The sequence below is a fragment of the Nuphar pumila genome, chromosome 16 (genome assembly GCF_984573655.1).
Source record: "Nuphar pumila chromosome 16, dmNupPumi1.hap1.1, whole genome shotgun sequence".
NCBI lineage: Eukaryota > Viridiplantae > Streptophyta > Magnoliopsida > Nymphaeales > Nymphaeaceae > Nuphar > Nuphar pumila.
In genome coordinates this window covers 71569671-71700693 of record NC_143264.1, presented here as the reverse complement: position 1 = coordinate 71700693, position 131023 = coordinate 71569671, and the positions used below count along the sequence as shown (strand labels likewise).

Genomic DNA, 131023 nt, shown 5'->3' with positions numbered 1-131023 from the left:
ATCCATTAGCTGGGTTCAGCCTTCGGGTCCAGCTGCAGGGATGGACCAACCCCCTCACTTAAGAATTTCTAGCCTGTACTGCATAGTTGGCACTACCACTGTACCACCCAAGTTGCTGACACACCCACAGACTGCTGATAAGCCGTGTGCTGTGCTTAAAAGGTCTGACCGCTTTTGACATGAATGAGTCCCAGCCCAGTTGAACCAATCTGGGTCTAGTCAACACCTTAAACCTGGTTGGCTCAGTAATTCTAACATTGTCTTCTCTTGTTATTTTTCTCTTCGTGCCAATATCCGAGTCTCGAACTCACCCGATCCTTCGCAATTGGCGCAGTCAAAGCAGAGCCGAGCTGCTTATTTGGAGATGCTCTCAGTCAAAGGCCAGTTTGCTCGGCAAAGACTAGGCTGACTTAGCCAAGTCTTGAATGAGATGATAGACTCGGTCAAACCGAGCTGTTTGGCATGATTCTCACCTACCAGTCATTTGGTGTGTGTTGTAAAAAAAAGTACTGCACCATGCAACCATTGCAGAACAAACTGCATAAATAGTTAGCTCCCCCTTTAGCTAATATAACATAAGGTGCATCACCAAGAGTGAGTGCTTTGTGTGCTAAAGCAATGGCGTCTTCATCACCATCTTCCCTCAGGTTTCTGATTGCTTGCACACTGAATTCCTCCTTTTTCCAGATTTTATTATTTCTAGAAGTGCGCTGCTTGACATCTTATTTCTCTGTTTGTTCCTTGTACAAGATCAGGAGATGCGCCCCAACCAGTGAGACCACCAACGCTTGTTTTCCTTTACATATATCTTGGATGTGTGTGTTTTATTTTATGCCACTATCTGAGGTGCTTGGATGCTGGATATACCGGTTTATCCAGAAATATCAGACTGTCTAGATGAATGGGTGCAACAAACCAAGCACCTCACAATTTTTCTTGCTAGATGACTCTGTGTGTGTGTGTGATATTTTGCCATTGTTTTTTAAGAGAATAGTGACCCGGTTTCTGGTAAAAACTTGATTATAATTAATTGCTCTCTCTCTCTCTCTCTCTCTCTCTCTCTCTCTCTCTCTCTCTCTCTCTCTCTCTCTCTCTCTCTCAAAATAAAAAATAAAAAAAAATAAAAAATAAAAAATAAAAAATAAAAAATAAAAAATAAAAAATAAAAAAATGGTCCAATTAATTATTTGGGTCAAACTCATAATCCCATTAGCATCTGGAGTCGAGTATGGTTTATGAAACTTCATACCAGACCCTCACCATGTAAGCTTGAATATCTTCCCTTAAAAGAATAAGTTTGGTGCAGAAAGTCTCAAATTCATGATCATCTTGACTTTTTATTAAGACCCGCAAGCTTTTTAATAAAGAAATTTTATTATTCTATTTGGTTTGGTTCAAATCTGGTTTATGGTATCCTTAACAGGGTTCAGGTAGGGTTTTGCATGTGGTAAGTCCGGTTGGACCCATACCAGCATCTGAGAGTCAGATCTAGGTCCTGATCTATTGGATCCAATCAATGTCTGACCCGTTCGCCACTTATGGTGTGTTCAAACGTTCAGATGTCAAATCCAGATTCATGATTTGAGTAAGCATAAACATATCCCTGGTCCATGGGCACTATGCCAGATTTAGAGCTACAAAAATAGTCCAGGTAGCTCGAGCTGGACTTGTTTAAGCTCAGCTCAAACTCGCTCAAGTAAATAAACAGGCCAAGGTTGAGCAAGGTCTCAAGCTTGATACACATTAAATGAGCCGAGCTCAGATTCAATACACAATCTGATATTTGGAACATTCAAACGACCCTTAGTGATGTTGGAGCAAAGCAGAAGAACCGGGTCCATAAGGGTCCATTTGGAACCATTTGCATTTTGGGTTTGGGTTTGTTATTTGAGCCTTCCTTGTAGTTGGATCATTGGTATATATGATGCACATTTTAAGATAGGTTTATCATAATATGTAGTTTGTTTTTATTAGGATTAGGAAATCTTCATCTTTAAAAGAATAATTGATCTAGATGTCAAATCAGAGTTGAGTTGAAATTCAAATTTATTAATTTTCAGTTTATTTTAGTTAATATTTTAACATTTTATATTATTTTCCTGCTTTCTTAAATAAATTGAAAATTAGCGAATCTAAATTTCAGCTCAACTTTGATTTGACATCTAGATGTCTCATCCTTTTAAAGATGAAGATTTTCTAATTCTAATCAAAACAAACTACTTATTATAATATTCTTCTAAAAAGATAAAACCTATTCTCAAAATGTGGATCAGACCATTGATCCAAATACAAGAAAAACCCAAATAACAAACAAAAATCCAAAATGCAAATTGATCCAAATGAACCCTTATGGACCCGGTTCTTCTGCTTCACCTACCTCAGTTATTTGCATCATAAGCCAATAAAACAACTTGTAGATTCAATCATGTCTGTCTCTTTTTTTTTCTGTTGTGGCGATATGAAACAGATATTATGATCTATTCACCTTCTTTTCTTTTGGGTTTGTTTTTAATTTTCTTTAAGTTGGCTATTTGGCTTTCATATTTCAGGGGGGAACATACCACTAAATTTGAGCTAAAGCCACCTCCATATCCATTAGTATGTCTCTCTCTGCTCTGTTATTTTTTGGGGTTCATCTACTTCGCATTTCTTCCAAGGATGCTATGCCATGCATGACCTTTCAGTAATGAATGGTTAATTGCTGCCTACAAACACACTCATATGTTAGCTTTCATATAATGTAGGATGCTTTGGAGCCTCATACGAGCCGTCAAACGTTGGAATTTCATTGGGGAAAGCACCACAGAGGGTATGTGGACAATCTAAGCAAGCAGGTTTTAGGTAGTGAGTTGGATGGACTGTCATTAGAAGAGATTATTGTGAGGACATACAACAATGGAGATCTTCTAGCTCCATTTAATAATGCTGCCCAGGTACATCTCTTCAGCCTTAACTGTATTCCTTGTAGTTTTTTAAATTAAATGCTTGAAATTGCTTGAAGTAGGTAAAAAAAATGATTAAGTTATGGGAGGGAGACTGATGCTTTTATAAAATAAGTGCTGCATGTTAGGCCAATCATCTGATTTGCAATGTTTCATATACCTCATCAGCTTGTTGAGTTTGATAAGTATGCTTCCCTAGTTATATACTGTTAGAAAAAGTTTCTTCAAAATATAGCATATTTGTAAAGTTTTGGTGATTTAGTGTTTCTCACCAAAAGTGCTTTAAAAATGTTTAGTCTCATATCTAAGAGAGAAATTATTCTGGTAGTTTAAATAGAGTGTTTGTTCTCTTTTCTTTACTTTGGTAAACTTTGTGTGTTAGGGTAACTTGCGAATGTTGTTGTGCTTCGCACAGGAACGGATTCATCATTCGTGCACACATGTGTGCTCAAGGGCACTTGCGGCGCAATGTGGAGTTTTGATGGCGCACTTTGCACGCTTGCAGCGGTGAGAGGCGCATATGAGGTGATGAGGTTCGCTTTGACCAAGCCATTTTTTTGACTTTTTGTTTTATGAAAGGTCTAGCCATTTGAAAGACTTAAAATGCATTTATATAAAGTTTATAGGGCTTTGTGGTTGTTGAATAGTTTTGAAGGTCCTTGATCGTTAGTCAAAGGCGAGTGATCGTTTAGGGTCATTCTTATCTGATTTTCAAATCATTAAATTTATGGCCTTTAATCTCATTTATCATAAAATGTTTTGGTCTGCCTAAAACTTTATAAATTTTTTTCATTTTTCATCTTTTGAATCATCAGAATTTCTGATTCTCAAACTTTCTCTTTCTATTCTTTTGTTCTCAATTTGGCTTGCCAAGTTCAAGTATGGGAGATGTCACCTAATCTTGAGAAGCAATAAATATGTTGAGGTTCAAGCCTATTTGTATCTTGGAAACCCAATTGCAACAAACTATTTTCGCATCTTCAGAATTTCTAAAGTAGGGCGATTGAAGTTCTAAAGATAGTAATCTTAAGAACGTGCCTCTAGGCTTGGGATCTCGATTTTTTTAAATTCTGTTTTTGGTACCCGATTGTTTCAACAATTTTAGAACTTCAAAATGGCCTCTTGTTTGACCTCCAGCTCCATCAATCTGCTTAGTTGTGACCTTGAGAAACTTGTTTGATTTGATGGGTTAAACTTCAAGCAGTGGCAATCGAAGGTTTTCTTCTTGTTGGCTGAGTTTCACATCGACTATGTCCTCAAAAAAAATTTCTCACTATTGTTGCTAGAGAAGTTGAGATATAAGAACAGAAGAAAGAGAGAGAAAAGTAGCACACAGACAACTACCGATGCAAAGGGCATATCCTAAATATTTTAGCCGATTTTCTCTTTGACTTGTATTTTTCTTTGGGGTTGGCTAGAGAATTGTAGAATGCTTTGGAGATCAAGTATAATGCAGAAGACACTGGTAATAAAAGGTATATCGTAGACTAGTATGTTAATTTTTCTATTGTTGATGATAAGCTTATACTTGCTCAAATTCATAAGATGCAAATATTGACTTATAAGATCAAGGGACAATGTATGTATCTCAATGATGACTTCCAAGTTGTTGTAATCATTGAGAAACTACCTGGTTCTTAAAAAGAATATAGGAATCACCTAAAGCATAAAAATGAGAAAATCACTTTAGATGGTCTTCTTAAGGATATTCAAATTGAGAAAGAGATTCGTCTTCGTGACAAAAAGAATTTGAATCCTAAAGAGGGTTATCCTAAAGTGAATATTATTAGTAATAAGGGTGAAAAAATCATGAAAACTTAGAATAACAAAAAGAATTTCATGAAAAAAAAAGCTAGCTGATAAAAAGAATATCAGTTGCTATGTTTGTGGCAAGTTTGACCATTTTGCTAGATAATGCAGAGAACGAAAGAGGACTGGTCCCAAGCCAAATGAGTCAAAGGAGAGGTTTATTGATGTAATCTCTGAAACCTTCATGGTGGTTGTTAAAAAGGACTGGTATCTGGATACTAAAAGCATTGTTCATGTGGAAAACGACAGAAACTTATTTAAGTCGTATGAAGTAGTGGGGGAGGGATATAATATCTTTATAAAAAACTCTTTCTCAATAGGTGTTGGGAAATGAGAGTGTGAATAATTTGAAAATCTCATTTTAACAATATTTTTGTCATTTTAACAATATTTTTTTTGCACTTTTATTTCATACATCAAATATATTATTAGTCTTTATTCTCAATAATTTGAAAATCTCTTTATCTTATATTTAGTGAACAGTACTTCTAAACTATATTATTTTTGTTTCTCCATTTTTTTTCATTATATGAGGGTGAACTATTTGAAGAACCTGCAATATCAAAGTATTTTCTGGGCTTTGCAATATGTCACTCTTACACGTCGTGCTGCCAAATTTGGCACCTAACAAATCTATCAATTTATCACAAACCAACAAAAGTGCATTGGATAGATATAAAAAGACTACTCTGACACCTTAAATGCACAGTTATAGCCACGGCTTGCTACGCAAAACACTCATTCCCATTTGAAGCTTATTCATATACTTATGAGGCTGGATGCCCTGATGATCAGCGGCCCACTGGTGGCTATGCCATCTTCACCAGACCTATTTTCACCTCATTCTATACACCAAAGTTACCATCAGTCATGTTTCAGAGACATGCTTCTGCTGAATTATTTCAAGGGCCAATAACAACATGCATTTATGCACATACACATATATGTAGATTGCCTTTGAACTAAATTTTTTGCTGGGCAGAAGCATAATTACTGAGAACTTTTAGCATTAGTGTTATTAGATAACTTAGATAAAAGGGAGTGCCTTGAATTAGAACTGCAGTGAATTTTCATCCCACTGAAGCACCCATGCTTATGCTTAGTCATTTCTTTAGTATCAAGAACAAAGGTGGTATTTTCAGGACCACTGCTGAATAAAACACCAAAAGATGGCCTTCTACCATCTGCTCCACCAAGCCCACCCCAACTTCATTATGTTTCAAACTGTGCAAAAGGGCAAAAGGGTGTGTTTGTTGGGATGAGTGGCCATTATCCCCTCATCTCGGCATATCCACAAACATGGGCTCGTTCGTGGATATGCCTGGGTAGTTATAAAAACAAGTTTCAAAAGACTTTTTATAAAACCGTTTTCAAATGCACATTCCTATAATCTCGCTGAACCTATCTGCATAGCTGAGTCAAAAAGGGAATCCGAGAGATGAAAAATTATAAATCATGCTCAACACTTGATGTGTGAAATATATACAGCACAAGTCTAAAGCCTCTCGAAGCAAACCTTACAAAAGGCTTAAACAATTGATCTTCTTCTCCCTCTTCTCCTGATTTTCAAAGATCTATGCTCGGTTCACTTGCTTTTTCGATCGTCTGTTGCGCACTCTATCCATCAGTGGTATCAGAGCGGGTTAGATCTTCTGAGGTCTGCAGCATCCTTCATCCTTTAAAACCTGCAAGGAAAGCGTGAAAGGTCAATTAGGCTTCAGGAAGCCTTCTGTCTTCTTGTGACTGTAAACTTGCAGTCAAAGGATTTTTGTTTCCTTTACTTTCGCTTGAGAGACTCTAAGAGCAGAGACCCTAAACTGTGCTGTTGAAATTTTCTTTCGCTTAATCTATGTGTTTACCTGAAAATAATTGCATCTGTGAAAGTTTTTTTTTTCTTTCTGTAGTAAACTACAATAAGAGAACAATAATAATAAAAAAAAATCTTACCTTGCTGTCACCGGTCTTCTTTTCCGGCGACCGCCGTCATTTTATCAAAGGACCTAGTTTTTAACCAGTTCCCTTTTTTTTTCTGTCATCGACTGAAACTGTAACCGGTAGGAAAGACATCCACCGGCATTCCTAAAAATGGAAATCAAAACAGAAAATACACTGAAAAACTCATTTGAGAAAACACAGGAAAATAAAGAAAACATTGAAAGTTAATCGTTCATTATTGTCGCCAGATTTTCTTTTTCGGTGACCTTTGTTACTTTATCAACGGACCTGGGCTTTTGACCAGCCTGTTTACTGTCCTCTCTCTCCTCTATTGAAACTATAACCGGTAGGGAAGACATCCATCGGTGTTCCTGAAAAGGGAAATCAAATAGAAAAATATACACCAAAAAACTCATCTGAGAAAACACCGAAAAACAAAGAGAACACCGAAAGTCGGCAGTCCGGCCGTCGTTCTGGTTTGGGTCCTCTCTCAAAGATAGATCTAAGCCAAGAGCATCGACCCAAACACACGGCAAGGCTTTCTGCCAGAATCCTTGGTCGGAAACGCGAAAGAGCCTCTCGACATCTCTGGCAAATCCTCGAGAGAAGAGAGAGAAAAATCGACTGAAAAATAAGTTTTCAGTCAACTTTAGGGTATTTATACCCTGGGGTGAGAAATTTCTCAGAGCCCCTCCTTTTTTGCAGGTTATTCGAAAACACTTTATTAAAAATTAAATTGTAACCCACATGCTTTTTTTTTTTGCTAAAAGAGGGTTGCGTGTGTGATTTTATCAAAATTCCATTTAAAGGCCTGAGATTATTAAATTTACAGAAACAGGTTTTCTGTTTTAGTGTTAGTTTTTTTTAATAATTCCTGCTAAAGGCTGTTTTTTTTATAATTCTTTATAGGCTGAAATTGACTCATGGTCTATTTTTGGTATCTTAAAAAAATATTTAAAATAAATAAAATACAACAAGATAGGATGACTAGTCGTGTGTGTGCTTCTGAACTTGCCAAAACCGACAAGCTAAATGGAACAAATTTCTCAATCTGAAAAAGAAGAATACCCTTAGCTCTTATGCTTGAGGGTTTGGAATATGTTTTACACAAACAATTAGAAAATCCTGGAGAAATAGGGTTAAAAGAGGAGAAAGAACAAAATGAAAAATACTTAAGAGATGATCTTATAGCTAGAGAACTATTATGTTGACTTATATGGATAATGACCTTATTAGAATTTTTAAAGACTACAAAACAACTAATGAAATGATGGAAGCAATTGGGTCTAAATATGATACTACATCTGAAGTACATGTACAACAACTCTTAGAACAATACAATTCATATAACATGAAAGAGTCAAACAACATAGTAGATCATGTAAACCGTATGTTGGTCATGGCAAAAGACTTAGCAATAGCCTGAAACGTGATACCTGACAGAATGCAAATCTCAACCATCTTGAATAGTTTGCTTGTATCTTGGAGGATGGTAACCACAACACTTAGGCTGAATACTAAAAGTCTAAACTTAAATGAGTTACCTCTGCAACTGACGATAGAGCAAGAACACATGGTCAAGGACAAAAAGTCAGATAGCTCAAGATGTTCCATCCAACAATCAAATACCCTTTAAAAAGAACAACAATAATTTTAAAGGAAAAGGAAACAACAGGTTCAATAAAGGACAGGATATCAACTCCATAAGGCCTCAGAGAACTGGACCTCTAGTAAAGTGCTTCAAATGTGGGAAGATGGGACACATTCAAAGGAACTGCAGGACGAAGACCTTCAACAGAAACACTAGACAACATGGAAAACAGAACAACAAAAGAAGACCGGATAATAAAGAAGTCTGTGTGGTGTCTGAATGCCTTTTTGCAAACGAGAAACTCTCAGAATGGTGGGTTGATTCTGGCGCAACCCGAAACATAGCTAAAACCATAAATGGTTCTTTAAACATGAAAGAATTAGGTCCAGGTGAACACAAAGTGTACATGAAAAATAACACCTACTGCGATGTAAATGGAATTGGGTCTTATAGACTTAATGTAGGAGGAACAAGTGTCCTTAATGAAGTTCTTTATGTACCTTCAATGAGGAGGAACTTAGTTTTTGTCCCGGCTTTGACTGGGAAAGGTTTTGAAGTCAGATTCATTCCAGGGAAAGTCATAATAGGGAAACATAGCAGAGTCCTATTTGAAGGAACTTTTGTAAAGGAACATTGCATGTTTAAGCTGTGTGATAATAAAGAATCAGTTTTCGCTTATATTGAATGTGTCTTTAACATTGATATAAATGTATGGCATAAAAGACTTGGACATATAAGCATAAAGAAAATAAAAAAACTTAGCACAACAAGAAATAATTTCTACGTTTAATGAAGCACACTTTGAAAAATGTGAAACTTGTATATATGAAAAAATGGCTAGAAAATCTTTCCCATCAAATGTTGCACGTGCTAAAGAATTGTTAGAAATAATTCATACTGATATTTGTGGACCATTTAGAGTTCAAACTCACAGTGGAATGCTATATTTTATATCATTTATTGATGATTTCTCAAGATACAACTACTTATACTTGATTAAACATAAATCAGAAGCTCTTGAAAATTTTAAAGAATATAAAAGCGAAGTTGAGAGACAACTTGGAAGATGTATTAAAATAATTAGGTCCGACAGGGAAGGTGAATACACCTTGAATGAGTTCAGTGAATTTTGTAAAGATCTTGGCATTAACAAGCAAAGAATCATGCCAAGAACACCACAACAAAATGGTGTTGAAGAGAGGTGCAATAGAACCCTCTTGAACATGGTTAGGACCATGTTGGCAGGAGCACAATTACCCAAAGTTTTTTGGGGTGAAGCTGTAAATACAGCAATGTATACTCTGAATAGAGTGCCCTGCAAAGTTGTCCCAACAACTCCGTATGAAAGCTGGATTGGTAGGAAACCAGATTTGAGTCATCTTAAGAGATAGGGTTCTGTAGCACATGCTAAGATCTTGGATCCAACTATGGATAAGTTGTACAATAGATCTGTTAGAGGTATTTTTATCAGATATCCTAAAGGATCAAAAGGCTACAGGTTATGTGACGCCCTCAGAATTTCCGACTCGTAAAATCCTTTGGATTTTAGGGTAAACTTTTTTTTTAAACAAATGCGCAAGTGCGGAAGTACCAAGAAGGAAACAAGCGGGAAAACCCTGGGGCGGGTCGCAGGAGTGAAGCAACAGTGAAGTGAAACAACTTTTATTAAATACATAGTACAACAGTTTACAAAACAATAATCTGCCAAGATCTCTGAAGAGCTAGAAGTGTGGGTTCACGTCCGCTGCCGCACATCGAACTCCATCACACGCCTAAGCAAACACCTGTATCCCCATAAAACGGGGTCAGTACTCTTTCGAGCTGGTGAGACAAACCAAACACAATATACCATATATGTGGAAAAACGAGAGCAGGCTTATCATGAAACACATAGCATTTTCTTTTATATGCAATAATTGAACAAGTGTAGCAGGGCAAGTACAAGAACGTAACAAATCTACACATGAAGCAATAAGAGAATCTAACTATCATGAGGGAATGTAATTAGGCAAAGCATGAGCAATTAACATGACATTTCATTTCACAATTCATCTCAATTAGCATAGTATGCATCAAGGAACATAATTAAACACAATTCGTAGCATTCGTAACATGGTATTCATCACAGAACATAAATTACTAATGTAACCATACAAGAGACTGTGATATGCAAACAAATGTGTCATCGTGAACTGTGCACGGATACAAGTGGACAAGTATGTGCATCGTGCCATAAGTGCGAGAACTAGCCAAGTGACATTACAAATCATTGCACCTTATGATGAGACAGTTAGAAACATTTGTCGCGGTAAAACAATCTCTAGAACGAGTCACGAAACGTGCAAAGACATATAAACCATGTATCTCGACCAAAAGCGAGCTCTTCTCGCAAAGTGGGGCCATCACCCGCCCTCGAACTCGCCAAGGAGTTCCAAATACCGCACAAGTCTCAAAAGACTAATAATCTCCATACGGTTGCCTCAAACTCCCTTCGTACTTAGGGAAATTACATTCAATTGCCAACGTGATTCGCACAATCAAATATAACCAGCACGATCATGCGACTACATTCAGTTGATGTCATTCGCTATAGATTTCGCAAAAACCCTATTTTTATAAACCGACATTCGATAGGGCATCAATTGTAAATATTTTGCGTACTATGCAAAAGCGTATACAGGCATAAATATATGCATTCACATTACCCGTATTGATGGGTTTTCATTTGACACACGCACAGGTTCTTAATCACGCAACGACCTCATTTTAATTTTAAGACATTTTAAAAGGTGTCATTTGGAGGTATTCCGCGTTTCATTTTCAAAGCGTACCTACGCACATAGGTATGAGTTTGTACCACATTACATTGATAGTTTTATCATTTATTATGCGTACATAATCGGTTTTACATAGGTTTGCTTTGGACGCACGCGCACACTTCACACATGTTGACATGGGTCAAACCAAGGAGTAATCGGGTAAGTTGTGACCCATGTAAAAAAACACACTTGCATCCTTATAGGCTGCAGCCCGGAGGTCTGCTAATTACGCTTAAATGTTGCTAAAACTGAGGCTAAAATGTCTAAATCGCTGGACATGGATCGGCCAACTTACTAGACACCCGGTTGGTACAGCCTACAGATTTCCAACTAAGGGAAATGAAGACTTACTACAGTCCACGGTTGAAACAAACAAGGGCCTGTTGGAACTTGGAGCTGGAAGGGCGTTGTGAACACCCCAAATTTTTCAAAGTTTTGTAAAAATGTCCTTTTTGCCCCTGACTCCATCTTCTGAGAAAACCAAAGCTAAAATTCAGTCATTTTTTAGATTTTCTGGATTAAATTCCATATTGATATATTCAAATTCAATTTCGGATCCGAATCCAGTGTTTTAAATCTGTATTTCCTCAAAATCTGGATCCAAACGTATTTTCTGAAGAAATTTCCCCAAAAATAGCCTTGAAATTCTCAGAAAAATTCTCTTTTGTAAATACTTTGCGAAAATACAAAAATAGTTTTTTATCTTTGTCTTCTCGTAAAAACTGTAGGATTTTATTCTAAAAATACAAAAAAAAATTGAAAAATAACACAAAAATCAAAAAAAAATGGAAAAATTATGAGAAAAACAAATGAGTTTGAGTTTTTAAAATCAATTTTTGCTAAAAACCTCATTTTGAAAACCCTTTTATGAAAACTTTTTTTTTCAAAAGAGCCCCCCGTTACGAATATTTATTTTTTAGGTTTTCGAGAACTTTCGCAAAGGGTCGGCTGGCCGACTCTCTTCGCCGCCTCTCTCCACCCCTCTCTCGCTGGAACCCTCCATCTCCGAACCTCTTTCTCTCCTCCATCCATCCGCAACGGAAGCAGCCTTCCCAACGACCTCCATCCTCTCTCCATTCTCATCCTCCATCGCCAACCACCCAGACGACTCATCTCTAACAAACCCTATTCCAGATCTTTCTTTCTCCCTCTTTAAAGGAGCACGCATCGCCTCCTTTACCTCCATCCGTTATCACCCTCCCACCTTTGGCCATTGTCCAGGCTTCTTTCCTTGTGGCGCCTTCCCTGTAAACCGGACTCCTGCAGAGCTACAGGAACATCTCCCAGTTGCATCACATACGAGGTAGTCCCTTTCCCTTTTCAATCAAGGCCTAGCCACGAAGTTTCTACAGCCGACCTCCTTCTTCCAAATCAAGAAAATCAAGGTAATTATTTCTCCCATCTGTGAGTTCTTTCTTCCCTTTTTCTTTTTTTTTGTTTTTCTTTTGATCTTCTGATTTTTGGCTCCATTAACACACACCTTATAATCCCGATTTGTCTATCACAATATCGGTTCACACAATGTAATATCAACGGAATAATCAATATTCATACAGTTCTTTCCTTCTTTTATAATTTATTTTGAATTTTCTGTTTATTACTTTTGTTTATGTTCTTATTCTTTTCTTCTTCCTTTTTTTTTTGTTTTTGTTTTGCTTATTTCTCCTTGTTTTTCCTTTTGTTTTGACATGATTTGTTTTGAATCATCATCTGGATTTATCGATTATGCTTGTGACCTGCAACTGGTTTAGTATACTCGATCCCCCCCTATTTCGTGCGATAAATCCTCTTTCTGCATCTCGCCGTGGATAGGGTATACCACCAAAGGCCGTGACATTGCGGATATCATCCTGGGTTTCATCGAGTAGTTGAGGGTGCTGCAATTAGTAGTGGAAACAGGATTGAATATTCAACATTTGTGCATCTGTTCATTACCGGTTGTTGCGCATTTGTTTGTTAAAATAGGCTATTCATGTTATATGTTGCATTCCTGTTTAAAATCACCATATCCATCGTCATCTATTGATATTTCGGCTTAGCATTATGTTATATTTCATTGATGCTTCGCCATTGACACCATCGCTTCATAGATGTTATGGTCCATCTGCAATACTTGCAGTGTCAAGCGTCATTGCCCAGCATGTTATGATTCGCCGGTTAAAATCATCATCATATCAAACATTTCGTGTTTACTAATTCATTATGCAAATGTTGATCTAGATATCCTCCAGAACATGAGAAGCAAAACTGGGTTAAAGTTAGTGGAATTCCCTATCAGCTTAATGGTTGCAAATGACTCTGAATACCTAATTAAGGGGGAACAATGGGATATATCTGGATCTGCTTCAAGGCATTTTCTCCAGCCAAATGATTTATGGCCTTCATTGGACTTTCAATAGTCACGCAGCCACAATCAAGAATAAAGAGATCCAGCGCTTCATGGATCTGTTGTGATAAAAAAAAAAGGGGAAACCTTAGTCTGATAGGAATGAATGTTTGTTTTAGGAATATCTCCTTATTGCTTTCTATTGTCTCTAATAAAAATTATCGATAGTGTTCAGTTACTGCAGGGGGTATGTAAATCAATGCTTGTTTCCAGTACTCCAAAAAATCATGTTCATGCAATAGCAATGGCAATGGCAATGGCAATGGCACAACTGCTTCAAAATTCACATCTGGTTTATGTTGTTGACAAAGTTCTTACGCATGGGCCTGTCGGCCACTTGAGGGAGCATGAAAATGAGGGATTAAATTGGCAGCCAGGAAATTGTAATTGGTATAGTTGGTAATTCCTCCTCCCTGTGGCACAACAATGCCTTGTTACCTGTTTTTGTGCAGCAGCACCTTCATTCCCTATGCCTCTGGCATCACTTCTATACGCAGTCAAGGCAGGTCTGAATTAAAAATCTCAGGTATGTTCTTTTTTTTTAATCTAAAAAAAAAAGAAAAAGAGAAGAAGCATGAGGTGGCCTTTCTCAGATAATCGGCAGAATAGTCAAGTTACTGTTGGAAACTTACTCGGAGTCGGAATGAATTGTCAGATTTCTCCTCTCTGTTCATTAATTATATTTCAGAATCTAGTTTATATCAGAATTCATGTTTTTAATTGATATTCCTGAAGGTTTTAATGGATTGTCCGATAGTTCATAGGAATATCTAAATGTGTTATGATTTATGAAGTGATACTATTAAGTTTTTGTTACAGGATTTGACAGTGGGAGCAAGTAATCCACCATCCATATGAAAGTGTGATGCTCAGGTTCTGGAGCAGTGACCAGAGGAATGAAGTAGATGAGGCTAATCATCTCATGTTCTGCCCCTTTTTGATATATGTAACACTTCTTAAGAGAATTTCGCTGCTGCCTGCATATTTCACTAGAATCGGTCAAGCAACCCCCACCAATCGATCAAAGAATTGCACCAAAGTATTGGTGAGATATTGTTTGCCCTCGATGGAGTAGCCGTCAGACATACCAGGAGTTCTGGAAGTTTCCTTTTCGGCACATCAGGCAGGTAAGTCATCAATGGCTATCGAATGGGGGAAATTTCCCACTGTAGCAGGACCCTAAGTCGTAAATGTTGGAGATGGGTTAAGCTCGCTTTGCTTTTGGTCATCAACACTTGATGGGTAACCGAAATTCTGTCAGGCTTATGTTTCAGTGCTCTGTTCGAACATTAGATACATGATCAACTTGTATAATCCCTGTCAGATCCATTTTGCAGGAAAGATCTCTTTGCCTTCAATTATTCCTGCTGTAAGCAAGAATGAAAAACAACTCTTGGTAAGTGCAATTTTAATGTTTTGAAGGAAGTGTCTTTTGATGAAAACCAATGAAAAGAAATTGTTGATACTTTTGCATCATATGAACTGTCTAAAAAATCCTGATGCTAAATCTGCCCAACATCGATCCATGCAAGACTCTAGCTGGAATCATACTTGACATGCCACCTTCATGTTTCTCTTAGATGAAGATATTGATGGTCGTAACCCATATGCTTCAAAGTTATCATTAATGGAGATGTACAATACAGTGAGATAATTAACAAGTGGATTGATGAATTGTGAGCTCTAATCCTTAGTAAAGATAGAATCTGTACATATCTTCACAGTAATCATAACTGAATTTTTCCTTTTCAAGGTAGTCATAGAGTTGTTATTCTGCTAGATCATTTGTGTTTGCTCGTTGATTTTTTTTTGCATTATTTGAAACTTTGAGTTGTGCTTTATATGCTTATTCTTCTCTTTATGAATGTGTAGCCATAACATTCTTCCTTAATCATTTCCAGCTCCACATCCTCATTGTTTCTACTTGCTACAGAGTAATACTTACCTATGATTGTGCACATATATCCACTGTAGCACCACCTGCTACAGCCCCTCCCATATAGTTGCATCCTGCACCTACCTTCACAGCAGTCTTCTTGATTTGCTGTTGCCGCTGGCTTCCTACAGTAGTTCATTCCAAATGATAGCAGCCTCTACTGTCACTTACATCAATTCGTGGTAGGCTGTTATGGCTCTAACCTGTGCATCAGTTCAGCATGAACTTTTATGGCTGTTGCCTTCCACGGTGGCTCATCCTGAGCCACTATGGCTTTTGCTTTCTACTGCAACCATGAACGGCTACAACCCTTCATCACATTTCCTATTGTATATGCCCATATGTTTTCCCAAGTTATTGTATATATCTATATATATATACCCATATACATATATATGCATGTATATATATATATATATATATATATATATATATATATATATATATATATATACTACCATTTCCATCATGAAGGTCTTGACATGTGAGCATTCTTCTTTTTTTTTGTTACCATTGGCATCTTTTGAAATCCATATGATATGTATGATTCTCTTCCATTTCTTTTTATACTAACCAAGTATTTTGCAGGGAATATATAAAAAATGTCATTTTTCTGGGGGAGTTGTATTTATAATTTCATGTGTTGTAATAGTTAGATCTCAATAAGAATTTCCATTTCCTGTTTTAGATAGAATGAATGAGCATTGTAAATATCATAAATTGTTTATTTTCATGCTTTTTTCCTTTATTTCTCAAATTCTCACAAGTGGCAACACGAATGGCACGTGCACCATTTCGTAAAAGGTAATTAATCCTAAGTTGATGATTTACATCAATGGCCATACTCAGGATGTAAACAAGACTTAGTGTTTTTATCTTTTATAAAATAACACTGGATCCACACTGGATCCTTAAAAAAAATCATTATATTTTTTTTAAATATTTTCCTCTTTTATCAGAATTTAATCTAAAATTAACTCAATATATATACCAATGGCCATAGTCAGGGTATGTTGAGAGTTAATTTCATTTTAAATTCTATAAAAACACCAAAAATGTATTTTATTCTTCACTTGAATTTAAAAGAGGTTATTATGTAATACATTCAATGACCATAGTCAGGGATGTATTATATCATCAATCTCATTTTTTATTCATTTAAAGAATGGAATAGCTTTTCAAAATCCAATTTCAAAATTATTCAAATTCATTCATCATTTAGGATAGAATTGCATCATATTTTTAAAATTCTTTTTCAAGATTCAAGTGATTGTGAATATTTCTTCTTCAATTTCTATTTCAATTTATCAATTCTATCTCATCTTCAAAATCCAAAGTTTGACTTTGAAATCAAATTCAAAGTTCAATTTAACTTTGAAATTCTTGATTCATTTTCTAAATTATAATTATATCTCAATTTCAAAGTCCAATTTGACTTTGGAATTTCAAAACCATTTTATATTCAAACTCCAAAAGTTCAATTCAAATTCAAAATTCAATTTCAAAGTTCAATTTAAACTTTGAAGTTTCTGATTTATCTTCTGATTCAAAATCAAGTTTTCTTCAAATTTCAAAATCAAAGTTGAGATTGATTCTGAATCTCAAAATCTAAATCTTCCTAAAGTTTTAAATTCAATCTGGGTTTTCAAAACCTAGATCCATCTTTAAAGGTTATATTTGGACTTGTCAGAATCCAAATCCACAGTTAAATCCTAATCCCAACTTGGATCCAGATTTCCAAGTACAATCTCTACTTTCGATCTCAAACTTCAAATCCAAATCCATTTTAGGATCCAGAACCCAATTCACTTTGGATCTCAGACTTCAGATCTAATTCCATTTTAGGGTCCAGAATCCAACTTCACTTTGGATCTCAGACTTCAGATCCGAATTCATTTTAGGATCCAGAATCCAATTCTACTTTGGATCTCAAACTTCAAATCCAATTCAATTTAGGATTCAGAATTCAATTTCATCTTGGATCCCAGATTTCAGATCTAATTCCCTTTTTGAATTCTAAATCCAGAATTCAATTTAAATCTCAACTCTATTTAGAATCCAAACTTTGGATTCAAATTTCATCTTGAATCTCAGATCTCAAATCAACTTCTATTCTCAATTCCAATTTCTTAATCCAATTCTATTTCATCCAAAATTTCAAATCCAATTCCCATTTTCGGATTCTAATTTTGATCTCAATTTAAAATCCAGACTTTGGATTCAAAGTTCCATCTTGAATTCCAATTTTCAAATCAATCTCATTTCTCAATTCTATTTAGATTTCCCACATTTCATTTTGATTTCAAACTTCAAAGTTAGAATTCAATTTCATTCAAAACATTTATCCAAGTTCTAAACTCTAATTCAAAGTCCATTTATGACTTTGAAGTTTCCTTTCTTCTCCTTTTATCTCAACTTCAAAATCATTCCTTTCAAAATCCAGATTTTTTATCCCAAACTCTGATTATTCCAAAAACTTAGAACTTTAAATCTCAAGTTCTAAGTTAGAAACCATTTCTTCACTCTATTATCAGATTCATCTCAGAAATACTTGAGAATTTTTCAAATCATTTTCAAAAAGAGCATACATCTTTGCATTGCACAAGCATGATTCTTTGTGCATTTAAACTTAGGATAAATTCTTAGATAATTTCTTAGTAAATCAAAAAGGCATAAATTTGACCCTTGGTTCGATTACCTCTGGTAAAGGCGCCAGGAACGGTCGAACCACGTACCGACGAGCGAATCCAGTCTCCCAATTTTTCCGCAAATATTTCAAAACGGAGGCGAGTTATTTTCTAAATATTTTCAAAATTAAGGTCAAGTGAGACCCTGCAAAAGAGTTCCTCTTCTCTTCTTTTCTTTATTTTCTCTTCTCTCTTTCTTTCTATCTTTTATTTTTCTCCCTTCAAAAAAGAGGAAATAGGCATCGAAAAGAAAAAAGAGAAGGAAGAGAGAGAATATTACGAGAGGAAAAATTTTGCGATGATCACAGGCGTTTATGCATTGCAGAAGTGGCAACTGCCAAATCCATGGCAAGGTCTGGACTGGGCGTCCAGACCGAGTGGGGCTCCTCCCACTAAAACCGGTCCAAGTCTGGACCGACTGGTCCAGACCATACGGGGAGTGCTCACGCTGGAGCACGGCCTAGACCGAGTGTCCAGACCCAGGCTGGTTCAGGCGGCACCAAAAAGGAAAGGGTGCAGGCCCACTGCCTGCACCCAGCTGCAGCCTAACCATGGCATGGCGGCAGCAAGGTCCGAACAAAACCCATAACAAAAGGGCTTAACGCCCCTCCTACCGAACTGGGTTCGGCCAGGGCCTATGACAGGTCTGGACCAGATTCGGTCCAGACCAAGTGAGGCCCAAAAAAACCTCCAGCCAACCGAAATGGGTGCTGGCAAGGGGTTTGCGCAAAACTGGACGGAACCAAGAGGAGGGAGGCAACTTGGGCTGACCCAGCTGCGGTCGGCTTGGGTCACACATGCTGGAACGTCCAGCCAACAAAAAAAATAGAGGAGGCATGGCGTTTGTGGGCAAACAAGCAAAAACAAAATGGGAAATGAAAAGCAATGGTGCAATTTCCCCATGGCTCGGACTGTTTGAGCTTAAGCCAACAGCCCCAAAAAGAGGTTAACCCGAATGGGTGAGTTGTTGGGCTTATGCCAAAGCGGTGCCTCCTTGTCAACCGAACAAGGCTTTAGAAAAGCCTTGCTGCTGCGAATCAAACCATGCAAGAAGAAAAGTTGAAGCTTTTGAGGAAAACGCAAGGACTAAAACGTTTTCTTGTAGTCCACATTTTTACCAAAGCATAAACAAGATTTAAAATGTACCAATAAGCGTGAAAACATGAAAAACCGAATGGCTTTATGCTACAATGCCAATATTGCATGAGGAAAATGCCTAAAAATATGCTTAACTGAAAGCTCATTCACAATGCATGCAACCCATTTCGTAAAACACATAAATGAGAAATCAAAACTGAAAATGCTCAATCGAAAACCACGTTCATGGTCTTATGAAGGAGTGTCACACCTTTGCGGCTTTCAAACGGTGGAAAAGGTGGAGGAAAGAAGCTAGAGTTGGAGCTACTACGTAGATGGTACCCACTCACTCACTCTCTCACGGTTTTGGAGAAGGAAAGGGGGGGGAAGAGAGAGAGACTCCACCAAAATCGCCCAAGGTGAATGAGCTCTTTCTCTCTCTTAAAATCTTAAATAGCTAGGTTAAATTAATGGACGGCTGGGATTAACTCAGGTTGGATGGTTGGCTGGGGTACTCCACGCCCCCCATAGCCAATGCATGTTGAGCTTTTGAAACATTTAAAAAGGTTTGCACAATTGCCATTGAAAAGGGTTTACAAAAGCCTTTAAAATTTGAAGAAATTACATGGGCTGCCCAAGGCTAGCCTAGGCCCAACCGGTTTTCACTATTTGAATTGCTTCAAAATTCTTTCAAAAATACCATGGGGTGCCAGCCCCATGCCTCCCTTTATTGGAAATCGTCCCTCATGATGAAGCCCCAAGCTTCATCATGAGCTTTGAAGTGTTAGTGAATCATCATTTCGGTGTCGGATTCTTCTCAGTGACATCCATTGTCTTCTTCATCCAAATATCATATTCCCGGGTTCACTTGTTCTTACATTGTTGTTGTTTTATCATTTGTGTTTTCTTTTTGTATCAAAGTATATTGCTTGTGAGTTGCAATAGGTTATGTGTGGGTTTTTTTTTGGTTGAATGAATAGAAGTCTTTCATGTTATGAGGTGGTGTTATTGCTCATAAGAAATATCATGTTTTATCTTTGATATTACATAACTCAATTTCCTGTCAAAATCGAATTCCCGAATCGCGAGTTGTCAGAAATGTCTATAAAGAAATAATTGTATCAGCCTCGATACTGGTTGGTTTTCAGCATTCTTTAGCTTCTCGGAAAGCTAAGACAATTTCCTACAACTTTGTAGTCGAGGCTATTTCATGAATCGGCCGTGTGAGTCCCTGAAAAGTACTATCAAAGTCTTAGTCTGACAGAAATCCACTGTTACCAGTTTGGTTCGAACACTCCTAGTGGTGTTCGATATTTTTTTGTTATCTAAAGATTTCCTATATGAAAATTCATTTTGTTTGATTCTGTGGAAAGCTAGAACCTAGATCTAAAATTTTCATGTTTTTAGTTTTAATTTAATTTTCATCTATATACCTCAAAAATATCAATCTTTATTGTTGATGAATAGTAGAAAATTTAGTTCTTTATTAATAGCTTATACCATTTTTTCAGAATTCAAAAATTCGTAGAGCATTATAGAAAACTCATAAAATTCCTATTTTTTGTTTGTTGGAAAGGTCTGAAACTGACCTTCCATTTCTCAGTTGAAAGTTTTCACAAACTCTACTATTTGCAGGGTCGAAAATCCTATCAAACAGACTGTTCGCAGAATTTGAAAGTCTGTCATAACCTTGTTCGTCAGTCCCAGATTCGAGTCTGTAGAATGAACACCGTTGATCTGAATCCAGTGTTTTCAGATTCGTTGGAAATCTGTATGAGTCACACACAACTTTTATTTGAATCATATCTATCGAAACAAAGTGTACGGGTCCCAAAATTCTATTCCACAGAGTCCTGTTCAGACTCATTATCGTATAAGCTTTTGCACGTGTCAAGATCTGTCTGGATCTTAGGTCATGAATCGGTGCGTACCGAGTCTACATCCTGTTATTGCATCATTTTGGTATCAGATCAAGGGTTGCTATATTTTTCAATCCGACATGATTCCTGATGCAGTGGGAAGTCAAAAAAAAATAGGTACCATTCACCATGGCGGGTCAAATGGGTGGACGAGGCCAAAATAATTTTAATAGGAGAAATGATGAGCGTGATCATCGATATGAGGTGCGAGATTTGCAAAGATAACTTGCCAAGGCTAATCGACTAGTTGAGATTTAACTCGTCAAATGGCTAAAAATGCTAGAGTTAATGAACGACGAGCTGAACGAAGTCCACATAGTTCTCAAGGAATTTGTGAGACTCATTCATATGATTTTGATGATGACTTCGAGTCACACTGATGAAGTCCAAAGAATAGAGATAACCTACAGCCTAGGATATCCCATTGGAATTCAGACTTGCGATTTGATATCCCAGAATTCAAGGGGACTAGAACTCCTGAAGAATTCTTAGATTGGATTAGTGAAGTTTGCAAAATCCTTGAATTTAAGGAAGTCCCAGAGGATCGTCGTGTGGGATTGATATCTCTCAAATTGAAGGGTCGAACTGCAGCCTAGTAGCGTCAGCTCAAGCAAACACGCATACATTAGGGTTGTGCCCTGATTGAGCGTTGGGAGTACATGAAGCAGAAACTTCATGCTCAATTCCTTCCGTTAAACTATCATCATGAACTATATCAAAAATATCAAAGTCTGAAACAAGGAACCCGTTCGGTGGATCAATACACTGAAAATTTTCATGATCTCATTGCTCAGACTGACATCCGTGAAAGCGAAGAACAATTAGTATCGAAATATATTGGAGGTCTGAACTTCCAATTACAGGATATGCTTAACTTTGTTGAGTGTTGGACTGTGTCCGAGGCTCATCAGAAAGTGCGTCAATGGGAAAGGTCTACTCAGTGAAAGACCTTGGTGAAATCTAGTCAGACTACTAGACCCCCAGTGTGGGCCTCAGTAGTCCCAAATGAAAAGGTTGTCCCAACCTACTATCACCCCAATGCGTCAAACCCACCTAGGGTTACAAGCCAAAATGGCCCGGTAGGAAACCAGGCTAGGACCTCAAGTTCAAGCAATTCCATCAAGTGTTATACTTGTGAGAAACCCGGTCATAAGTCCACAGAGTTTCGTGGCAAGGCCTTCTTTATCGAAGGATCGCAAATTGAGGATGACTCAAGATTGGATCCAGAATCCAATCCTATTTATGATGAAGAACAAAAAGATTTTGAGGAAAATCCCGAAAAAGAGTATGTGGAAGAAGTGTTACTGCCTGATAGAGGTGAAGCACTCATTTCTAGGCAGATTTGTTTAGCCCCACGGCAAGAAACGAATGACTGATGGCTAAGAACTCACATCTTTGAGTCTGCTTGTACCATCAATGAGAAAGTATGCAGATTCATCATAGACTTCGGTTGTTGTGAGAACGTGATTTTGGTTGAAGTCATGACCAAGTTAGGTTTGAGTTGTAAGACTCATCTCCGTCCATATCAAATGTCTTGGCTCTAAAAGAGCATTGATGTTCATGTCGACCTACTTCGATCAAGTCCGGTGCGATATACTCCCTATGGATGTGAGCCATCTTATTCTCAAAAAGACCTTGGTAATATGACTGAAATGTCATACATCATGGTAAGTCCAATGTCTATTCCTTCACTTTTGAGGGTAGAAAGATCAAGTTGCTTCCTTCAAAAGATTTGACTCGTTTGTCTCTCACTTCATCATTCATGGTCCAATCCACCATTCCTGTTATGGTTCCTCCATCATCTTCTGTCATCCCCTTTTCTCCTCATGAGTCCCTTAAGATTGCTGCATCTCAAATCAAGGGACCCAGTGTGTTCATCGTCAGGCATGAACTTCAGGATTTATTAAAATCTCATTATGTCGCAAAGGATTCCCTAGCAAATTCTTCTCCCGAAGTCGGTAGTGATTCTATCATTGAAGTTAATGAGGAAATCGTGAAGAAGTCCTTACCTGTATTTGAGGATGTTCCAATTTTTGAACAGATGAATGAAGAACCCATCCTTGTTAGAGAGTCCAAAGAATTGTTCGACCTTTCTTCACTTTATGACATAGAAGATCATGAAGAGTTGTCTCACATCATTTCTGATAACCCTTTATTCATGGAGAATCCTGAAGGTTGTCCAAGCTGGTTCAAGGATAACTCCATCTTTGATAATCTGCTTTATGGCGATGTTGATAAAGACATCAAAGATAAAGAAGTATTTGTGTGCGAGGATGTCATCGATGACTTCACACTTGTCATTAATAATCTCATTTTTAAGGCTAATGTCAAAATTGAAAGGCTCAATCCAAGCCTTAGTGAGTCTGTGGACATCCTTGTCAATGAACCCAACATTTTTGCAAACTCTCAAAGTGAACCCATGGATGTTATGGTTTACTCCTGTGTTGCGTCTGACATGATTGTCGATATTTTTCTGACAAGTCTCATTAGTATATCCATTGTCGAGTCAACTGTCAAAAAGGTGGATTTTATTTATGAGAATCAACAAGACATGTGTGTCAATGAGCGCTTAGATGTTGAAACTTCTTCTGCAGAGTTGAATTTAGAGTTTCATTTTAGTCATGACGCAATAGATCTAGTTGGCATTAAAGACCCAAATCTTGTTTATGACCATCAGGGTTTAGCAGATAATATTCATTTTGTCTCTTTGACAAATCCCGATAGTAAATTTGGTCTATTGTTACATTGTATTGCCTGTGACTTATCTTGTGATTATCAAAATCTTAGTGCAAAATTTGATATTTTGAATTGCATGATAAATAGTCAAGTGTTATCCATTGTTGACCCAAATTTTGTTATTATCTGCAACATGTTGATGCAAGATAAGATTATTAAATATAATGTCTTAAATGCTTTTAGATTCAATTTCATTGTTCTGCTTTGAATTTATCTGAATTGCATTTTATAGAGCATATTGCATTACATTGCATCAAATATTCTTGTTATTCTTATATAGAATTTCCTGTCTTATTTAGTTCTCTTTTATTTGCCTTGAACAGATTTTGCGTTTATTATATTTTGAATATGTGCATGGATTATGGAGTAACATTTGAGCAGAAACAGACTCTGAAGACGAAGCCTTTCGACCCAGGAGAGAATGATGCAGACCATCCTGAAGATCCGAGATTTGAAGATGAATTGGATCGAAATCCAATTCTCAAGATCCAATCCAAGATGTGATCCAGGGCAGATCCAATCGTGCAGGACTATCAGGGTCCAATTGGATCTTTGCCAACTCAGACCCATTTTTATTATCGTGCTACAATATCTGAGATATTTTGCATCTTTCTCAGAGATTGTATTTTTATTATTCGATTCCATTTTGGCATGTAAGGAATCACGTTAAATATGTTTTTATTTGTAAGTTTTTTTTTTAGGAGTCAAATTCTACAGATCCAGATAGTTCTAGTGCTTTGTAGGATTCTTTTGTGGTACTAGAGGGTGTATGGAGAATACGAGTAGTTTTTATTTTTTCGCATTTGCAATTTTCTAATGTATTTTTGGTGCAGGATCCAATTCACTACACAATTTGAATCTGAATCTCGATCCATCTCAGTGGAGCCCTAGTTGGTGCCAATTTGGGTCTGCTTCAAATTCAGCTTTGACTATTCCAAGTCAAAAATAGTTGTTAGACCTTTTTAATGCTCATAGCCAAAAAATAGGCTAGTCAAATTCAATTTTTGAGGCAAGGCTTGGGAAGGTCACACCTTTTTTATGGTGGCTCTTCCCCAAGCTCCAAGGCTTTTATGAAGGGGAGGTCGACCAAGGTGGGGGAGGCTTCTTAATTTTTAAAAATTTGTTGTGAGGCTGCTTCATTTTGAAAAAAAATATTTTGGTGTGTGTCTGAAAATTTGGTGGAGAGAAATCATTTTTTTCTTCTTGGGCGTGAAGGTGATCTTGTCAAGATCGTCCTTATGAGTTGAAGCAAATGTTCGTGGTTCGAGTTGGTGGCTGATTCAAGTGGCTGTTAGTGAATCATCATTCCAGTGTCGGATTCTTCCCAGCGACATCTATTGTCTTCTTCATTCGGATATCATATTCTCGGGTTCACTTGTTCTTACATTGTCATCATTTTATTATTTGTGTTTTTTTTTTATCAAAGTATATTGCTTGTGAGTTGCAATAGGTTATGTGTGGTTTTTTTTTTTGGTTGAATGAATAGAAGTTTTTCATGTTATGAGGTGATGTTATTGCTCACAAGAAATATCCTACTTTATCTTTGATATTACATAACTCGGTTTCTTGTCAAAATCGGATTTCTGAATCTCGAGTTGTCAGAAATGTCTCCAAAGAAATGATTGTATCAACCTCGATACTGGTCAGTTTTTGGTGTTCTTTAGCTTTCCGAAAAGCTATGATAATTTCCTACAACTTTGTAGTTGAAGTCATTTCATGAATTGGCTGTTTGAGTCCCTAAAAAGTATTATCAAAGTCTCAGTCTGACAAGAATCCACTGTCATCAGTTTGGTTCAGAACACTCCTAGTGGTGTTCGGTATTTTTTCTTTATCTGGAGATTTTCTATATGAAAATTCATTTTGTTTGATTCTATAGAAATCTATAATCTAGATCTAAAATTTTCATGTTTTGAGTTTTAATTTAATCTTCGTCTATGTACCTCAAAAATATTAGTCTTTGTTGCTGATGAATAGTGGAAAATTTAGTTCTTTATTAATAGCTCATACTATTTTTTCAGAATTCAAAAATTCGTAGAGCATTGCAGAAAACTCAGAAAATTCTTAATTTTAGTTTGTTAGAAAGGTTTGGATATGAAGTTTGATTTCTCAGTAGGAAGTTTTTGCAAACTCTATTGTTTGCAGGGTCAAAAACCCCATTGAACAGACTGTTCACAGAATATGGAAGTCTGTCATAACCTTGTTCGTCAACAAAGTACATGGGTCCCAAAATTTTGTTCCACAGAGTCCTGTTCGGACTCATTATCGTATAAGCTTCTGCATGTGTTAAGATGTGTTTGGATCTTAGGTCATGGATCGGTGCGTACCGAGTCTACATTGTGTTATTGCATCACTTCCCTTCAGTGATATCATAAATTTTATCATATTTTCCTTTCATTTTGTTTTGAGATGAATGTGGTTGATGAATGCATATATCATAAGTTCAGTGGGAGTAAATATATTTTTCTGGATTTATATGTTGATAACATATTGCTTGTCAGTAATGATATAGGCATACTACACGAAATCAAGTGATTTTTGGCAAAGAAATTTGAAATAAAATATCTTAGTAACACCTTTTTTGTATTAAGGATCCAAATATATCGAGATCGTTCTCAGAGTATTGTTGGATTATCACAATAAAGCTATATCGAAAGGATTCTGGATAGATTTGGCATGAAGGATTGCAAACCAGGTGATACTTCTGTTAGTAAGGGAGACAAGTTTAGTCTCGCTTAGTTTCCCAAACACCAGCATGAAATTAAAGATATAGAATAAATTTCTTATACATCTGTTGTGGGGAGTCTTATGTATGCTCAAGTATTTATACGTCCGAATTTGGCATACATTGTTGGGATGTTAGGCAGATATCTTAGTAACCCAGTTATGAATCATTAAAAGTAACCAAACGAGTAATGCGGTACTTGCAGAGAACAAAATGTTACATGCTCACATATAGGAAGTCAGATCAGTTAGAGATCATTAGGTATTCTAATTCTGACTTTGCGGGATGCCAAGATAGTTGTAAATTTACATTAGGTTATGTTTTTCTGTTAGCCGGAGGAGCTATTTCCTAGAAGAATGTCAAACAGACACTCATTGTTTCTTTCACTATGGCCGCAGATTTCGTAGCCTATTATGAGGCATCTAATCATAGAATATGGTTATATAATTTTGTCACAGGGCTACGGATTTTGGATAATATTGAGAGATCACTAAAGTTATTTTGTGACAATAATTCGATAGTGCTATATTTTAATAACAAAAAGAGTTCATCAAAGTCAAAGTATATTGACATTAAGTTCCTTGTTGTTAAAGAAAGAGTACATAATTGTCAGATATCGATAGAACATATTGGTACAAACTCGATGATTGCAGATCTGCTTACTAAAGGTTTACCACCCAAGGTCTTTCACGTGCATACTGCTCGAATGGGTGTTTTATCATTTTATGATATACTTATTTAGTGAGAGTTTGTATTTGAATGTTCTATGATATAATAAAGTTCCATTTACTACTTCAGAATAAAGTTAAAGTTTCAGTTTCATTCTATACTCATATGTTGTTATCTCACTAAAGTTTAAGGACCAATTGAAAATTGGCATGTTTGGATCACATTACATATAATTTTGATGCTTCACATCCATACTTGATCTATGTCATTGGGTTATGTCAATATAATTGATCATTGATGGGTTCAATTACGTTATTTATAATGAAGACTGCTTTAACTTTATGTTGACATGATTCATGGACCAAATTGGTAGAAATATCAATTGGTAAGACAATGTTTTTTGAACTCATAAGGTTATAATGTGTGATTATAAGGTTATATATGTGGCCCAAGTGAGAACTTATTGGAAAAAATTGTGTGGGCTTACATATGATAAGTCACACATTATATGTTGTCTATGGTTTAAGTCCTCTTTATGTGATCTAATTTGGTTGGGTCATGTGGTATCTCATATGGTGTAGTATTATTATGTGAAGAGAGCTCTTATACTCTTATCTGTCATTTTTTTATTCTATGATGGGCTGAATTGAAAAAAAACTTTCAATTGGTTACGAATTAGGTTATGGTCCTCAAACCATATATAGTAGCTTTATCCCTAATCTAGAACAAGAAAAATCAATCCTTCTTATAAGGTTCAGAGAAAAGCAAGGGTCACATATATAGGTTCTGAAAGATTATACCCGTCGATGATTTGCCGAAGCACCAACAAATTCAGGTATGCTTCTGCATTAAGATTTGACAACGATTTAGCGCGAACATGTTTGACGAACTTTTTAGTTTTTTAATAGATTTAAAATCCAACATGACCAACTCCTTGGTTACTGGTTACGATTGTGCAACCAACTATCCAACTATCTCATTTGACTCTCTTGTCACATGCTATTTACCAAAATTAAGGGTGGGCAATGGTCCGGCCCCTGGCCTGGAATGGGTTGGGTTTGTGCTGCCATGTACAGCCCAAGCCTGTTAAGAATGGGACCCAATTGGTAAAAGCAACCCAGCTTGTACACCAGTTGGGCCTAAAGGGGCCGGCCCAACCCACCTAGACCTGGCTTGATAATACTGGGGCCCAGCCTGAAGCCGATAGGTTTTGGGCTGGGTTTGGGGTCGCCAGAGTCTAGGTCGGACCTGTCAAGCAATTAACGGGCCTCAAGTTGGGGTGGCCCAACCTGACCTGACACCGGACCCAATCCGAATCCATATAGAAGCAACTAGAACTAGAAGGCCCTATTTGCAGGAAGGAGACTTGGATGGATAAAGCAAACCCTCTGGTTCACCATTTCGGCCCTCCTTGTAGTTTCATTCATCACTCACTGCTTCAATTTGTTGCATATTCTCTTTCTCTCCTTCTCAGCCAACAGCAGCTTGGTTGGTGGTAGCCAAAGAAGAGAGAGATGGCGACAGCTGCAGGGTTCCTTTTCTCAGCTCCCGCATCTTCTGCCTCTGCACCCACAACCAACTTTCTCACACCCACGCCAATCACCCACAAGAACCCTACCGGTCTCTCTCTCTCTCTCTCTCTCTCTCTCTCTCTCTCTCTCTCTCTCTCTCTCAATTTTGAAAATTGGTTGGGGTTTGTAGCAGGTGGGTTGCTCAGGTTTTCTAAGAGACCCCAAGCTGTCCCGAGAATAAACGCCATTGTCAATAAATGGGACCCTTCAAAGGTCTCTCTCTCTCTCTCTCTCTCTCTCTCTCTATATATATATATATATATATATATATATATATATATATATTGTATTGTAATGTATTGAGTTTCTGGTGTTTGAATGGGCAGGTTGTGCCTCAAGCGGACAGGGTTCTGGTTCGCCTGGAGCAGTTGCCTGAAGTATGTGTGCTTATTTGTACTTTTCTTGTTTACAAAAAATCTCTTTCCCTTTTTTTCCCTTAAATTTGTCTCCCATCTCATCTTCTGGATTGCCGTATAGATTTCTCGGTTTGTGTTGAATATATTAACAAAATTTCTTAACTCTGAGATATTGCACCACCAAGAGGGACTTGGTTTCATTTATGCATTCCGTTCGTTGTTAGCTTTCGCTCTTCGCGTTTTCTTTTCCTTTTATCAAGAATTGAGCCCGCGACTAGACGTTGGTTTGTCCAAAAAATTTGTTTTGAGCATGTGCATTTTTATCTGGGGTTTGTCTGCTTTTCTCTTAGTGTATTCCTATTTTATTCTGTAGTTGTGGGGATTGCCAGTTAGAACATAAATGCTGCGCCATCTTGGTTGGTTCGTCTTTTGTTGTATGATAAGGTTTTGCAGTGCCAATCCCTAATCTTGTTGCATATTACTGCATGTTTCTTGCAAGCCTCCTAATGTTGTTGGAATTGTGTGTTATTTCTGATCTATAATACATGAAGAAAATTATTTGTGTGCCATTTGTGATGCCGGCTATTTTATTCTTTCAGAAGGATCTGGCCAGGGATTAGTCCATGGTACACCATGGATAACAGTTTGATAAGAGTAACTGGGTCGCGTAATTATGTTTCAAATGGTCACTGTGTAGCTTGTGATACACCTTCATTGCATTTCTCATGAGGGTATCAATAGACTAGCAATAGCTATGTCACATAGGTGTGGGTACGGGTGCGGCACTTTAAAAAAACTTGGGTGCGGGGTGTGGGGAGGATATATATATATATAATTTTTAACAGTTTTAAGTTAATACTACATGTATTTGTGTGCATTTATGTATATATATATATATATATAATATAGATAAAACTAGACTTGATTAGGTTTAATTGAATCTACTTTTGGATAGAAATGGACCTCGGTGTGGTTGACTTCACCTAACACAACGGAAGTTGTGTCCAAGTGTCGCACCCACCTGGGTGCGGGTGCAACGCGGGTGCGGTGCCCTGTTAGAAGAGTCCGTGTGACATAGAGCAATAGCTGTTACAGGCATATGCACATGTGCTTTCACCTTTTGAATAAGTTATAACTATTTCTGTCTGATTTGGAGATACTAACATGTGCGAAGTCTGTGACTTTTCAAAAAAAAAAAAGTGGCAAATCTGTGATGCAGCTTCTAGCATGGTACAGCTTTCCTCTTTTATTATTGTCGCTTTCTCTCCATTTCAATGCTCAATCCTATTTTGAATCCCCTCGGTAGTGTACTAGTGTCTAGTTTTGCAAAGTCACATTGGCAGACAGTTGTCTAACTCACGTTTTAGTTGCATAGGGTTGGTCAGATAATGAGGCATGACCAGGAGAGAAAAAATTTCATAGAAACAGAAAATGGTTCCTGTGACACATGCTTAGGGCTGTTTGATTAAACCTGAATATCTGGATAAATTGGATACTAGAAAAGTAAAAAACTCTGATGTTTTTTCGGATGTTTGGCTATCAAAATTTAGCTAAGTGAAAATTGGATTTTTTCTAAAACCATGAAATTCGTTAATCCAATAGATAGCTGGATTTACGAAAACAGGAAATTTTTTCTAAAATATTTTTATCTAAAAACACAGGCTCATGACCCGCCCTACCATAGTTGGTCGTCTTCCTCCTCATCATGGTAACAACCTTCTGCTACTCTCTCTCTCTCCATTAAACCCTAGCCATCATCTCTCTACAGCTCCATTAAAAACCCTAGGCGTAATCTTCAAACCCTAACTTTGATCTTCCTTCCCCAAATATGGGAAATCTCCCCCTGAATGATGGTGAAGACAATTTTATTGCTGATTGACATATATTTTGATGGACTCTTCTTGATCCAATCCCCAAATTTCAGATTTTGAGGTAACCTTCTGTGAGTTTCTGCCTGCTCTTCTCAAGAATGAGCTCCAACTTCTATTGCCCTATTGTTCGTTGTATGACTTGAAGGATTTTGAAATCATTCCGGGGGACTGAAAATTTTTTTTCATCCTTGGTTATATTGTCATGTAATTCTTGTTATCATATTCATGTCTTTATTTGATTTTTCTGTATTATAATCTTTGTTCTGAAAATAATTGACTTAGAGAGATGGTTCTTTTTTTGCCCATTCGGTTGATGTCTTCCTTTGGTATATTTTTCTTGTAGAGAAGAATAACACCAATTAAGAAGGGAAGTTGATAAGCAGAGAGAGAGAGAGATTCATATTTTCAAATGAATAACCAAATGGGGAAAATTTTAAAATCTGGATAATTTTTCCCAGATTTTCAGGTTCATCCAAACACTATTTTTCCAGAACTTAAAAAACCTGAAGTCTTAAAATTTTTAAAAGCAGAAAAACAGAAAATTTAACTTCTGTATTTGCAACCAAAGAGGCCCTTATAGTAATTAGTAAGAATATTCTTATATTAAACTTTTCTATGTCTCAAAATATTTGAAAATTTTCATCAGAAAAATTGGTTGTACATTTTAATTGGCAAACTTTTAAAGCATGTACCTAGCCTTATATAAATATATAAGAAAGGGTTGTCCACCAAGATTAAGGAATACCCAAAAAGGCCATAACATGAAAAGTAGATGGTTCTGCATGTGTATGTTCCCCCATTTGAAATGCTTGATCATGCAAAAGAAAGGTCTCATCGACGACCTACATGGTTGCAGAAAATCCTTGAATTTACTTGCAATTTTATCAGCTGAAGGTGGAGGTATGGGGGCAGTTTGAATGCATTGCTCTGGTGTTCAGTGATGACAGCACTTCTTGTAGTTTGTTAATATGCATTTTGAAAGTCTTGGGGACATGGAAAATGAAAATGGGATTAGCTTTGATACTTGCTCTGAAAAGGAAGGGAGGATGAGGGGGGAAGACATGAAAGTATAATCTAACTGGCAATATTCTTCCCAACTTCTGGATCACAGTGTATTGCAATTCTTTCATTTCCCGGTTGATTGCATGAGATATCTGCTAGTTGTTTGAATATAGAGGCCTTGATATGTATATTTGCTCTCGTCTTATCATTGGTGTTTTCTTTAAGAAAGTCTTGCTATGTTACTTTTTTTTATGCACTTAATAACCCCAGTGAAATCTGATATAGTGGTTATTGTTGAATACGCAGGAACCGAGGCAGAGAGAGAGAGAGAGAGACGGAAAAACTAATTTCCATTTTTTAGGGCTACTCTCCTCTAGTTTAAATAGAGGAGGTTAGTCTCAAGAGAAAATTACATATGGGTCCCTTATTATGAATGAAATATCAAAAAGACACTTTTAAGAATAAAAAAGAATTCAGTTGACTAATCTTAACACTCCCCCTCAAGCTGGAGCATAGATATCGATCATGCTCAGCTTGTCACAACAATGGGAGAAACTAGGCCTCGCAAGGGCCTTGGTAAAGACATCAGCAACTTGATCTTCGGAAGATACATGATCTGTGCAAATATAACCAGCCTGAACCAAGTCACGTACATAGTGACGGTCAACTTTAATATGTTTAGTCCTTTCATGAAAAACTGGGTTGTTGGCAATATATGTAGCAGCCCTATTGTCGCACACCATCAACATAGGTAGGGATACTTTCATTTGAAGTTCAGTCAAAACTGATTTTATCCACATGATCTCAGTTGCGGTCTGAGCCATAGCTCAATATTCTGATTCAACACTCGACCTGGCTACAACAGTTTGTTTCTTACTCCTTCAGGTAACGAGATTTCCTCCCACAAAAACACAGAATCCAGTTGTTGACTTTCTATCTTCGATAGACCCCGCATAATCTGCGTCAGTGTAAGCAACAACGTCCAAGGAAGGATTTTGTTTAAACAACAGTCCTTTACCAGGAGATGACTTTAAGTACCTGAGAACCATCATAGTTGCATCCCAGTGAACTTTGGTAGGTTTATCCATGAATTGACTAATTTTACTCACGGCTAATGAAATGTCAGGTCTAATAACAGTCACATATAACAACTTACCCACCAAGGATCTAAAACCGGTACTATCCACATATTCAGACTTTTCATCGAACATATGAGTTTTGGGATCCATCGGAATGTTAGCTGGCTTCGCTTCTAGCATTCCAGTCTCTTATAATAAGTCCAACACATACTTTATTTGTGACAAAACTAAGCCCTTTTTGTTTCTTGCAGCCTCAATACCCAAAAAATATCGGAGGGAACCAAGATCTTTAGTAACAAAATGTTTCTGAAGATGATCCTTTGTTGCAGAAATATCTTGGGCACCGCTTCCTGTTAATATGATGTCATCGATATATACCACCATAACCACAATTCCAGAACTAGTTTTCTTGATAAACAAGGAGTGGTCTGAGGCTGACCTGACAAATCTAAAATCCGACATTACCTCAAATAATTTTTGAAACCATGCCCAAGGGCTCTGCTTCAGGCCATAAATAGCCTTCTTCAACTTGCACACCTTCTAACACTCTCCCTGAACCTCAAAGCCTGGGGGTTGTTGCATATAAACAGTTTCATGTAAATCCCCATACAAAAAGGCATTCTTGACATCCAACTGAGACAAGGGTCATCCATAGTGCACTGCAACAGAGAGAACGAGACAAATAGTGTCAAGACCAGCGATTGGGGAAAAAGTTTCAAAAAAGTCAACACCATAAGTCTGAGTATAGCCTTTTGCAACCAACCAGGCTCTGTACCGTTCAATTGACCCATCCGAGTTATATTTAATGGTATATACCCATTTGCAACCAACGATATCTGCATCAGTAGGAAGATCAACCAATTCCCAAGTGCCCCTAGAGCATAGGGCATCCATCTCATCCTGCATAGCCTGCATCCATTTGGGGTTGAATAGAGCCTGACTGTGATGAAGCATAACAGCGGAGGCAGACAGAGCCGAGATAAAATTCTTTATAGATGCCCCAAGATTAACTTCAGAAACAAACTGAGAAATGGGATGAAGGGTGCACTGTCTTTTCCCTTTACGCAGAGCAATAGGAAGAACATCATCAAGTGCAGAAACTTCAGTATGCTCAGAGATACTTACCTCAGGAGAATGAGATAATGGGGGCATGGAGGTAGGTAGTAACCTGTGAGTATATACTATAGGAGGGTTTCTGTAACGAGACTCACCAGAGGATGGAGCCAAAGGCTGTGGAGCGAACGACTCTAAAGGAAAAGGAGGAATTGGCAGAGGAAAGACATCACCCTGACTCTCCTGTAACCTTGGAGTAGTACTCGAGAAATATGAAATAGACTCAAAGAAGGTAACATCTGCACTGGCATACTCTTTATGGGATATAGGGTCATAGCAACAATATCCTTTTTTATTCTTAGGATACCCAAGGAAAACACATTTAATAGACTGTGAAGCAAGTTTATCTCGTTCAAGACCCAGCTTATGCACAAAGCACACACATCCAAAAACTTTAAGGGGGATAGGAAAGAGAGGAACCTTTGGATGAAGAATTTGGATTGGGATCTGGTCTTCTACAGAACTTGAAGGCATGCGGTTTATAAGAAAACCAACAATCAAAACCGTATCTCCCCAGTATGACGCAGGCATATTGGATTGAATCATTAGGCACCGAGCTACATTGAGAATTTGTCTATGTTTCCTCTCAGCCACACCATTTTGTTGGGATGTATGAGGACATGTAAATTGAGGTTGAATCCCTTTAGCGGAATAGAATTGAAGCAAGTCTTTGGATTTGAACTCAAGAGCATTATCAATGCGAACAATTCTAACACACACGTCAAATTAAGTTTTTATTTCAGCAATCAAAGATTTAAGAATGACAGGGCCTTGAGACCGATCTTTTAACAGGAACACCCACGATAACCTTGAGAAGTCATCAACAATGACCAAATAATAACGACACTGAGTCCTACTAGGAATCCTACTTGGACCCCATACATCGACATGAAGAAGATCAAACAATCTTTGACTCGATGGACTTTGACTAGAGGGAAAAGAGCTTCGGCAATGTTTTCCTAATTGACATGTTTCGCATTGAAAAGAAACTGAAGGAGGTATATGAGGAATGACTCGACGAAGTTTTGACATTGGAAGATGACCCGGACGATGATGCCACAATAAAGGACTTGAGGAAGAAGTAACAGCAGAATACAAGGTTTTAAAACCCGTGACTCGGAACTCGACTCGTTCTTTATTGACTCGTGACTCGGCGGGTCAACTCGGTGACTCGGACCAGGTTTTGTTAACTTTTGATTTTAAAAGAAAAACAATATATAATTTGTCTGAAACCATGTTTTTGAGTAAACATAGTCTCCAAATGTCTGTAAGAATATAAAAACAACTGCAAAGAGCTATAGAGGTTTGCTTGAATAATTGAATTTGATATCTATACAAGCACTTTGACTAATTCATGACTTGAATTAGAAGATTTGGTCACCATGAGTTCAGTATGCTACTACCTAAGGTTCCTAAAATGGCCAATCATATATGCTAGCTTGTTTTAAAAGTTTTAATTCCCTCTCTAACAAATCCATAAATGTAAAATAGGGATATATGTGCATATTGAAAGTTTACAGAATGCCCAATATCAACATAAATAAGCAATTTTCTCATGTATAAAACTATGCAGGAAATATATTAATGGCACAACTATAGAAAGACTACTAATATTTGAATATGTACAATGCTTGTTCACATAACAAATGGATGATGAAACCTAAATGTGACTTCCCATAGGCACAGTTGACCCTCCATATATAGTGAGAATCATTTCTTTAAAATATTTTGCTAGAATAAGTTGATAACACAGGGTGAACAGAAGTTCGAACAACATGGTGATTTTATTCTATGGATTTAAATGTTTTTTTATCTTTAAATGATTTTTATTTTCTTTTTTATACAAAATCTGGGGGTAACCCTTGTTAAAATATATGTACTTATATATTTCGAAACTGTAATTTGAAACTCAAAAAACAAATTTCAAACATCCCAAAACTCGCCCGAGTCAGGCCGAGTCAAGCCCGAGTTTTGGCAAACCGAGTTTGCCTTGCCGGGTTGACTCGCTGGAGGGCCGAGCTGAGCCGAGTCAGCCGAGTCAACGAGTTGGCTCGGCGAGTTTTAAAATACTGGCAGAATAGACAGAACCCACTAGTTGATGTAGATAATACACACCACCTTCCTCATAGCCGCCACTGATCCTCTTCCCCGTCATCAAGTCCTGAAAAGTGCAACTCATAGGATCAAAAATTACCCTACAATTCAGTTCTTTTGTCATTCGACTGATAGATAATAGATTCTGTGGAAAAGAAGGAGCATGAAGAACATTTGACAATTGAAGGGTAGGGGAAATAGACATGTTTCCCTGCCCTACAATTGGGGAAGAGCTGCCATCAGCAAGGACTACCCTTTTTTTATTTGAGACAGGTTTTAAATTTAAAAAGTTACACGAATTTCCACACAAGTGTCTGGATGCTCCTGAATCAATGATCCACGGCCAGAAAGGCCATCACCTGCCGAGCCTGCAACCTCCGCAACAGGAGGCTTCGAAGTGGATGAACATAAGGCAAGGAGCTCGTCATATTCAGCCCTGCTAAGAGTTACAGGGTCGTTGGAATAATTTTCACCTGATTTAGCCCCTTGAGCCATAAGATAAAATAATGGGCTTGATTCGAAAACTCAGGTACAACCACACGCGCACACAATTTGCTGAAAATCTAGATCTGATTCACAACCAGCTATAAAACTGACTATATCTAGTTTTAATTTCACAGATAAACTCTGAGATTCACGTCCACCGACTGTAACACAACGACTATTCAGATCCAATCTATCACATCAACCTTCACACGACTTCAACCTTCACGCGATCTCCTTGTTGGGTCTTCAAACAATTTCCATATCTGGCAGCAGACGACTTCAACTACAACAGAAAGAATATCAGATCTGAATACGATCTGATTTTGAGAAATCTGACCTCGACAGAAAATATCAGATCTGAATCTTTAAACAAAAAACGACAATAGAGGCTTCACAACACCCTAAACATACGATCAGATCCAAAGGAGTATGCAGGTCCACGACTTATATAAGAATCCCTATAAATTTTTTTGTTCTCGACAACCAAAACATTAAAAGGAATGGCGATATAAGCCGATTTGTGATCAGATCTGAATCAGCCGGGACCTAAAATAAAGACCATAGGCAGATCCAAAAACACATGATGATATAAGCTTCACAGCAATAATCTGATCACAGGCATCCAGCAGTGATTTATCACTAATTTTAGACCTGATCACCGACTGCAATGATTCAACAGTATCCAAAAAAATTTATTCTACCCCAAAATAATATCAATTTGATCTAACCGATCCAGACGATGTCTTTAGATCTGAAATATCTTCTTCTTATGCTTCACGATAATCAAACATGATCTACGATCTGCTCCACGATCAGCAACACAGCGACTTCAGGATCCATGAGCAGTTCATGATCCACACATCCGATCCTTCTTCACGATCTACAACCACCAGCAGCAGCGTCTTCAAGCCACAAGCACACGATTTTAGAAGCTTCTCCACGATCAGCGACTGCAACATCTTCAGAATCCACCAGCAGTTCACGATTCAATATATCTGATCCTCCTTCACGATCTGTGATCAGCAACAGGATCACCGTGATCGCCAGCAGCAGCGTCATCCCAAAAGGGAGACCTGCTCTGATACCATATTGAATACGCAGGAACCGAGGCAGAGAGAGAGAGAGGGAGAGAGAGAGAGAGAGAGAGAGTATGGGTCCCTTATTATGAATGAAATATTAAAAAGACACTTTTAAGAATAAAAAAGCATTCAGTTGACTAATCTTAACAGTTATAATTAGTTAATTACATATCAGTGTGGAACTGAAAAATCCATCTATGCCTTTAATGGGTCAATTTGTGTATCAGTGACCAACATTAGCATCAGTTTCCATTTATGCTGATCAAATTAGTTTTATGCTGCAGAAATCTTCTGGTGGAGTTTTGTTGCCAAAATCGGCTGTCAAATTTGAACGGTACCTTATGGGTGAGGTGAGTCTTTGAAAAAGGTTAAAATTTCTCTTTGATAGAAAATATGGAGGGTTTATTTCAGTCTCCCTGATTGTATCAACAGGTTTTGTCTGTTGGAGCAGATGTCACTAATGTTGAAGCTGGCAAAAAGGTAAGTCAATCATTTGTTAAATAGTTATCAGAGTAGTAGACGCCCTTTCAATGTTGCCTGCAGTCGAAACTCAGCTAGTTGTGACTTCTTGAGTTAATCTCACCTGTCAAATTAAGTTGAGATGTTTCATTGGAGTAAGTCTGGACACTGGACTTTTATGGAAACTGATGAAAGGCGAGCTTGCAGTGCACAAGATGCAAATACTATCTATGTGCCATGTTAGGTGGTTGAGCCATGTGTGTAGGTGACGTGACATGGCATGAAGTGAAGACATAGTCAATGTGTTTTTTGGCATATTCTTCCATCATCCATTGTTTTTCATGATTTTTTTATCTTTTATAATGATTTTAAGTCGAGACTGAAATGCTAGCCTATGCTTGCCGAATTTGAGTCTTACCTTACCTAGTCTTGTAAATCTTTTTGTATACATAAATACCAAATATATAGATGTTTTGTGTGTGGAGATTTTGAAGTTATTGTAAACTGGAAACCTATCCATAACTGGTGGTGAGAAATACTAGATCATATGGTCAGTTTTGTGAAGAACCTCACATATAATCAAGTTTATAAAAAAAACTTGACAAGAACATTCACTCATCAAATGCGCTAAGGCAAGAATAACACAAAGTGCTCTAAGGCACAAATATCAAAAAGTGCACTAAGCCACAAGAATGCTGAATATTATTGAGAGAGAAACTCACTTGAAAAGTTGAAATACAATGGGGACAACAATCCCTTATTTATAGATTACAAAGGGGAGTAATAGCCGTTGGGCTACTTAGAGCCGTTGGGAACAGCCCAACGGCTGGTCAACTAGTCAACATTTGACTGTTGACCCTATGATTCAAAAGAGAAAAAGACAAAAATTAGGAAAAATAAAAAATACATATTACAAAAAATATATCACATACGTATATACTTTAAATACATATTTATATACATATATTTATACATATACATACTCTTGTATTACGAAGAGTATATATATATATATATATATATATGATTTTCTAACAGTCTCCCTCAAACTTATGGTGTAATCACCGAAAGTTTTTCAAGTAAAAAGTTGAATCTTGGTGAGCACAATGCCTTGGCGAAGAAATTAGCAAGTTGATATTCTGATGTCACATAGGGAAGATCAATAGTCTTTCTAAGTATTCTTCACGAACGAAGTGGCAATCCATCTCTATATGCTTAGTTCTTTCATGAAACGTATGATTTCGAGCAATGTATATAGAGCTCTTGTTGTCACAGCACAATCTTGTAGGATTCTGAAGATGAATTCCCATATCTGAAATTAGTTGTTTGAGCCACACGATTTTCATGGTAGTAGTCGTCATTGCTCTATATTCAGCCTCCGTAGATGATAGTGACACCTTTTGTTGTTTCTTGCACTTTTATGAAATCAAGAATTCACTTAAAAACACGCAAAAGCCAGTTGTTGAGCGCCTATTATTTGGATCTCCTCCCCAATCAACATCTGAATATGTAATACGATCTAATGAGGAAGAAGAGGATAGAAAAACTCTCTTATTTATTGTGCCTTTGATGTATTTGATAATTCTCATGACTGCACCCATAAGAGCTGATGTTGGAGCATGTTGAAATTGACTGGCTATATTTACAGCATGAGCTATGTCTGGTCTTGTAATACTTAAATACATGAGAGATCCCACGAGTTGTCTTAAAGGAGTTGGATTATCCAAAGGAACTCCATCATCAGCTCGCATCTTCATCCCGACAATCTCTGAAGTGTCAACGACTTTGTTATTTGATAATCCTGACCTGTCAATGATATCTAAAGCAAATTTTGTTTGTGACAATATATACCCTCTGTTAGAATATGATACTTTTATACCAAGAAAGTATGTTAGGAACCCAAGATCAGTTATTTCAAAAGAATTTTTCAAAAACTGTTTTACTTTCTTGATTCCTTCTTTATTACTACCTGTAATCAACTTGTCATCAACATATAAAAGTAAAATTATAATTCCTGCAGAAGAGTTCTTAATAAATAAAGTTGTGTCAGGATAACATGGTTCAAAACCATATATTGTAATAACATTGTTGAAAATGTCAAGCCAAGCTTTAGGTGCTTGTTTGAGACCATATAGTGTCTTTTTTAATTTAAGCACTTTACCTGAAGAGACTATCAATCCAGGTGGAACATCCATATATACTTTCTCATTTAGATTCTCATTTAAAAAGGCATTTTTGCCATCCATTTGAAATATATTTCAATTTTTAATAGCTGCAATAGTTACAAGAATTCAAACAGTGGTCATCCTGGCAACAGGATCAAAGGTTTTTTCGTAATCGACTCCGTATTCTTGAGAATAACCTTTGGCAACTAACCTGGCTTTATGTCTTTTCAAGGATTCGTCGTTTTTTGTCTTGACTTTGAAAACCCATCTACAGCCTATGGTTTTCTTTCCGATGGATAGATTTAGAATTTTCTAAGTGTTGGCTCCTTCAAGAGCGTCTAATTCTATATGCATAACTTTTACCCATTCGGGTAAATTTTTTGCTTCATTGTAACATGAGTATTCAAAATATGAATGAATAGCTATAAGACATGCTCTATGTTTAGGAGAAAATGAGTCATAAGAAACAAATCTATTTGGAATCCTTGAAGTTCGTTCCGATCTACGAATAGTGATTTGTTCAGAGGAAATTTCTAATGCTTCATAGTTACCTTGATTTACACTTTCATCGGATATGTTTCTATTTCTTCTAGTGTATACTATTGGTCCAACTGTTGTTCTATTCTTAATAAAAGGTTCTACATAAGTATCTTCATCATTAGACAATAGTTTAAATAAGTAGTCGTCAGAATTTATGTCTTGAGACATATTTCTTTCAAATCCACTTTCATTTTCAACAAAGTTATTATTCCTTGAGACAAGGAGTTTATCATTTTTTATATCATAACATTTAAACCCTTTTTGTGTTTGAGAATAACCAATGAACGCATAGGAAATGGCCTTAGAAGATAGTTTATCTCCTTTATCATTTAAGACATAACATTTGCAGCCAAAGATTCTCAGTCTTTGATAGTCAGGTTGGTATTTGAATAATTTTTCAAAAGGAATTTCATTGGACAAAGTTTTTGAAGGCATCCTATTTATGAGATATACTAAGGTTAAAGCAGCTTCAGCCCAAAGATTTTTTGGAACATTCTTAACAATAAGTAGTGTTCTTATAGTTTCCATAATATGTCTATGTTTTTTCTCTAAAATCCAGTTTTGTTGTGGAGTTCTAGGACACGATCTTTAATGCAAAATTCCTTCATTTTCTAAAAACTGTTTAGACTCATTTGACAAATATTCTCTCCCAGAGTCAGTTCTGAAGATTTTGATCTTACTTATAAATTGATTTTTAATCATGTTATGAAAAGTTTTGAAGGTTACAAATACATCAGACTTAAACTTAAGAAAATAAATCCAACGATATCTAGTAAAATCATCGACAAATACAACATAGTAGGAGAATCCTCCTTTAGAAACTACCGAAGCAGGACCCCACACATCCGAAGTTCTTTGTCCAAAGGCAAGGATATCATTTTCCCAAGTAAACATTCTTTACATTCAAAATTATTTTGCAAAGATCCTTAGTAATAGGTACAAAATTCAATTTTCTTATATTTGGATGCTCAGGTCTATGATGCCAATTTTTTATATCTTTTATTTGGGCAATATTACAAAATGATTCCTTTGGAATACAAAAAAAAATCATATAATAAAAATCTCTTTGCCTAGAACTTTCCCCGATCAATTTCCCGAGCTGACGATCCTGCACCCAATATTTATTTGATAAGAATATGACATCACATCCATGATCCGAGATTTGATAAATGGAAAGTAAATTAAGGTGAAGTTTTGGTATAAGTCTAACTTTTGGAATATAAAACTTGTGTTTTGTCAAATCATTTTTAAAAATTTCAACACCCTCTATTTTCAAGAAAGTATCATCGGCACTGGAAACAAAGGAGGATTTTGAGTTAGATTGACACTCGGATAAAATAGACTTGTGTGGGGTTATATGAAATGAAGTTCCTGAATCAAGAAGCACATACCAGGAGTAGAAGAGGATGCAATGACCGCTCCTGAGGTAGATTCTTTAAGCAATCATTGCAATGCCTCTGTCAATTGGGATAATGATTTGGTGAGATCTTTGAGGTTCAGAGTATCCTCGTCTTGTTTTGACGGGGTCACGACAATTCGTTTTTCTTGAGGTCTATAATCCTTTTTGAATTTAGGACATTAAGGCCTAATATGGTCGGGCTCATGACAATTATGACAAATTAATTTTTATTCTTCTCTATTCTTATTAAAATTAGGTCTATATGGCTTGATATAATGTCCCAGTTTGGATGCGACAAGTGCGCAATCATCTTCTTAACCATTCCTAGAAGTAGCAAGCATGCTATCATTCTTACTCATGTTTAGCCTAGTCTCTTCTCCATTAAGTTTAGTGAGAATCTCATGAATAGGAGGAGGCGATGAGGATGATAGCAAGGAAACCCTAGTTTGTTTGAACTCGGATTTCAATCCATAAAGAAAAGCAAAGAGTCTATCTTCTTCAACTTTAACTCTCTGCATCTCAATACACTTACCTTCCCATTTGAGTTCAAATTGAGCAAGTTGAGTCCAAATGGATGATAACTACGTAAAATAATCTCTTACATTCTTATCTCTTTGTTTAATATTTCTAGCTTTTTCTTGGAGATAATACTTATAAGTCATATCCTTTTCGGTAAACATACCTTTAAGATATTCCCATGCTTCATTTGCCTTTTTGTAATACAAAAGATTTGAGACAATTTTTGTCTCAACTCCACATAGCATCCATGAAAGAATCTTGACATTTTTCATGTCTCATTCATCTATTTTTTTGTAATATTCTTTCATTGCTTTGTTTTTTTCTTCGAGACTTATCTCGACACCATTTTCACATATTGTAATTTTAGGAGTGGGTTCAAGAATTGTACCTCTTACGTATCTCCATCAACCTTGACCTCTTATGAATGTCTCCAAATGTCCTACCCAAATGATGTAATTGCTTTCATCAAGCTTAAATGGTGGAATAAAGTTGGAGTTGCTTATATATATATATATATATATATATATATATATATATATATATATATATATATATATATATATATATATATGTGTGTGTGTGTGTGTGTGATTTTCTATCAAGTTTTTTAACCAACAAATATTTTCTTTTACTTGCAGGTTCTCTTTTCGGACATCAATGCATATGAGGTCAGTATGCTAGTGCTTGAATTCTCTCAAACCTGATTTATATCTCAGGGGTTGAACCCGCTTTGTTGTACCCATCAGCAACTCAGCCCGATTCAATTACATTGATTATTATGTTTGTTCAGGCCTTAAATTTCCATGGATGCAAGCTACTTTTTCCTGAGTTGCCCAGATCCTTTGGATTTCTGGATTGAGATGAGATTTTTAATGTGACAATGCTTGAGCAATCCATTCTTTTTATCAACTTAACCAACTTGCAATTATCCCAATGTTGTTCCCCAGTCAATTTCATAATTTATAACTGATGTGCCAAAGTTTAGCAATTCTTACTTCTTAGCAATACAACCAACTTGTTGCTCCTTAAGGTCTGCAACCAGGTCCAAGTACATAACTAGTTGCCGGAGGCCCGAGCAACCCATGCTCGGCTTGCAACTCTTTGGGGTTTCCCATTCAAGTCTAATTGATAAAACCCCAGCCTTACAATGTCTCTGGTTCCGAACACTTGTCTCAGATGCTTTGCTTCTGGTTGCTATCAATGGAAGTTCGGACTGGGTGTTTGATGATTAGCTTGTTTTGTGCAGGTGAATCTGGGAACTGATGTCAAGCACTGCTTTTGTCGATCTGGAGATCTACTGGCACTAGTTGAGTAGGCATGTGACTTCGCGCTGTTCCAGGGTGGCCCATAATTCATTTTCTTAGATCATATGATCCTGATGAATTGTGCAGGATTATGCTGCTTTTCCTTTTCTGTCTGGAAATTTTTGTATGGAGCGTATCTTTTGATCCACTATGGCGTGAACGATTTTCATCTGGAAATTTATGCTCTCTCTCAATAGTAGCAAAAACGAGCGTTTTTGCCACTAACAGCAATACTGTCAGGCGCGTTTGCTTTGGTCAGAGACAGTATGGGCCGTCACACACTTGAGAAAGCTCAATTTTGAGAAAGTTTTTCTTTCCTTTTTTTATATATAGGCCAGCTGGGGTTAGGCAGACCCCCACCAGTTATCCAGCCGTACCATTGGGTTTTGAACCTGCAACGTCCCAACACATGGTGACGTGCACTAGCCTACCAGACAACAGGCGGAGCCCCGCTTGTTCAAGTTTGAGAAAGTTGGCCTCAGGCAGTTTTGTGACCAACTTTCTCAAGCTTCAGACAAGGGGCATTCTCAAGTGAGAATCACAAGTACAACTTGCACTTTATCATGTTTGTAAGCGGGGTCTTCTGTCAAGCTGAAGGCCCAGGATCGAATCCCTCTGCCACATGTGGCGTTTGTTCTGGTCCGCCTAACCCTAGCTTGCCTTTAAAAAAAAAAATTTGAGAAAGTGCTGTGATTGTGCTTTCACTGTATCTTGAGAACTAATTTTGACAGGACACCGTGCACGAAATGAGAATGCAAGAACAGACAACCATGCGTGAACCAAGGGGGAAAGAACAATTTACTGATCTATCAGTTGTTAGAAGTATCCACGGACCTGGTGAATTTGGAATGCTTAAATCAAGAAGTCCAAAATTTAGTCACTACATTGGAGACCCAATAAAAAAAAACAAATGTAAGAAAAGTGAGGAGCGATCAGCTTCGATCACCATTGTTTGACGCTCAGCATGACTGTTCTGTCCTGTTTGCCTCTGAAAAATTGGACTGTGTCGCATAATTACAATAGCAATCAAGGCACAACACAAAGTGTACCACTGATATCGTGCCTGTTTTTTGGCATATTTTTAGATATAACTAGGGCTCCTTTGTCACACTGACTAGGGGCCTTATGGGCTTGTCTAAACTGATAGGATAACCTCTGACTGGCAGAGGCTGTGCCCAATACCGGTCTCTGGGAGAATTTATAAATAAATATGGGGAAATTTTCAAAAAACAAAATTAATCAGAATAAAATAAAACTGTTTTAATTGTAATGCATTTTAGAGCTTTTTCCCAATTTACGGTTTTTGGGAAAAAATAAAAAAAATATGATAAATGCAAAAAATCGCAATATTTGGCCTTTGGTTAATATCTGAAAACACGTTTTGAAGTGGACAGATACAGAATGTTGTTTTTTTGTCTACCAGTCGATACTTGCAGTAAGAGCTTTTTTTTCTTTCACCTCTTTGCAAAGCTCACAAGTCACAAGGTCCACTCATGTTTATGCCAAGGGCTTAATAATACCTTAATTTTCTTGAGAAGCCTTTTTGTGTGAGAATAAAACTAGATGATTCGGAGTGATTTGTAACAATCTAGTCATCATAGACTCGTAGAATCTTTTTCCCGTCAAACCTGACCCTGCAATAAGAAAGGTTAATACAATTTTCTTCTTTCACCCGAAGAAATAGATCTAAGGGGTTTGATCCGGATTGATCTCACATTCACACGGTGGTAGCTAAGCTATCGATAGCTCACACCAATCGTGGCAGCAAGCAAGTCGAGGCACGACCTACCAATCATGCGGAGGAATCCTCTGAAAATAGGGTCGAACAACTACTGCGCTCAAACGAGAGCCTCTCGTTCCCTGCACACAGACATTTTTTTCAGAATAAAGGAGTTGATCGAAACTGAACAAACTTGGTAAGAAGTGGTCCAATGCATTGCCATTTTGTTCCCCATTGGACACTGGAATGTGCATCGATCACGAAAGGGCATTTGTCTCCGCCGTGCGTTGCCCTTGTGGACAGAGAGGCTTGAACTAGAATGGACTCCCCCCCTTTCCTATTGATCATACAACAAAAGCACGTGGTTGGCAATCGTAAATGGCAAGCAATGGATTGACCTTCTCTGCCCATTTCTTCTTGTCACTATCCGTTCACAGCAGCGATTCGAACTACCAACCCACATCTGCTCATGGTCGATTAGTGAGCATCATATCACGATCAATCAATCGGTCCACTGATCCATCATTCTCTATCGTGTGTGCGACTCACAGCAACAATCCTTTCTTGTTGAAGGAAATCCTAAGTGATGCCGAGAACCCCCCTTCGCCCCTTGAAAGATGGGTAAGCTCGATAAGCCAGGTCTTTCTTCATTGGTTGGCCTGCCTCCCTGGTCAATGTCAGGTGCCCCCCTCCTCCGGAAAGACAGAATTCTGTCCTCCGTCCATGGATGGATATAGGAACAAGTACGGTAGGCACCCTAAGTTTACCAACTTCAGTGACTGGCTCCTATGAGTTTCCACCCTTTTAGGAACTCTATGGGACTGCTGCTAACAAAGACTAGGAACATTACGACCAGTGCAGTTGTTCGTATTTCATTTTCTTTCTTCTTTTTCTCTTATTTGCTTGTTGCTTCCTGGAGCCTGAGATCATGTATTCTTAGAGAATGGATCGAAGGGCGTTGCTCCCCAAAGCCCAAGATCCTGTATTCTTAGAGACTGGATCGAAGCGGAGCCGATACACCTGTTGTACCCCCGGAGTTTACCTGTTTCTTTCTTCCAAAAGCTCTCCCAAACTTTGATCCTGCAGCCACTTTCGAAGACGCTTAAATAGACCATCCAAAAAGCATTTGCGTCCATTTTTTTGGACCCATTTCTCATCTCACCAGCAAGCCTACCACTCTGGACTACGCAAGGCCAAAAGCGAGGATCTTCCAAACTATTGCATAGAAACCATTTTGGGAATGGCTAATGCCAAAGTCACTGAATGGGTAAATCGCCAATCCCTAACCTAAAACTGACTATGTAATGTACTTTATGGGATACATTATGATTCCCTATAAGGCATTTTCTGAACTTTTCCTGTTAAGATCTTTTGACTAATTCAGATAAAGAGAGGGATTAAATTTAAGAGTCTTTCCTTTATGTTGATGGGTACATGCAAGTTTCCCTGCATGTAGCTCATCCATGCTTTCCGAGGCGCTAGCAAAGTGAGGCTTGCTCTTTCTGCTCCACTCGCCAGAGGGCAAAGCTGGTAGGCCAACTTGGAAGCAAGCTACTAAAAGCTTCAAGGACAAAACAGCTTCAGCTGATGAACCATTGATTAGTACTAGTTTTATAGAATTGATTTATGATTTACCGTCCTCTAGTCTGAGAAATAATTCTCGCATAAATCAGCAGGATGGAATCGACCCTCTGTGTAAATTTAAAATGACATGACTCATCCAACACGTCTTCAAGTTGAATCCAGGATATTTTCCACTATAACCTTGCAAATTAGCAAACCAATCAACACATACACGGTTAAGATAAAGTGAATGACTCATTCATAGCTGAGGCCGTAAGCCTGTAACATCACCAAGAGTATGTTGGTAACTTACCAAGGACTACTTAGGTAAGTTTGGAACATATGCACTTGGACTGTTTCCACACAATGCACTTAGAAAGAAACGAAGGAATGGCGTTTGGGCCCATATCGTTCTCAACTGGGGGTAGCCAAATCCAAGAAAGGTAGCTAGCTGAGTGCTACCACCCTACAAGCCTTTAGTTGTATCTGTCATGCAGCCATAACCCGATTTCTCAATCAGCCTAGTTGCATATTTATTGGCATGAATCTCTCTCTCTCTCTCTCTCTCTCTCTCTCTCTCTCTCTCTCTCTCATGCATGCACGCATGTAGACATGCACCAGGCTTGACAGAGACCCAAACTTGAAAAGGGCCAAAAGCAAGAACAAAACCAAAATCTATGAACATATATAATTATATAACTAATTATATAACAAACCGTAACAAATAAAAAGGGTGCTGATGGCTTGGAGTGCAGGAGCAGCAAGAATACACATTCTAACAAATTTTTTACCCAACACATTTTGGAGTATGAGGTTTTGTTAAAAGCCGAGCAAATGGGACCAGCCTGCCCTGCCACAGCAACTGTACATAACTTTCAACAACCATGGTTGCTCGTGGGACAGTAAGGCCGCCAGCACAACCCATCAGCACTGCATTTATACACTGCCTCTCATGTCTCCGCCTGACATATCCGAGCCTCAAAGCCAACCATCTTCTGCTCGTCCAAGAGACCGAATTGCAAGCTTATGTTTATATATGGAACATGCTCACTCCTCCCTTAGCACATTGGTAATTCTCAAAACAGAAACTTTCAAGTAGGGTGTGGGGTTATTCTTTCTCAGTTCTGGCTGTGCCGGCCGTGGCTGCGTTTCCATCTGCAAATCTTGAATTGCTGAACCTGTCATCCATCTATATGGCCCACTCCTAGTTGAGGGAAGCAAATCAACTCCAACAGCGGCATCACAGACACATGAATGCAAAAAGCAGACATCAGCAAAACCAAAAGGCTGATCGCAGAGTATAACCCATCTCATGGTTAGGCCCCATGTTGGCTCAGCCATTGTAGTGGAGTCTCTGGTTTGGGCCGGATTGGCCCTGCTGCTGTGCAGCTTGCATGTTTACTGGCTGGCTATTGTACTGCGTGAAAGGCTGGGAGTAGAGAGGATTCATAAGGCCCTGCAAACAGCTCCTGTCATCAGTCGTAAATCAGAGAAGTCTAATATGCTAGAACATAAGGCCCATCGAGTAGACAACTTCTCACAAGTCACATGAAAACCCCAACAATGCGCAGCCACCGATTAAGTAATGAATGGTGGCTTCCACTAATGCACTTTAGGCACGTTTGGTTGCTCTTTACAAATGTGAGAGTCAAAATCTCATGAGAATCTTTTGAGATTTCATGAGAATCAAAATCACTTGAAAGTAAATCTCATGAGAAGCCACTTCTCATGTTTGGTTGGTTTGAGAAAATGAATCTCATTTATATGAGATTCATTTTTGTTGTTTGGTAAGTTGACCCTAAACCCTCTTCCTTTGAATCCCTTCCCTTCTTCACCTTCCCCCTTCCTCTGTTTCACAGTGAGAGAGAGAGACGCCCACCCCCGCCTTCTTCCCCTTCCTCTGTTTCACAGAGAGAGCTCGCCACCCACCCCCACCTTCTTCCCCTTCTCCCTTCCTCTACTCCCCCTTCCTCTGTTTCACAGTGAGAGAGAGAGAGACACCCACCCCCACCTTCTTCCCCTTCCTCTGTTTCAATGAGAGAGAGCTCGCCACCCACCTCCGCCTTCTTCCCCTTCCTCTGTTTCACAGAGAGAGAGCTCGCCACCCACCCCCACCCCACCCCACCCCACCCCACCCCACCCCACCCCACCCACACACACACACACACACACACACGACTTCGTCCTCAATTCCACCTCCCTCACCCTCTTCTCCTCCACCACCCTCACCCGCTCCTCCGTTCCCAACGCCGCCTTCTCCGGCACCTTCCACCCTGGCGGCAAGCTCATCGCCCGTCTTCAACGCCGCCTCCTGCCTTGCCCTCTGCCACCTCTCCGGCCGCCCGCCTTTCCCCTCTGCTCTTCTTCGTATAGGAGAGAGCAGAAGACAAGGGAGGCAAACTTTGGGGAGAATCCCAACGTTCACCAGTGAAATACGGGTTTGATTTTGAATCACATGATTCGAAATCACACCCCTCCCTATGAGATTTGAGATCTCACGGGTTGACGTGATTTTGAATCACATGAACCCAAATCCCATGTTTGGTTGAGCATGAGATTTGGGCCCATGTGAGATTCACTTTCTCATTTGTATGAGAAAGTGACCTCATGTGATCCAACCAAACATGCCGTTAATATGAAATACTTTCATTACAATACCTGAGATTGAAGAGGTCCAGGTCCAGCAACTCCAAACTGAGCTTGGGAGGAATCATCTTGAGATGGATCATTAAAGCCAACTTGAGTAAAAAGACCATGTGTTCCATGAGACATGTAGTCCTGTGCAGATGTAGAAGTAATGCAAAAATAGTTAAGACACACACACACACACACACACACACACACACTTGTTGACTCCAGGATGACCCTAATACAATACCAGTTTACGCCCTTGCCAGGGCTGTAAAGAGAATATATATAAATATATATATATATATATATATAAAAAGAGAGAGAGAGAGAGAGAGTCACTAGAATATGAGAACTGAAATATGAGAACTAGAAATATGGGCATTTCCAACATTTTTTTTTGCAAATCCAACCATGTGGATGTGCTTGGCATGATTTGATAGGAATCAACCACTGGATCATGTTTATGCTCCAAAATTGGATGATTCAAGAGCAAGCTCTCATAAAACCAAGCATGTAGATCACATCCGTACAGTTAGATTCAAGAGAAAAAAAACAAAAAAACATGAAAATCGCAGTTCACACATTAGTTTTCATAATCTAGTGACTATATATATATATATAGAGAGAGAGAGAGAGAGGTAGCTGTGCAACCTTCAGTTGCGCAGCTATCAACGGGATGTGTGTCACCATCCATCACAGGGCGTGATGGATGGTCACAGTCAAAAAAACACAAAAAGGGGGTAAAAACATGTAAATTCACGTTTTTTGGGCACTGGCCATCCATCACGCCCCCTGATGGACGGCCAGTGTCGTTCCATTGTAGCTGCTCACCTATCACTGATCCTTTCAAATCACTTTTGTTTGTGAATCAACTAGCAAAGCCCTATATATAGAGAACTGGAAACCTACAAAATGGGCACCGTGCTAAATGAAACATGATATTGGATTTCCAGTGTTTTTCTCGAAATCCCGACCACCATAGATGTGCTCCACATGATTGATTTAGTAGAAATCGCAGATCATGAATTTTGGATGAAAAAAATGGTATTTGGAGCCTCAAAATTTTATGAAAATTGTAGGCCATCGATTTTTGAATCCTTATAAAAACCTAACAATGCATCTGAATCAAATGCACCAAGTGATTCCTATAAAAACAAGGATATGGATCACATCTATAAGGCCAGAATTTCGAAAAAACACCAAAATTACAATAGCATGTTTCATTCAGCAGTGTCCATTTTGTAGGTTTTCATATATATATATATATATATTGGTTTATCTGAGACTAAACTAGTTGTGTTTAACATTACCTACATTCAACCATATTAAAACAACTCAAATACCCTTAAAAATGGCAGTTTTGAAAATGCATGGTTACCTTTTAGGGCATTATAAGTCTTTTGAACTTGGAGAGAAATGAAAAGTCAAATACCTTTTCCAAAAAAGTAACTTTGTGAATCTATTAAAGTTACCTTTTTGACCTCAAAAAGTAACTATGCATTTTTAAAAATGCCATTATTTTAAGGGTATTTTATCATTTTATCAAGGTTGAATTCATCTAATGTTAAATACAATTAGTTTAATGTTAGATTAACCCTATATATATAATGGTGGTTCTCAACAACGATACCATATGGTGGTCACACTATTGTTGCATAGATCTAGCTGCCACGTTAGATCCAACAGTACAGACAATACTTGGTGAAAACAGAAAAAGTGTAGATTTATCGGACCTGAGTGATGAAGTCATTTCCAGTTCCCAAATGAGAATAACCAGCCTGTGAATTCTGATTCAAGAAGTTCCCAGGAAAACCGCCTTGCGTCCCTTGAGTAACGTAATCAACACCATATCCACTTTGAGAAGCCTGAAACAAAATGCAGCACAGAATTCAAAACTTGAAGTCAAAATGCAGCACAGAACTCAAAACTTGAAGTCAAATTGCAACAGCCAAGCTAGCATTTCAGTTGGAAATGAATTGACAATTAAAACAACTCCTAGGAACCTTATCTGCCACATGTTGCATATCATAATTCAAGAATCAAATAGGCAGAATTTCCATCAAATCTTGTGTTTTCACCATCATAAACAGTACTAACGTTCAACCAATATTTTTGATCTATGAAGAAGACTTCAGGAAGCAGCCCCTCACCCCACCCAACCAAAAAACAAAATAAAAATAAAAAATAAAAGGAAAAACAAATGGGAAAGAAAAGGAAAAAAATTCTCATACCAGGCCCCTTATTTTATTCAAGATCGTCCATAGCCTTATAGTTTACATTCTTAGAATGTATTTACATTTATTTTTTATACTGAACCAGTTAAAAGGCATCAAATTATTAGTGGTGAAAGCTCATCAAAAGAGTATTTGCTTATAAATTAAAATGGAACATCAAGTACAAAACAAGGCATCCACACAACTAATTCATTTATCAAATCTACATTTGAATAAATGTCATTCCAGGGTTGATGTATCAAAAACATGTTATACACTTAAAAGTTAATCATCACAATAGTAGAAAATGGACAAAAGATCTCAGTGTTTTTTTTTTTGAAGATTTTGAAAATCCCTTGAAATGTAATAAATATTTTGATGGCATGATGCTCACTTGGTATCGAGTTGGATTCGGCTTACTTTACTGAAGCCAAAGCCGCTGACAGCTAATTTTTGAAGTCTCAAGACTCTCCACCATTGCCTATCGGAGTGTATCCTGCAATGGTTTACACAGATACGTTCGGGAATTCCATTCATACTCACTTTTCCAAAAGATTGTCATCTTCAGGGAAGGGTATTCTAGATATAGGAATTCTAGATGTAATCAAGCTACCAAAAATAGCAATGAGATCCAGGTTTTGTAAGGGTCAACATTGATCTAGAGATGTCATGCTAGAAGGTGTTTCCAATATAATGTGCAACGACCAGGAAAATAGACTTTGAGAGGAAATATAGGTAGCAATTTACTGCTAGCTCCAATTTCCTTGGCCTTTTGCAGTTGCCCAAGTAAAATCAAGTGTGGCAACCAGCCATATTTCGTTCTTACAGAGGATGAGCTAACACAACTATCATCAACACCTAGGGTTTTTGCAGATTATTTTAAGATTCATTTTTTTCCATAAAAAAACAGAACAGAGTGAAAGGGTGACAAGGACTCATTCCTAAGACAGGAAAAGAGAAAGAAAACAAAAACAAAAAAACAAGGGAAAAGAGAAGATCATGAGTGTGGAGACAAGCTTGTTCTCAATCAATGTGATCTGATCCAACTTTATCTTGTCCGACCATTTGATTTCAGCCCATGTCTTAATTTGTTATTTGAATACATCAAAAAGATCTGGTGTGCATGATGACAAATGCCGTTATATTTTTTAAATATTGAAATTTTTGTCACCATTTTAACCATGTCTTCTTAATGGAAACATATGATGACCTTTTGAAAGCAGAATGATGTTTCTAAATGAAAATATCAAATTTTATCGTAATATTTTTCTTTTCATCATCCAAAACCTGGAGAGATTGAATTTTTTATAATTACATATATAACTTTTTCATTTTTATTTATATTTTTTGCAGATTATTATCATATGTAGATAACATATGTAATAACTTCTTAAAGCATAATATAAGAGCACACCCATCTCATTAACAACAAGCTCCAAGCTCCCATTCAGTCGGAGCATGAATGGAGACGGAATCATGTGAGCTGCAAACAGAAGCATGACATAAATAAAAGAATCCACCTGCAAAAGTTCACGCATGAACACACACACACACAGGGGGGCATGAATGCATGCTTATCAAGCCCAGATTGTTTCCTAAAACCCAACTTATTCAAAGGAACAAAAAATGCAAACCAGAACGAAACTGATTTAAACTCATAGTTTCTTCCCTCCCTTCCTCCAGGCCATAAAAAAACTTCACATGGTTATTGAATAAAAAAGGAAAAGGCCAAGGGCATATTTATAACCAATCTATATTGCAGTTATTTCTGCATATATATATATAGAGAGACAGAGAGAGAGTAATGGGTATGTGCTAAATGAAACGTGTTAAATGAGTTTTTCAGGGTTTTTTTGTTTTATTTTTAAATTCTGACCGTACAGATGTGATCTATGTACTTGATTTTATAGGGATCAGCTCTTGAAGTGTTTGATTACGACACATGGATGGGTTTTTATAACATTCGAAAAATCAACGGTCAAAAATCTTTTTATATTCTTGAGGCTCCAAATATCATTTTTTTCATCGAAAACACATGATCCAGGTGTGGATTCCTCGTAAATCGACCATGCCCAACACATTTATCGGATCGGGACTGCAAAAAAACACCGGAAGAGAAGAAAAACCATTTAGCATGTACCCATCTCTCTCTCTCTCTCTCTTTCTCTCTCTCTCTCTCTCTCTCTCTCTCTCTCTCTCTCTCTCTCTCTCTCTCTCTCTATATATATATATATATATATATATAGAGAGAGAGAGAGAGAGTATAGTGTAGGTGCTTGGGATGCGCACATGATGGGTTTTTCAGGGTTTTTTTTGTGTTTTATTTGTAAATTCTGACCGTATAGATGCGATCTATGTACTTGATTTTATAGGAATCAGCTTCTGAAGTGTTCAATTCCGACACATGGGTGGGTTTTTATAAGGTTCAAAAAATCAACGGTCCAAATCTTTGTAAATTTTTGAGGCTCCAAATATCATTTTTTTCATCAAAAACACATGATCCAGGTGTAGATTCCTCGTAAATCGACCATGCCCAACACATTTATGGGGTCGGAACTGCGAAAAAAACACCGGTAAGAGCAGAAAACCCCATCGTGCACGTATCCCAAGCACCTATGCTCTAGAGCGTAGGTGCTTGGAATACGTGCTTGATGTGTTTTTCAGGGTTTTTTTGTTTTTTTTAAATTCCGACTGTATAGATGTGATCTATGTACTTGATTTTATAGGGATCAGCTCTTGAAGTCTTCGATTCAGACACATGGGTGGGGTTTTATAAGGTTCGAAAAATCAACAGTCCAAAATCTTTGTAAAATTTTTAGGCTCCAAATATCATTTTTTTCATCAAAAACACATGATCCAGGTGTGGATTCCTTGTAAATCGATGATGCCCAACACATTTATGCTAAGTCACAGGGACTCGGCAAAGCAGGTGTCTCACCCGCGTCGACGCGACGCAGGTGCGCGTGCGGCACCGGGTGCAGTCAACACGACCATGGGTGCGGTCAACGCACCCAGGGTCATTTTCGTCCATGTTTCGGACGTTTAAAAAAATGATGAAAAGGAGGATTAGGGCAAAAAAATTGCCCTAATCTCTACTCTCCCACCCAGCTCAGCTCGAGCTCTCTCCTCACGATGCCCCGGCACCACCTCCTAGGCTCCTCCTCTCCTTCGTCGCAGGTACGTACCCTCTGGCTCCCTCTCGCTCTCTTCTTGTGTCGGCAATGGAGGGGTCGAGCCCCCTGCTCCCTCTCGCTCTCTTGTTGGGTCGGCAGGGGAGGGGCTGAGCCCCCCCTACGCCCTCTTGTTGGGTCGGCAGGGGAGAGGCTGAGCCCCCCTACGCCCTCTCGCTCTCTTGTTGGGTCGGCAAGGGAGGGGGCGAGCCCCCACCCCCTCTCGCTCTCTTATTGGGTCGGCAGGGGAGGGGTTGAGCCCCCCCTGCTCCCTCTGTTTTCGATAGGGGAGGGGCCGAGCCCCCCCCCCCTCTCGCTCTTTTGTTGGGTCGGCAGGGGAGGGGCTGAGCTTCCCTGCTCCCTCTTATTTCAGGGGAGGGGCTGAGTCCCTCCCTGTTTTTGGCAGGGGAAATATATATATATATATATATATATAATGTTTGTATAATTGATTTGAAATTTTGAATGTATTTTTTTGTGTTTTCAGGATAATAATGAAGGATAAAGGGAAAGGACTTGCGTCATCGTCATCCTCATCCCAAGATTTGAGTTCTGTTGTTAGTTTTGCTGATAGTTGTAGTGGGACCAATAAGGTGGGGCCACTATAGGTACATGTAGATAAACTTGCAAAAACTGGAGAAGGAGGTGGTGAAAACAAGAGATTTTGATGCAAGCTCTGTGAAAGAGATTTTGTTGGATTTTACACAAGAGTGAAGGCTCATTTGTTGAAGATACCAGGACATAGCATTTCAGGACGTAGAAAATTTGATGAGGCAATGCGAAGACAATACAAGAAGAATATGAGAAGAGAAAGACAATGACCGATTCTTGTGCAGTTAGTGTGTCATTTGCAAGCCACCAAGAAGATGATGAAAAAAAAAAAAGAAAAGTCAATGTAGGAGGTAGAGGAACGATAAAAGCAGCATTCAATACATATGGAAGAGAAGAATTGGATAGAAAAGTTGGGAGGTATTTTTATTCTAGTTCACTCTCATTTAATGCGGCTAGAAATTCTTATTGGAAGGATTTAGTAACATCCTTGGCAAATTGTAATTTGAATGACTATGTGCCTCCAAGCTTAGAAAAAATATGAACCACACTTCTTGCAGAAGAGAGGGCAAATGTGGAGAGGTTGTTGGAGATTAAAAAATATTCATGGGAGCAAAATGGAGTTTCTATTGTGTCTGATGAATGGACAGATATTCAAAGGCGTCCACTGATCAATTTCACTGTTTCTTCGCTTATTGCCACAGTATTCTTGAAAGCAGTTGACGCATTTGGAGAATATAAAAATGCAGAGTATTTAAAGAGGTTGTTTATAGAAGTCATAAAAAAAGTGGGTGATCAGAATGTTGTACAAATAATTATAGACAACGCTCCAGTTTGTAAAAGTGCAACATTGAGTTTGGAGAGTGACTGTAATGAAATGGTGGCCATAAATCCAATTCTAATTTCTGAATATTATAACAAAATGCATTCTTGGGTAATTCCAAAAAGTCCATGTAATAAAGTCCTTCTTCTCTATGGCCTTCCCCAATCAGCTTCCCTGACTGGCGATCCTGTACCCAACAACCATGAGAAGAGAAAGACATATTACATCCATAATCAGATATTTGCGAGACAGATAAGAGATTCAAATTAAGTTTAGGGATATATCTAACTTCTGGGATAAAAAATCTTTTGGATTTTTGAAGATTTTCAAAACATCTTATTCCTTTTACTTCAAGAGATGTGCCATCGGCTGTAAAAAACTTTGACACACTTGAGTTATTTTTAAGACATTCAGATAGACTATTAACATTTGGGGTCATATGAAAAGAAGCACCATAATCTAAAAGCCAAGGAAAGTTACCTGGACCGGAGAAAGATGCAACTGCCGCTCCAGTTGAGGCTTCGGTTGAGGAGGATACCCCTTTGAGAAGAGGTTGAAGGATTTCCATCAGTTGAGCCATAGACACAGGTGCATCTTGATCTTTTGACTCAGATTCAACAGATGCAACTCTTTTTTCTTCTCTTCTTTTTAACTTTGGACATTGAGGCCTATAGTGCCCCGGTTCATGACAATGATGACAAATAACTTTTCTTTTATCAAAGTCGTCGTTTTGCCTTCCAAAATGAGGCGGCTTGTAAGTACGAGTATGATTCCCCGGTCTAGATACAGCTAAAACAGAGTCATCATCAACTTTTGGAGTACTTTTTCTAAGTCTATTTTCCTTCATAGTGAGCTCTTCTAGAGTATCAACAATAGAAGGAATTTTTCCACGATGTAAAAGGGCCGATTTGGTGGATTCAAACTTCGGCCTTAGACCATTCACAAATCGATAGAAATGTTCCATATCGAGTTGCTTTTGGCGAAGCTCGATGTCTTTGGCACAATGCCATTTGGGCTCAAGAAGAGCCAACTCTTCCCAAAGTTCGGAAAACTCATTATAATATTCTCGAATAGTTTTATCTTTTTGAGTCATTGTCCGAACTTTATCTTGTAAATTGCATACATGTGCAATATCTTTAAGGGAATACATGTTTTTGAGGTATTCCCAAGCCTTATCGGCATGCTCAAACTTAGCTAGACTAGAGCATTTTTTAATGTCTATGCTATTGATGAGCCATGACATAATTTTTGCATGCCCTATCCTCAATTCTTTCCATTTCTTTTCATAAGTGGCTAACGCCTTACTCTTCTCTTCTTCTGTTAGAGGAACCTCTTTATCACCCTCTTTCTTGGTAAGAGATAGTTTAGGTTCCAAATCGGAATCATCCACTATACCCCATAAACCTTTTCCCCAAATGTGGTGCTTCATAATCGAAGCCCACATTACATAGTTAGTATCATTTAGCTTCATAGGAATGATGGTGATCTTATCATTGTCATCCATCTTTTACAAGGGTAAGAGAGGAATAAATAGGAGGAGAGAGAGAGAAAAATAAAAAGAAAAGAAAAAGAGTAGACAAAGGAATAAGAGAGGATACAAAACCAAAAATTTTTGTAGCACAAGTTCGTCTTTCTTCAAACAAATCTTCTTGAGCCAAGAACAAGGTGATGAAACACCTTTTGTAAATGTGGCACGGAAATCGAGGCAGAAGCACTTCAAGATCTAAGGATTTCGTAGCTCTGATACCATGTAATGAAATGGTGGTCTTCAACAAATGCACAAATAACTCACAAACAAGTGTCTATTGGAGACACTACAAGCATGACCCTTGAAAGGGTATAAAAGGAAGAACACTTGAAAAATAAATAATACTTTATTCATGAACAAAATGCTTAAGAAGCATGGTTATTTACATTGAAGGGGTTCACCCCTATATATACAAAAAGTGGAAGAGAGAGGAGAGCTCATTTTGAGCTCTCCAAAAGAGACGTTGGATTCCAATGTCTCTTAATATAGCTGTTGGACTACAACATTTATTATTATAGTTGTTGGACTATAGTCCAACAACATTTATTATAGCGGTTAAACTACAGTCCAACAACTATTTGCACAGTCAAGTTCCAGATCAAATATCTAGTTTCTATTAAACTAGATGCTAAAAAGGAAAAAAAGAAAAATAGAAAAAGAAAATAATAAAAAAATATAATAATAATAAATAATATATATATATGTATTACAGTTTACATTTTAACAGTGACTACCCTCATATTTTTTGGACTCCCTGTGTAGCACAAGGCCTAAATCTGGCCCTAAAGAGTATATGCAACTTCAAAGAAGAAGAAAATTCACAAGCATATGCTTTATGTTCATGGATTGAAGATTTAGAAAAAAATGTCAAAAGCATTAGAAATTTTGTTGTTAACCACCATCGTGCTAATGTTATATTTAATAGGCATTCTGACTTGAAATTGTTGAAAGTCGCTGAAACACGTTTTGCGTCCATCATTGTGATGGTGAAGAAGATTAAAAAAGTGAAAAATGCTTTGTTTAGCATGGTGACTGATGAAAATTGGACATTCTATCGTGTTGATGATGATGTCAAGGCTGAAGAAATTAAGAAATTCATTGTTGATGATGAGTTTTGGGACAAAGTAGTATATTTTCTTCAATTTACCCAACCTATTTGGGAAATGTTGATAGAAGTTGATAAGGATGAGCTTATACTTCACAGAGTTTATAAAATGTGGGATAATATGATTGAAAAAATACAAGTTGTTTTCAAGCATAAAGAAAAAAACTCTGCATTGGATGATTCAGAATTTTTTTAACCATATTAATTCAATTTTAGTCAGAATATGGGATAAGAGCAACACTCATTTGCATTGCATGGCATATTCTCTTAATCCAAAATATTGTGCAAAAAAGTGTGGCAAGCAGGTGGTATTGGTCGTGTCCCTCCAAATCTAGACACAGAGCTATCAAGACATAGAAATATGTGTATGATAAGACTTTTTTTTAAGCATATCTTCTAAATCTAGTCGCACAAGAGTTTGGAAATTTTTCATCTTCGAGATTATATGGACCAACATTATTTGCCAGAGAGAAGGATAATATAGATCCTATCACATGGTGGTCAACATTTGGATTAGAAACACCTCTTCTCCAACGTCTTGCATTACGATTGCTATCGCAACCTGCTAGTTCATCTTGTTGTGAAAGAAATTAGAGCACATATTCTCAAATCCACAACGTGAAGAGAAACAAACTCACAAGCAAGCGTGCAAAGGATTTAGTATATGTTCATTCAAATCTTCGACTACTTTCGCGAACTAATGATGAATACAGGTACTAATTTGCTCTCTTAGTTATTTGATTATTTATTTTTTAATTTTTCATTTAAATATACTTTTATTGTATTTAACATTTTCAAATTGGGTTTGTAACGCAGACAAGGAACATCCAAATTTTGGAATGTGCTTTACTTATTTGATCGATATTTAGGTTGATTTATGTAATTGCTTTACTTATTTGATTGATATTTAGGTTGATATATTGTATGCATGATGAATGATATTATGACAATGTTAATTATTAAATTATGATAATGTTAATTGTTAAAACTTCAAAATTATATATATTATATAATATATATATATATATATATATATATATATTTACATTTTTGCCCTGTCGCACCCCCGCACCCTAGGTTTTTGAAAGTGCCGCACCCTCGCACCCACATCCATGTGACTTAGCATTTATGGGGTCGAAACTGCGAAAAAAACATTGAAAGAGATGAAAACCCCATCAAGCACGAATCACAAGCACCTAATGTTCAAGCACCTACGCTCTAGTATATATGAGTAGAGCGTAGGTGCTTGAACATTCGTGCTTGATGGCTTTTTTAGGTTTTTTTATTTTATTTTTAAATTCTGACCGTATAGATGTGCTCTAATGTTCATGCACCTACGCTCTAATATATATAGGGTAAGTATTGCCTACTAATGAAGGTAAGGAACTAATGAATAGAAATCACTCTTTTCTTCAAAAAAATTACATTTTTTTTAGATCAAATGTTACATATGTGTTCTACATGGTTTGTTTAGCAGGAAACTTATTTTGAATCATGTGATTATGACAAGTAATTAGCTTTTAAAGGGGTCCAAAAATCAATGGACCACAATGTGCCAAAATTTCACAACTCAAAAGATCACAATTTGAAATCAGAAAAGCACGATCTAAGGCTTGATCCTCAGCAAACATACCATGTTGAACACATCTATGTGGTTAGACTGAGTTGATACAACTTGGGCCTATGATTTCTAGCTCATTAGTTCCTTACTTTCATTAGTAGCAAATATATATATATATATATATATATATATATATATATATATATATATAAATAGATAGATACACACACACTCATATCTAAGTATCTTTACAACTACTGGCAAATTTGATTTATAAAAATCACTTGAATACATACGATGCCATAAAAGCATTTAATTAAATAGAATCAAGCCTCTCCGGGACCAGAGAATTAGACCCAGCATGACTACAAGAGATCCACCTCACAAAGCAACCAAGAAAGTTGAACCAAATTACCAAAAGAATTTTTCAGCCATGACCAGAAGAGATTGCACCCAAAAAAACAAAGTTCAGCAATGACGATAGTTCAGATGACTAAAGTACAATTCAAACAGTCAATGAAGCAAGTTTAAGAAGAAATATACATAAATATACAGCAACTGCACAAGGCATAGAAAAATAAACAAATAAAAAAAGTAGAAAAACTGAGCATCTTATACCTGAGTTGAGAAATCAGCAACATTATAAGCAACATGAGATCCTTGACTCTTGAAGTCATCCCCAAAGAAATCCTATCAAAGCATGATGCCTGGAAATAAATGGCAAGTTCCTGCTAAACAAATAATTAAATTGAGAATTGCAATGCTAAGTACCTGAGACATTCCCCCAAGAGAAAATCCGTCACGAAAGCTCTGATTCAGTCCTTGAACTGGTGGTACCTATTAACCACACAAAAACAACCTGACTCAGCAGTCCTACAATTGAAGCATGAAGTGGGTTCCAATAGATAATCAGACAAACCTGACTCAATAATCCACTCTGAGATAGTGGTCCACCAACAGAAGGCTGACTGTTTTGGTTATCCAGAGAAGGGAAATTGAATGAAGATCCAATATTTCCAAGAGGTTGCTGTGATCCTTGCTGATGAGAGAGATGGCCACCAATAGGACCACCAGCATTTCCACGTCCAGCACCAAATCCCCTGTTGCCAGCCTGAGGAATCTGAGGCACAGGTCCATGAACTGCACCACGGGTTGGAATAGCATATGGTTGTGTGGGGGGGACGCCTGGAAATGGAGGAAGTGGGATGCGGGTAACAGGAAATCCCCCAGGATGCACACCTGGTTTATGGTTTCCATTTGGTGGACCAAATGGCATATATGAATGGCCTGATCATACAGGAAACTACAAATTAGACCATTTAATGTCAAAATAAAATATAAATAATATAGATGGTTTCCGTAAGAGACCAGTCCCTCAACAATTTGTGATGGTTCAAAGTTTTCATAGTGGTAATCCAGTTGAGTTTCAACATGGCTCATTATGCTAAGAAACAATATCGTGCAAAGCATATCATAGCATGTACCAGAAGGGCCTCATATCTAGATTTACTTTATCATACACTATTGTAGTCATGACATAGAAAATAAGTTAAGATTTCAAAAGGAAAATCTTTAAAGTTTTAAATATGCTATTTGAGTACAAAGATATGTAACTAACAGCACATAACACCTCAAATCAACTATAAAGATGACTAGAATTAGTGATATAACAAGATAGTTGGCTCATCCAACACTGAAAAAGGCAAGAAAATGTGGCAAAATTGGAAAAGACACCATGTAAACCTGTGATATCTCTTGCTAAATGTTTTCACCAAACACAGTGGAGGTGACAATGACATGACAGGTTCTTTTCCACAAAAGGCATTTCCTTCCTCCCTGCCTCCTCATGTATGTATGGACCCACATTTATTCTGGCATGTGAAAGGAAGAATCTAACAATTGGGCTAATGACTCAGAAAAACTAAAACTAATTTGATGCTGGGAAACAAAAATCAATTAGTAGGTACACAAGCACCAACTGCTAAATAATCAAAAGAATTTTTATTATTAAAATATTTCTGCTGAAAGAATTTTAAAACAGAGAACATATAACCCAGTAAAGCATCATCTTTCAAACAAATTTCTAATATAAAAAACTATATTGAGAAATCAAAAGGAAAGGAAAAATAAAGTAAACTCAAATGTCACTTTTCCATGCTAAGATTTATGCAACATATAGGTTCATATTTATCAAAGTGCATGTTAATCGTAAAAGTCAGAAACAACCACAGAAAATTTACCTTTGCTACAAGCCCCCCTTTTATCAGCATTGGAGCCTGGAGATCCAACAGGTGGAAAGTTATCACCAGGGACAGGTGCTGGCATGCTGGCAAAGATAAGTCTGCGATCATTGTAGATCTGTTGCACAACATTGCACAAAAACATTGAGACAGGAATTCTCCAGTATCAATAAAAGCATTCCAGAAAGTCCCCTATTCAGAGTTACTAGGAAACTTCATCATTCAAGAAACAGCAAAGACAACAGGTAGCAAACCTTCTTTGGCTTCTGGAACTGAACCATACTTTGCTTCAAATTATTTAAAGGTCCTTCCACCAAACACTCATGCTCCTGCAAGCAAAAATAACTCATAACGATCATCAATATAAGCAAAGTGCCAATCTATTTAAATTTGATTGCTAAAGCAGCTCAAAGAACCCATATGAAAAGAAGTGTTTAACCTTGTCCTACATGTATTACTTCCCAAATTTTCACTCCAAAAATAAGAGTCACTACATGTGAATACTGAACACATAGTACAAATGTATAACCAATTTTTAACAGATAAGACAGTACGCAAATGAAGAGCAGAACACGCACTACATTACTACAAGGTTAACAGTTTTCACTCGAATGTACAGGCTCAAGATATACTCGCAAACATAATTCTATGGGCAACATCATCGTGTGAAAAACCTAAACACACCTAGATCATGATTTAAGACATAAGGTTGAGAGACCATGGGAAACAAGGTTTAAGGCTTACATCCCAACCTGTCAATTGGACAGATATGGCCTGGCTCCGTCATGAATCAGATCTGATAGGACCAAGGTTTAAGGCTTTAAGCATAATGTAATAAGTAAAATACCTATTCACGTCAGCCCCATAAGGTCCAAGTAGTATATGGTATGGCCCCTGGTATGGTTTAAGAAATTTCATAGTAGACCCAGATGAGATCTGCTATTTTTCAATGGAAAAATGTAAAAAAATTAAAATGTCAGCTGTTCTAGTTTATGCCAGGTCTGACCTTAACATCCCTACTCATATCTCACAATTAAGAGCAGAACTGTTTCGTTCTTGTGGGCATGGTTGTCGGTATCATGTTGTATCGTACAATACCACACGATATGTATCGTTACTTTTTTATATAACGATACGATACACACTCGTGTCTCACTATGAGTAATGTATTGTACCCGTATCAGGTGTATATACACCCGTGTATCGACCCATATCGTACGATAGGGGTCTAGCGCACTAAAAAAGACCCGAAACTTGGTCTTTTTCATTTTGGGTTTAAAAGTCCTCTTAAGGGCCAACTTCTACACATGAGTAGAGGCTATTGGAAGGGAACTCATGCACCCTACGTTTCGTGAGATCGATTTGGGGGTCGATTAGTGAGCAAGAGAGGGCTTTTGCAATTTTCTCAAGAGTGCATTTCCACCTATTTTTTTCACCCAAGGAAGTGGATTAAGGTAAAAAATTCTTATTTTTTGCTTGTTATTGAATATTTTTGGAGGAAGATGGCATCGAAAGATCCGGCATGGCAATGGTGCACTCAAATAACGAGTGGAAACCGATTGAGAATCAAATGCAACTATTACAAAAATAGTTTTTCAGGTGGTATCTCTCGGTTGAAGTATCATTTAGTCAGGACACATCATAATGTCCAAGCATGCATATCAAGCAAATTGCCGAATGTCGTAAAATGGCAATGTCAACAATAACTTGATGATTTGAGAGAAAAAAGACAAGAAAGAGAGATGAATGAGGCAGAAATGAGATATGGAAGGCCCTAGGAGGATGTGTATTACGAAGATGATCTCCCTACTTCTGATACTACAGCTCATAACATAGGATCATAAGTAGAAAGTTCTGCAGCAAAGGAGAAAAGTGTGGTTGGTGCCAGTAGCAGTGTCGCGGTTGTCGCCGCGGCTACAAAAAGAAGAGAAAGAAAATGAGCAGAAGGGAGTTCTCCGAGAGGAGGACCAGGAGGTATAGCTAGAAACTCTATTAGGAGCTTTTTCCCTCCTAGGATTGCACCTGGGATGCAATTCAACATTTGTACTGCTATGACTCCTCAATATTTAGTCGAGCAAGTGGATGTCACGGTTGGGAGATGGTTCTATGATGCTAGTATTTCTTTCAATGCGACAAATTTCATTCGTTTACAGACCATGGCAGATGTTATAACCGGTATCGAGCCGAGATACAAGATGCCTTCATATCATTCTTCAAGAGAAAAGATTTTAGATGCTAATGTGAAAGAAGTGAAGGCATATTATGATGATATGGGACAGTCATTGAGAGAGGCTAGTTGTAGCTTCATAACAGATAGGTGGACATATAGAAAGTCGAGGACCTTAATAAATTTCCTTGTCTATTACCCCAAAGGAACTATGTTTTTTAAATCAATTGATAAGTCTGATACGCCCGAGACATCGGATGTATTGCTTAGAGTTTTTTATCAAGTTGTTATAGAGGTTAAACCTTAAAATAGTGCAATTCATTACTGATAATGCAGCAAATAAAGAATTGACAGAAAAATTTGGGTCATTCTTTTGGACCCCGTGTGCTACCCATTGCATTGACCTCATGGATGAGGTATATCAAACAGTTGAATGCTGCCAAGAAATTACTACATTTATTTATAATCATGCATAGGTTTTGAGCCTAAAAAAAAAGTACACTAGTGGTACTGAGTTGATTCGTAGTGTAGTTACTAGATTTGCTACTATTTTTTTTTCAAGACAAAGTTTAGTAAAGAATAAATCTGCACTAAAAAAACGTTATAATCAGATGAGTGGAATGCATATCCCCATGCACACAAAAAAAAGACAGAGAAATTATAGATATTGTATTCAGAAGTGAATTTCGGGATTCATGTGTCAAGTTATTGAGAATAACTATACCTTTGGTGAAGGTGCTTTGATTGGTTGACAGTGAAGATATACCAGCCATGGGTTATCTCTAAGAGGCCATGGATAAGGCAAAAAAGGTCATTAGAGATAATGTGAAGGGAAAGAAAAATTTTACACACCTATATAGAACATCATTGATCATAGGTGGACTGGGTAACTTCATCAACCTCTTTATGCTGCAGCATACTATTTAAATCTTGCATTTAGATACTCCCTTACTTTTAAAATGGACCGAAAAGTCAACAAGGGACTTTTGGATTGCATCGAAAGGTTGAACCCTGATTATAGCATTCAAGATCAAATTTATAAGGAAATAGAAACTTATGATAATGCATTGTATGATATGAAGAGCATCCAAGTAATTTATTTTGTTTATTTCGATTTTAATTTCAAATTGTTATTTAGTTATGATGTTTTGGATGGTTGTATATATGTTATTGTCTTATAATTGATTTTTCATTTTCTTATTTTTTTGCAGACTTCTAGTGAGTCAGGTTTAGAAGTGGTGTTCTAAATCTGAGAGCTTTTGTCATTCGCATTCTAAGCCAAACATGTAGTGCAAGTGAATGTGAGAGAAATTGGATTGTCTTCAAGCAAATCCATATCAAAAGAAAAAACAGATTGGAGCACAAAAGGCTCAATGAGCTCATCTACGTTCACTACAACTTACGACTGAGGTAGAGGTATATAAAATTATAAAGATTATTTGTAATTTTCTTTCAAAACTCAACTAAATTTAATTTTTTTCATGTCATCTTTTTAGGCAAATCGAAAAGTTATTATTAAAGAGGCACAAAGAGCAATTTGATCCCATCAGTTTGAAACATTTTGATGAATTGGATGCATGAGTTAAAGAAGAAGCACAGGCTCTTTTGAATGAAGAGTACATTGAATGGATTAACATGGAAGGAGCACAAGAGATACATGATGAAGATCCCACGTATCTTGGGGACGATGTGGATGTCGAAGAAAGAGAAGAAGATAATTATGATTATTGATGTTTCATGTTTTATTAAAAAACTTGTTCTTGTGAGATGTTTTTGTTTATGTAATATGCAAGTATGACTCTTGTGGTATGTAATAAAGACATAAATGCTTCATAATGTGATTTTACGTATGTAGTTGGTACAATTCATCATGATTTCATGTCATGTGATTTTTTTTAGAATTTTTACTGGTTTTTTCTTATTTTTCTTTATTTTTTTGGATTTTTGTGAATTTTTTATTAAAAAATTGCGTTACGTTTACTATACGATACGGTGTTACTATTGGATCAACCGATACGAGTAACGATACGCTACTTACAACCTTGCCTGCAAGTTTTCTAGCGTTGCACATTTAACATTTCCCCTCCAATGAAGTTTAAACACACAATAATCTCAAATCATTCTTATTGAGTACCAAAAGTTTGTCAAGTTTGGTCTGATCAGGTCATCAAATGTTAGATTTAGTTTTCGCTGATATGTTCAAAATAGCCTACTTACCATCTTGGTAGGCTTGACCAATGTCATAATATAATCAAAATTTTGGAGGACAGATAAAAACAATGGTCAAATTACAAGTGCAATCTAAATTGTAAAATAGTTCCTAAACATGTACTTGATTCAATATTGAGATACCTAAATTGCAAATAAGCCATCCTGAACCCATACTAAAAGGAAAGATCTAGCACTTGATAACCTCATTTGTGAAAAAAGTAATCCAACTTAAGTTGGTAGGGCTCCCTAGTTGAATGGATGATTTAGTCATAATCAACTGGAAAAATAACCAGATCCTAAATCAAAGGCCAAATCATATAAACAAAATAGGTGCAGCCAGTAACAATCACCCACCACCTTAGAGCATCACTAAACAGAATACTGACACTACAAAAGAGTATTGTTTGAACATCTTCCTCGATGCCTCAAAATAACATAAGAGAACACCCTGTCAAGTTTGTTTTTCATAAAAATAGCAAATTGTGCCCTGTTTGGAAACTCAGTGTCGGAGGGCACCAGAGTGGATCTGGGGAATACCCAGTGCCAGCGACTGTTTGGGGAGGATGGAAAAACAGGAAAAGAGGGAATGGGGGTGGCATTTGCCACTTCCAATTCCTCGTTTCAGCTACCACCTTAATGAGGTGGTAGTTGCCAACTATCACCCTGGTTCCCACGCCGACAGAGCTTCTGACTAGTCCAGTTCCTCTTCTGATACCCTTCCAACGTTGTAAATGCAGCATTAAAGTGGCATACCAAACAGGCAACCGGTTGGAAGTGGTAAATCCCCATGATAGTTATACCAATGACCCAAAACATGCACATGGATTTGCCAAAACCATGAGAACTATGGATTCCTTATGTGCATCCTTAGCTGACACCGACACCGAGTTTCCAAACAGGGCCCTAATGTTGCTTTCTCAACATGTTCATAAGATCAGGAAGGTGGAGGCAATGAGAGTCAACACGATGAAATGTCAAGGACCCAAGGTTCAGTCTTTGACAAAAGATTAGAAAACTGGGCTTGCGTAGCGAATACAATTAATTAAGCAGTTTCCGCCCTTTCCATCTTTTCAGAAATATGGTTCCTGTTGAAGACACAAACCTCAAGTTTGCAAGCCACATGACTACAACTGGTTACAAGGCAAACCACAAATGAACTTGAGAACCTGAAGAGTCATTGTAAAATTTAGAATTTTATGATTAATCTGAGATGCAAAGATAAATTTTGAAGCAAGTTTGTAGCTTCAGGAATGCTATGAGAATGGGTGTATCACGATGTGTCTGTGTCTTATTGCATGAGCGTAACAGCAACACTTTTACATATTTTGTTATTTTGAAATCATTCAGAGCACTCCAATAAGTTTCTAATACACAATCTGAATGATGGATCTAGATACAGTATGTACATCAGAATTTGATAATAATTATAATCTTTTGTTTATTCCAGCCACTGTGTGATCCCATGGGCGGTCCTCGCAGAGATTCCAAGGCCTCGTCACTTTTATTGCTATGTTTTACTTTTTCATCTTTCTTTGAAATGTTTTATTTTCCTTCCCCCAACAATATGTTTTCTTCAGACAAAGCCTTCCATCTCTTGGTCTCTCTTTCCATTCCTGAATCCTAACAAAACAAAACTTAAACAAGCCTGCTGCACCTAATAAACACTGATGAATTTGAACCCATCATTGTGCCAAACACCAACAGGGGAAAGAATTTGCATGCAAACCTCCCATATTGAATATCTGTGGATTTCTCAGGTACAATTGTTTTCATCTTTCTTTGAAATGTTTTATTTTCCTTCCCCCAACAATATGTTTTCTTCAGACAAAGCCTTTCATCTCTTGGTCTCTCTTTCCATTCCTGAATCCTAACAAAACAAAACTTAAACAAGCCTGCTGCACCTAATAAACACTGATGAATTTGAACCCATCATTGTGCCAAACACCAACAGGGGAAAGAATTTGCATGCAAACCTCCCATATTGAATATCTGTGGATTTCTCAGGTACAATTGTTGTTTTTGCTTTATATGGATGTTCTTATATCAAAATCCAATTCTTGACATGCAAACTACAAAACCCTAACTGTCCCATAATCCGAACCAACCTAGATGATTTAGCCTAGCACATCACCATTGGAAGATTCACCCACCTGTCGGACTGAATTTACCATGTCAAAGAAGGCTCACTGTGCCAAAAGGTGGAGATGCCAGTCAACTACATAGATGCAAATCTCAATTGCTAAGTGGAAAGCAAGAGAAATGCAGAACAAGCAAGTTTCTAATGGAAGACATGTAACTTTAGTGATTATATTATAAAAGAGGAAGTCAACAACAGCATGTTTTGCACTCAACAAATATAGAAAACAGACTTGTTCCATCGATTAACTGCCTGAAGCACATGCAACAACAGTAGATATGACATCCAAGTGAGTTGAAACCATTACTATGAAATATGAATTAAGCTAAGTGTATATTAATACCAAACCCCACAATGTACATATGAAGTAGAAATTATTTACTAAAGAATTAGATCAAGATGATAAAGAAAGCCTAAATCAAATGAGTTGATGGCCTGAGCGGCTGAGCCAATTACACAATAATTCAGTGACTGAGAAATGAGGCATGTTTAAGTACAGAAACCTTCATAAACACGTGCATACAGCATAAAACAAGATACCTTAAAATGTGTCAATAAGCCATTCCACAATGGTTGCTTGCTCAAAACCTTAGGGTTTCCCAAAATTACAATCCCATAACGAGCCCGGGTAAGAGCCACATTTAATCTACGTGGATCATTCAGGAACCCAATGCCCTGTGTAATTGTTAGCATCAAATTGAAAAAGGTAAGTTCCACAAACACCAATTTGCAATGACAAATCAGGACAAAATATCAGCCATATATAGTACACTCAGAGAGAAATCTGTCCATATAGTATCCCCACATCTGACATAAACATCGAAAGCAGTTTGAAATGATAGTTGAGTGTGTGCATGTGTATGTGTGTACAGTTAAACTTACAGAATTCCATTGCAAGTGTTTTTCTTGTAAAGCACCAACTAAAGTACATTTAGTATTTCATAAGATGGAGTTGCTCATTTGCAATACTAAGGAACCTTTTTCAAATATTAAATTGAATGTAATGTACATCTATGAAATATCATTCACTGATTGACAATCCACTACAATGAATCAACATACATTGGTTAGAACTTAGAACTATAAAATAATTAGACATACGGTTTATACCACTTGTAAACCAGTGTACAATTCAGTTACTTTTATCAAATAACAAATATAAGTATTTAAATGCAACATAGGGCTCTAAAATGAAATAAGGTAAAAATAGTGCAGTTACATCAAATTATGGGATTTTCCCATTTCAGCTATCATATTACATCATTCTTAACATTAAAACGATGCAAAAACATATATTTTTTTAAAACAATTAAAAATTTTAGATGATAGGTGTCTATAGGAAAAAGTTAAGTGGAACACATACAAAAATGTGTTTCCCAGGCAAAGTAAATGGGTTTCTCATGTGATGGGAAACAATTTTCTCGCTCGAAGGGAAATGTGTCTCCCATGAGTTTCCGACATGTTGGGTTACACGTTTCTGAAATGATTTCCTAGGAAACGGGTTCCACACATGCAAATAGAGTTTCCAATAACCCTGAATCAGACAATTGATTGAGTAACAGAATTAAGATGAAAGAAATGGAATAATGAAATACAAAATGTCCCAGAAGAGCCCCAAATCAGTTTCAAAGATGCACCTGATGCTCATTGCTCCTAACACAAGATAATATTATGTAATCCTTCTCTCTTCCTTGGAAAGAGTCAACACTAGCAACCTGCAGAAGAAATAGGTGCCTGAATAATAAATTTCCACAATAGCTACTGACAAGTTCAATTTTCTAATGTTAAAAAAAAAAGAAACAAAACCTCAATTTCTTTGTATAGCTGCTGCCTAAGAGCTCCATTCCTTGACATGTGATTCACAATATATGCTCGTTGCCCTTCATACGGTGTTATTACTCCGATCTTACAATTGTAAAAAAATAATAATATTAATAAGACGGTTCAGAAACACAAAAAAATAATGAAAAGAATCTGAGAATGATAAAAGGTAGAATGACAGCCAGTGCTACATATAAAGAGAGCAGAAAATTGGACCTGACTAGGAATTACTCCACTCCTCAAGAATGTAGTGACAATCTTTTCAACATTTGCAGCCTCAGTCCTGTTTAGATAGGATGTTCCACTTGCACTTATCTCTTCTTGGCCCATCTAAAGGAAATATATTTCAAGCATTAAACTATAAGGCACTACAATACGAAGTTAAAGCTGCATGATACCAAAAGGAACTGATGAAACTAAAGTGCTTCATATCCATGATACCTGAACATAGAAAAACATTGGACGGTTTGGAACCGGCCATGGAAAATCAATGCCAGGTGACTGCCGTTCATTGATAGTCACCCCATTTTGGAGAGTGCCTTCATAAAAGCTGTTGGATGGGAATTCCGACAGTGAAGGATGCATACGGTATTGAACCTGCAATCAGATACTAGAGTAAAACACTAACAGAAACTAGTCTTGAACACAATCCGCTTGCCATATTTTCTACATCTTCCAACATATGTTTGTTAATGCCAAAAGTGAGCATGCACAACAAGAGCAACTGATATCAATAAGCCTGAATGGTCCCATACACCGCTCAAAAGAAACCGAATGTCAGATTTTTTGAATAGAAAAAAGAATGGCTAATATGCATTTTACCCTACAACCACCATATCAGATGTTGAATATAATCTCTAATATGAATATGCTTCTGCATGTTAATAACCAGAATGTAATATGTAATTTTCCACATTGCCCAAATATTAATTGCACAAAAGGAGAAAGAGACACTAAGGCTGGTGCTTGAACTGCTATATTTATTATTTTGCCTTGAAATTTACATTCTAAACCACCAAACATGCTAGACAATCTAGGCATAGTTGGCAAACCCGGCAAGTCAACTGGGGAATCGCCCGAGTCGACCCGGATCGGAATCCAACTGGGTCACGATTCAGGACTGCCGATCCACATGCAAAAACAATGTTTTTTTATGCATTTTGTGATTTTAATGCATAATTCCCATAAAAGAATACTTGTTATAAATAATTATATGTTTCTAAATCATAAATATTAAAAATTATGTATAACTGAATACTTATATAGCTTAGTCATTGATGTCATGTGCTAAATTTAGTGATTATAGTATTATACAATATGAATTTTGATTTTTTCCATATCTTAACACTAGAAAATGTATAGTCCTAACTCATCCGAGTTACCAAGTTGACCCACTGACTTGCAAGTCAAGGGTTGGGTGATCCGACTCCGAGTCACGAGTTTGCCAACTATGAATCTAGGTATTTAAGCATTTGTTAGATTATTTCTTTTTTCTTTTTGGCCAAAGCCAAAGTGATGCAAATAATGAATAGCATACAGAAACTCCATCAAAAGAATCACCTGTAACCTAAATGGCTTCACCCCAAGCAGCACAAGGCGCTCAAAAAGTGATTGTGCAAGACCAGCACGAGCTGCCTTCTTGCACATGATGACTGGACCAAGCTGGCAATGGTCTCCAACAAGAACAACCTATTTGGAAAATATTAGAAAGAAGAAAAGATCAGTAGATGAAGTAAAAATTTCTGAGAAAAAAACATCATTTACTGCAGCGGTTGAAGAAAGAGTTACTAGTTAACATCTACCTGCTTCACACCAAGAACCAGAGGAATAAGGCACTCTGGTTCTGTTGCCTGAGTAGACTCATCAATAAGAACCTGAAAAAGCATTCAAAATGTTAGGATGCACACGACAACAAAACTATAGACAAAAATATCAAAATGCAGCTACAAACCTGACGAAATCTAAAATTTGATAGGCGTGGATCACCAGCACCAACACAAGTGCAACAAATGACATCTGCACTCTGGGTTATCTCTCTCTCTGTTGCCCTCTTGAGAGCCTTGTACTTTTTCTCGTCACTGCTGGAAAGCTCTCCTGTTGAGGGATCAGTATTCAGTAATAAACTTGATTTTATCAAGACAGCCTAGACAGAAAACAAATTCCTGGGCCGTAATAAAAATTTAGCTTCTAAAAGGCAATGGACAGGAGAAAACAGATGTTTATAAAGCCAAAACAGCTCAACCAAAAAACTTTCCCCCAGTCATTTTGAAGTATTAGAAATGGAATATCATGTGTCCGGTATTACCAAAGATACATACTGTATTTACAATTGCAAATCAGTAAAAAAACACAACATAAAATATCGCAAAGCTGATATGGTAACACACCCACCTACATGGCCAAAAGAGACCAGTTATACATTCCATTTTTAAAGGAATTGTACAATCATACACTACATAACTAGCAAATAACCACATAAAAGCAATATTAGAACATCCTCAATCCATCGCAAACACACTACAAGGATGCATGCAGTACGTCAGATGACATAGATGATCTTAAAAGTTCTTTGCACCAAAATTTGGAAAAGAGCACATATGGAATTGCCAAATAAGATAAAAAAGAAACTGAGTTTTTAGAGTGAACGTCCCCACAACTGAACAACTATCGATATAAATTTGATATAAATTACAGGTTCCACTACCACAAAACTGGTTCATGATTTTAACAGAATAGGGTGCTTCAAGCAAAAGTGATTGGATTCAATCTACTATACCTTGTTCATCCTTCAGCTGCTGAAGCTTATGAAGCTCACTCTTTTCTGATGTATCAAGGTGTCGGACCTGGCACAATTCAGAAAGAACAAGAAACTTAGTTTAGGAACAGAACCTAGAAAATGCAACCAATCAAGATAGGGGTTGCATATTATCGAAAAACATATTCCCAAAAAATGTCAACAAACGAGAATACCTGATAATGCAGTGTTAAATGTTCGACAGGTGAGCTTACAGCTTCCCTTGATTTTGCGCAAAGCCTAACAACCTGAAAAAAATGACAGAACATAACTACCAGAATTTCACATATGTTCACCAGGCAATAGTAACAATTAAGCATCAATATGAAACAAAAAACACACATGCCACTGCACCTGACTTGAAACTGTACAGTGACAAATGAATAGAAATTATTCCTTACGGAAAAAAAGTCATCCTTATGGAAAAAAATGAACAGGAAATGATGTTACAAACTAAAAATTCAACACCTCGTCTCAACCCAGAAAGAGCCAAATTAATTTAGGACTTTACCCCGGATAAGAACAAACTAAATGCCATTCAACCTGAAGAGGATTTGACTCAGAAAAGAAGTCATTAACCAAAGTTCCAAACCCAGTAGTATATGGTCAAGGATTTTGAACAGCAACTACAGGACATTATCTGATAATAACAAAAACAAACTAATAAAGTAACAAATTGACAGGAATCATGTTATCAAAAGAAAGAGTGGAAATATGATATTCCATTGTGACTTGGACTTAATTTGGGACTCAAATTAGATCCATGCTGAGTGGGATCAAGAGCCTACCAAAATCTTGTAGGTCCTTTAGATGAAACTGATATGGTCATGAGTCAATCAATCTTTCACCAAATTCATATGATTAAGCCCATCAAGTTGGAGATGTGTTTTAAATTTTTAATAATGTCTAAGACTCTAAATCCTACCTCTGTCTAGCACTCTAACCAAGTGAAAAAGAAAAAAAACTTGACAAAACATTTAGCAGACTCTTTTTCAACTTGCAGACCACCAAGTCTTTCAGAAGCATAAAGCCAAGTTACCAAGCCCCATTTTCGGCATAAAAATAGGAGGAAGTGGGCAATTATCTTTCAAAATTCATACAGGGTAAACACAAGGAAAACAATTTCACCTCACAGCATGCCTTTTATACAAAATAAGACAAAAGAGGAAGCAAGGAGAACCAAACCAGAATAAACTGTTAAAATAATAACATGAAAAGTTCTTTGGTCAAATAGAGATGCAAGGATACAACGGAAGCAAGGTCAAAGAAGCATTCAAAATCCAAAACAAGTCATGTTACTGGCCTTAAGACATCTGCCACCATATTGTCCCCCTCTATGGCCCCAAACAATGACCATAGTGTCTTCCAACACCTCTCAACCCCCTCTACCCTACACAAACATTTGAAAATTTTGCATAACCCTACTCCTCCATTATAAAAGCAATAGCCTCCCCAAAGTATCAGTAATTTTAAATATTCTCGATAGTCCATAACTCATCACCAGCAAGTAGACAGAAACATCCTCATTCCAGGAAACTACCTATAACCCCAATACCTATGTGGAAAATGGGTCTACAATCAGGAACTCCAAGCCAAGATAGCCAAAAAAGACACAAAGATGAGTTCCCCTGTAGATGTCTTTGAACAAACAACTCAAATCAAACAAATTCCAATTCAACAGAAACTTGATAAGAAAAGGTTTATGCTCTATGAGAAAGAGCTAGAGGTCCTAGACTCCTAGTAGTATGAGAGAAGGGAACTATAATCCTTGAAGCTAAGAAGTCAGTAGCAAGATAAAATTGAAAGTCGAGCTTCAGAATTGCACAATCGGTTGTACACTAATGATATCTGATAAAAAAGATTTCCTAGCACCTTGGTCCACCAACCCCTCCTTCCAATAAAAAGTTCGCTTACAAAATTACACAATCTGCAAGGTAAAGCCTCTCACATGAAGTCATCTATGGATAGACATGATGATATGCATTCAATGATATTGCTGTTTCTTTCCTTCTAGTCAACATTTTTTGCTTTATTCGCACTCATTTGGATTGGTCTCTTGATTTAAGGCCACAAAAAGTACAAGCTTATTTTTTCCACAATCCAAATAGTTGCTTTGGAAAACAGCTTTTCATTTTGAATTAGAATTGAACAAACTATGGTAGTCATATCATCCATCTATATACAATTTCATTAATGGTTATCGTAAAGGTGATAAATGATGATAATGTCACCATAAATAAACCTTACACAAGCATATCATGCTATCAAATTTGTGAAGAGAAGGGGAGGATTTTAGAAAATTAAGGAAATAAAATCATTTCTTGCAAAAGTGCAAGTAAATAAATTTAGTGAGCATTACTATAGATCATAGGACTTTATGACTATTTGTTTAAATCTTCACAAATCTGAATTTGGAGCATGGTTGCCAGTCGAGGAAGCGGGAGCGGGAAGCGACGCACTTTCAAAATTTTAGAAAGCAGAAAGCGTGGGACGACTTAGAAGCGAATCACGAACCGTCTCAGAAGCGACCTAGGAAGCGAACCGGAAGCGACCTAGGAAGCGAGGGGGAAGCGAAAAAAAATGAAAAAAAAAAAGAGGAAAGCGAGGGGGAAGAGTGTTTCCCATAAAAGGGAAGTGTGCTTCCCCAAAAAAAGGGACGCTTCCCCTACACGTTTCGGAAGCGTAACGTTTTGCGCTTCCGAAACGCATATCGGGGAATCGCGCTTCCCCTATTACATAGACGCTTCTGGTAACTCTGATTTGGAGTAAGGAAATAAATCAAGATGTGACATGCATCTGAACACTGATATATATAAAATTTGAAATTTGAAAATCTATTTCACATATAGAATACACAGTGCAGTTCTATGGAAGACAAACTGCACAACAAAAATACATTATACTGCTTCAAATGAAAAGAGAGGGCCATCATGCAAAATATTCCAGAAGACCTCGGAGTTTTCTCTCTATAGCATCCACAGTGATGCTTTATCACATGCTGCTGCTTTTCTCTTCATAAGCAAAAAAGAAAATATCTTGTTTCACATTCATGCAAACCCCAACCCTCGCATACATGTAGAAAGGAAAAAAAGAATTTGCATGAAACTAGATAACAATGTATATGATGCTTGATAAAAAGGCTGCCTGAAAATGGTAACTTCAACAAGCTAAGGAAGAACTATTCAGTTAAAAGGAAAGGGAAATTCATTTGGAAATACAAAAAAAAAAGGTAGAAGCCCATCAAAAAAAGACAAATGTCATTGCCTCCACTTGATAAGATTAATAAAAGTAACCAACAGACGTTAAGAAGAAAAATGTAAAAAAATAAAATCAATATAGCAGCAAATGGATATCAATTTCTTCAACCCCCCTCCAAAAAAAAGAAAAAAACAAGAAAGGAAACAAATAGAAGAAAAAAGGATTGCAGGCATTCAACAAAGAGCACATATTGAACACAAAGACAAACACATCTTTAACCATGTGGCATAAAGTTTTGAAAAACAAAGCAGACATGTCATTACCTTCAAACCAGTTGCACTGATCTTCTCAGCAAGCTGATCAACTGCCACATTACTTGGTGCACAAACTAAGACCTAACATCAAGTGCATATCAACAATAATTAGATGGAAATCCAATATAACAAATTAGGCAAACCAAAGCGCCAGGATGATAATAAAATATGTAGGACGATTGCTTACCTGACCTTGCCCCTGTTTGGCCATGTGATACACAATAGCTGCAGAAGTGACAGTCTTTCCTGTGCCAGGAGGACCTTGTATCAAACTGACTGGCTTCTGCAGAACACTCTTAACAGCAAAAACCTGTGATTGACAAGATGAATCTATCATCCAACATGTCCTTCCTATGAAAACTTCAAGCTTTTGAATCCACCTTAAACTTCTCAGAAGCAGAAGCAGAAGAAAACAAAAAAGACAGAAATGGAAGCATGACTGTCAAACAGATACACCAACACCTCCTACCTCATTGGCTTCTTCCAAGAAAAAAAAATAGTACATTCACATACCAGAGGATGAACTAAAAAGAAAGGAGATCAGTATCACTTAATAGAAAACAAGAATGGCTGGTAAAATAAACATGTGGAACATATAGAAGACTGACCAACATGGACATTGTACGAAAATGGCGTACCAAAGCAGGATCTTTGGTAGTAAAAAACAGAAAACAATTATCACTAACAATAAAAGCAGCATAAGCAGACAACTTCTAACATAAAGCACAAAATCCAAAATAAACATAACTGACAAAAAGAGAACAAACCCGTTGCATCCAAAAGTAGCTAAAATTTCAACCTACATATTCTCGTGTATGTTCATAGGTGGCATGCATGGATTTGGGGATTGCATCACATAGTAACACACAATCACATCAATAAGACCATAACAACAAGCCTTGTTATACACTCTTTTCAAGACGGTAGCAAGAATCAGACACCAGCCCTATTACTATTGCCAGAAACACGTATTACGTGAGACAAACTTCACACAAAAAAGAGTAAAAAAAAGAAGATACTTATACCTGTGATGCATTTAAATCTGGAAGGCCTGGAGCACCAAAGCGACGAGGCAGTGCGTTACGAACCACCTGAGCCTCAACCTCATGGCCCAACAAGTGATGATATATGTACCTACAATTGCAATCAAATTCCATAGGGTGTCAGCATCAGATCTACAATTGCAATGTTTTTCTGAAGACAACTGAAAAAAGAAGCCACCAAGATAAAGCCCTACATTGATATCAAAGAAGTTTGACTCAACAAAGTAGAAAAATGCATTAGTGCAAATGGAAAAAACATGTCAGCCAACATGAAGTGATAAAAAAAGTTCCAATTACATTGCAGATGAAGCAAAAACCACAAATGGATGTCCTACATGTATTGAACACAAATCGATATTAATAAATACATACAAAATATAACAAAGAACAATTTAGTGATTTACAAAAACACTGCAAGTTTTGACATCTATACGACCACACATAATGTTTTAAAAATTACATTTAACCGCACAATATTTGATAGCATGTAGCAAATAGGCACCCGAGAGCACCTCTGTTAGCTTAACCATGGTTTGACAATGGTTAATGACAGAAAAAGACCCCCTTATCATTCAATTCACTTTCTTGTATACTGGGCTCCTCTTTCACCTTGCTTTTTCTGTGTATTACTATTTCACCAGCAAATCTGACAAGTTCTCCATTTTTCAGCTTATCTCATGCCTAAATCGGATGAGATTCTCCATTAGACAGCATATCTCACCCAAAAATCAGATGAGATCCCCATTTCCAGCATTATCACCCCGAAAATCAGATGAGTTTTGCCATCTTTGGCACAGATCATGCCCAAAAAATGGACTAGCTTCATCGAGCGTTTTTAACAGAGAGCAGTTGTACAAAACCACAGTTAAAATTTAAAACCCAGAACCAGAGAGACACGATGAAAATAATGGCAACAATGAAAGCAGTGGAAGATTTTCGGGTACTGCCTGGTGGAGGGTTAGGGATGCAAAGAACTGTTTTTCGACAGCACTTCGGGAGACAGCTATGTTGACGGTCCATAGACAGTTGGTAATACGCCAAAACTTGGCCTCACATCTTCCCCAATCACCCTGCTTTACATCTCCCCCCACCTAAAGCCCTATCTGTCTCACAATCTTCCTCCAAACTCACCAAAACTCTCATCCATCAAACAAAACAGCCATAAAGTGCTCGTCCTTTGCAGTTTCCGCCTGCGATCACTTTCTCATTGAAGATCTTTAGGGCTTAATCTCCCTCAGTGGCCCTCTCTTTGTTGGGGTTCATTTGCTTGTATGTGGCGATTCATCAGTTTTCTCTTCATTGTCCATAGCTATAGTGAAACTTGCTTACATGCAAAAGTGAAATGGAGGATTTTTTGGACATTTTGTCACTTAAGGGTATATAAGTAATTTTAATACGAAGATGATGGTTTCCATCATCTACAGTCAGCTGAGCCGTCATCTGAGATTAACCTTGCAAACCCATACTGTTCAACGTAATTTTTGAGTTGTTAGGCATGGATTTGTAAATATGCAAAAACTTGAGCATGTTTTGTAAATTATTCTATAATAAAATATATACTGCAAAGGTTTAACATACAAAACACATATACAATATATTTGGCAGCAGCAAAGGTACCATATACTCCAATGAACCAATTGATACACGTCTATGTTGAATGCTTTGTGGATCTGGCTGCACAAAGGTAGTCATCAAGTTAACAGGTTCTAATGTTGTACGCAGGTTTCAAAAGAATTAAGAGATAAAAAAGAATGGCCACAATGCAACAATATAATATATATATATATGTGTGTGTGTGTGTGTGTGTGTGTGTGTAAACTATAAAACCAATTTTATCTCCTACCTGCCCTATCTGGTTCCAAAACACATTGCTGGAGCTTTCCTAGTCAGAAATTGCAAAAGTATTCTCTATAGCTAAATTAGTAGAGAATATCTATTAGGTCAGGTATTTTCCATGTTTAATGTGTTTAGATAAATAAAGAAACAGTGGTTCATATTGCATTAATATTTATGATAAAAAAACTATTTTTTCTAAATTAATCTCATCCAAAACATGTTTTTTAGTAAATAAGCAATGACACACAACTACAAGGTCGGATTAATCAAAAGAAGCCAGAAACTATAATTTTATCTTAAATGGTTAAGACAATTAGGGAGCATTTGTACCCCACAGCAGCAACGCAAATGCAACACTCCCTTTCCCGCTTTTCAACGGAGACCACACCCTTCCTTGTCGAGGGGTGGTCTGACTATGATTCTGTGGAAGGAGGCTCCGCAGCAGGCCCGTGACATGCCCTTAGGAGGATAAATTGGTTAGCACCTACCAAGTCCTCTCTCGCTCTCTCTCATATCTAACTTTAAACTAGTCACATTAATGTGAACAGCAATCGACTGATTGAAATGGCTAGAACACTTTTAAAAGCAATGGCCGTTTTTTAAATAGATGCTCAAATTTTGGAGTAGAAAAAGTTACTTTCAATTTTCAAAGTCAAGTTAATAAAGTAAAACTTGCTTTTTTTTTGCAAAATGTGTTTTGTGATTTTTATCTGGTTTCCCTCCAACAACAAAGTTCACTCTGCCCCTAAAAGTAACTTTGTATGTTTCAAAACAATGTTTCTTTTGAGGATCCTTTGCCCATCTCAATCAGTTGAACGCTGCTAAGATTAATATAACTAGTTTATAGTTGGATTAAAACTTATATATACATATACTTGTAATGTGACTTTGCAAATTACAACAACACTTGCTTTAATTGTTTAAATGTGTTTGACTTTTTTTCCCTAAAAAACAGAAGACATGAGTTAACCTTAAAAGTAACTAGTAACTACATATGTTAAAAAATGCAACCCCTTTTAAGGACGTGGCTTTTTCATTCTAAATCATGACTAATCCTATAAATAAATAAATATATGCATACATATGCATTATATATAGACACACAGATATATATATATATATATAGAATTATATTTATTGCAATAGATCGTAGGGAAAATTGACTTGAGATCTCATGATGCATGTTGTTTTGACTCAATCAGAAAATGTAGGTGTATTTAACATGGTCAATTTGCTACAGATCGACCCTTAGATAGCGTTCTTCAACAACAACAAATAATTCATTTTCTAAATCAAGAAATTTGTAATATCTATGATCATCAGTTGTACGATCGCCAAAAATTACCAAAAAATAAACATAAAAAAAAGGTTAGGTCGATGTCCCTACAATAGATCGAGTATATATACATAAATATATATAGGGAAAAGGAACCGTCCACGACTCCAACCAAAGGGCTAAAATCTACAACCGATGATGATATTAAGTCAGCCAATATTATCAGCAATTTATCGCTATATTTTCAAAATATCACAATAATATCATGATAATTTTTGAAAAACTCATTTTTTAATATTTTCCACATACATTTTCTATTTTTTGTTTCTTTTATATTTTAAAACCATCTAAAACTTATTTATTTATATTTTTTGCAAGAAAAATCATGCAAGACCAATGTTGTATGTATCGTACTGCATCGTATGATATGTATCGTTACTATACAAAACATCGATACGATACGAAGTGTATCATACGATACAGGGTTAGCACATTTAAAAAATGGACAAATCGTAATTTTCCAGTTTTGGATTTTAAAGACCTCTTGAGGACCGACTCCCTCATTTGTGTAGAAGCCATTAGAGAGGTATCCACGCACCCTAAGACTCGTGAGAGCGATTTGGGCATCGATCCGTGCGCAAGGGAGAGGGATTCTATGGTTTGCTAAAGTAAAAGTGCATTTCCACCATTTTTCTACTCAAGAAAGTGGATTAAGGTAAAAAAATTATTAAGTAAAATTACAAAGCTACCCTCCAAAAAAAAATCGCCGCTGGGGACGTTGCACCCTGTAACCTCCCACCAACTTATTGTGAAAATTAGAGATTTATATCAAAGTAAAAATCAGGCTACACACTCCAACAAAGAAGGCATTAGATGATTCAGCATGGCAATAGGGCACTCAAGTAAATGAGTAGAAACCGATTGAAAATCAGGTGCAACTATTGCCACAATATTTTGGTTTATGTAATGTGAAAGTATGAGTCTTGTGGCATACTTTTAATTGCAAGATATTTAATATTTTGCATTGTTCTTGTGAGACAGTTGATGTTTGATGATGTTTTATGCAGTTGATAAAGACAAATTATTCATATATGATTTTCTTGTTGTATTTTGTGCAATTCATCATTGTTTCATGTGTTATGATTTCTTTAGAACTTTTGCTAGCTTTTTCTGAATTTTTAGAATTTAAAAAATATTAAAAAATTGTGAATTTTTATGATACGATATGTATCTTATTTTGGGCCCGACCAATACGGGTAACGATATGATACTTACAACCTTGTGCAAGCCTATTATTTTCTTATCTTTTATCCTTGTGCAAGACTATTATTTTCTTATCTTTTATATTATTATTTATATTTTGTCAATATTTTTAAACTCCCGAGATTTTCCAACTTTTGAAAATCTCTCCGAGAAATACCCTCGTTGGTGACTATGATCTGCATACTCCTCATCCATTAAAGTTGACCATTTATTACTTTCATTAAAAACACATCACATTTTTTGGCACAACTGAACCACATTTGTGAAGGAGGCTACACCATATTAAGAATACTACACTTATTTGGAATTAAGCATAACATATATATATATATACTTCTGACTGGATGATATCTAAGGATAACAATGTCCTAGATACATTTAGGACTAACATGCACTACTTCAACGATAAGCTGGGCATAAGTTTAATCCACATTCACCAAACAACCATACTCCATTGACCTATAACCACGGTATACTTGTTACTAAAGTTGCAGACCAACGAAGATTTTCACATTAGACAACAGCAGCAGGTCATTTCTTCTAGTCAGACAAAGCTTGTAATTGAAGCCATTCATGACACATATATGCCAAGCATAAACACAAGTAGCAAACACTTATTAGGTAGGCGAAAACATCTTTTGAAGCAATGAGTGGTGGGAGGAAATATGGAAATTAACCCACCCGCTGACACTTGTTTCATCAACAGCAAAAGTCTTCATTGCTCCCTGCATACGATCAAAGCTAGTGCTCTTCCAAACAAAATCTACGCTGAAACCATGGTTGACATCAACCGGAACACCCTAGAAAATATGGCAATGCAGTCAACCATGTGAAACAAGAAAACATCTGCACCAATTTATTCCTACCATAGAGTAAAACTCAATGCATACCTGACTAGCCCGAAGCTCAAGAGCAACCTCCTCTTGTGCAGTCAGCTTGATCTAAGACAAAAATGACTATAATTAACTTCAAAAGAATTTGAATCACAGTCACAAATATCGGTATCAGCTATATCTCGGCAAGGCTATTTCTCGCGATATTATAGGTTTGGTGATAAATCTCGGAAAAATCTTGGGGCTTAAAAATATAATAAATAACAAAAATAAAATACATAAATAATAAAAGAACTAAGTAAAAAATGTAAAAGAAAAAAGAAACATATTTAAAATGTCAAAAATAAATCAAAACAGTAAAACTAATTGATAATATTGTGATAATATCATGATATTTTACCTATATTTTAGTTTGTTGAATTTACAGCAATAATATCACAATATTTTGAAAATATAGCTGATATCTGTGACTATGATTTGAATAAATGACAGATATTAGCAAGTCAATACCAATGCCATGAAAAATTTTCTCATTTGCAGAATTAGATAGCAAAATCAATCACAGAATCAAATTATAGATAAAAATGCTGCAGAACAAAACCTACCACATGCCCCACAGACTGCCAAGCAGGATGGGCTGCATCACCTGAGTATCGCAATCGCAACTCGTCACCAGGTACCAAGCGCAACTCATTATCTTCCTGTTGCAATGCGAGATAGTTGATAAATTGTCAAAGACAAGGTCACAGGACATTGTGCACAAAGAGATTGAATAGCCCACCGCCAAGCAAGAAAAAATAATATTAAATAAAGTACATAATATTAGACAACACTACCTTTGGGAAGATAAAGTATGCAACACGCTTCTTGTTAAGGCCAATGTCCCAACGAATAGTAACATTGTCCTTACTTTGTGACTCTTTCATCATCTACAAATTTATGGGCAAGTGCAGACAAAAAATTAACTAAAGTCAGTATTTGTTGAAGAAGCTGCATGCTAGTAAATGAAAATTTTAAAGTTTTGCACAGCATAATTATCCAATATAAAAGAATAAGTCTTCAAGTGAAGAATGCTTGAAACACTATTGACCAGAATAAATGAGATCAAATAACTGAAAGCAAAAAATTAGGCAAAGTCCATACTTTATCGTAATCTGCTTCCAGCTTTACAAGCGGCGCAAAAACATTTTGATACTGCAAAATGGAGGCCACTCCACAAGTCAAATTCAGATGAAACATTCCAGTAATAGAAAATATGAATGAAAAAATCGGCATCTAAGTTACAAAGACACAATGTCTATAAAAGGCATTGGCATTAACGCTGAAGAATCAAATAATTATAAGAGGAGAAGGCGACCTAAAAAATATATAACAGTACATTTTTAAGCTACAAATTGCTTTCAAACCAAATATATCAACAGAATAGAGCAATTATCAAGGTGTATCATGGTCACCCAGATACCTGGTAAGCATCTTCATACTTGAGGGCCACAGGTTGAGGTTCATCATCGACACCAGGTTTCTCTAGATCTTCAAGAGAAGCATCAGGATTTGTCTTCCAAAGTTCTTCAACCTTGTTTATTTGTTGAGCACTGATTTGGTGTGCTCTCAACTGCTCCTGCTCAGATGGAACCTGGGAATAACACAAAACGTTAACAACCATATATGTGCATCAAATCCATAAAAGCAAGGAAACAAAACCCCATTGAAATGCTTGACACCCAAATAGCCCAGAAAGAAAGAAAAGCATACCTTGACAAGCCATGGAAGGAAGCATCTGTCATCAATTAGCGGGCACCACTGACTCAGGTCCCAATTCATATCTTTCAGTGCATTGACATTCAGGCAAGGCTCCCTACACAAGAGAACCACAACACTCTCTGTCTTGGCAGAAATAAACCCTAGAAGGAATACATTTCTACAACCACAGTTATAGCATTCAAGGATGGTTTCTCCCAGTGGGCTGTCTTTGTGAAGGCAGACCTCCTTATGTTTTGCTCGAACCTGTCATACATGAAAAAAATGTCAAACATAATGGCTGAAAAATATAAAGTTGGAACCCAAAACCAAATCAACATCCCATGCTGAAAAATGCCCCTTTTCTATAGAACGGGAAAGCATAACTGGAATTGATGGAACTGAATATTCCATTCAGGGAACAAAAAAAATTAAATAATTTGTACCAAATTCATAAACCTTAATAAAAAGCAAACATAGCAAATTCAAAATTGGCAGATTGATGAAAAAAAAAGGTGCGCAAGATACTGTTCAAAATGACTCACAAAAGCCCACAATATTTTACAAAATAAACAATATCAATTTCACCAATGTGGCACAAAAAGCTGACAGTTTTCTATGGAACAAATCAATTCAGCAACTAATGAGTGATCAAACTGAAGCCTGTTTCTGATCAATTGACTCAAGCATTATATTATAATATTGACAATTTACAGCAAAAAAATTTGTGAAGATGCAATTGAATGCATTTTTCTTTGAACAAAAAAGGATCACTGAAGTCTTTAACCATGGAACTTTTGCCAAATGCTGTATCTACTTTGTAGATGTTTTGAATGAGATTAGTCATTCTCGTTTAATCAGTTTTTTTTATCTCTGCCAAGGTACACAAGTCCACAGTACATGGTAGATATTATTTGACCCAAAAGAAACAAGAATTTCATGAAGATTAGATAAAGAGGAAAAAGAAAGAGAAGAACCCCCAGATGAATGATCTCTGTCTGTTAGTCTGGCATCTAATTATTTCATCAAGCAAAACCAAGTCTTCAGGTCCAAGGTGCAGGGTAAAATAATCACATTTCTTAATCCAAAGAGAAAATTACAAAGAAAAAAAGACCACTAATTGTAAAAAAGTTTTACCAAACATCATTTGTGTGTTAACAGCTTCAATGGTCTGGGAAATATATAGCCTTTACAGATCTCTTCCTCGTACCATCAATGTCTTATGCACATGACAGGAAAAAAAATGACTTCTTTTTCACTTAGGCTTTGTTTGGGAGCCATTGTTGGGAGTGGTGATGACAGCAATGATGAAATTGGTGGATTTGGCAACAACATCCTCATGAGGACGCTTAGTTGTCAAAAGATGCGCCTAGGCTGGCTAGGCATAGGGCCACTGCCTAGGCTTATGGGTCTAGGCGGTAGGACCCTATTTTTTTACCTGGGCTGCTTAGGCTGTCCATGCCTAAGCTGCAGGTACATAATTGTCATATTTTTAAAAAAAAATTGTCTCTTTTCTTTCTTTCTTTCTTTCTTTCTTTCTTTCTTTCTTTCTTTCTTTCTTTCTTTTCTTCTTCCTCCCGCCCCAAAAGCTTTCTTTTTTTATTCTCTCCTTTTCTTCTATTTTTTTATTTTTACCTTATTTTTTTCTTCTTCCTCCTCCTTTCACTCCTCCGCTTAGTTGTCAAAGGTGCCGCCTAGGCGGCCTAGCCGAGGTAATCTCACGGTCTGATGCGCAATTGCACACACATATATATGTTTTCTGTGTAATTGAAAATAATTATATATATTAACATATCATAAATATATATTATAAATTTACAATATTATGTGTTTATATTATATATATATATATATGTGTACTTAATTCATATATAATATATAAGCATATGAGTTATCTATTTGACTGCTTTTATGTAATATAATTGCTTTACAGTGTTCAACAAGTTATTATTTGTCTATTGCTTATTGTTGATTGATTTTATGTTGTATACATGTTTGTTATTAATTTTAGTAGTTTGTTTACATATTTTGTATGTTTTTTTAATTCTTTTTATTTGGGGTACTGCCTAGGCCTCGCCTAGTCTTTTTAAGAGCTCGCCGCCTAGGCTCCGCCTAGCGCCTTCGACAACTAAGTGAGGACATTTTTGAAATCCACCCATTTATAACATCATCTCCCTCCCAATCGCGCTCCGATCGCTCCCCTCCCAAAACAGTGACTCCAATCAATGGAGACGCTTAGGAGTTGGTGAATCCCAATTACGGCTCCCAAATAGAGCCTTAAAGCATATACTAAAAGGCCATGGGCACATTTGGAAGTGGGAAAAAAAGGGAAAATCTGCACGAGAAATGAAAAACAGGTTTTTCTATGACATTCCAAACAAATGAAAGATTTTCTTATGAAAATTGTCCCTAGCCATGCATATGAAAAATCTCTCCACCTCCATATGTGATGAAATTTTTCATCTAGACTCATCTGTTGTTACTCTCCCCTCACTCTATCCCTTTCTCTTCATTGCTGGAACTTTGCCCTTTCATCTGCCAGCTCTCCCTTCCTCTCCTGTCCCCACCCTGCTCCACTATTACAACCTCCCCTATCTATGCCTCCTTCCCTTTATTCCTTCATTTGGTTGTGTGATGATAGGATTAGCTACTTAGATTTGCTATTGGAACTGTCATTAAACCCAAAAACCCTAGGTTTAGGTAAGGCGAGCAGGATCAGATTTTGAATTACTTTCGGTTGGATGGTAATCGCCGGATATAGTTTTCAGGTGCCAGAGGAACAACAAGAGAGAGAGAGAGAGAGAAGTCAAGTGTCTTGATCGAAGATGCATGGTCCACGTAAAACTAACCATCATCAAGTACTCCCTTCATCATCACAATGATGATGGAAGCACTCCTGATTCATCCCTGTCTCAGCCTTGCTCTGTTATCAGAACATCTCTTATCTCTTCATCATTTCAAGTTTTGGCCCTTTGGGGTGATTGCAATGCATCGTTGCTTTCATTTTCATGAATTCTTTTAACCAATATTGAGACCAATACTTGTCGGTTCTAATATATAAATGATGCATGAAAACCATCTAATCATTTAACAGATGATAATTTTCTATGAAAAATGTTCGTATGATTTGAAACAAGCTCAAAAATATCCAGTTGAAATTTTCTGTCATAGAAACAACTGTCACAGAAACAAAGGGAAATTTTTCATAGGAAAGTTTATCAGATTACTTTTCATATGAGAACTTCTCTTTTCCTATGAAATATGCAGCCCATAACGCACCAAAATTGTGGACATCCCCAAAGATTTATCTCAAACATATTTTCAGCCATCAGTTTGGCATCTACATAGTCACATCTAAGTATTCAACCTATGTTAATGGACCCAATTCTATCGTTTAAGTGTTCCCAAATTTTCTCCTTCGAAGTGCATAGTTTCCTTCTTTCCATACTACATATAAAAGAAATAATCCTTTCTTTTCTTCACTTATGGTGACCTATCTAGCTTGTAATTGGTTGAATTCAGATATTCGGACATTTCCTTTATTGCAATTACCTAATTCTAGAAAACTGTATGCATCCAAACGCACCCTGAGCCTGAGATGAAGAGAGTGAACAGGAGGGAAGAAAAAGGAAAACCTAGAAAAGCACGCACACAGCAACAGCGGTAAATTCGCTCCAAAGACAGAATTGCATATCTATCAAAAGAAAACATTTGTTCTAAAAACCCCAGAAAACAGAATGAAGTACGATAAAGGATAGGAATTATAAGGACGTTTATATTTCTTCACACGAAAAGCAAAAAAAGGAGAGAAAAAAGAAAACAACAACCAACCAGATGATTGACGATATGAGACCCGGACGTGTTGCCCCTCGAGTTGCAGAACCACTTGCGGCACGACGGCACATTGCAGCGGACGACACAAGCGGGGTTCTGCACCCCGCAGTACCGGCACGCATGCTCAGTGAAGTCCCCACCCTTGCTGAAATCGAACCCCTCGTCGTCCCCCGTCTCCTCGAAGTTCAGGCCGCTGATCCCCGCAGCGAGGGCATCCGCGACACCCTGGCTAGACCGGCCGCCCTTCGTGCCAGCAGGCCCAGGAGACGATGACAACGCCGTGGCGGCATCTGCAGGCAGATCTCGGTTGTTCGACTCGCTGGCGGCAGCAGCGGCCGCGGAGAGGTGGGGACCATCGGGGGACCAAACGGACGCCCTGATCGGCTGGCTCAGCTCCCTGAATTCGGGGTAGTCGTAGTCATCACCCTGCGTGTTGAATTCGAGGAAGGTGTAGGCGTCGCTGGTGTCAGGCTGCGACGCCGTCTCGAAGAGGTTGGGAACCACGGGCTGCGGGGCCATGGCTGACGGAGAAACCCTAGCTCCCTTTCGTTCTCCCTTCGCAGAGGGAGTCCGCTGATGCGTTGGGGTTTTCAGGGCGCTAGGGTTAGGGTTTCAAAGCCCTAGGGTTTTCAGAGAAAAAAGAGAGGGGAGAATGGGAAAAGAAGGAGAGGGGTGGGATGGAAATTGATCGACAGGAGAACGATGAATTAAGAGAAGGTTCCGCTCATGACGTTTCGGGTAATCGGATGACAGCTTGTTTTATCTCCGGATCCTGACCCGTAGATGTACTGAAAGGTCAAGCTCCACATTTTCTTGCCGGTGGTGCAGAAAAAATATCGGGTTCGACCGGATCTCCGATTCGCATCCGACTGGATCTCAAGAATAGGATCTTCATATATTGGGGTTGGCTCTGGACTACATGGTCCGGTCTTAATATTGGATGCTCACTTAATCGGTCGGATGAGCACTTGTTTTACCCCTGACCAATTGATGCACTAAAAGATCAAGTTCTGTAATCTTGTGAGGGATGTAAATAGTTTTTGTTTGGGTCTGATGTAGCCAATATCAGATCCAACTAATTGAAGTTGGATTCAGATGGAACAAAGGGTAACACCATATCCGACTAGACACATGTAACCGGATTTGGATATTGGTCGGATTCAGTTATGAAATCTTAAATATTATTAATTACACTCTGTTTTCTTTATCAAAACCAGCTTATCGGAGTCGGGATTCATGTTGGATTAAGGATTATGTCCAACCCTTTGATATCCCTATTTCTTGCTGGTGATGAAAAGGTGATCGGGTTCAGTCAGATCTCTAATCCAATTGGATCTTAAAATAAGATCTGAATGTATTTGGATCAGATTTGGAGTACATGATCTGACTCTTCAGATTCCGATCATCATGTTATATAAACCTTTTTTAATCCAGTATGCTCTTGTCCAATGCAAATCCGGAATCAACTCTGCTATGTCCGATCTCATTCTGATCCGGATCCATATTCGGCCAGTGCATTAGTATATAGAGTTGGGTCCGGATCTGCTATATGAACTGTATATCTGACCCGTTTGAACTATTGTAATCATAAATCAATCAATAGTACTTTTTGGAATAAAAGATTTCAAAAAATGAACGTGCTAAGAAATGAACTCGGGTTTTTTACTTCAAAAAGGGACCCAAAGTCAGAGACTCATTTCCTAATCCTCTTTTACCTTTCCCTTTGTTCACTACCGGTGTCATGGCTTACGTCATAAACGTAGGTCGTGAAAGGAACCTATTAACACAAGTACAACTAATTCCAATACTAGCATACTAGTGCTAGCCCAATACCAGCATAGATACAGTGGTATGCAAATTGGAAGAAGAAAAAAAAAATTAAGTCATATTGATGCCCTTGCAAGTAAACCACCAAGAGTTTACATTTAAAGTAGAGGAAGAGGAGTCACAAGTAGAAGAGAACAAAGGGTGGGTGAGCATGTGATTTCAACAGGTATTTTCTTTTCTTTGAAATTAGCACATATTCAATTGTCATACTAGTAGTACAAACATATTTAATCTTTTGTTATAAAACTTCTTCATCTTCATCTATATGACTTGTATATGCAGGTGGGCTAAAAAAAGTCATAATGCTTGAAAAAGTTATACCTTGCTTTAAATTATTGGTAAGTTGAATTCTTACATTGACTATTAGTGTCATGGGCCTATTTCCTTCAATAGGTCAATGCGGCGCGAGAGTCCTTTCTTACCACTGCAAGCCTACTTGTCGCTCGCTTACCAATCACGAAAGCTTATAATTAGAGTGCAAGAGAGAATAGAGAGAGAATAATTGCAATCACAAGAAATAATCACAACGAGGGTGAATAAAAGAAAGCTTAACACATTTGATTCATTCACAATTTTGCCTGCATGCTATTACAGTTCAAGTATACGGGTTGCCCCTTCAAGGTATTGATTCACCAGAACCGATCAGCTTACATCAGACTCAACAAAAGCAAAACAGACTCTAGACGCAACTTTACAATGTAAGTCGCAAGAGAACATGCCCCCCCTTCAAATCATGTGTCGTCCTCGGTGCCATCTGTTTCATGGTAAGCCCGAACTTCAACCGGGTAGCGGTTGTTCATTTGGAAAGTTGGCGCCCATATAGGTTTCGATGTTTCCTCCCACTGCACTAAGTATTTCTTCGCTTCGCCCAAATAGTTGACCTCGTGGCAAAGGATCTGACTAAGGTGCTTTTTGACCCGTTATGTTGTCGGGGCCCTTTGCATGATGAGAGCGCGTTGTGGCACGCTGCATTTCGGATCTTTGTCGTCTGGATGAAACTGCTTGAGGTTGCACACATGGAACACTGGGTGCACCTTGAAGTCTGGGGGCAACTCCAACTTGTATGCCAGCTTGCCCATCTTCTTTATGATGGTGAATGGTCTTTCATACTTTTTGAGCAGTCTGCGGTGCCGCCCGTGGAAGATGCTTGTGTGACCAAGATATAACTTCACCAATACTTGGTCCTTAACTTGAAACCCAACAGACCGATGCTGCTTGTCCGCCCACTTCTTCATTCTCTTTGCCGCCTTGTGTAGGAATGCTTTCACCAACTCATTTTGATCGTATCAGTCTCGAACAAACTGATAGGTGAAAGATGACCTTCCTTTTTCTTACGCGGCAAGAGTGTGTGGGGCCAGTGACTGCTGCCCTGTGGCTATCTCAAACGGGTTGTGGCCTAAAACTCGATCTTTTGTAGGTTGTAACAAAATTGTGCCACGTCAAGGCGCTTCACCCAATTTTTCTGATTGGCACTAACAAAGTGCCTAAGATATTGCTCAATTATCTCGTTGATGCGCTTTGTTTGCCCATATGTCTGCGGATGGAAGCTTGTTGAAAATAGCAAATTAGAGCCAAGTAGCTGAAATACCTCACGCCAGAACTTGTCGGTGAAGCAAGCATCGGGATCACTCACAATGCTCTTTGATATGCCACAATGCTTCACTACATGCTTTATAAACAACTTTGCAGGTAGGGGTGACAATTTTTAACACGACCCGCCAACCCGCTTCTTAGGCGGGTTCGGGTTTGGCTTAAACGGGTTCGTGTCGTAAAGGGGTCAACCCGCTTAACCCATTTATTAAACGGGTCGGGTTTGTGTTAGGGGTATGCCAACTCGCCAACTCGTTTAATAAACTTCAAGACCATATCCGCCATTAACCAAAAATGTAGGGAGAAAAAGGGAAGCACACCAAAACAAGTGGCCCCAACTCCCGAGAAGAACAAGTTTTTCTTCATGGCATTAATTTATTCTGCCCACAGTAAATATCAATCCACCGCCTCAAGGACGAAAACAGTGATCGTTATTATTATTTTAGCAACCAGGGTTAAATCCAAACCCCGCCTTGGGTTACCACATCTGACATCCCCCTTCCTTGAGCCAACATATTGAGTCTTGACTATTGAGACAACCCTCCTAGTAGGTTTTTTGCATTTCAGAGTCGCAGAGCGACGCTTCCGCCACCACAACCTGAAACCCCTTAAAATTTGCCACCCCTTCAACCGATAACCCTACCACCCTTTTTTTGAACCTCTTTCCGGTGCATGTGAGCAGAAACAACCATGTTGGGAGATATCACTGCAGTGAACCACGCACCACCATGGTCGCTCTTCAGCTCGTTCCCGAGCCCATAATCACTAGGGACCTCATCGGGACCCCCCGCGTGCTCACCCTCCCGGTGAGCGGCGTGACCATCCCCCACGGCCAGAACCACGTGGTCCACGATGCCTTTACCGGTGGCTCCCCTAAGACCGGCTTCTACAAGGACTCACTCGGGGACATCGCTGTCGTCCACGACGCCCCTAGGCTCACCCTTGACCCGCTCCATAACTGCGCGGGGATCGCGGCGATTGCAGCCTTCCGAGCCCTCGGTGTCTGGTCCATCGGCATCTCGGTCTCGCTGGAGAAGGGGCTCCCTCTCAACAACGACCTCAACTCGAGTGCGGCCAGCATCGCTGCCACCACCTTTGCCGTGAACGCCATCTTCGGCGGCCAACTCTCTGGCCTCAACCTCGTCCTCACCAACCCGTTTACCCGCCCACTAACCCAACAACCCATTTACTCGACTCGACCCGTTTATTAAACGGGTTAACCGTGTCGTGTCGGGTTACCTGCTTAATAAATGGGTCAGGTTCATGTTTGCCACAGTCGACCCATTTAATAAACGGGTCAGGTTCGTGTTGAGGTATGACCCGTCAACACGATCTGCCAACCCCCCAACCCGACCCGATTGCCACCCCTATCTGCAGGGCACTCCTTAGAAGCTGTGATGAAGGTGGCATAATTTGAGAAATGATCAACCACGACCAGAATAGAGTTGAGACCCTCTACCTTTAGCAAACTAACAATGAAGTTCATGGAGATGCTATCTCAATAACGTTTTGGAATTGGTAGAGGCTCAAAGAGACTGACAACCTTCTGGTTTGTCTCCTTATCTTGTTGGCAGATGAGACATGTTTGCACATATCCCTTCACATCGTCTCTCATCTGCGACCAATAATAGTCGCACTCAAGGATTTCTAAGGTCCGTTTTTTACCAGAATGATCGACCCATAGTGTATCATGGCACTCCTTAAGCAATTCTTAGTGAAGGCTTTCCCACCGTGGCACGAAGGTATGTCCTCTTTTATCATGAGGAGACCATTCTGTAGCAAAAATCGTTGAGTCTTCTCTGCCTGCACCAGAGAAACAAGGTGTTGTGTTGTCGGATCATGTTGCATACCTTCACAGATGCGGCTCAGCAATGCGCCCTCCAAATGTACTTCAGAAGGCTCTACGCGTGCAATTGCCAGTTCAGCCCTGCGGCTCAAGGCATCCGTCATAACATTGGTCTTTCCAACCTTGTACTTAAAGGCAAAGTCAGACTCAACCAAAAATATCTATCACCAAGCTTGTTTAGGCATCAACTTCTTTTGTGTTTGAAAATAGCTCATGGCCACATTGTTTGTCTTAGCGATGAACTGGGCACCCAGAAGGTAATGTCACCAAGTCCTAAGATAATACATGATGGTTGTCAACTCACGTTCATGCACCGTGTAACGCCTCTCTACATCCTTTATCTTACGACTCTCATATGCAATCGGATGACCCTCCTACATAATAACTCCACTGATGGCAAAGTCTGAGGCATCAATGTGGACCTCAAAGAGTTTCGAGTGAACGGGCAATCACAACACTGGCTCCCTGACTAAGGATTTCTTTAAGTCGTCGAAGACATCTTGGCACACTCCTTTCAAGAGCCATACCCGATTCTTCTTTAACAAATCTATGAGGAGCGCAACAATGAGGAAATAACCTTTGATAAAACACCGATAGTAGTTTGCCAAACCAAGGAAGGACCATAATTCTGAGACTTTACTTGGCGAAACCCATTCTTGGATGACCCTTATCTTTTGCTCATCCATACACAACACACCATGCCCCACAACATGGCCAAGGAAGCTTATCTCCTCATGCCCGAAGAGATACTTCTCTTGTTTGACATAAAGGTCATTCTATTTTAACACCTGAAACATTATTCGCAAGTGCCTGACATGTTTTTTCATATTATTGCTATAGATCACGATATCATCCAGGTAGACTACCACAAATTTTTCTAAGGATGGAAGATCTGGTTCATTAAAGTCGTGAACATGGCTGAAGCATTCGTCAACCCGAATGACATTACTAAGAATTTGTAAGCACCATAGTGGGTGACACAAGTTATCTTTGGCTCATTGTCATCTGCAATCCTCACCTGCTAGTAACCCGATCTTAAGTCTATCTTTAAAAAGACTCGGGCACTGCGCAACTGATCGAACAAGTCTGTTATTAGTGGCAACGGGTACTTGTTCTTTATTGTGACCTTATTTAGCGCACAGTAATCCATACACAATCGCTTAGAGCCATCATGTTTTATCTAAAATAGGACTAGGGCACCAAATGACGCTTTTGATGGATGAACGATGTCTGCATCCAACATCTCATCAAGTTACCTGCGTTGCTCTTTCAACTCAGCTGATTCCATGTAATATGAAACCATTGAGGGAGGCTTCGCTCCCGGGATCAACTCGATCTTATGATTGACCTCGCATCTTGGTGGAAGACGCTTCAGTAGTTTCGGAGGTATCACTGCCCGAAACTCCTTCAATAGTGGGGCTAGGTTTGGCGGTACTGTTGATTGCACCTTCCCTTTTTCTGCATGCACATAAACTAAGAATGTCTGCTCTTCATGCTTGACACCCTTCTTCAGTTGCATTGTCGATAACACTGAAGACTTGCCTTTCTGCGTAAGGCACTACACTGTGTGGGACAGGTTTGGCTTCATAATCGTCAACATGTTAAACTTTGGCAGCATCATAATATTTTGGCTCCGCAGAAACTCCAAAATCATCTTAAATTCGCCTAGGGCCACCACAAAGAAGTTAGCTTTGTCGGCCCAACTCTCCACTTGAATAGGCACATCTCTTGCTTCACCAAGGATGAGCTTGGTCTCAGAGTTCACTGTTTTGATGGTCCTCTGCTTTAGCCCAGGCTTCAAGCCCAACTACTCTGCCTCTTTCCGCGTGACGAAGTTGTGTGTGGCCCCGGAGTCTACCATTGCTGAAGTAGACTTTTCATTCATAATGACTTCGAGATACATCAGTTCTTTGTTAACTTGCATGTTCTCAACTGCGTAACTTTTACCTGCGTTGATCGACCACATGGCTCCCATCTGTGATTGCATGATCTCATAAGTATCACTACATTCTACCTGCGCAGCATTGGCATGCCCATCGTCCTTCACGAGGCACTTTGGGCAGTGCTTGACGATATGTCTATTGCCACAGAACCAACATGTCACAACTGCACCCTTGTTGCTATTGTTATACTTTGTGTAGTTCTATTTCTTGTCGGATTGATGGTGTGTCGATGACTCACCTTTGTTGTCGCGTCCTTCATCCTTTTTGCCTATGTGGTCAGGTTTCTTATCGACTTTGGTTGATGGGGTGAACGGCTTACGCTGAGTGTCAGCTAAGCGCTCGACCATCATATATGCATATTCCAAAATACGGAGGTTGCTCATTTCCACTTCAGACTGTGCCCATGACTGAAGTCCCACAATGAACCAGTTGAGCTTGTCCGCTTTTGACATGTTACATACCTCCACCATGAGCTTCTAGAATGTTCTGACATAGTCTTGTAACGAACTAGTATATTTAAGCTCACTTACCATCCTATGCGCCTGCCTCTGCATATTCCTTGACATGAAGCAATTGTGCAGCTCTATTTTGAAATTGTGAAAGATGTCTATCACACATTGACCCCTCTCCATGTCACTGCGCTTCTGCCTCCACCAAGCGATAACATCTCCATCGAGTAGAGCTGCTGCAACATTGATTCTGAGATCCTCAAGTGTCACATTCTGAATGTTCAAGTAGTCTTTTACTTGGAACAAGAATTTCTCAATGGCCTTGCTGTCGCAAGAACCATTGAACTTTGTTGGTCTTGGCATACCAATCATTGATGGCCTCTCACCATTTTTCCCATTTAGGGTCACTGTTCGCTGCAATGTGCAATTCTTCAACTAAAGCTCCCCTACTTCAGTCTGTAAGTCAGCCACTGTTGTCATCAACAAAGTGACATGTTCCATCAACAAGATCACCTGCTCTTGCAGACTCGCCACCACATCATTCAGTCAACCTAATGATTCAACTGCACATGAAATCACTTCTTCGTGCGAAGTCACATCTTCCATCAACCTATTGATAATTGCAATCATCTGCTCTTGGCTCCAAGGTGAACTCATCTTCTCAGCTTCGACAACTGTTTTGCCTTTGGTGTTGCACAAGTTTTGATAAGGCGCTACGATGTCTTGCTCACAAATCGCAGCCTGTCGGCGTGTCTGTCGACACTGACTCCAGAGTTCCTTTCTCAACACGAGAACATGTTCTGGTACCACTTGTCATGGGCCTATTTTGTTGAATTGGCTAACGCGGCACGACAATCCTTCTTTATCGCCGCAAGCCTACTTGTCGCTCGCTTGCCAGTTGCGGAAGCTTATAATCAGAGTGCAAGAAAGCAAGAGAGAATAGAGGGAAAAGAATTGCAATCACAAGAAGCAATCACAACAAGGGTGAATAAAAGAAAGTTCAACGCATTTGATTCATTCACAATTTTGCCCACATGCTATTACAGTTCAAGTATACGAGTTGCCCTTTTGGGGTATTGATTCACCTGAATCGGGCAGGCTACATCAGTCTCAACAAAAGCAAAACAGACTCTAGATGTAACTTTATAATGTAAGTTGCAAGAGAACACTTAGAGTCTTGTTTTTTTTAGACATTTGTTTATTATTTTTCATTGTTTTAGTTATGCCCAAAAGATGTTTTTGATGTATTTGCAAGGTATTGCTACTTGTGCATCTTTTAGCAATATTTGTTTTAAGTTGCCATGACTAATACATTCATAATTAGTCTATACTTCCTATCTAAATTAATGTCAACAATGGTATGGATGTGGGTCTGCCCTAACCATTTATTACTTGTTTAATTATTTCAAATGCATATGTTTATGGATTCAAATCTAGACTATGTGGTAGTTTCATACTACTTTTCTTGCCTACCACCAACATATCGGGCTCTCAAAGTTTTTTTTTTTTAAATCTGATAATACATATGGGATCTACATGCTTTATTTTATAGGAATAGACTCTTGAATCTTCTGATTATGATACATAGTTATATTTTTATAAGATTTAAAAATCAACGGTCTATAAATTTTTAAAATAATAAAAGCTTAAAAAATCATATTTATTTTATCAAAAAACATGAGTCAAGTGTCACTTTTTAGCAAATCAACCATGTTGAATGCATATGCAAGGTCAGATTTGCTAAAAACAAGCTGAAACCTCTATTTATTGATGATAGGCTCGTGATAGGCCTATCACTTTTTTCTCAAATTTATATAGGCTTAAAATTAAGTGGTCAGAACTAAATTATAATTTTAAAACTTGCAAAGTTACTATCATAGCAATAGCTAATTGAAATTGATTCTTGATTTAGTAAAACTTTTATCAATTATATATAACCGTGCCATCGTCTTTTAGGTCAAATAAAAATCTATTTAGTTTGTGTTCAGATATCAACTATTGAGGAACCAAACAAACCCAATTGCATTACAGTGGGACTAATAATTGTTGGGTTGATTGACCTATCACAATCTAAATATATATATATATATATATATATATATATATATATATATATATATTTTAAATATTCAATAACATGCTTCATGGTTATAAGGGAGGTCAATGGTCCAAGTATCATTGTAGGCGACAAACCTTTTGCTAAATACGTTCAGTCGGTCAAATTTACTTTTCTCTTTGCTAGTTATGGTGGTAAAATGGTACCTTGTTAACGCAAGAACAGCCAACGTTAGTTTATGATTGGGATAATTTGATTAAGCAATACAAAAACTTTGGTGGGCATTTGCAAAGTCTGAAACTTTTGGTATGCAAATGAATTAGGCCGAAATGTTTGGGGGCATATTTGAAAATTTCTCCTTTATTTAATAAAAAACATGTATTAGTTTAAGCATTTTTTATGTTTAGATTTGTTTTTTAGCTCAATGAAAAGAATCAATAAGATATATTACACGAAAAACTTGATAAGTTTCTGATCCACTCTCTAGGCTCTGCAAATTTCCTTTTTCTTTATGTAGTTCAATGCCCAATCCTTTCACGCAAATGATGTTTGAGATTGAACCTAGGCCAAGGCCACCAGTTGGTCAGACCAGACCAGGATCTGCATACAACTTAGATCTTGTGGGTTTGACTCGATTAGCAAAACAAAGTTACCCTTCTATGAAATTCGTCATTAGAAAATGGTTGGCCCACATTCTCCCCACATTTTCTTGCAGGAAGTGAAATTTTCATATGAAATCCTTTTCCTAAGCTTCTGTAAAAATAATTTCATTTAGAAGGTCCACGGCCTGGTTGTTTCTCAATGGTACGGAAGGCCTGCCCCATGAAACAAACGCGGCCCAAAGAATGGGCCAGACCCGGCCATTTCTCAGGGACAGGGCCCTGATACTACCACTTGGATCTGGAACCTACATGCTGATGCTCACGATAAGATGAAAAAGAGAAAAAGAGGAAAGGATGAAAGGGTAACTGTTTTCTTTATTTATTCCTTTAAACTTTTTATCAAAGCTCCATGCGGACCTATTTGCGTATTTTGCAAGAAGAAAAATTTGTAGTCAAAGAAAGAAGCATGCATTTTTTTTTTAAAAGCCAAACTCGGGCTATAAAGACCCCTGCCAGTTATACAACTATACCATTGGGTTTTGAACTTTCAACGTCCCAACACAAGGTGACGTGCACTAGCTGCTCCTACCAAACAAGTAGAGCCCGTGTTGGTAAGAAGCATGCACTATCATGAAGATAGTAGAAAGAATTGTTGAGCATAAGGTTTTGAACAAGGGAGAAGGTTGTAATGATCATCACCCATTTAATTCTTAGTTTTTTTTAGTCTAGTAAATCCTGCTTATCTGAGTCTGTGCAACCAGGTCTCTGATCCTGGGATGGTTTCTCCATGTAAATATAAAAAAAAGTAAATCCTATTTTCTAAAAAAAAAAATGAGGCTATATTCTCCTAACAAGAAAAAAAAGGTATGAACTTATATATTCTCACAAATTTCATTGTGACCTTGCCTGTTTCTAATATTTATTAAGAAATGAAAGCATCACCTAACATCATTAGCGCTTGATGATGTTCACGAGCCCCTCCAACCAAACACAAACACAAACCCAACTTGCTTCATCTCATTGGTACTAAAATCATGTCAAGATTGCTCCTAAAGGCTGCTCTAGATATAGGTGAGTCAACAGGAAGTATGAACCTGTGTCAGTGGTGGTTACCCATGTGATCAAAGGGGTCCTATGTCAAATTGAAGGCCCATGATCGAATCCCGCTGGCACATGGGAGTTGTCGTTGCTTTATCATGGCGGTTCGGGTAAATAAGGCTGGGTGGTTGTGTCCTGGACCTGAAGGTTTACCTTGCAGGGAGGTGGGCCCATTAAGTGACCTAGTTCTTGGTGAGGGTTCATTCATTATAAAAAAAAAAAAGGAAGTGTGGACCTGGGAGAAGGGGATCTAAGGGTTGAATGATCTTAATATTCACGATATTAGTGCTAGCAATGCTGAAATCCAGCTGAACACATAGTTCAAGTATCTTTTAATTTAATAAATGCTGCTTTTATAAGGCTATTATTTCAGTGAAACAAAAATTGGCCCTTTCAATATAAACATCTAGAATAGCGAAAAAGCCTCATAAGTTTTGTAATAAAAAATAAATATACCATATTTAATTGTGTCCTTTCCATTAATTTACACTAAATATGGTAAGGGTCAAGATGGTTTATATTTTATATCTTGCATGTCTTGTTAGGAATAAAGCTAAGGGGTCCTTTGGTTGCCTCAAATTTCAGATTCAAGGGTGCAATTCAAGGGTGGAGGTCTTGTAGAACAAAGGATCAACACCTTTCTAAAAAATATGAACACTTATATGAATTTATTACGCGTGAAAGAGATAGTGTAGTTACATAGTGTGTCACTATCAATCATATTAGACAGGGATTTGAGGTTCACATTTAATTAGATTCTGAAAACAATTGTAGAAAGCTTTAGGTATACAATTGAAGTTCAGAACAACCTTTCACTTTCAGACAGATGGACAGTCGAAACGGATAATCTAGACATTAGAGAATATGATGAGAGCATGTGTCCTGCACTAAAGAGGCGAGTGAGACAAACATGTTTTGACATAGTTTACCTGTAACAATAGTTACCACGTCAGTATAGAGATAATGCCCTACGAGGCACTGCACAAATGACCGTGCATATCATTAGTCTACTGAAACAAGGTTGGTGCAAGAACAATTAAAACACCAGTGGTTATTGAGTACTACATAGAGCAAGCGAAAAAAAATACATGACAAACTTTTGATAACTCAGAGTAGGCAGAAAAGCTATGTGAACTGATGATGTCGAGAACTCATATTCGAGGTATAAGATTTTGACTTTGTTCGAGTTTTTTCTATCAAGAGTGTATTCAAATATAGTAAGAAGGAAAAGTTTAGTCCCAAATATGTTAGATCATTAAAGATTCTAAAAAGGATAGATGCATCAACTTACTAGTTGGAGTTATTGCCTTACATATGCATAATGTGTTCTACGTTTTTATACTAATAAAGTACGTGTATGATCCATATCACGTAATCCAATATAAGAATGTTAAGGTTTAGAAAAACCTAACCATTGAAGAACAACGAGCCAAAATCATAAATCGAAAGAAAAAGTGTTGAGATCGAAGACTATGAAAATATTCAGATTAGCAAATGTATAACTCATATATACCATGGCTTCTCTTTCTTTGAATATTCCTCAAGATTAAATTATATGTTCCATAAATCTATGAAGTTGATAAATCTTCCTTTATACTTTAAGATTAACTGTAATGATGTTGTGTGTGTGTGATGGTGGCTAAGCAATGATGAGTTGCTGTCAAAACTCATTATCCGATTGAGGCATTTCCTTTTTCATAAGCATCCATTACATTATCACTAGGAAATCTAATCATTCAATTTTGTTTGTTTTTTTGGATAGTCTAAGAGAACCCTTCCCCCCCAATTTAATGTCCCTTCAGGTCTCTCCTGCCTAATAGGGAGTACACTCAGCTTAGACGTTGTACCAAGGGACACCACCCGAGGATTTTGAACTTGTGATGTCCCATTAAGTTGGCGACATTTACAAGTTGCCCCTACCAAATGAGCAAAATCCTTTAGACCTAATCATTCAATTTTAGTATAAGAAAGATTTGTGAGGCCAAGTTTTTCTACATTGAATCATGTATCATCCACATTCAATATCTTCCTTCCTGTTTTAGATATCAGGTAAGACATAACCAAAAGTTCTGGCGTGCAGCTGCCCCATATTGACTCTCATTGATAAATTAACGCGGTTCTTCCAATGATAAAACCTCAAGGGTAACAGTCCTCCATCAGCCCCAAAGATGGACACCCTATATCAGTCCAACCCTAGCCCCAACAAATTTTCACCTCAAAGATGATCAAAACTGAGGGCTTTGTTAGCGTGCATGGGTATAAGAAATAAACAGGAGGGACTACTTGAAAAATACTGCAGGTGCTAAACCAACACCTTCCAATAGCAGCCATGATGATGAAATGAACTAACCTTTGTGCCACCATCAAGCTAAAGTAAAAGCTCAAATAAAAGCAAAGCAAGATTGAAAGATAAGAGTTCTTTTGCAAGCTTGAAAGATAAGAATCCTAAGTAGCGACGGCAAAGCACTTCCCAGTAAGTACATAAAAAATAGCTTTAAGGATAAAAAAAATGAAAATATAGGAACATCTGTTGGACAATTTGAGGAGAAATAAAAAAAAATTCAAGTAATCAAGTGTAAGTGGTCAACAGTTTATCCTCAACCATACAATTACATATCAGCAGATATTGATTAAAATCCATAGAATTGTCATACATCACAATCTTAAACGGTGATAATTCATGGACATCTATGATCAGATAAACTTTTGATGCAGCTTCACACTAAAATAACGTAAAAATACATAGTAAATCAGTCACATGGTGATGATGTTGCCTAATTATGCCTGTGGGACAGTTAAATGAACATGTGTAATCACTGCTAAACCACACTCGAGAAATTGAATAACTAAAATGATAATACAAAGTAAAAATCAAATAAAGTGATGATGGTGTTGATAAGAACACAGATCCCATCATTTGAAATAGGATGGGTTTCATCATGCATTCAATCCTAGCCATCCAATCAATGTCTAAATGGTTCTGCTGGATGGTTAGGATTGAATGTATGATGAAACCCATCAAATTTCAAATGATGGGATCCGTTTCCTGTTGACCAAGGCTTGTGGAACTGAACTAGTTAAAGAAGAGGCAATATTGATGCCAGAGATGTGCACATAAGATGCAAAAGAATATAAAGAGAATGCCCATTGTTAGACCACAATTCAAACCTCCCAAATCTCAATTCATCTCAAGTATACCGCTCTCTAGGTGTCATAATTCGCAAACCATTTCCTCTTTAAATTATTCTTACTCATAAAGTTGTAAGAAAAAGGATCTTTTGCAAATTAGCACCTATCTTTTCATCGATTTGCAAATTGGTCCCCGTTGTTTGCATTTTTGCAAATCCCTCCCCGTCTTTTTCATTAGCTTTTGCAAATTAGTCCCTGAGTAGTGAGGTTAACAACTATTATTTCAAGTGACAAAACCGATTAAAACAAGTAAATTGATGGTTCAGACATTAAGGAGGACCATTTTGCAAAAATCTGAATAAGGTAAGGACTAATTTGCAAAAACTAAAGAACATAACTCATTTACCCTCCCCCAAGCTCTGTACAAATATCGAGAGATTTATGAAAAATCTGGTGAGAAATTGTCTGAAAGTTTAAAACCGCAATTTCTCGCAAGATTTTCAAACCATGACAAATATCGTGATATTTACGATTTTAACAGATAATTATTGCAAGATTTTTTTAAATGTGTTTTATTTATATTTTCTTATAAAAATTAAATATTTTTAAATTTATTTATTTTTTTGCCAAGATTTTGTAAAAAAAAATGCGAGATTTATGAAAATTTCAAAATCTCCTGAGTTTTTTGCCGTATTTAACTTTTGTCACTATTCACCCAAGGACCATTTTGCAAACAATCAAAGACAAGCACTGATTTGCAAAAAGGTGAGTTAAGATGGCCACTTTACCCTTAAGTGTTATATCCACCTTTAAGTGGCAAATAGAAGTTGGACATGCGTCTGACCCGAAATACCCAAAGCAGCAAGGTCCCCACATTTTCTTGCTAGCTCATAAGCTGAACATAGTGGGGCCCACAAATTTACGTTGGGGTTGGAGTCTTTGGACAAAGGATAGTGGATCCACGTGAAATGTTGAAAGCTGATGGTGCCTGCGCCTATGACTTCCTAGTTCCTAGGGTTGTCAATGGATCATGTCCAAACAAAAGTGGGTCTGGATTTGACCAGAATAACACGTCAATTGGATACTGACCTGGAACCGAAAGGATGCAAAGACAAAAAAAATCCGTAACCTAAACAAGTTCAGAGTTTGCTAACGCTGTTATAACATTCCGTATAGTTCTCGTATTTCATTTTTCTTTCAGCATGATTTGCTAGTGGGACAACATGGTACAGGAAATGGTTAATAAAATAACAGGACAGAACTGGATATACTCATTAAATATTGTTCTTGGATATAATATTGATCTAAGAAACATGCTAGACATAAATCAACCACAAAGCTTGGGGATGACAGTATCCTGCATTTCATCTTTTTCAAATCAAATGGCATTACAACCAATACATTCAGATCTGCTATTGAATCCAAGATGACATGCTTGTCATGCCAAATTTATTGCTTGTAGACAATCAGAAATAGGGATGGCAGTGGACCGGGGGACTGGGGCCACCCTGCCTCACCCCGTTTGGACCCGGGATGAAGGGTATGAAACGAAGATGGAGGCGGGGATGAAGGTTAAAATCTATCTCCGTGCGGGGATGGACTTATGTTTTCCCCCGCCCCGCCCCATCCCTGTCTCAATCCCCGCCTTTCTCTGCCCCGCCCCGTCCTCAATCTTTAAGGGATGGATATAGACCGAGGGGAAACGGGGGCCCGCCCTCCCTGGCCCCCGTTTGGATCGGGGATGGAGGACATGAAATGGGGGTGGAGGTTAAAATTCATCCCGGTGCGGGGATGGAGGTGGGGATGAAGGTTTAGATTTTGAAACAGGGCAAGGGTGGAGACCTTGTCCCCCGCCCCGGTCCACTGCCATCCCTAATCAGAAAAGCTTATTGAAACAAAGGATGAAGGAACATCACAAGCTAATCAATTCAAATATGATAATACCATTGATCCTTTTCTTTTTTATTCATAACCCAAAGAAACCACACTTGGAGCGAAGACCTGGTTGCACTTGCTCAACCTGCCATATCTATGGTCATCGTACCGGCAGAGTAAAACTCCGAGGCTAGACCCCCCCCCTCCGAGGCTAGACCCCCCCCCCCCCTCCGAGGCCTATGCTATGCGTTGGCTTGCGTTGAGAGGCAACACCCACGAGAATTGAACTTTTACTGCTTGTCTAGCAAACTACGCCAACCTCCTTGGGGGCGATAATACCATTGGTCTGCCTTAAACAATGGGCCGAACCCAGTGTAACACCACTTTTTTGGCTAGTCCAATATGTCACCAACTTGTTGAAGCTCTCAAATAACATTCAAAATTCCAACAGTAGCCAGTTGGGGAAATATATGTAGGAATTAAAATTATGCAACCCATATGCTCAATTAATTAAAAAGAGATAAAAATGCTAGTTAACAACATACAAACTACAAAGAGAAAACATAAATTGAATTTAAAAAACCTTGAGGCCCTAACTTTTTAAATCTTTTGTAATCCACGTCAACGGCCAGAGTTGTCCGATGAGGAAATGCCTCATTTGACAAATGACCTGATCCGAGTCCCTTCTAAAATGTTCTTTTGTGCATTTTTACCATTCACCCGTTGTCCACACTTCACCCGTTTAATACTACATGTTTTCCTATGTAATAAAGGTACAATACTATTAAGGGAAAATCATATGCTCAAGCTCTATCAAGTCAATCTAAGCATGTAAATGTGTTCAACATGGTTTGTTTTATAATTATAGAAGCTTGATTTTAGTGGCGGAGCCAGGGGTGGGCATGGGTGGGCGGTCGCCCACCCCAGAATTAGAAACCGAGTCAAAATATGATACGACTCGGGTCTTCTTCTTCATTCTGCACGATTTGGTGGTTGCATTCTTTCCTTGCGAATGCTTGTCGAAGAAGATCAGAGCAGGGCGGTGCAGGAGTGGACATCAAACCTCCCTACGATACAGAGTACCCTATGGCACCCAGACGCAGGAGACGGTGGACATGGGATGGAGTCAGCCGAGGGAGTTGCTCCGCCTCATGCTGTGGCGAGGACCGTCCCCTCCGAGAGGGAGCTGAGGAGGCACCTCAGTTGGAAGACCTTCGGCTTGCTGCTGGATCACCACCGAGAAAGAGGTGGCTCAACTACCGAAACATGCTTTCGATCTCAATCTATGATCTTCACCACCACGGAGGCTTCGAGCCATTGCGCCACCGATAGATGTCGATCATCACCACCCGAAGTCTGCCCACCCAACGAAAAACTTCTGGCTCCACCACTGCTTGATTTATGTTTTTTCTGAAATGAGACACGATTATTTAACTGCAAAACCAACCAAATGGCTGTTATTATTTACAAAACTTTAACATAGCCCCTCCATGACTGACATCCAAGTGCTGGTAGGAGGGGGGGGGGGCTTAGTCTCAGAGTTTTATGCTGCCAGCATGACGACTGTAGGTATGGCAGGCTGAGCCAGTGTGATCAGGTCTTTGTAACATGTGTGGTTTTTTCGGGTAATAAATTAAAAATAAAGACCCTGGCATGCATCCAAGTGCTGGCCCACTTTAGTCCACATGCTACAGAGTATACCGAGCCTTTGGGAACTTGGCAACATGCAACCTCCACCCACATCTCACAGTGGCAATGGGTCAGTTCCAACTGAATTCACCATCTGCACTATCCCTTGAATGTCGTAGTGCACAAATGCTTGTGTTGGTCCTGCGCAGTCACGCAACTACTAAAGTTCAACTTGTCCACGAAGAATAACTTCATATGGGAAAAATAAGTCATTTAAAAAATCATTCTGCTTTTTGATATACATAAAAACCCGAAGCAGGTTATATGTTTCCCCCCTCTCCAAAGATGCACATGCGTGTTCGAGGGTACAAATGAGTGACACGTATATAAGCACATGGGGCTCGTATCCCTGTGTGTGTCGGCATCACTTAGCATCGAAGTTCTGACATGCGTGTTCGAGGGTACGAATGAGCGGCACGTATATAAGCACATGGGGCTCGTATCCCTGTGTGTGTCGGCATCACTTAGCATCGAAGTTCGGTGCGATTGCAAAGACTTAAGTACCCTTTCCTGCCATTCTCGACATAAAAGTTCGAGAAAAGAACAAAAATGTCCTCCATCCAGAAAAGGAGGATGATCTTAACGATAAACTCCCTTGATATCGCTGGATCACCCTTTGACGATGCATCATCTGCTGTAACAGGAGCTCTCTTTGACGATGCACCATTGTCTGTTGTCGCTGGAGCACCTTTTATCGTTGTTTACTGTCGTTAAAGCAACCTTTGATATCGTCTGATGTCGTCGGAGCACCTTTTGACGTCGTCTGCGTAGTGGGAGCACCGTTGTCACTATCGGTTGCATCTACCTTCTCGGTGTTTCTCCTCCACTGTCAGATTACCAAAACTTTTGTTGTTTTGATCAGTTTCGTTATATAAACAAATCGATTTGTAAATCTAAATGCTAAATCTTACAACTGGTTGTACTATTCATGCTAAATAACACATATTTTCATACTGAAACAAATCGATTTGTACCTATCCATTTTCTGGGTGTCGAAAAACAGTTAGCACGATTTATTCTTATGAAGACCAAACATTACAACGATATATACTTATGAAGGCTAAATTTCTACAACGATTTATATGTTTGAATGCAACAGTGATTTAAACATTTATTGCAACAACGATTTGTACGTTCGATGCAACAATGATTTATACGTTTGAAGCAGTAGCGATGCGTATTTATGATTTATGAAATTACCACGATTTGTACTTAAGTTTGCTAAATCATACAATGATGTTTACTTATGAAGTTCAAATGTTACAACGATATGTACTTATGAAGGGTGCGATTTCTACAATGATTTGTACATTTGAAGCATGAATAATTTATACATTTAAATCAGTAGCGATTTGTATAAGGAGTTACAAAAGCAGGTGTAGAATTTGGAGAGACAAATGCGGTTACAATATGGTACACTGGTAGAGATGATTACCAGTAGTTTTAATAAGATCAAGGGAACCAAGAGGCCATCGAGGAAAGAGAGTCCACCAAGAAAAAGAAAGAAACAATTTGTATGTCATAGTCCATCTGAGTCATCAAGTGCCACTGAATAAATATTATGTGATTTTTGCATCCTGATAATTATTTGTTGTAATTCTATAATTCTATAATTCTTTGTTGTATTTTTATAATTTTTTTTTGTAATGTGATATTCTATAATTATATAATTCTTCTTTTAATAAGTGTAACACACAAGTACCACTGAACAAATTGTTGTAATATTCGACCTTCATAAATAAAAATTGAAGAAGCGTTTAGCGTTGTGTACTCTAGAAATTATGATTTACTTTTACGAGCTGTCTTTCTATCTCGATTTATACAATGATTGATAAAAGATTGAAACAATTTGTACGTATGAAGGCTACGTGCTATTGCGATTTGCTTGATACCAATTGGCTTGCAACCAATTATAATTCTTTGTTGTAACGTAACATTCTATAATTATATAATTCTTTCTATAAGAGATCATAATTTTTTTTTTTATAGAGGAAGTGTTATATCATGATTTGTATAGCCACATACATAAAGAAGAAACGTTTTGTCTTATTGTGATTTGTGTTTACGAGCTTCGTCTATGTGAACGATATGTCATATCGTGATTTACACAATGACTGATTCATAAAAAGCAGAAAAGAAAAGTAATAAACAAATCAATATGATGTTTAGACTTAGTAAAGTACAAATCGAGGTAACTTCAACGATATAAATCAAGGTAACTTCATAAATACAAATCAATTTCATTCACAAATACAAACAAAGACATATCGTTATCGCGGTAACTTCATAACTATAAATCGACGTGATTTACAACCACATTCATTTATAAAAAATATGAGTATCTTGTTACAATACATCATGACCAATGGTTTGGCTTAGATACAATACATGACCATCATCATCGAAGAAAACAAACATCATCATCAGCATCACCCCCACGTCCAAATAGTGATGTGCTTCGAATGCAATCCAAGTAGAGAAGATAGAGCTGCAGAATGTATGTGATCCCATCAACATCGATATGTTTCTACAGACAAACATGATGAAATCGCACGACTGTAGCATATTTGCCACGAAGTATATCAAAGATTAGGCAAATATTTTTCCAACTGCGAATGATAGTTTGCAAATGATGGAGGGGCCCGACAGTAAGAATAGATCAAATAGATGGTCATCAGTATCACCTCCTGTCTATCATGCAAAATATCTGTACTTGCTCTGGTATGGCGGTAACGATTGAGGATGATTATGATTGTTATATTCTGCATAAACTTTGATATACTTCACGACAAATATGCCACAATCGTATATCAAGTGGAATGCTGATATATACTTCAAGGATGAAAACATCTATGCTTTCTTCAAGATGATGATGATGGCATCTTATGTGTAAACTTCGATGATGATGGTCATGTATTGTATCTAAGTCAAACCATTGGTCATGATGTATTGTAACTGTAAAACGATGGAGTATCTAAGCCAAACCATCTGTGTTTTCTTTAATGATGAAGTTTTAACTTCGATGATAATGGTCATGTATTGTATCTAAGCCCAACCATTGGTCATAATGTATCTATGAAACATTTGTGGTTGTAAATCGCGCAGATGAACTATGATATTGTTTTAACATCTATATCTTACAACTAGCTTGGATCAATATATGCTACCTGAATATGAAAGCACAAGTTGGCATGTTACTTGATGACTTTAAAGTACAAGTAAAAAATAAGTTGTCCTATCGTGATTTACACAATGATTGATAAAAGACAAAAAAAAAGAAAAAATAAATCGATATGATGTTTATTGGTAAAGTACAAATCGAGATAACTTGATAAATACAAATCGACTTATAACCACATCGATTTAAGTTTTATACTATAACAATATTTTAGTAACAAAGGCAAATCGTTTTGGCAGACATAAACGTTAGTGTGTAAATTGCGATATTTATTGCAACATCCACTATAAGAAAAATGTTATTTAGCGACAGAAATTTGCGACAAAAATAATTCATCATAAAGTTATGATGGATTAGAGAGAGAAAACTATCCATCCCTAAAATTGGAATTAGTTGCAGAATTAGCGATGAAAAAATTCGGTCGCAAACACCGTCGTAAATTTACGATGGATTAGTGATAGAAAAATTCTATCTCAAACTCTATAGCAACTTCGCGATGGATGAGCGACAACATTTTTCTATCGCTACTCCATCATAAATTTACGATGGCATTTGCGATGAAATTTTTTTGTCACTAATCCATCGCTAAATTTCTCATAAAACCCTAATACGAGCCCCTTTATTTTCTCTTTCTATTTCATCTCGTCGCTCGTCGCTCATCGTCCACCGCCCATCGCCCATCACCCGTCACTCTCTCTTTCACCTCCTCCTTCTTTCCTCACTCCATCTCTCTCACAGTTGTGTGCCACCGCCGTCGACCCTCGAGCACTCTCCCTCTCGTCGCCTTTCCCGACCTGCCGTCGTAGGCAAGCATCGCTGCCAGGCAACAGTGCCACCACCACTGCTTCCCGATCCTTCATCTTCTTCTTCTGTTTACCAGGATCGACGCAGGCAACCCTCTCGGCTGCCTCCTTGCCTCTCTCGTGTGCTCTCACCGGTGACCCTTTTCGGGTAACTCGCGACGCCAGCCGCCTCCGCAGGTAACCTCTTTTCCCTTTACGTGTCTTCTTCTTCTTGTCTTCCTTTTTCTTTCCTGCTGACCGACAGTGGTTAAAGCCCTGCCTGTCTGTCTTTTTCGGCAACCATGGTCGTTCGACAGAGGCTGAAGCCCTTGCCAGTATTTTATCAGGTCGGTAGCCATGGCAGTTCGGTAGGGGCTAAAGTCCCTGCCAGTATTCTCTGTCTCCCTATTGAGGTAGAGGAGGGCGAGACCCTCCCTGCTCCCTGCGCTCCACCTCTCTCGCGTTCAGCATGCCTGTGCCCCCGACTTGCTTGCTCACTCGTTCGACGGTTATGTCGGCTAATGGGGGAGCTTCAGGCCTGCGGTGCATACTTTCGGCATGAGTGGGGTTGGCTTTGGTACCCAACACCGTCATGGCTATGCGTTGTGCTTTTGCCACGAGGTGCTTGGCCCCCTTTCTGTGTCCAAACAGAGTCCATATTTTCCTTTGATTTGTGTGATTAGTTTCCCGTTTGATTTGGATAAACTGAGTTTCCGTTTGTATATTTATGCTTTGCAGGTGCGTACCTGAGCTAATTGCATGATGCTTAGTGCTAAGCATCACATGCGGCTAAAAATATCATACAAAAAGAAATAAAAAAAAATACAAAGGCAAAAGCATGCGAATCTGGTAAATAACCGTTGTGAGTAAGTGATGCACGCACATCACAAGTTATTTACTTTCTTGGATGCAATACTTTTCTGTTCACACACTCACTTAGTTGTGAATATCTAGGACTGCTTTGCTGAAGTTTGAAGATCATGCTGAGCATGATTTGAATGTATGAAAATAGAAGTGCTCTTATTTTTGAAGTTTGGATTCCATGCTAGTCATGATAGTAGTTAGCAAGATATTGAAGTGTGTTTGCTGCAGGTACATGTTTGACATTGTTGTGGTATGAATGAGTGATTATATTGTCATGTTTGATGTGACTGTATTCATGCTTGCATGAAGTTATTTTCAATTTGATTATGCCTTCCATGTAAAATTGTATAATGAAAACATGCTTCAAATGAATATATCATGTTGATGAATGTGATTTCATCATTCTAAATATCCTTGTGATGAGTGTAAATATGATATGATAGTTTTGCACATGAAAATATTAAGTTATTAATGCATACATCATAGTTCTTGTGATTGAATGACATTATATATATATATATATATATATATATATATATATATATATATATATATGTGTGTGTGTGTGTGTGTGTGTGTGTGTGTTATATTAAATCATTACATCCATCATCAATGCATGATAAATTAGATATTTTCTTCATTATAGCATTATTATGATTCTTTTTCTACTGGTAAAGATAATATCCGTAACATCATAGGACAAAATGACTGTAAATTGTGAATGGATGTACTGTATGATAGTTGATAATAAGGTGTCGCTCGAATATGTGGATGGTGTTGACAATTTTATTGAATTTGCAATAGCAAGTGTCAGTACAGTGGATCCCATCGGTCGGATCAGGTGCCTCTGCACGATATATAAGAATAATCGATTTGTAGAATCTCATGGCGTTAGATATCACCTATACAGGAAGGATTTTGTGAGTGGTTATTAGAATTGGATGCTTCATGGTGAAGAATTTTAGAAAATTTTTGACGTACGAGTGGATGTGGTGCACGATAATAAATATGTGGATTTGATATTTGATGTTGCATGACCAAAACTGGGTTATGCTATGGGTCCTAGTGGTGTACTAACTGGGGTAGAGGAAGAAGTACCAAACGATGCAACTAGTAGATTTTATGACTTACTTAGAGATGTTGATGAGCCACTGTAGAATGGTTGCAAGAGTTATAATATCTTGTCTCTAGTTCTTCAACTACTAAATTTGAAGTCAGAGTATAATTTGAGTAAATCATGTTTTGACCATCTGTGCTCTATTGTAAAGAGTATGTTGCCCAAAGATGAGAAATTATCATAAAATTTCTATCGTGTGAAGGTTATGGTCAACGCTATAGGTATAGGGTATCAAAAGATAGATACTTGTCCAAATCACTGCATATTGTATTTCAAAGATCAAGAAAATAGTAGATCATGTCTATCATGTGGGCATCCTTAGTTTAAGCCAAAGACAATAGGCAATGGTAGCACGGGGTCAAAAGAAGTGTCATACAAGTCACTCTGCTACTTCCCTCTCACTCCTAGATTGCAACAACTGTATATGTCTTCGAGGACAACTAAATAATGAGATGACATACAAATAAAGTTTGACATGATGAAGACAAGATCACACATTCTGTTGATGCGGAAGCTTGGAAGCACTTTGATCATACTCATCAGACCTTCACAATGAAAGTGAGAAATGTTAGGCTCGGTTTATGTACAGATGGATTCAATCCATTTGGAGGTAGATCAACCCCATACTCATGTTGGCCAGTATTTGTCACCCCATACAACCTTCCTCCACGCTTGTGTATGAAGCATCAATTTTTTTTGTCTCTATTGATCCCTGATCCGACTTCTCCGGACCAAAATCTTGATGTATATTTAATGCCATTGATTGAAGCGCTGAAAATACTGTGGGATGACGGTGTTTTCACGTACAATGTCCACAAAAAATAAAACTTCAATATGAAGGTTGTTGTTCTATGAACAATTAGTGACTTTCCTGCATATGGTATGTTATCTAGTTGGAGCACACATGGAAGGTTAGCATGTTAGTACTGCATGAAGGATACAAAATCTTTTAAATTGATGCATGAAAGGAAACCGTGTCTGTTTGATTATCACCGTCGATTTTCACTCAACGACCATCTGTTACGATGATAAAATAATGTGTTCCGAGCAAGCACAACTAAAATAGAAGGTCCACCTACACGGTTGTCTAGCATAGAGATTTTAAGACGATTGCAATATTTTCCATATGAACTGACATATGCCCGTAGTCCGACGCCCTTCCTTAGATTTGGGAAGAAGCATAATTGGATAAAGAAATCTATATTTTGGGAACTACTATATTGACCGATCTTAGTGATACGACATAATTTGGATGTAATGCATATAAAGAAAAATGTGTTTGATAATATGTTCAATACGGTAATGAATGTCAAAGGAAAAACAAAGGATAATTCGAAGGCCCGTATGGATTTAAAACTGATATGTAAAAGACCAGAATTGGAACCCTAATAGTACAATGACAAAGTACTGAAACCAAAGGCCAGATACATGCTTGAACCAGATCAAGTAAAGCAGATATGTCAGTGGTTGAGACAGTTGAGATATCGAGATAGATACGTCTCTAACATTGCTTGGGCTGTGAAGATAGATGAAGGATGATTATATGGGTTGAAGAACCATGATTGTCATGTCATTATGCAATGGTTGATTCTCCTAGCATTCCATGATATGTTAGACAAACGTATATGGGGGGTATTATCCGAGTTGAGTAGATTTTTTAGAACATTGTGTGCATCAGAAGTTGTAGTAACTGAGGTAAAGAATCTCGAGGATTCTGTCGTCACTACTATTTGTCAGCTAGAGAAGATATTTCTGCCAGCATTTTTTTATGTTATGAAACATGTGATCATACATTTGCCATATGAACTTAAGGTTGATGGTCCTATGCAATATCAGTGGATATATTCATTTGAAATGTATATTTTTATTTATACTTTTTTCTTTAATGCTATTGAGAATTTATTGTATTAAGAGATGTATATTGTTGACATATGTATGTTTGACCTCAAAAAAAATGTTCGGAATAAAGTAAGAGTGGAGGGTTTAATTTGTGAGGCGTACACTTTAGAAGAAATTTCAAATTTCTCATTTATGTACTTTGAACCTCACATTTCAATACGTTACACTTGCTCACCTCGTAATGACGATGGAGAATAACTTATTGTGACCGACAAACTATCGATATTTAAACCACTTGAGAATGCCTTTGGCAGTTGCCGGTCAAGGCTCTTGAAAGATCGAGAGAAAGATGCAATACAAATCTATATCCTTTTTAATTGCTAAGAGATCAACTCCTACATCGTGTAAGTATACATAATATGTTACACTAAGTTCTCTATGTACATGGTTCGATAATATAATTATTTATTAAGTGCAGACAATTTGATCTGGAGTTGCGAAGAGAACTTTCATATCTCACTGATTCAGAAGTACAGAAAGAACATGAAAATAAGTTTGGGGCATGGTTGAAAGAGTTGGTAAGAACGATGACATGCATTCTTTCTGTGTAAACAACAATATGTTACTTAATTGGTCATGTTTATAGTCATTATTTATGCTTGTAGGTTTGTCATGGTGATGTTAATGACCAAGAAATATGTGATTTACAAAAATGGTTCGACAAAAGTTGTGCAATGTTACAACAGATATATCGTAAATGGTTATCAATTCTATACAAAAGACTACGGTGTAAACAAGTCAATGATGAATATTGGCATGTGTGTCAAGGGTAGTAGTTACGGTGAAAATGAACTTGACTACTACGGTGTTATTGAAGAAATAATGGAGTTGACTTACTTAGACATAAATAACACGATAACTTTATTCAAGTATCATTGGTTTGATCCCACTGCAATAAGAGTCGACAAAGCCTTAGGCATTGTGGAGGTGAATCATAAATCAAGGTTTGGAGCATATGAACCATTCATATTAGCTTCACAAGCTCAACAAATTTACTATACTTCATATCTGAATACAAGGAAGTCAGATAGAAATGAATGGTGGGCAATTTGCAAGGTGAAGTCTAAACTATGCCCCGAGTATGATCAGTTACAGAAAGACAAGATTGCTGAACATAGTGATTACTATCAATCAGAAGATATGTTTGAATTCTCTTATGGTCATGATGTCACACATAGTTTGCATGTCATATCTTTACTGTCTGATGACACACGTATGAAAGAATGTGATCCAAATGATATACCAAGTAGATGTGCACCCAATGAAGAAGAAGACGAAGAGGACAAAGATGAAGAGGAGGAAGAAGAAAAATATGAAAGTCAAACAAGTAATGAGGAAGCATACTCGAGCTAGTGAAATACATCTTGTAATTACATACCAAGTGATGAGGATTCATGTAGGACCTTTAAATCTTTACATTTCATGCATATGTCATGTCCATACTAAGATCAAAAGTTATGTAACTAATCCAAATAACATTTTTATTTGTTAGAATATGGTTCGTGGAGGTCACAGTGGTCGAACACTTAGTGATCAAGGACCAAGTGGAGGCTATGAAACATCATTAGGTAGATGTCTTTATGTTATATTTAAATATAAGAATTCATTATGTTTTTGCTTATATGTTGATATAAAAATTGTTACTTGTTAATCGCCTTTACAGGATCTCAGCTCAGTGATAGTCAGTGTCAGCCTTCGTCTTCACGTAATGATTCAATAAATATATCATTTAAATAAATGAACAGTTGATTAATTTATATGTGCATTATGTGAATTTCTAACTCATTGTTCTGTAGACGATGTTTTGCCTGCACATGACCCACTTACACCAGCTACTCATACACATCACGAGACAATACCGGATGTAGAGTCTTTTCAGTCTGACACACAATGACTCATTTAAATAGTGCATATCGACAGTCAATCATAAGTATTACATTGTCACTTGTTCAATACTTATCTTATAAATAGTATGTATCGATAGTTGATTGTTAATGTGTACCAATTCATGTATAACACGATGTTCGAGCCACAAGAAGTAATACGAGAAATTAAGAAGTCACTACTTCAACATCTACCAGGACTGGTTGCTCAATGAAAAAGGAACCCGAAGGAGGTGTTGGAAAGATTATGGTCCTCATTCATGGTATATAATCCTTTATCATAACTAATGCGTTTCATATTTAATTTTTTGTTATAGTCATGTACACTAACTTTCTGAAAATATTTGTTGGCTTCAAATCGCTTCGCGACTGCGAAAGAGGAGCAGGACATGAGGATAATATGAAGACTGCAGCAATAAAAGCAGTTGGTAGGATAGATGATCCACTGCATTAGAAGGGTCATAGCCCTTCTGCTATCAGGATAGATTATTGGGATATAATGTACGACAAGTGGGCGAACCATGAATTTCAAAACTGCTCAACAAAGACTGCATAAAATTGAGCGAAGATGCTCAATGCCCATCTACACACAGGTGGTTCTAGGACTTTTGGGAGCCACCAGAAGAAAATGGTAACTCATCAATATATATATTGTCAAATTTATAAGTATTTCTATGATACTTTCTAATTGATTTTTTTTTCATTTAACCGTGCAGAAAGCCAAAAAAGGAGGCACTGTGCCTTACAAAGATGTGTTTGTTGAAACACATAGACGTAAGACTACAGGAGAATTCGTATCCAAGAAGGCGAGAGCGACAACTGTATGTATTTATTGTATTAATAAACATTGTAATATACAAGTTACCATGAATTACATTATCATAAACATTATAATTATTAATTATTAATTCATATTGTAATCATTACTTTGTAGAAGTCATACGAGCAACAAATGGTAGAGCGATACGACGATGACTCCACTCAGCATCCGCCCTTTGATCCTGCAGCATGAGTGACTGCAACCGGTTAAGCCAAAAAGGGTCGTATGTTTGGGAGTAATATGAACACCACATCAGTCGTTGCCTCCTCCAGCCAGGGCTCTCAGAGTTCTCCCTCCAGCATCAACTCCCAACATCTTATTGACCCTGCTAATTCTTGGGATGGTGTCCGCCAGCTTGTTAAAGACACAGTGCGTGACTTTTTATATGAAGCCATTTCTGACGTTGTCCGTAATGAGTTGTGCAACTTTTTTTGGGATATGGGAACTTCGTCTGCATTCAACATGAGCTCTGGTGCCTGTCAGGTATGAATGATTGAAACACTATAAATTTTTATTGCTAGCATTAGAACACATGTATGCATGATTGAATCACTATAAAAAAAATTTGACTGCCTTAAAACACATATATGCATGATTGAATCACTATGAATTTTTATTGCTAGCATTATAACACATGTATGCATGATTTCATCACTATGAAAGTTTTTTGACTGCCTTATAACACATATATGCATGATTAAATCACTATGAAAGTTTTTTTGACAACCTTAGAGCACATATATGCATGCTTGAATCACTATGACATTCTTTTGACAACCTTAGAACACATAACTGCATGATTGAATCACTATAAATTTTTTTGGTCAGCCTTCATTAGAATAAATATATAAATGATTGAATCAGTATGAAACTTTTTTTACTGCCTTATAACACATATATGCATGATTGAATCATTTTGGAAGTTTTTTGACAGCCTTAAAACACATATAAGCATGATTTTATCACTATGAATTTTTTTTGACAACCTCTGAATTCTGTTAATGTCTTTCACTTTATTGCTAGTCTATGTATCATTCAGCCATGTTACTTTGATTGTCTTAGATTAGGTGCATTGCATATAATTTATTTTATTATATTTTGTCTATCAATACTAACATTTTGGTTCTCTTGTAGGATGCTGGAGATGATCAACGTAGAGGAGTTGATGGAGGCATGGATGGAGGGGCAAATCGAGACAATGAAGAAGATGATGATCTGAATCTTGGCGATGATTAGCTTCATCTATTAAATTTGTTTCAAACGAAACTCTTTGTATATATTTACTTGTAACAAATTAGAACTTGGCAAGGATTATACTGGGTTGTTAATTTTGTTTCACTTATAACTTGTATTAAATTTGCTTCACCTACTTTGTATTTGTATTTTTTATATGTACTTTATTTTTTATACACAAGATATATAAATTGTATAACGAGAAATTTTTTCTTAATATTTATATTGCAAATAATTTTATTTATTTATTTATTTTTTACGACAGATTAGCGACAAATAATATCCGTCGCTAATTAGTATCAACCTCTAATTTAGCGATGGATTAACGATGAATATTTATCTGTCGCAAAATTGAATCAGCCAATGTTTTACAATGGATTGTAATCCATTGCTACAATAGCGACATAATTAGTGATGGATGTGTATCTGTCGCAAAACCAAATCTCTGCAGATTAGCGACAACCTCGCGACGAATCATGGCATTCGCTAATCTGTCACAAATTAGCGATGAAAGTAGCGACATATATGTTTCATCGCTAATTAGCGACTAAGAAATTATGATGAAAGTTATCTGTTTCTAATCCTCGTTAAACTGTTTAGCGATGAATTTATGATAGATTAGCAATAGATTACGTCCATCGCTAATTCGTAGATTTCTTGTAGTGATCTATATCTCACAACTAGCTTAGATCAATACAAGCTACCTAGGTCTGAAAGCACAAGTCAGAAATGATTTGTGCTACCGTAATTTGCTTGATACGGATTGGCTTGCAACCAATTATAATTCTTTATAGTAACATAACATTCTATAAATATATAATTCTTTCTATAACAGATCGAGTTTTGTTTTTATAGAGAAAGTATTCTACCATGATTTGTTCAGCCACAAACATAAAGCAAAAATTATTTATCCTATCATGATTTGCTTTTACGAGCTTTGTCTATGTGAACGATATGTCATATTACGATTTACACAATGTCTGGTTCATAAAAGGCAGAAAAAAAAAACAAATCGGCATGATGTTTAGACTTAGTAAAGTACCTAAACAATACAAATTTGCATATTTAGATATTTGAAAAGGAAGTTCTTATAAGAGAGAAAATTGGTATAAAGACCATAAATTTTTTAGAATTTCAAAATGAATTAAAAAGATATTTTTGTAAATTATTATAGTTAATTCATTAGAAGCTTTTTTTCTGAAAACTTATCGGTTGACTAATTAGCAAATTCATTATCGATAATATTTTAACATTTATTCAAGTTATTTAATGTTTAATTAAAAAAATTACAAGATCTTTGCAGAGTATTTGGGTCGACCCAAATGGATATGAAAAGAGTTTAGACTCAGATCAGGGTTTGGACTAGACCTATAAGAGATTTGGATCCATTTAAGACCCAAATAGATCTCCTCTAATGTAAAAAGTATTTTAGATCCATTTAAAGAACAAATTGGATGCTACTAAGAAAATAAGATATCGAATCTACTTGAAGACTCAATTAGATCCCATTATGTAAATTAACATTTGGACCTATTTGGAGATCCAATTGGAATCCAATAAGTAAATAAGGATTTTGGATCTATTTAAGACCTAAATAGATTTCATGAAGGCAAAATGAATTTGTTTGGATTTCAATTCAATCCGAGACCCAAATGGATCCTACTTAAGAAAAGTGTACTTAAGAAAGTAGGATTCACTTATGATCTAAATGAATCTTTTTAATATACTGTGAATTTCACTAGAATATAATAAGTTTTGGATCTATCTAAATTCCAAATGGTTCAGACTTAAATAAATAGAATCTGGGTTCATTTGAGACCCAAATAAATTTAATGAATATATATATATATATATATATATATATATATATATATATATATATATGTGTGTGTGTGTATGTGTGTGTGTGTGTGTGTGTGTGTGTGTGCGTATCTCTATATATATAATAGTTTAGATTGAGTTTGTATTTGATGAGAGCTAAATGGGTCTCACAACCAACCCAATCCAATCACTTTCTTAACTAAACCCATCATCTCAATCGAATACATCCCATCCCACAAAATTTGTTTGATTATCCTATCGCGATTTGCCTTTACAAGCTTTGTCTATGTGAACGATATGTCCTATCATGATTTACACAATGACTGATTCATAAAAGGCGATAAAGAAAAACAATAAACAAATCGACATGATGTTTAGACTTAGTAAAGTACAAATCGAGGTAACTTCATAAATACAAATCGATTTACAACTTGATACCAATTTAAGTTTTATATTAAAACAATATTTTAGTAACGGTTGCAAATTGATATGAGTCAATCATGATATTACATATCAATATCATTCACAAAGATAAACAAAGACATATCGTTGTCGCGTAATTTCATAAATATAAATCGACGTGATTTATAACCACATTCATTTATAAACAATATGAGTATTTAGTTATAATACATCATAACCAACGGTTTGGCCATGAAACGATTTGTATTATGAAGATCTTATCTCAATATTCTAATTTCTATAGCGATTTGCAAATAAAATGATATTTTTTAATTTATACATAAAGTAATTTATTTGTTTATTATATATACTTTGTGCACAATTTTTTAAAATGAGCGAGATGTAAAACGATGTTTCCTTTTATAAATGAGTGACATGTTGCATAAGTTTAGGAGGGTGTTGCTTCACTTTGCTTCGTGAGTAAGGAACGGACAAACCAATGTTTCCTTTATAAACGACGTGTTCGAGGGCCGAACATATAACATGCTTCATCGTAAAGGAGGTATCGATGGCGAGGAAGGAGTCGACGACAGCTACACGGCCAACGATGGTGAATCAGACATATATTTTATAAACATGACAGATCATATATTCTATTTGTCTCTTTTCTATCGTATATTCGATTTGTTTTGTGTACTGTAGAAAGAAATTGCAATATAATGCGACATATCATTTATTGAATATTATGCTAATGTCAGTGGAACATGCACAAAAAAAGGTGCCAAAAAACTCAGCAAAAAGCTCTAAGAGAATATCAATCGACTGCGAGATGAATTTGCATAAGGAAACACTATCAATAATTTTGTATGTATGAAACCACTATCAGTTATATATTTACGTATGCCATGGGTATGTATGTTAACTCACACATATTTGTTGCAAATAGACTATATATGATTTTGTCATGTATATTCAAAGCAACACAATAATCAATATTAGACGCATCGTCAACCCTTATTTTATGGTATATTGGTTCTCTTATATGTTTATTTTCTTTTTTGATTTACTCTTGTTGCTTCGTGTTTTAACCTTATTATTATCATTGTTTCGTTCAACAGAGTTTCGTCCATCGACTGTCATACGCCACTGGATTTCAAGATAAATTACAATATTAGGGTAACGATGATCACTGCGGAGACTTTTGGTCAAGTGAAATAGTAAGTGAAGAAACCTGTTGTCCAAGGTTTGTGAGGCATAATAGTCCTAACACGCTTTCTACTATCGATTTGTAAGATATTATATCGATTTAAGATATTGTTTTGATTCTTAATATCGATTTCTAAGCTATCAATAGGAATTTTTATATCGATTTGTCAGGTATTTTATCATTGATTTACATATATTGATTCCTACATTGTGGCGATCGTCTGAGCATTGGGTCTTATACATGATGGATTTACGAAAACAACAACTATGGTGCTACAACTCATTGGACTTTCACATTGGTATACAACGTGACATTATGCATTTGGTAAGTTTCTATCAATAAGTGTATTAAATTTTGTATGGTGGCTCAAAATTTACTTGCTTCTGCATTAACCAAAGGTGAGATTTCTCAAAGACTTCTTGGGTGTCGACATTGGCGAGTGGAGGTTTCACTGCGCACTCGATGCTCCTTTACAAAATAATGGTGTCGATTATGACGTATTTGTAATGAAGTATATTGAAGCAATATACAATGAACAAAAACATGATTTTGACGCTGTATGCTCTACATATAAACATGTTTTGTTATCCTATATTATTGGAGACTCAATTGCTATATTGGTCTCATATTACCTTTTTGTTGCAAGATGATATACCTGGATTTCGTACAAAACTATGCGAAAAATTGATGGAGTTTCTAATTACGAAAGAGAAAAAAACTCAGACGACAAGAATACCTAGAAGACAATGAACGACGCGACCCTCCAAGAGTAATATGATATACAAAGATTTGTAACAGGTTTTGTAAACTGTGTATACAAATTTGTAAGACTGTGTATACAAATTATGTAAATCTCTCTAGGTTGAAATAAAAATTCAACAATTACCCTGATTTCAAGAGGAATGCTGATAAATATTGATAAATGCTGATATATACTTCCAGAATGAAAAGATATATGTTTTCCATCCTTTAACATAGGACACTATGTAAATTGATGTGGTTGTAAATCGCGCCGATGAACAACATGATAAAACACTTTTACTAAACACGTCAATAAGGTAGACTGTTATTTGTAGCAAAGGCAAATCGTTATCTCCGACATAGGCGTTATTGTATAAATTGCTATAGAACACTATATGGTATAATGATTCAAATACAATACATGTACAACGATTTGTATATGTGAAGGCTAGATGAGACAACAAATTTTAATTTTAATATAGTTTATTCACAGAACAACATTTTGCGTGATGATTCAACTGTAGTATATGCACAATGATTTGTATATGTGAAAGCTAGATGTGACAACATTTTTTACTTTTAATACAGTTTATTTACAAAACAACTTTTTGTGCAATAATTCAAATACAACATATGTACAACGATTTATATATGTGAAAACAAGATGAGACAACGATTTTTATTTTTAATATAGTTTATTCACATAATAACTTTTTGCGCAACAATTCAACTATAATATATGTACAATGATTTGTATATGTGAAGGCTAGATGAGACAACATTTTTTACTTGTAATACAGTTTATTTACAAAAGAACTTTTTGTGCAATGATTCAAATACAGTATATGTACAACGATTTGTATACGTGAAGGCTAGATGAGACAATGATTTTTACTTTTAATATAGTTTATTCATAGAACAACTTTTTGCGCAATAATTCAACTACAATATATGTATAACGATTTGTATATGTGAAGGCTAGATGAGACAATGATTTTTAATTTTAATATAGTTTATTCACAGAACAACTTTTTGCATAATGATTCAACTATAATATATATATAACGATTTGTATATGTGAAGATTAGATGAGACAACGATTTTTACTTTTAATACAGTTTATTCATAAAACAACTTTTTGCATGTGAAGGCTATATGAGACAATGATTTTTACTAATGATATAAATACTGAACAACGATGATTTACCTATGGTATTTACTAATGATATCAAAACTCTAGCTTTGTAGGCTAGATGAAACAACGATTTATACATGTGAAGGATACATATTACAACGATCGATCATGTTAATAAATCAAATATAATTATATAGTTGAAGAATTCACACACGATTCATGTGTTTCATTGCTCACTTTTGAATTGAACTGAGCATGTCATGAAACAAAACAATATAAGACACTACCTTAAGTTTAACAAGAAATGCAAACATCCTTCCAACATTGGTTACATACCAGCAGTTTAATCTTTGCTTGTCTCGTTCATATTCGCATTAATATGACTAAGGTATTTCTTATATATTCTCTTGATTAAGTGCTTTTAATGCATGATGATATAAAATACCTTTGAATTCATACATTTTGCATGTACATTCAACTGTTCACTTCTCCATAACTTTTCAATGATTGAGATACATCATTTTCACTGCAACAAGATGATAAACTTACCACTATCATAAGCAAGATATCAATTTGCATTAGCCAGCGCATACGTTTACTATGATTTATTCAAGATGCATATAACAACAAATACCAATTAGTTAGGCAAGTCAAAGAAACGATTGAATGAATCACAATATAAAAGCAACAATGATTTGTTATTTGTTTATACTATGCATTGGTTTGTTATTTACCATGCCAATAAAAGAAATGATTTATCGTACATGTGTGTTGACGATAGTGATTCACGTGACATCGATTTAATTATAACTACGATGCTGTAAAGCGATTTCAATAAAAAATGCTAAATAAGCAGTGATTTGAATATGCAAATCACCACCGTAAGCGCGCAACAATGTAAATTCTGCGCACACATGTTTTAAAATCATAATACAAATATTTTATAAATCGATACTAGAAAACATATAATATCTTACAAATCGATATACATATCGTATAATATATTACAAATCAATACGAAAATTCAACATAATAGCTTACAAATCGATATTAACAAACAAAACAAGATCTCACAAATATGTAGTATATTAGTACAATCATGATTTGTGATACATTGCATATACTGAGCAAATGAACGATACCAGATGGGGTAGAGGCCCTTTCTCGCATATGTAATCAAGCATTCTTGTCAACAGGTCCTAGTGTCCTACAAATATCTTTAATTTTCCATCTGTCGAAAAGCCAACATTCACCTGCAATAACAAAACAATGTCTTAATGGCACTCACGACTATATATGTTCTTCAACAATAGCATAATGACATGAAAATGTACTCATGATGCCTTAATGGCACTTGTTCGAATGTTTGTTCTTCATTGCTTTTTTTCATGCTGTCTGACGAAAATGAAGAAGAGAAGACTGTAAAAAGAGATGGCCGACAAATCCTCCTGTGACGCCCACCAATGATCGAACCAGTCGATCGATTTATAGTGATCTTCATGAAGTAGGAACGAACCCGGGAATGTTTTGTAACACAAGGCAAAAACGAGAAGGCGATTATAACCCAAGCTAAAAACCAAGGCGGGAACCTAGACTCACGAGATTCTGCAAAGCTATTTACGAGAGGATATTTTTGTCAAACGCATATCTATCTTCTGAGAGGATATTTTCGTCAAACACATATTTATCTTTTTTATATGTTATTTTATTATAAAATCATCATGGGTAATATTGGCATATGAATTATCACGAGTCCTAAGATATTCTTCCGTACACCCCCGATCACACGAATTTGTCTTCGAGAGAGAACACACAACCCCCTCTCATAGAAACCAGCGCCTAACCAACAAATAAATCCCATGGTTTCTAATATACAAGGTCCCTGAGTAAAATGTAAAAGTGTCTAAACCTAACAGGCAACCAATGCTCTCCGATGGAGGACTAAGGAAGAGTTTGCAATTTCAAATATGCCCACACCAACAAAACAACCACAACCATGACAACCAACACATCAACCAGAGGTCTCATGAGAACAAAATGAATGCATGATTACACAGTCAAGTGCTTTCACTGATGAGGTAGCATGTGCTATTCAACACCTTGTAATTAGGTTTTTCACAACACTCTTGCGCTGTAGAAACAACCATACCATTCGAACCACCAGACATGCACATTTGGGGATGCACAAGCCAAAAAAAAAAATGAAAACATTCTAAAAAGAAAAGGAAACCCAAACCGTTGAAAAAAAATAAAAAAATCTCTTATCACAAAAAGAAAAGCAACTGAAAAAATGCAGAAACCTAAAGGAGAAAAAATAGCAGAAATTAGGAGAGTGAACTTGATTTTTCGAAGCACTAAATCTATAGAGGCCGATCACAGAAAATTAGTGGCTTCACAAGAATCCCTAACCCCTCTTCTCGATGACGGGAAAAACATGTAGGGTTTCAAGATCGAAAGGAGAAAATCGATCGAGTTTCAAGATCGAAAGGGAGAGGTTTGCCCCACGATCGATCTCCGAAACTAGAAACCCCTTTTGATTTTGCTGCTTGCCGGGAAAGAAGAAACTGAGAGATCTGCTGCTCACCGAAAAAAGATATTGGTGAAAAAATTAAATATGTAAATTAATGGAATTAGCTATTTATTAAGATATTGGTGAAAAACTAATAGCAAACAATAGATTAAGAAACAGAAAAAAAATGAGTAAAGTAAACCTTACTTTGCTCTTAAGTGTGGCAGCAGCCCGTGTTTAGTGGTTAGGTTACGCAGCAAACACCAACAATATTTTTTTTTATTTTTTAGAGAACACCATCGGAATTAGGTTAATCTAGGGATGTCAATGGGTTGGATCTAGGCTTACTGAATCTGACTTAATCGGATCTGAATCAGATGGAAAAAAGATAAAAGCAAATCTTGATCTGACTAGCTTAAAACCCGATATTTACACTTAATCGGTTCAGGTTTTAGTCGGATTCAGTTTTTAATCATATTCGGATTGGGGTTTCAACGCAAAACTCAATACTGAACCTGAATTAGATTTTTAATCAGATCCGGATTTAGCTACTGAATCCGACTAATCAGATTTGGATTCGGGTCAGATGTCGGGTTACATCCAACCCGTTGACATTTATAGGTTAATCCATCCCTTAGCTTCTTGTTTTTTTAGGGAAGGAGGTTATCATCAAAAGGAAACCTAAAATATAGAAAATAAACTGAAAATAGAAAACCCTTGCTAAGCAAAATGATTTGAACCAGTTCTAATGCTGGTCAGTTCTCAACAGGTCCGGGTCAGTTCATGTAAGAAACAGGTTTGGGTATGAAACTGGGTTTGAGTATATATCTGGTTCAGGTCGGTTCAGTTTTACATTATATAGAACCATTTGGGTCAGGTTTGAAAACGGGTTTAAGTTTAGATTCATTATACCCAAGATCCTACCTGTTTTCTCTATGGGTCTAGATTTTAGACCCGAACCCATGCGTCTATTGGAAACCGGTAAGGTGGGGTCCGATGGGTTCTAATCGGGTTTATCCAACCCAGTTACACCCCTAGTACTAAATGTGCTTCTTACCATTTAGTTTTTTTTTGGGTCTTTTCTAGTTATCAGTATACACTTGTACATAATTAATTTTTGATTCAGTGATTTTCATAGAGAATCAGTCTTGCCTTACTAAACTTGCTAGTGGAGCTGGTAGACACCTTAAGAACCGAACTTAAAGTGTTCAAGCTTGGCTCATTAATTTATGTGGGGGAACCCAACTGAGTTTCAGCTTATGATAGTGTTTCTTCCTCCCTATGCTCATATTAGACCCAATGTTGTCAGTATCGGCCCTGAATCGCGTTGGGCGATTCAGATGTATCGGCCAATACCGATACTCAAGTGAGTCGTTCTGTATCAGCAAGAAAATTAAAAAATATTATGTATCAATCATAACATGTCACGTGTTAAAACTATTAAAATAACAATAAAAAATGATTTTAGTATTTTTTGAATTTATTTAAAAATGGCCGATTCAGATTGAAGCTTATGGATTTTCTGACGATACGATGCGGCCGATACGAATCGGTACTGATAACATCGCCCTAGACTACTTAACCAATAGCGGTATTACTATTGTTTTGTATCGCATCGCAATTTTGCATTTAGCCTCTTCAGTTTTCAAATATTTACGACAAACACCTACCATTTCAAGAGATTGCCAGGACAGTTCTGCCCTTACTTTTTTATATAGCCTAACTCTGCTTAACTCTCTCTGACCTTTCCTTTTTTTAATTACTGAATGCCACTTTTGTAACTAACGGTTAAGGGCAAAAAGTAATTTTCAGAAGGTAGGAGTGCCCTTTATTTTCAATATTCGAAAATTGAGCAGCTAAACGCATATTCACCATGAAATAGGTGCCTATGCATAAATTATCCTAATATATAAATTTTTAAAGTTATTGGACTGGCTAAATCAATTTTCAGCAAAGAAATTTATAAGATTCTTATCCTAATCATCTTTTTCATGGATCTTTTGGGGAGTGGATTGTTCCTACTTGTAGTTCAAGGAGGTGAGGGCTAAAGGCTGTTTGTGTTGAGACACTTGTTTGCCTTGAAATCATATTAACAACCTATTTCCCATGGCATGGCTCCCTTTATCTTCAACACTAAGGGCCATTTGGATGAGATCACTTATCCAGAAAAAGTGGGATAAGTGGGGAAGTGTTGTGGAGAACAATGCAACTTCCCAAGTAATCACAGAGAATTCCCCCAACAAAAAATGGCCATGATGCATTTTGGTATATACTATACCAATTTCTCCAAGCAGATCATGATTTTTAAGTATGCTGCAATTGGGTTTAACTTGGACAATTAGCAAATGCAGCTTGAATATTTGGATTTACCAAAATATAAACATATATTCATTTAGTAGGAATTATGGTTTGTTAGTTACAGTGGATGATTTAGCAAAACCGGTGCATTTATTTGAGTACAGGGTGCTTTGATGAGTCAGTCGGGAATAGGGTTGCAAACTAGTTGGATATGAGTCAGGTCAAGGTTGACCCAATATTAGATCAATGAGTGGTTATGGTTTCAGATCTAGATCCAACTCAAAGTACATGGTAGAATTCCAGATTAGGGATGCACATGAGTCGTGTTCAAGCTGGGCTTAGGCTGGCTTGGCTCGGTTCAAATAAAAAATAGTTGTTCAAGCTCGGCTCGAGCTCGAGCCGAGCTTGAACAACTTTTGTCCAAACTCGGCTCGAGTCGAACTCCAGCTTGGCTCAAGCTGAGCATTTTTTATTTAAAAAAAAATGAACTGCACTAAAAACAGTGGGTTTCAAACTACGCCACCTCCTCCATAAAAGCCTAATACCTTACCCGTCTAAGCAAGGCAATTTGATATGTTAAATTTGCAAACATAAATTATACAGATACTATACTTTGTGGATTATATAACTACTCAAACCAAGCTTAATCGAGCTCAACCAGGCTTGATTGCCTAATCAAGCCCGGCTCGTTTATCAATCTGAATGAGTTCGAGTCAAGCTCGAGCAGAGCCCGAGCTAGATTGGTTCGTTGTACATCCGTATGCCAGATACAGAAATGATCTGACCTGCTCTGATACTGGATCAGCAGAAAATGTGCCAAGTATATTGGTTTTCATGTGAAATAGATAAACTGGGTCAGCTCAGACCCAATTCCAACTGGATTCTTACTAAACTTAACATTAATCCAACCTGTTTATAAAAGGAAAAGTTTTTTTATGGACCATATCTGCCCGGAATACCTCAGGTCAGGTCAGATATCCAACCTGGATGTGTCCCACTTGCACCCTAGTCTGGTGTTCTGCAAAAGGCAGCCAGTGGAACCTAAGGGGCAGCTGAGGAAGCTGATCCACTTAGAATTGAAGTGTAGTTGTGGAGCTTACCAATAAAGGTTTTCAATGAACCATCAAACAAACCCTCCTATCATTTAGCAAAATTCAATGAATTCATGCCCTTTCTTATGAAAGAGGCTCTTTTTCAC

At 37.3% G+C, this 131023-nt stretch overlaps 2 protein-coding genes across 5 annotated transcripts; one reads left to right on the top strand and one right to left on the bottom strand.

The window, feature by feature from the left end:
* Nucleotides 1-28578: 28578 nt before the first annotated feature.
* On the top strand, nt 28579-44492 carry LOC149813515 (10 kDa chaperonin 1, chloroplastic-like). 4 transcript variants are annotated; one of them, XM_089990758.1, is made up of 7 exons: nt 28579-28848; nt 28933-29012; nt 29126-29176; nt 38164-38229; nt 38312-38359; nt 43600-43629; nt 44208-44492. In XM_089990758.1, exons 1-7 carry the CDS (start codon nt 28743-28745, stop codon nt 44274-44276), a joined length of 450 nt encoding a protein of 149 aa, XP_089846884.1. In that variant the 5' UTR covers nt 28579-28742; the 3' UTR covers nt 44277-44492. The 4 variants fall into 4 exon arrangements, with proteins under 4 accessions (XP_089846884.1, XP_089846883.1, XP_089846886.1 ...); XM_089990757.1 differs by having other exon boundaries at nt 28589-28848; nt 28930-29012; XM_089990760.1 differs by lacking the exon at nt 29126-29176 and having other exon boundaries at nt 28603-28848.
* Nucleotides 44493-48238: 3746 nt separating this feature from the next.
* Nucleotides 48239-90533, bottom strand: LOC149813514 (regulator of nonsense transcripts 1 homolog). Its single transcript, XM_089991435.1, has 29 exons — nt 89830-90533; nt 86014-86265; nt 85724-85894; nt 85405-85455; nt 85098-85190; nt 84867-84962; nt 84319-84369; nt 84110-84228; nt 79036-79144; nt 78198-78320; nt 78020-78091; nt 74675-74746; nt 74481-74547; nt 73656-73798; nt 73507-73578; nt 73265-73393; nt 72146-72301; nt 71921-72034; nt 71690-71788; nt 71521-71598; nt 70424-70558; nt 63623-63697; nt 63369-63486; nt 62048-62415; nt 61900-61965; nt 61747-61818; nt 51913-52044; nt 50207-50326; nt 48239-49004 (listed from the first exon to the last, which is right to left on the bottom strand). The coding sequence occupies exons 1-29, from the start codon at nt 90349-90351 to the stop codon at nt 48882-48884; spliced, it is 3798 nt and encodes a 1265-aa protein (XP_089847561.1). The 5' UTR covers nt 90352-90533; the 3' UTR covers nt 48239-48881.
* Nucleotides 90534-131023: the final 40490 nt, after the last annotated feature.

Excerpts from the sequence above, each read along its gene's own strand:
- LOC149813515 (XM_089990757.1), top strand. The coding sequence starts at position 28,743 with ATGGCGACAGCTGCAGGGTTCCTTTTCTCAGCTCCCGCATCTTCTGCC. Across the intron at positions 28,849-28,929 it reads CACCCACAAGAACCCTACCG|CAGGTGGGTTGCTCAGGTTT; the intron begins GTCTCTCTCTCT and ends TGGGGTTTGTAG. Across the intron at positions 38,230-38,311 it reads AACGGTACCTTATGGGTGAG|GTTTTGTCTGTTGGAGCAGA; the intron begins GTGAGTCTTTGA and ends TTGTATCAACAG.
- LOC149813514 (XM_089991435.1), bottom strand. The coding sequence starts at position 90,351 with ATGGCCCCGCAGCCCGTGGTTCCCAACCTCTTCGAGACGGCGTCGCAG. Across the intron at positions 86,266-89,829 it reads CTCATATCGTCAATCATCTG|GTTCGAGCAAAACATAAGGA; the intron begins GTTGGTTGTTGT and ends CATGTATGACAG. Across the intron at positions 62,416-63,368 it reads AAGGGGGGCTTGTAGCAAAG|GCCATTCATATATGCCATTT; the intron begins GTAAATTTTCTG and ends CTGTATGATCAG.